This window comes from Camelus dromedarius, chromosome 12 (assembly GCF_036321535.1).
Source record: "Camelus dromedarius isolate mCamDro1 chromosome 12, mCamDro1.pat, whole genome shotgun sequence".
Lineage (NCBI taxonomy): Eukaryota > Metazoa > Chordata > Mammalia > Artiodactyla > Camelidae > Camelus > Camelus dromedarius.
Window position 1 is genome coordinate 32,321,724 of NC_087447.1, and position 144,179 is coordinate 32,465,902.

Consider the following 144,179-nt stretch of genomic DNA (forward strand, 5'->3'; position numbering starts at 1 on the left):
GTGTATTTTTCATAACTCTTACCAAAATATCTGACCAACAGTATAAACAGTGAATTTAGGTTGAATAAATAAATAAATTCTCCTAAACTTTATTCCTAGACTCCCCTGCGGCAAAGGGTACATATTATTTCCCCAGGGCTGCCATAGCAGATCACCACAGACAGGTGGCTTAAAATAACATAACAGAATCTCATTGTCTTGCAGTGCAGGAGGCTCGTTGTCCAAACGCAAGGTGTTGGCAGGGCTGGCTCCTCCTGTGAGGGGGGCATTGTCACATAGCTCTCTCCTACCTTCTAGTGTTTGGTGGTAACTTTTACAGTGCGTTAGGCTGTAGATGTGCCCCTCAAGTCTCTGCCTCTGTCTTCTCACTGCTTTCTTCTCTGGGTTTTGATTTCATCTCAAGAACCAAACACGGTTACATTCCGAAGTTTGGGTAGAATTTTGTGGAAACACTATTCAAACCATGACTGTTATGTACAAGCTCCTTCCCACTTATAACAAATTGTAACTAAGAATATGAGTTCTATCCAGCCTGCACAAGCCCAGGCTCTGTCCCGCCCTTAATGCATCGTGGCTTTGGTTGCATTACTTACCTATACCCCATTTCAGTTTCTGAATGAGTGAGATGATAAATAAGATTATCCACTTTGAAGAGTTTCTGTGTGGATTAAAAGAGATAAGCCTTATAAAGGGCTTCATATACTCTGGTTGTCATTAATCAGTCAATAAATGTTGGCTGCTTCTTTTACTTATTTGTTTGTTTGTTTGTTTGTTTTTATAGCCAGGTCCCTCCACCAGGAAAGCCCACTGCCTCTCCCACTGCTTCCATCACTAACTCCTAAACATTGGTGTCTACATCTTAAGTGTCACTTTCTCAGGGAGGCATTCTCTGACATCTCAACAGAATCTAGTAGTTCTCAATCCCTTTTCTCATTCTTTATCACAATTGAATAACAGCTGATTAATTATTATGCTCAAATAATAGTTGAACACACATTAGGTAATTAACCTTTAGGATCTGGCTCCCCATGGATGAAAATGCTCCTTGGGAACAAGACGTCTCTTTAGTTTGATATGGACTGAGGTTGCCTGGGATAGAACCCTGGCTGCTCCTTCACCCTTCCTTCTTGGGTGAGTTCTTTAATCTGCTCAGGTCCCAGTTTTCTCATATGAAATGGCTGTGATAACTTTACTTACCTAAAGCGATTGTTGTGCGGATCAAATGAGATCTTTTATGTAAAACACATAGCTCATAGTGTTTGGCACATCCAAGTGTTGAAAAATTGCTACTTAGTGTTCTTTTTTTTTTCTTCAGGTTCTGGCACGCAGTCGATTAAGTGAATGAAGTAATGCTGAATGAATGAGCCAGGTTATTGTCCAAATCTAGGAATACAATCTGTGCCACAGAAGAGTGTGGCAATTTAATAGGTTCCAGTGATCTTGTCCTCATTAGAGATTTTCTATAACCGAAGACTCTAGAAAGCTCAAGGGAAAAGATTCTCAACACCACTGCCCAAATAATTTCCTCCTTTATAACCTTTACAATCCCATTAAAACCAGAATTTAAAAAAAAAAAAAAAAGGTTCATAGAATCCAATTTGTTTCTAGCCCCAGGGTGGTCTTTTGGAGAAAGACTTCTGGGAGGGCGGTGAAAAAGATCAGCTAAGGCAAGTCTGGGTCCCTAACAGGTGAAGTGTGTCTGGAAGCAGCACTGCTTTAGTGTGAGGAGGAATAGAAAGTCATTTGGACTTTACAGCTTTCAATGTGCTTCTCTATAGTCTAGGGGAAAAAAATCAATGCTGCATGAGCATAAAAAAAAGCAGCTTCATATGTAAAGTAAAATTATTCACTATCCTAAGAATACATTGGTCTGGCATAAACATACCCATTGAGAAGCAAGCAGTATTTATTTCTGCTTTGCCTGTTCCGCAGTAGAGACAGCTTAAGTGGTAAGCTTTGCCATCAGACTGACCTTGTTTAAAACTCTGGTGGAAATGTCACTTTCTTTTTAAAGTAAGTCATGAATCACACAGGTTTTAAATCTACTTTTGACAGTTGGATCGCTGAAGTCATTTATATTTCCTTAAATAGAAGAAGCTGAAACAATGACTTTTTTTTTTTTCTGAGACACAATTTCCAAATGTAAAGAGTATTTAGTCTAAATCCCTTAATTTGCAAACAATAAAACCGAGGAGCAGAGAGGTTAGATAACTTACCTTAGGGTCACACTGCGATTTAGCATTCTGAATTCAGAATTCAAAACTAGATCTAGTCCACAGATATCAGACCTTTCTGTGCCTCTCCTGCTTGACTCACCTACTAGGGAAAGCTGTCCCACTTAAGGCTAAGAGGCAGCATCATGCAACTCTTGGACTAGAAGTGCTTTGAAGGTTTATTTCATCAGCTTACTGAGTTTCAAGTTTCCAGTTCTATTATCCCCGATGGGTAAGAGTGCAACTTTGGATTCCATTTGTATCGTACTCTGCCTCTCCCTTAGTAACAAACTGTGCTTAATAACTGAGAAAGATATGTGACTATAAATAAAAATGGTTTTATTTATAAACATACACTATATATATACATTTAATTTATTTTTAATTTTTAAAGAGGGCTGCTGGCTTCTTTTGCTCCTCCTCTCTATTTGCTCCTGCCTCAAAAAAGACTGGATTCCGCAGATGAAATTTAAAACATCAGTTAGGGTGCATGCAACCAGGTTACTAGGTTACAGCTTCCACGCCTCCCTGTGTCATCCCTTTTGTACCTCTTCCATTAATGCACCTGGGGGAGGAGGTTAAGCGGGTTTGACTCTTGTCTCCTCTATTTTGACTTTGTCCCTTCATGTGTTTGTACAAGACTTGGTACAATTTCACTAACTAGACGGAGATGAAGGGATCATTGCTCACTTGGTTCACACACTCCAGCTGCACGTTCCGTCTTGAGGGTACGTATTGGGGTGCACGTATCAAAAAACTTATAAACACTTATAATAAAACGCTAGCAACAGAACCAATCATAAAGGAGTCCTTTGGTTCACCTTTGGAATCCTTATATATACAACGTCCCCTTAGTGAACTCATAGAGGAAAAGAAGCATGATTTTTAGGGCAGATTCTCCAATGTATTTCCAATAAATTCAATTCACTCATCTACTCAAAACATTTTTATTAAGAATATGCTATGTGCCAGACTACTTCAGACACTGAAAATAGTGAACAAGACAAATAATTTTCCATCCAAATGGAGCTTTTATTCTAGTTGTAAAGACAAAAACACATCAATATGCCATCCCACTTTCTAGAAGCATTACATATAGCTGACCATTTATCAAGCTCTAGGCACTGTTTGAAATGCTTTATAAATTGTATTTCATTTAATCCTTATTACAACCCAATGAAGTACATATGTAATATGGTGTGATATGATATTTCATAGCATAATAATGCAATACACTGCAGACAGAAAAGTCAAAAATACCCGAGGTCCTACAGTTCTTGAGTGCTTAAGGTAGAATCTAAATTCAGATTCATCTGAACCAAGGTACACATACACACACCTATGTTTTGCATCCTTTTATTCACCAACATTATGAAACAATCACAGTGTACTATGCTAACTACCAGAAACATAGGGAATGCAACTGCCTTTTCCATCAAGGCAGAGGAGACAGACATGAAAATAAACTCCTGCAGGGAGGTGTTATAAGACTGCAGGAGAGGCCATTCGGGACCTGGGAGAGAAAGATCTGCTCCATCCAGATGGTGACATAAGTTTCAAGAGGAGATGGCACTTGGTCTGCTTCCATCACCGTGTAGAATTCCCTGTCCCCTCTTGGTGCCACTGCCTGGAGCAAGGCAGCCATGTGATTACAGTCATAGAAGAAGGGAGGAGGGCGACCAGTCACTAACGCTCTAGGGCAACTTTTGTTGCTAATGCAGTGTGTGAAAAACGGCTGAAATTTCTGATATGCTTTTTTTTTTTTCATATACGTCATACGTCATGGAGTTAACGATAACTTTCTCATCCTTATAATGACCCTGCTTGTGTGTTCCAAATAGGACAAGAAGTGAGGGATGACTTTGCAAAAGGTAATGTCTGATAAAAATGTAAAGTAGCGTGTTTGTTAACATTAATGGCTGTGATCAAACCATTTCCTTACTGTTTAACCTTCTGTTCTGCAGGCCAAACCATTTAAAGCCCACAGCCTGTACACACAACATGGTTATAGCCCTCCACACTCAGCCTGCTTCTGGGTCTACACCAGCACTCCTCCACTGGGTGTCATCCGTACATGGAGACTGGCTTTATTCCTACAGGGTCTTCTTATTCTGCTTCCATGTGTCTTGTTCATGTATTTGTTCGTTACTTCATTTTCTTTCACTTTGAGCCAATTATGAGGGGTTTTGTTTGATTCTTCCTTTTAAAATTTAAAAATAGCTTTAAAAAATTATTCTTGCTCATTCTAAAATTTCGACCAGTAAAACAAGAACAAAAAATGTTAAATTCATCTAAAATCCTACCAGCCAGATATAACTTGTCTTTATATTTTAGGAAATGCATCAGCATATTGATAATGCTCAGATTCCCTCAGGCCTCAGCTCCCAGGAACTGTGACTTAGTGCATCCAGGGTGGGTCCAGGATTCTAACTTTAAAATACCAGGAGATTTTTAAAAATCGGAGGCAATTCTGATCCTGCTGATCTGCAGACCAGATCTTGAAGAAAAAACAAACAAACAGCAGCAAGAAAATGACTGCTTCAGACAACACCCGGTGTCGATATAGAAAAAGGGATCCATGTACACCTGTATCCTTGACCACAAGGATGGGGCTAGTTGACTCCTCCCATGCTGTTTCCAACTCATTTCTCTGTTGTGATCTTCTAGTGGAGGGCCAGTCTCCCCTGCAGCTACAGTTGGCCCTGTGACCCTGTTTTGGCCAATGAGGGCTGAGAAATGTAATCCATTTCCTGACAAAACAGAAAGGCACCAGGGGCAAACTGATGGCCACTGCCCCTTCACACTTCAGCAAGTCTGGATTTAGAACTGGGAAGAAACAAGATATGACAAGTGGGAAATCCCACTGCTTGAGGGTTTGGAGGGTGGTGATGAGAAAGATAAAGTCAGAAAGAGGAAAGCATTAATTAGATGGGGTCTCAATTTCATTTTCCTGGGTGTCAGTCCAGAGAGGAACGCATGCCCTATGAAGGTGAGGGGACGTAAGCAGATGCCACCGACACCGCACCATTGCCTTCGCTAGTGAAGCTGCAGCTGGACAACTTCCATAAAGATTATTGGTATTCTAACCCATGTCTCTTCACCTGAATGATTTTTTTTTCTGGCTGCAGGCATGTGCTTGACCTGGTGGGGCAGGGAGGACTGAGTGAGTTCTTCCTAGAAGCAACCCTCCATCAGTGTGTGATGGGAATTGGTGGACAAAGCCCCACCTTGTTCCTCCCTCAGTGTTGACATTCTGAGCTTTGTTTTACAATCTCTGAGGACTCTCAATGAGACTGAACTCTAGCTTTCCCGTAATGATAACCCACTGAAAAATCACATGCTTTATTTCCTGTCTCACTTTCTCACCCCTTGGGATCATCTCCTAAATACAGAACTTCACCTAAATCCTTCTTGCAGTCCCTGCAATAAACAGGGCGGGTGGGCACTGAACGCAGGGGTAATTGCCCCCATTCCAGTTGGGGTCTCCAGGAGGGAAGTGGGAAGTTACACAGAGGACTTCACGTTAATCTGGATCAGCCAAGCACAATAACAAGGAGTAGTTGGGTGTGATCAGACAGGACATCTAGTTGTCTTCCTCAGTTTTTGTATATGGTGGATCCTAAGCTGAGAACCGTGAAACTGCCAGTTAGTGGACTTGGAAGACTGAGGGGCTGCCCAGCAGAGGCTGAAAGCAGCATGCCACCGGGCGGGGGTCTAATGGGGATGTGCCATAAACCTAAGGGCTTTTAGCTGGCAAACCCTGAGGGAGAGCAGAGCTGGCAAGTGGAAGACAGCTGCCCCTCTCAAGTATTATTATCCGAGCCAATATGCATTTACCTGCCATGGGATGTCACCAGAAGCCACTGCAGGTTCACCTGCTGTAGGATGCCAGCAGGGCTCCCGGTGACTAGCCCTACAAGGGTTATTTTGCCAAGAACAGGAGGGAGCAGTGCACACACCAAAATCAGCATGAGGCCAGAGACCCTTCTTCCCCCATACCACATTTCTTGCCACGAATGAACTGGAGCAGCATCTTTGCAATAGAAGCAAGACAGGAGACAGGCTCTCTGAGAGACGGAGCATTTTTATCCAGGAATTACTGAGATCCACCTACAAGTACTGTTTATGTCTTTACATCCAACGAAGTTGGAAATCTGGTTAACAGTTAAAACTTACATATTTCTCCCTGTCTACTAGCAGGTGGCGATCAAGATAAGAGTAATAACAGAAAAAATTTTTTTGTTGTTGCTTATCCCAGTTTCTACTGTTAAGTTAAATTGTGAACTCAACTGTACATAAGTGAGATCGCTATTTTGTAAAATCTCCATATTAATTTTAGTGAATGCATTGCGTTATATCCAATAATGTTAACTTAATTGATCATTTTACTACGAATTACTTTTTGGTTATTTCCAGTATCTGGCCAATATAGACGATGCTGCAATGAATAGAATATAACTGAGCTATTGACTTTCTACACACATTTTTCTGTCTGCAGTTCACAAATTTGTGAGGATCTCTGTGACATTGATTTCTAGAGTGCTATTACTTGCATTGTTATTTTCCTTAATAACATCCTTTGATGACATAACTATTACTGATTAAAAACAACTATTAGAGAGGTTCTTTCAAAACAATAGTCACCTTTTGAATCAATAATACAATTTCTTCACCCTCAACTAAGTAAATCAACATACAGCACCCGACACTACACGTCACTTTGGAATCAAAATTTTACAATTGACACATAATAGTTTTCAATTAAATTTCCTTGGCTTTTCTCTCACCCTTGTGAACGAAAAATACTGCAAACCGTATCAATAAACAAAGAATGCTGAAACCATCAAAGTCATCAGCGGCTGCTGACGCCCCCCAGTGAAGACAAGCCTGCAGCCCGGCCTCTGTAGCCGCTCACAATGGTGCACCCTGAGGGGACTCAGAATAAGAAAGGACAGGATGCTGGCCCAGATAGGTAGGTGCTTGTCAAAGGAGTGAATTCAATGAGCCCAAATGTTTGCTCCCCTCAGTAAACAGAAAAGCACTAAATTCTTTAACTTGAGATGCCTGGTTTTCTTTAGATAACAAGTAATCTTTTATTGTTCCAACTACCTGGTCTTTGTTGTAAAGCTCCTACATATCCCCTACCTCTTCGGAGCAGTCCCTCAGAGCCATCTGAGAGGCTGTCATCCCGGGATCGAAGGGGTTAGAGTCCTCAGAAATGTCCTCCAAATAAAACATAACTCTCAACTTCTAGGCTGTGCATTTATCTCAGTCGACACCCTCCATAAATGGCTTAGGAAAGAGACATTCCTCTACCACCCACAGCTGCACCATGCACCTCCTAACATCTCTCTCCCTACAGAAGCACACCAGAACACTCTTATCTCCTTCCCCTGTCCCTCCATTTATTATCTTCTTTCCTTTTTATTTTCCTTGATAACTTGCTTAATGGTTTAGTTAAAAGAAGAATGTTAAAGTCAAGAGGAGTCATGAGACACAGCAAAAATAAGATAGCATTCCATTTAATTAAGACACCCCCCTCTCCTGATGGGTTCCTCTAAAAGAAATGTTTTGAAGTGGATTCTGCTTCTTTTACCCAAAGAAAAGCTGATGAAGGATTTGAGGTGATATTTGGAGGGTTTTTTTTTTTTTTTTTGGCTTTTGCATTCTTCTTATTTCAAATAAAATCTCAAACGAGTCTTGAAAGATTTCTGACAAAAATAAATATGGGTTTGATTGAATGATAAAAAAACATCTGCCATACTGATAAATATCAACTTACATTTGGGAGTCAGGTGCTCAATTCAACCTTCCCACAATGTCTAATGGGTTTAATTACATAAGACAAATCTATCTGAATCGACTTGGCTTCGGATTTTATTTTTCAAGCTTTAAGGAAAGTGAGGGGTACTTGTATTTCATTTAAAAATCAGTGAAAAAGTAGAATCTGTTGCCAGAGAATAGGTTCTTGCCTCGCGTATGAAAGAATTCAAGAGTGAGGCACAGTAAAGTGGAAGCAAGCTTATTTAGAGAGATACATTCGCCATAGACAGAGTGCGGGCTGTCTTAGAAGGCAACAGAGAAAGTGACGACCAGGTGCAGGGTTGTTTGTTTTTATGGGCTTGGTAATTTCATATACTAGTTAGTGGGAGGATTCTTCCAACTGTTTTGGTTAAGGGGCAGGGATTTCCACGAATTGGGCCCCGCCCACTTTTGGACCTTTCATGGTCAGTCTAGGAACTGCCGCCTGTGGGTGTGCCTCGAGGCTCAAGGTCTACCGGAAGTCGTCTTCTGCCATCTTGGTTGTACCCAGTTTGCCCTGGCCTCAATGGCTGTGTCATTCCTTCAGTGGTTGTACCCTGCCCTCTTCCCTCCTGTCTCAAAACTTCTTGGTTGAAAACTGAAATGTGAATACAAAGTATTTGTCAATGACATTTTAAAAGGAAAATATCTACCAATCATAGGAACTATTTACTTATCTTAAAAACGATTTCCTCCCTTGCTAGCTTCTCCATACATCTTAGAAACCCAACACTTGAGTTGGTTTAAGACTGCAGTGTACTGATAACCTTGTGAATGAAATCGAGCTTTATTTATCTTACAGTCTAACTCTATAAACACTGTTAAGCCATAAAAAAAGAAAGCTATATCCGAGAAATCAACTTCCATGCTCTTCCTTATTGTTATCAGCACCCAGGAAGGAAGCAACATGAGCTGTGCAACACACCCCACATCACTGTAACTCAGGGGCTGATTTGACAAGCCACAGATACTGCAGTTGCGGCTAGTTGCACAGTAACACTGACTGGTTCTCTCAAGCAAGAAAATCTCTCTCCTTCACTTGTGAAATCATTCTTCAATAACGAGATCATTTTAAATTATGCAAAAATGTTCATAAGATCTACCTAGTGGATGACAAATCATCACTGCCAGTATTGGAGTAACTGTCTCGTGGCTTTATAAAATTCACAACCCTCAGTTCTAAATGCTTAATACCGATCATTAGTTACTACTATATGCCATATACTCAATACTGAACATTCTATGAAAATGTTTTAGGATCACATAATGGAATACCACATTTTTAAAAAATCTTATAATAAAGTTTCTTCTTTTGAGTGCAATTAAAAAACACAATTTTTTTGAAACTGAACTGCAATTTGAAACTAGAGATTCAAATATTATATAACTAAACTGTATCTCTCTATAGTGTTAAAAACATTTATTAAGTATTTTTTTAAGGGAAAGAAGAACAAGAAGTGGGATACATGTGCCACAGGCATAAGTATGAGAGAAATAATTCAACAATTTTTTTTTTTTTTTTTTTTTTTTTTTTTTTACTTAGCTATCAAATCCATCACTTCATTCTTACTTGGTTGATCCACATTTGGTGTTAAACTCTGTTATTGATCTTAAACTGGCAATTTCTCTAAAACAGGTTCACATTTGAGATGTTACATCACATCAGATCAATAACACAACCACATCTTGTGGGTCAAAGGCGTAAGAACAAGGCACTGGGTGTTGTACAGCGATGCATCAACAGAAAAAATTGTAAACTCATGAAAAGCTTTGAGATTGCTTTAAACAACGAGATAACATTTCACAAACAACTTGTACCTAACTTACACAAATAGCTAATGCTCAAACAGGCTTCATGACGCAAAAAAGGCATTGTAGAAGAAAAATGATTTTTAAAAATAATTCAGTGCTTTTTTAGGTTGAGATCAATAAATTTATCAACACACATTGTCTTGCATTCATTAACTACTGGGAAGACACACTTACTTCTCTATATCTTTCATTTACTTGAAGACCTGAAACAATCTAATACTTTTCTTTATGCTACTTTCCAGATAAGACAATCCAGTCTTAAAACTACTGTTAACAAAACGTTATCTTTAAAAAACTGAGTTGTTAGTCCTTTGCTGAGACTCAAACATTCCGTCTCTTGAAAAATCAATTCTGTATTTACCTGGAAGGGCTATCTGGAATTCTGATGGAAGTTTACCTTATTCAGGAGGATTTCGGGAACAAACTCCTGCCACGATATTTACCTAGTAATTTTAGTATGTGAGTTTTCTTATGTTATCTGATTTTGGTTTTTCTGCATAGTCTAAAATGGCAAGGTATACACACACACACACACACACACACACAGATATATATATGGCTCAGTAGGCCTCTTCACTTCTCTTCTTTTTTCCCCAGGATTTCTCTTGATGGGAAGGAGATATAAAATAACCCAACAGAAAGAAGACCATGAAAATGAGCAGCTGCACTGGAAGGTGATGGGATAGCGCACAACCAGTGTTTAATTCTAAACTGCAACATCCCACGATTTTAAAATATTCTGATTTCATACACATTTTAAACAATCATCTACAGAACCCCGGAGAATGGTGTCTGGGGCGGGCCCAGCCAATGAAGCAGACAAGCTCCTTCCAACCTCTACCAAGCTGGCCTCTATAAAAGGGTACAAAAAATTTTGAGTTGAAGAAAAAAAGGGGGGGAGGTTAAAATTAACACATGGCTTCTGCCTTCTGGCCCCAAACCCAGGGAATATTATTGTAAAGTCAGACAGGCTGCTGGCCGCTGGCTGGTTGTGTCGCTCAGACTGTTGATTGAGCCAGCTGGGCTTTGTTTTCCTGAATAAGAACATGCTTGGCAAAATCATCAGAATTCATTTTCAAGTTCTCTTTTAGTTTGTTAAGCTCAAAGTCATGGAGAATCTTGACAGTCATTAACTTTTCTCTCTTGATTCTTTCCACAACATCTTTTGGAACATCAGGGATCATCCAGGCCAACAAAAACTTGATTAAAAACACAATGTGCTACAGGAAGCATAAAAGAAAATCAGAGACACTGTTAGAATTATCAGACGTTCAGCAGGAAATTCTTGCAAATCATTTCATTCATTCAATCTATGCTCAACACTGTAGGTAGAAAGGAAAGCAAGAAGATATGGTCCCTGTTCTGGAACTTTCCTACAAAGACTGACATTAAACACATAAATATATACTAAAGCACATAATTACAAAGATTCTAGTTGAAAAGTTATTAAATATATACTTAATCTATGCTCCCTCCTGAAATCCTAACAAAATATTTGTAAAGAAATTTTTAAAATATGGTATCATTAACAAAGACAAAAAGAAAAGGGAGGAAACAGTGATTACGGACTCAAAAGAATGAAGAAAGCTGGCACTGAAATTTGCAGTTAGTGATATGGTGATGATAGGGACCAAGATAAAAGCCAATTTTGTTTTAAGTCGTCAGGAAAGTTCATGAATGAAGGGCCTAAAGATTTTGAAGGCATGTGCAGGTGGAGTTGAAAATAAGAGCATTAGTTAAAAATTTGTGTAAGGAGCAGATGAATTTTCAGAACCTCTCTTTCATCCATATCCAGGTTCTCCTTTCCAGCCCCACCCTAACAGCAACGGAGCACCATATTCTCTGCAGAAATTAAGACAGAAAGCTGTGAACTCGGGGGCAGTGGAGAGAGCAGAAGTTGGAGGTGTGGCACCATATTGAAAACAGGGCAACTAAATGGAATTTAGCACGTTGAAAAATAGCTAATCTGTGAAATTAGAATTACAGATATCAAAATTCTGTTGACCTCAAATGAAAAGGCTTCCTCACTAGCTTATCACGCTGCAGTGAAACCCACGCAAGTGGCATTCCTCCTGTATGCACACAGGGCTTATTGTCAGCTTCCACTGCTTTGCGCTTAAATACAAGGAGACTGCCAGTAACAACCGAATATGTAAGACAGTCTCTAACCTGAGAGGATAAGACTAAAACACACAAATAGAATGAAGAGGAAACAGAAATAATGATGGAAGCAAAATACAATAAAAAGACAAAGATATGAATCTGCCTATTTATAGGAGAGAAAATTAATTAGAATTTCAAAACGGGGAGTTGTAATACCTGAACAACAGAAGTTCCAGAAAGACAAAACAGAGAAAATAAGGAAATCATCAGAGAAATAATACAATGCACCTGAAGGGTAATTACATTTTCAGATTCAAGGGGCTTCAGTGAGTGTGCAGAACAATGAATATTGTTCAGTATCAACTGACTGTCTTGTGAAGTTTCATAAAAGAAGGACTAGTGAGAGACTCCTCAAAGCTTATCGATATAAAAGAGATCATAAACAAAGACTGGGGAATTAAAACAGTATTGTATTTTATAACAACAGTAGAAGCTGACAGAAAATAGAGCAATGTCTTTGAAAATTTCAGGAATACCCAAATAAAGTTGGTTGAAAAATTTTCAAGGGAAATGACTTTTAGTCTTGAATTCTATACCAATTAATCACTTACAAGAAAAAAGAAACAATTTTAATATTCACGTTCTCAAAAACTGACAGCCCATTATTTTTCTCAGAAAATTAATGAAAGATGTGCTTTATCAAAATAAGCTAGTAATCCAAGAATGGGAGAGAATATAGTATTCAATAAAAGAGAAGTTGAACAGAAGTCCCAGAATAACGGTGAGTCAGAGCCTGGGATGATTAAAAAATTAATGAAAATAATAAACAAAAACAAAAATTCAAAAGAATTCCTATTGTAATTTACCAGACTGCAAGGTGATCTAAACCTCTGATGGAAAATGTGGGAGTGAAAGTGATAAATTCATAAAGAACTGAGAGGGGTGGGGCTTTAAATTACTTACATGCATAACCTTGATAAAAATAAAATAAATTACACAAAAACTGATTGGAATCTGTGGTGCTTGCATTAGACTTGCCTAGTCTATTATTGGCCTTTACTGGCAAGTGAAGAAGTGCCTTACATTTCTCTCTCCCTTATTGGTCTTCATGTCTTATAATTTGCAGCAGTCAGTTTGTTAACTTAGTCTATCTAATACCCCTCTGGATTCGTTCTCTTTTACTGCAGGACTTGTGTCCATAATTACACTGGATATTCCACCAGGGAGGAAACGTGAGACAGTGGGCAGAGCAGAGGCTTGGCAGTGAGACATCTGGCACTGAAACCCAGCTCTAATATTAGCTGATTATCTTTAAACCAACTACCTAATTTTGCTGACTCTTGGACTCGTTTGTCAAGGGTGAATAATGAAGTCAAACTTACACAGTTATTATTATAGCCTCTGGAACCAGTGTAGAGTGGGTATTCAGCAAAATCAGCAGATCCTCTGCCCTCACACTGGCCTCAAGGGACCTTTTCTGTCCCTATGTTATCTTCAATAGCAACTGAATAACAGGCAATCTATTGTACTGAAAATATTCCTAAGTTACTTTTTGTGACAACCAATACTTCCTTCAAAACAATCTATCGAGATAATGCTAATTTTCTGTGGAGCAGATACCTTTAGAAACATATGCCTAAAGGGAAAAAAGAGACTAACTGGAATGAAGGCTGAGAAAGGTTTACCTCCATAACTATGATGAAGGTCATCTTGGCAGCAAGGACATGCCAGTACTTCATATTATGAAAATATTTCTCATCGTGATCAGGAGGATTTCTGTAATCTCTGTACCTGAAAAAAAAGGAAGTGTATGCCAAAAATTAGCTATAACTTCAAACAAGAGACCTAGCATAAATTCACATTATTCCTTTTAAGAGACCTTTTAGGTGACCACAAAAGTCAAGTCAAAGGAAAATACTGCTATTATGAAACATTTGTCTTTCTTACAGAGATAAAAATCACAGTCCTATGCTACTTATGCATAATAAAGATACAGCGGGAGACACAAGTGAAACTTCTCCTTGCCTTCAAAGACAAATTTCTCCAAAGAGTTAGCAACATTTGCTCTTTCCATTCCCTCTCTTCCTATTCCTTGACACGCCTAGTTCCATCATCACTCCACTGAAACCAATGGTCTCCTGTCATTAAGCTGAAGGAACATTTTAATCCCTGTCATATTTGATCTGTGAAGGACAGGACTTGACACTGTCGATCGGTTCCATTTTCTTGAAGCTCTGTTTTCTCTCGGCTTATCTGACACTTCATTGTTTTTGTTTGCCTTATTATCCCTCTGGAGTTTTCTTGGTGATCAATTTCTAAGTTCATTTTTTTTTTCTACAAAGTTTCTAGATCTTGATATTCTTCAAAAATTTAGTTCAGCTAGGAAGTGATGGCATCAAGAAATCTGACACTTGTCCATGTCATCATTCCTCTATATAAAAATATGGACCATAACAATGTTTTGTCTACATGTGTTGTACCATTTTGCTGGGTTTTTGTCAGAATCCCAGATAAAGCAGTTGGTTTAAGGTTTAAGTTTAAAAGCCTTGATGTAACACACACACACACACACACACACACAAACACACTATACAACTAATTTTTATATATATAATCGTTAAATCCTAGAGTAAAAAGATCCCCACAGTAAATGAGGCACTGAGGGTGAAAACAGCAGGTTCACAAATTCAATTTCACACTCCTTCCTACATGGAAGAAACCTTTAAATGGGGTGGCCAGTGAACTAATCACATCTACCTCACTCTATCTTGTTTTGAGGACATATAGTTAAATTCAAGTAGTTTAAATGCACATATATTATGACCATGCTGTAGGATCTAAAGATATTACAACTTGGGACCAAGGGGGCATTTGTTGGAGAAAACTTTTCCAATAAATTTGAAAATAAGAAATATTTCAAAATTGTCATTATCTTTCTCCATAATATCTCTTCCTTCTGGACATTCTACTTTCCTAAACCAGAATCATACAATGTATGCATTCTAGAAATGTGTATGTACTTTATTCATCAGAAATTTTTACTGCCCCAAGTAAAACATTTTTTTAAGACATGAAAGAAATGGAGAACTTAAGAAATACATTTAAAAAGCAAAATTAAAACCTAAGAAATTAAGAGAAAACCTGCAAGTGGTGAAGTCCCGTTTTTCCGAAGGCACAGTGTTGTTTGGAAAATCCGCTATCAGGAATGTTGACAGGCTGTCGTTGACATACCCTTTTAAAGGCTCAATGCTATTTGTTGAGTAGGCATAGTAGTAAACTAAACGAGGAATCATGTCTGATGTAAATGCAACAATAAAAGCCTAAAGGACAAAGCAAGAGAGAGATCATGAGCTAACAATCTAGTTTTACAAATGATTTGTATGTCTTTCAGTTCCATGTGACATATAGATGCAAAATGTTTAGAATGCTATTACTAATCACGCTAATATGAGTCTTTGAAACATGAGCTATGAGTCTAGAACATGAAGTAGTTCATTTATAGTATATGATTAATATTCCAAGATTTCATAGCTAAAAAGTGGCTATGTTGAAAATTTAACCTAAATGTATCTGTCTCCAAAAACACCATGCCTGTATCTGTCTCTTTCCATCATGCCTTGCTATTTCTTACATTTCTTTTTGCTTCATAACACAGTTCTACTGTCCTTAACCAAATTTACTTGCCTAGACCAACTCCATAAACTGGAACAGACTGTGAGTGTGTGTACGTGTGCATGTATATGTGTGTGTGTAGGGAATGGAGAACAGAGAGAGGACCTGAGACATTTCCCACAGTTCAGTGCAATTAATTTCAGTATTTGATTCCACAGGAATGGTATCTTCCCTTCCTTTCCTAAGCTCTGGAGTAGTGTGCACAGCACATTTCCTTCAGGTAAGACAAATCAATTTAAAACCATCTGGCTCTGCCATCTACATCTTTAGTGGTAGATTTTTAAAAAATATTTAATTTTGCTTCTAAAGCTACTGGTTCATTTCAGGGTTTCTGTCACTTACTGAATGCATTTTGGCAGTTTTATTTTCTAAAAAATGTGATAATTTCAAATAGATTTTAAAAAGTATTAGAATAAACTCATACATAGCAGTCTCATAATTTTCTCACTTGTACCTCGTAACTTTTTTTTCTTGAGATTTTCAGAGTTTTGTTATTTTGTCTTTTCAGTGAACCAACTCTTGATTGACTTAGCAATTACATTGCTTTTTGTTTTCTAATTTGGTTATTTCTGATTATATATTTATTAATTCTTTCTTACTACTTTCTAATGATTCGCTTTACATTTTTTCTTAAGTTTCTTAAGTTACATGCTCAACTCATGCTTTTCTGTCTTCTTTTTAATAATATAAGCATGTGTTGCTATACATTTTTTTGTAACTGTAGGTTACATTTAGGTTTTCATTTTAATTAGGCTACCCTTACAATTTCAGTATTATTTCCTCATTGTATAATAAAGCTTCCTTATAAGCATGAATGTTAAGTGGTTAAATTTTCTTTTTTTGGCTGTCTTATTATTAATTTCAATTTTTATACCATTATTGTTGGAGAATATGCAGTGTATAATTTCTACTTTGGGGAATTTAGTTTTATTATCATTTTTAATAAGTGATCCATAAATATAAAAGGTAAATCTTATGTCTTATTTGCAGTATACAACTTTATGTATAATCAAGCTTTAATTGTATTACTTAAATCCTTTATACCATTACTTATTTTCTGTCTTACTCTGCCACATGCTATAAAACTGTATCATGGTATTATAATGAGCATGTGTTTTATAGTTTTCCTTGTATTTCTAAGAGTTTGCATGTCACAGATTTGTCTATGTTGTTTAGTGTATAAAAGTTTAGGGAAGTTTTATCTTTCTAAACTGTCACCATGATGAAATTAATGTGAATAAATGCTTAGTTAAATATCACTCACCTCCCCCCATCTCTCAGAAAACAAAATAAAGTACAGAATTATCTTACTGAAATAGGTCTACTTACATTAGTTGCAACAGAAAGGACAGCCATTCCATAGAGAATGTCTTGCCAAACACCTATGCTATGAGCTTTAGCAGCTACAGGTCTCCTGTACTGAGTAGTAAGCTTCCAGGCATCCACTCGAATCTCTATAATATTATTCAAGAGAGCAAGAAGAGGAGCCAAAGGAAAAGACGCCACAAATAAAGTAACAAATCCAAACTGGATAACTGTAGCGAAAAAAGAAAAACATTTTAACCTATAGTAAAAAAGAACATAAAAAATATATATATATATATACACATACGTACAACTGAATCACTATGCTGTACACAGAAATTAACTCAACATTGTAAATCAACTACACTTCAATAAAAAAAATTTTTATTAAAGAAATAAAAATTCACAAACTCATTATTGTGGAGGGAAAATGGGGGACCACTCCACCCAACTCCTGCCTCTTTCCTTCATTTTGGAGGGATCTACACCAGCAAAACATGCCAGGCCTCTTTCCAGCTGCCCACTTCCTCCTCCTGGTAGGAAACATAGTGACTTATTTGCTTGTTACAACAGGAAGGAGAAAACGGGCATGCACAGCTCAGTTCTCTTGCTGTTTCTTTAGGGATCTGCTTGTTGAAAACAGTATCTATTCTTGTTAGGTAAGATATTCTTATTCTTCTTAAAACATAGTCTTTTATTATGGTCTATAGTTAGTTCTATGCTGGTCTATGGGGTAATCAAATTTCTACCTTGCTAATCTATGTACTTTTTAAAGTCCGAGACAACGACCAACTCATTTGTATGCTCTGGGTATACAAAAGTATTCAACTACAAGCCTTATAAATGAATGTATTATTTAAGATTTGAAGAGGCTAACAGAGGAAAAGGTAGTACAAAGTATTTGAGAATAAATCAGAAAATGAATCATAAAGCATTGGAAACATATATAAATTTTATGTAGCAAAGGAAATATACATATTCTGGAATTGAGGTACTTGTTAAGGTCCTGATCCTCTGTACTATCTTGACATTTTTATAAATAAGTTTTACTCTCTTTCCTCACTAAGACTTAACATCTGTGTAAGCTGGCTTCTCTGCCCATTCTTCTCCTTTGGTTCCATCAGTGCTTGGGATAAAAGAATCCATGCAGCTGGCAGACCGGGGCTTCCCACGTAAGTGAAGAAAAAAGGAATCAGAGATACTAAAATGTCTTTCTATTGAAGGAAGAAAGGATCTTCCACTACTCCTCTATTTTTAGACAGATCTCGAATGCTTCTGGATTTCAGCTTTTCTCATAAGACTTCTTCATTAGAATCAGTCTTGTCATCTATTAAACCAGGTAGAGAAACTGCTTCCTTCCCATCTTCTCTATTGAACCAAGCGATAGAAAATTAAGATGAAGTATTATTCAGGAACAGCTTGAATTTCTAGGTTCAAATCCAGATCTATACTTATAACCTTTGTGGCCCGTGGCAAATTACTTAAAACTATCCAAGTTTCAGTATCCTCTAAAATAAAATGCAGTGGACAATGACTATTCTGTAGCATGTTTCTATATTAGAGATGATGTATGTAAAACATCAGAATTAGTTAACTCTTAGCTGCGTCTCAGTCAATGGTAGTTAATCTTGTTATGAACCCTTGACTTCATCTTTTAACTTCAGTCATAATTTCTGATGCATTTATGCACAAATCCACTTGAAACATACACGATTAACTAAAAATTAGTCTTATCACTCCATAAAACAAGGACTACCTAATTTTATGACTGGAGACTTCTTCCTATTTGTCCTAAATTTACCTATTTTAATCCAGGTATTATATGTATGTATTATACTGGAGAATCAGTAACAAATTCAGGTCATCTCATTTATTCTACCATGACTTTTATGGGCCTTGAGAATAAGTTGGGAAAACTGTCCCTCTTAATTCCAAAGAAGCAGAGAAGGTCCCTTGAGAGGAAACACTCTGAGTAAACCCCATGAGCAGTCCCCATCATTGTCTCTCCTAAAATTTCACCGCAAGATCTCTTCTCTGTTCAATCCTTAGAATATTTTATGCATTTCTTGTGTCCAATTTGGGATTCCCTTGCATAACTGCTTTTAGCCTTCTTCTTTTCAGCCTAAAATGAAGGACATACACTAAATGTATGTCAGACTCTGGAAATGCTTTTCAATGTGTTCTCTCTATGAGCAGTCACTGAGACAAACAAAAGGAGAAAGCTATTTAAATTTAATTTGAGACCCTTAATTTATTTGGCTCAACAATAATTACATTCCATTGACAGGAAAAAAATCTCTCTGAGACTTGTGTTTTGAAACTAAATTTCATTCTGCATTCTGTTTGGTGGGAAATAGAAAAACTGAACCAATCTTCTCATATCCATCCATCTTTTTTTTCAATCCCACTATCCAATGATTTATTGAATACCTACTACGTGCAAGGCAGGAAGAAATATTAAGAGCTGAAAAACACATTTTACTCAGCCTATTCCATGTTTCAAGACAGTGGTTGAAAATTACCTGTTTCCAAGTACTCATAGAATAGCCCAAGGGAACCAAAAGTTTCAAGGTCATGGTCCTGCTCCCATCGACTGTATAGCTTTTCAGAGTTGGTTCGAGCTTTTCGGCGTCTCCACCAATTCAGAACCAAGCTGTTGGAAGTGACAAAAGTAAATGCATGAATAAGGTTTAAAAGAAAGGGATCAGAGAATCAGATCTTGAAATGGGCAGTAAGAGAGGTTAAGTAACCTAAGATCACAGAACAAGTAGAGGCAGCACTACAGCTCAGGTCCAAGTCCAAATCTAGTGTTCTGTTCACAGTAACTGCTGAGGGCAAAAGGTCTCTATGAGGGTGATTAAGAAAGTAATACAGCCCTGACTCTCTGCATGGAAATGTATGTACTCAGACAGTTCTGTTAAAGAGCATGTGGAGGAAAGGGTCACCACAGCACTGTTTTTTCTATTTAATTTACTAACCTTTATGTTATGATACTCAGATGGCCACTTGGGGAAATGAGAAATTGGTTACAATAGAAAATGCATGACAAGGGAATGTAGAGGCTTATCTAACACATGAAAATAAATGTAAAAATCCTAATCAGAGTATTACCTAATTAACTTCTACACTACATAAAAATAATATATCATGATGTTAGATTACTTAAAGGAACTAAAAGGGTTTTTATTAGAAACTCAATCAATGTAAGAGACCATTTTAATAGATTTAAGGAGGCAAATATGAAACCATGTTGATTGATGCAGAAAAATGCATCTGATAGGGGGAGGGTATAGTGCAGTTGTAGAGTGCGTGCTTAACATGCACGAGGTCCTGGGTTTGATCCCCAGTACTTTCGTTAAATAAATAAATAAACAAAAATAAAACTAATTGCCTCCCTCCCCCAGAAAAAAGAAATTTAAAAAAGAAAAATACATCTGATGTATTTCAATCACTTATTAAAAACTATTTATTACTCTAAAGTAGGATAAGAAGGTAATTACCTCAAACTGATCAAAAGCACCTACCAAAATCCTGGGGTGAACATCAATCTTACTAGGGAAAAGTCAGAAGCATTCTTTTTGGAATCAAGAACAAAATAAGAGTGTATGATCACAGTCAAGACTTTATTGGAGCTCTTACTCAGAACAATAAGATGAAAAAAGAAAAAGGCAGAAGAATCAGAAATAGAGGAGAAATCTATGATTATTAACAGTCATGTTAATGGGCTGTCTGCATAGAAAACCCAAATGAAATTAGACAAAATTATTAAGAATAATAATAGAGTTTATCTACATATTTCATTCCCATATACTCACAAAACACTGGTAGAAAACATTATTTTTAAAAAGATATCATTTACAATAGCAATTAAAATTAGAAGTATCTAGAAATGGGTTTGACAAAAGATATATGACCTATATGCCAAAGTTTAAATATTTATTTGAAGTCATTAAAGTCCAAAATAAATGTTCATGAATAAAAAGACCCAGCATAATAAAATGTCAGTTGTTTTCACTGAAACAATCAAAATGTAATTTCAGTCAAAAACCCAAAATACTTTTCCATGTGAAATCTGACAAGATGATTCTAAAATTCACATGGAAACATGAAAGAATAAGGATAGCCAAGACATTTCTATAGATGAAGCGTAAGTTGGTAAAACCTGTCCCACCAGAACTGAAGAGTTAACTAGGGGAGGGGAGTACTGGTGCAGGAACAGACAAATCCTGGAACAGCGTGAAGACCTAGCACGAGGCTCGCTCTTGCTGTGCGGCATGCATGGTCCTGCAGGTGGCGGAGAGTGGGGAAGAGGGGCTTTGCAAGTTTTTGAATGTTGGTTTGTAGGCTTAATTGTACTTGTTTCTTTTTTCCTTTACTCCTCTGACTGTCTCTTTTCCTCTCTGTGCATATTTTATTCTCCCTCTTGTGTTTGGGTTAGGAGTTACCTCCATTCTGCTCTCCAGCTTCTCAATCTAGACCTAGGGTTTAAAAAACATGTGGCAATACTAGGGACGTGGTGTATCAAATACTGTTTGAAAGGGTAAGCCTGCCTTTGTCAGCACACGAAGTAGCACCCCAGGAGCACGAGGAGACGGTGGGTTGGGCGAGAGCAGAGGAGGAGGGTGCTTTCTACTGTCTTTCATGAATAAATAGGAATAAACCTAGTTCCTGGTTTCAGTACAGTGAAACTGGCTAGTCCCCTGTCTTAAATAGTGCACTTTTGGTCCACTTCACGCTGCAGGTGCTAAACTCTGACACTATCATTTCCAAAGCTGGAGCCGTACAAGATAACAGGCTTATAATTCTTAATCTTTTTCCCATGGAAATTTTCACCTTATATTTGAGATCAGCTGTCACTTTGGTTTTCTTTTTTTATAAGGTACTCATTATTGCTATGCTTTTGGGACAGAGAGTGATGCTTTCATGTGTTAGCATTTCATTCATGGCCTAGATGTACAACCAAGCAGGACCCTATGGGGCCTTCCCGGCCATGTCCTTTGCTTTAGCTCCTCTCTAAAGTAACCTAGATACCAGTATCTGATGCACATGTCCTGAGCTGTTCTACAGATGTGAAAACCTCCACAGAATAGAAGATGTTGACTACTTGAGGACCATGAGCATATGGACTGGAACCTAAGGACTGATAATGGGACCCCTGTGACATGAGCCTTTTATCTCACCACCAACCAATCAGAGGACAGTGCACGAGGTGATCACATGCCCTGAGACCCTCTCCCTCACCTAGTCTTTAAAAACGTTTTCCTGAAATGTATCAAGAGAGTTCCGGCTTTTACAGCATTAGGTGTCCAGGACTCCTTGCTTGGTGCCTTATAGTAAACGCCACACTTCCCTTCACCACAACTGGTGTCAGCAGATTGGATTTACTGCACACAGGTGAGCAGATCTGAGTTTGGTTTGGTAACAGAGGTGTCCATGAACACAGACATTTTTAAAGGGTTCAACTTTTAGTAGTTTTGAAAAATAATATAAAGCATGTAGAAAAATCTACAGAGCATGTAACACTTAGATTTCCCAGTGGAATCTTCACAGGAGAGAGAGATAATTACCTTTCCCTCAACTTTACTCAAGCAATAGAGATGCATATTTTAAAAAGTCTGTATTCCCTTAATATGGTCTTGATTGTTGATTAAAAGTGAAGTCTTTTTTTTGTTGTTGTTGATGTAAACCTTTGCTAATCAAAGGTACCATGATAATCAAATTTTCCAGAGGAAATCTCTCGTGGTTACTTAAATCAAGCAAAAACTCTAAGTCATACATACGGATATATGGCTTCTTTAACGTTTCCAAAGACCTGTTTCCCAGTCATTATGATGGTCAACTGGGTTGTCAATTCTATTAGACAGCCTCCAGGATCGCACTAATAAGAAGGAAAAGGAGAAAAATAAAGTGAATGATGAAAGATGGACTTCTGCCACAAAAGAAATCCCAAGCCAGACAGTTAGAATCTGAAGATTTGGGTTGGAATGGATATTAAAGGGATATAAAGGGATATTTAGCTCAATCGTTCCAAGCACGATCACAGCGCAGTACCAGTCTAGCTGCATTAGACTCAACTGTGAAATATGTTAAAAGCAGATTTCTGGGTCTCATCCTTAGAAGATTCTGAAACTTTATATCTGGGTTAGCGCTGGAAGTTGTTATTTTCTCCACATGATCTAGATGCACAGCCAGGTTTGGAAGCCACTGAACTGGTCTAACTCTACACATGGTGGAGCCCTTTTTGCTGTACCTCCAGAAAGTTATCATCCGTCCTTTGCCAGAAGCCTTCAGGAATATAGAACTTACTCATTCCAGTTCATAGCTCGAATTTTATACCTAATAATAGGTAAAATATAACTTCTTGCCCAAAAGTAACTGGAAAGTCTATCAGATACCAGGATTCCAAGACCAATACCCTCTGTAGACAGAGTCAGGGTCCTAGACTTCTGCAACTTGGTAACACCTGACTTAGCACTGGGCACACCGGAAGGTATTTAGTTAACACTGAGTTACTGAAGCCACAAACCTCACTTCTCAAGAGAATTTTTACCTCTTCACTTCTCCACACGTGAAACAAATATGTGTATCTTCCGGGATAGCCCACGATCTTCCCTTTAAAGAAAGCTACGTAGAAGCAGGACGAGTAATAATTCACAAACTGGAACAGGAACATTTTCAAGGTAAGACTGCTCTCATACTCCTGGTAAGTTCGAGGAAGTTCTGGTAAATAAAAAACACCAAGGTTTAATAATGCTCCTTCCTTAAATGTTGTACTCCTCAGGACAAGTGGACATCTAGTCATGTTATTCTGAGAGTCTATTGAAGTGCTCCCCACTCTGGTCATAATTGATCAATATTAAGTAACTATGGATATGTTCTAGGCTTTCTGTTAGAGATTTTGTATTAATCTAATCACTGGAGAAGCTTACGAAGCTGTCCTTATTACATTTAGAGGGATGAAATACATGCCTGGGGTCACACAGTCAGAATACGGAATTCACAGCCTTATCGGGCTGAAGAGCCTATGCTCATCCCCATACACTCTCCAGTATCCTGTAAGCATATCAGATCTCTCTCTCTGATCTGTTTTCAATCACGTTTAAGCAGAGTAAATTATATAAAGGGCAGAGGATGATTTCCAAACTGAATTGTGCATTCCTCTCATGAATTAAATGGCTTTATCAATTGTGAAAATGATGTCATGCAAATAATGGCAGTAATAGTACACATTTTCCCCTCTCTTTTATTTAAAATGCATGCTCATGATCTATCATTTAATGAATTCCACAGATAAGAAAATGTTAGCTTCTCTTCGCACCACAGTAGAACAACATAAGGCACAGAAGAGTAAGGGAGCATGTTTTCCTGAGCTGACGATCTCCCAAAAGCATGAGCTGATCCAGCCAAATCCATGACATTTTTAGCGATACCGAAGTAGTAACACATATTCTAAAAACACAGATAACTCCTCCGTCTTACTGAAATTTAGTTGCACTCCTACAAAATCTCTAATGTGAGTACAAGTGATTTTCCTGGTTGGAGAAAGCTGAAGGTTTTTTTTTAGGTGCTTTGTTTTTGGGTTCTATTTGCCATGAATTTTTTCTTTTTTTGCTGTTGCTAGCAGAAAAAAGAAGTAAAACTGAGGTAGAAGATCTTCAGATTTGAAAATGGTATCTAATTACAGTTGCTTCCCAGTAGTTGCTCTGGTGCTGAGTATACAGTGCTACCTTTTTGGTTCCCGTTGGCACGTCAGTGTATAGATTTAGAGAGGCGAGAGCCTCTGCAGAGAGCACTGCCAGAGAAGCTGAGGCTGGAGTCGTCTCTGATAGTATGTCCAACCTGCAGGGGGCCAGACCAGGAGCAACTATGCCAAGCCGCTCGCCCTGACTCAATCTCCCACTTCACCCAGTACTCCTGCAACTTCCCTCTTGGCTTTAGGAGAAATTTTTAAATTTTTGAAAGAAAATAATCCAGGTTCTAAGACATTCAGGAGGACCTGAATGTCCTTTTTTCTCACAATGGTTTTCAAAATCTAAAAACCATATATATGAAATAAAAATTATCTGTGTCTTGAGAAAAGTGAAGATTTTTACTTAGGCTTCAACCAGCCCCATGAAGGGAGAATTAAGGCAAGAATGTTTTTCTTGTTTTGTTTTGTTTTGTTTTTATTTTTTATTTTTTTTAGTTCTTCTTCTTGCTTCCATTATAATACACCTGAATGTAGCTGCTCGGGGATTCTGAAGCACCAGGCTGTGGGTCAACTTGCAGAGCAAAAGTGCCTTAAAATATTGCACTTGCTGGGGGTGATCCAAAATGGACGTACAGCATTGGCAGGAACCCTTTTTCAGAGTAATACTAACCATCTGGCCAGCTTACCCATTTTTGTAATCCAGGCAGATATCTTTTCATAAAAGAAATTCAAGATCAAGATGACAATGAAGTTCAGGCAGGACCCAGTGAGTGAGGTGGTTATCTGTGGCGTGAGGAAACTTTTGACATGCTTCAGGGATGCTTCACTTTCCACAAAGCTAGCGAAGGTGGCAAAGACGGACAGGCGGTACACAATCACTGCTACCATGCACGCGATGACCAGAGACATCTGGGGAAGGGAAGCAAACAACTGCTCACTCTCATCTCTGTAACCCTATGATGCGTGCCTATCTGAAACACTCTTCTCACCTCATGTATTAAGTTTAGCGACTCTATTTTGGAAAGCAAACCAAATCAGTCTCTCTCACCATATACAGCAGGAAATGAAAACTAGGAAAGTAAAAAGGTTAGAGACAGGCATATGGTAGCAGCTCAGTAAGTCAAAAATAAAAAAATATTCATTGCCCATCCTCTAGGTCCATCCCCTGGAAAAAGTTGGAAAACTAGCCAGCAGGCCAGAGTCTGCCTATGGTCTTACTTGTTCTTGTGTAACCCTTGAGGTAAGAATGTGGGCTTTTTTTTTTTTTTTGCATTTTTAAAAGTTGTAAAGAAAAATAAAGACAATTAAGTGCCAGAGACAATTTGTAGTCCACAAAGCCAAAAATATATCTTTTACAGCAAATGTTTGGCAACTTCTGCTCTAGGCTGTAGTTAAACACGTAGTGTACAGATTGCTTATTTTCCCAAGAAAAATATGTTTAAAGATTTGATTTCATTTCCCTTCAGAATATTGCCATTAGTCATTTGATATGCCTGGTAGTTTAGATATTTGTATAGATCTGGTATGAATTTTATACCTTCCCATATTGCAAAAAACACAAAAATATTTATATCAATGATTAGAGAATTTTATTCTGAAAGTTGAGGAACTGAATCAAACTGAATGAGTACCAGAAATAAAAGACAGAGTGATTTTCTAGAACCACACTCCAGAATATTTTTCAAAGAGTGTCCCAAACTGATTATTACCCCTTTTTATTTTATCATCTCTCCTAAAATGACTGTTACATCATCTAGGAAAACACAAATTTAACATAGAAAAACCAGTATCTTTTAACAAGAAATGTCCAAGATAAAACATTATGAGACAGTATTGACTGGTGAGATTAAACTATAGTCTACAACTGCTAATTATTTATACTTCAACACGCTAACCTCTCAGAGGGTATCATTGCCTCTTTTCCTAAAATTAAAGGTCAACTGTAAGAGGACATAAATCCGTAAAGGGGAAGGCAGATTATGACGATGATGGAGGAATCTATCAGTTAAAGGCATGGAGAAAACCTGACTCCCTCACAATGGGATATACTGATTAAATTTTTCAAGTAGAATTAACATTTTCTTCCATTTGTCTCAGCAAGAGAGTAAACCTTAATAGTATGAAGTTATTTTTCATTTTGTAGAGATATTATAAATGGAGATAAAGATGAATTAATAATTTTTTAAAAACTAACCAAATAGTCTGCAATCAAATTGTTATTCTGTTCTGATTTCAAGTTATCACCAAATTATTGAACAGCTGGAAGGGGGAAAGGCCAGGCTTTAAGATGAAGCACCTCTCTCTCCCCCAACTCCTTTTCCAAGATTCAATGATGGCACATCCATGTAAATTACAGTTTATCTTATATAAGAGCGCTACTGAAAAAAATATACTGTGGAAGGGGACGGAAGAGAGGGACTCCAGAGCCATTGTAGATGAAACTGCTGACATAATCCCAATACGACCTTACATCAAATAGATGGTAACAGTTTTTAAAGAACACTCACCCATAACGTCACTGTGGCTCCCGATAAAAAGTACCATGGAATACGATTACATAGAGGCATGTGAGGTTCCATCTCCTGTAATTTTGAAGAAATCACAGCAAAATTCAAAATCTACCCTTAAAGTTAGGATTCCAAGCAATAGTCAAAATCACAAAGTCCCGTTAAAGTAGAAACCTCCCGAGTGGGGTCACTACTGCTCATGGAAAGTAATGGCTCCTTACTTCTAAGTAGAAATCTGTAGGGCTCTTAGATGAGATATTTTACAAATTATATGAGATATACAAGATACACACTATTTCCTGAGTGTTGAATTAGAGTGGTATTCAGGGTGAGATAGACAGGAAAGCAAACTCAAAACCTGAGGGATGCTGTAATTGCTCTGCATGATACTAAATAGGGTGCCTTATTTATAGTTACAGTATTAATTGTCTTCTTCCACAGTTCAGGGGCTCAGACTTTTCCATCATTATGTTTTTTAAATCATTAATGAAAGATACTAACCATATCAGCTGATATTTTTAGCTATCTCAAGAGGCAGAGCTATCCCTCTCTGCAAATACTGCCATATAGTAAAAAAAGCTGTCAGCAGAAATCATGTAATTCTATCTAACACATAAGATTTTATATTTTCACAATCTTAAAGATTTTCAGAAAGAACTGAATGCTAACAGAACCCCCAGATATGTGTACATACATGTGATTATGCACATGTGTGTGCATGTGTGTATCCAGTGTATGTGTGTTCGTGTGCCTGCGCATATTTGTATGTGCAGGTGTGTGTGTCCATGCATGCGTGTGTGTGTTCCCAGTAGACTCAAATGTAAAGTTCTGGTTGTGCTTAACCACTGAAGGAACACTGCAACAAAGTAAAAAACAAAACAAAACAACAAACAAAAAACACTCTCATTTTCAAAACCATTAGAGCTAAGTGAAGTAGATGATTCACAGTGAATCAATACATACTGTCCTTCAACTGGTTTCAAATGTAAGGGGGGGAGGGTTTAGCTCAAGCGGTAGAGCGGATGCTTAGCAAGCATGAAGTCCTAGGTTCAATCCCTGGTACCTCCTCTAAAGTAAATAAATAAAATAAAATAACCTAATTACCTCCCCCCACAAAAAAACAAAAACAAACAAAAATAAACAAATGTAAACATTCAGTACAGATTGTCTTTAGGTCAATAATTTTTGGCAAAGCCAATAGGCCTGCTTTTATTTTCTTTTTTATCCCATTAAGTATGAATAGATAGAAGTCATTATTATGATAATATCTCTTTTAATATATTTTAATTACTTTCAAATTGCCACCCAAGTTGTTAATGTATTTTCTGAAGTGATTTTTCTCTTTATTCATTTACTGAATTTTTTTTAAAATGTATCAATGCAATTTAATAAATGTTTAGTGGATGTCTAAACTGTGAAAAGAATTCTAAGTATTATAGACAAGAATAGTATCCTGAACAGAGTAGGAAATTCTACTGAAGAGACTTTTAGACATATTCTAAATGAGACATATTCTCATATTAGAGACATATTCTATTCTCCCTCTAATAGTGTCAGGTAACATGGCGATTATAGTTAACAGGAAGGTAGAAACTCCAAGAATATGTGGCCAAGAGTCTGCAAAGTACCTTCTATTTTCACATGAAAAACAAAAAACAAAAAACAAAAAACGAGGTGCCAAGAAATCAAATAACTCACAATATACAGCTAGTTTGCCAGTTATCCCCAAATCTAGACTTTCCTTCTCAGACACCAGTGTGATGATGTTTCCATTACAAACAATTAGAATGGACTAGGTGAATAAACATTTGGCTAATAAAGTGATCCCTCATAAGCCCACTACCTTAATACAATACTATTTTTATGTATTAAATTAGTATATGTATTTCCATGCATATATATTTATATGCAAAGCTCACAGCACACACACTGTTTTTCACTTCATTTGATTTCACTTAGTAGTAAGACTATGTATTTCATGATACAATGACTTGAATTTGCTTCAAACTAATATAGTGGCAGGGAGGGGTAGGTGTATAAATGAAGAAAGACTGTCCATGAGTTAATATTAATTGAAGCTGGGTGATGGCTCCACCCTGGGGCCTATTTGACATTTCTATCTACTTTTGCATGTGTTTGAAATGTATATTAGAAGCAAGTAAAAAAAGCCTTTATGATTTATATGTTGGAGAACATTTTAAAGGCAAATTAAAATACACATCATTATTTGAGAAGCCACTTGCAGCAGTGTGTTCACTGGAACATCTGCTGCCCATTTCATTTTCCCGATCTACCTTAGTCACTGTGTTCATCTTCCTGTGCGTGCACATAGCTTCAAACTCAGGTCTCAGCTGAAGCTGCTGCTGTTCCTCTTCAAAGTCCACCAGGTCCCATTCATATTCCAGTCTGGCTTGTCGCTGTTTCCAAAACTCCAAAAACAATGTGACTGCGGGCAAAGAAATGTATAAAAACAATCACAATAAAGAGATGGAGAAACAAATGAAGAAGAAAAATAACCGGATTTTTCTTTGCTTTAAAAAATCATATTGGCTGCACAATGGTTCTTCTGTCACTATTATGTTTGATGATAAAATTATAAAATTATTAATTTTAGCAAAATACTACGTAATAGTGTTGACATAACTCACATATATATATATATAAGTACAAATGAGTTTCTTAGACAACAGTCCATGCAATAATTTTTTTTCAGGAACATTGCTCTCTTTCTTCATTCAGATAATCTGAAGAAATATTTAAACTTGACCCTTTACTAATACCTAGATTTTGTCTGCCTGTCTTTTACTGAAATCATACAAGCAAATGTACCACTTTCTCAGGCTTAGGAAAATTAAAGGAAAACATAAGAGCCATTTCACAGCACAGCATGTCTCTTTCTCTGTTTCTCTTCCTGTCTCTCTCCCTCTCTGTCTCTCTCTCTCTATATGTACAATATATAATATTATATATAGTATAATATATAACATATACGATTTTTAAAAAACTTTCACTTTGAGATCCTGATTTCAATTATTTTGGGTAAACACCCAGACATGAGATTGCTGGATCACATGGCAGTTCTATTTTAATTTTTGAGGAACTTCCACACCGTTTTCAAGCTGCACCATTTAGCAATCCCACCAATAGTATGCAAAAGTTCATTATAACTCTCCACATTCTCACCAACACCTGTCTTCTGTTATTTTAGTAATAGCCATCCTGACAGATGTGAGATGACATCTCATTGTGGTTTGATTTGCATTTCCCTGATAACTAATGACATCAAGCATTTTTTCATATACCTGTTAGCCATTTGCATAACTTCTTTGGAGGAATGTCTATTCAAGTCCTGTGCCCAGTTTTCAATCAGGTTATCAGTTTTTTCTTTTACTATAGAGCTACAGGAGTTCCTGATATATTTTGGAGATTAACCCCTTACGAGATACATGGTTTGCAAATATTTTCTGCCATTCCATGGGTTGGCTTTTCACTCTGACTGTTGTCTCTGCTGTGAAGAAGCATTTTAGTTTGATATAGTCTGGCTTCTTTGTTGCTGTTGTTGCCTCGGCTTTGGTGTCATATGCATGGAATCATTGCCAAGGCCAATGTCATAAAGAATTTCTTTCTATTTTCCTGTAGGAGTTTTATAGATTCAGGTCTCATATTTCTCTTTAATCCATTTTGAGTTTATTTTTGTGATGATGTACGATAAGGATCCAATTTCACTCTTTTGCAAGTCAATATTCAGTTTTCCCAGCACCCTTTGTTGAAGAGACTGTTCTCTCCCCATTGTGTTTTCTTGGAAATTCCGTTGCAGATTAGTTAACCATATATGTGTGGATTTATTTCTGGACTTCATTCTGTTTCATTGGTATGTATGCCTATCTTTACGCCAGTACTGTACTGTTTTGATTACCGCAGGAAACAAAGAAACAGTTCCTAACTGGCTTTCTCCCCAGGACTAAATGTAAAGGCAACAGACACAAATGCCCATCTTCCAATCTCTCCTTGAAAGAAATCTATTTGCTTACTTTAAAAGCTGCTGCCTGAGGGTCCAGCTTCCAAACAGCCTGCATCTAGGTGCTGACTGAGATCTTCCCTTTTGGGACACAAACAGGTGTTGGCACAATCCAAATACTAGGAGCCACTAAGAACAAAGAAGGAAGCTTGTACAATCACAGGCCACACTTTCAAGTCTGGAAGAGGTAGCTGTTTTATCTAATGCACTGAAATCAACACAGAGAGGCAAGGTAAATGAAGAAACAGAGGAATATGTTCCAAATAAAATATAAACCTCAGAAAAAGACCTTAATGAAATGGAGGTAAGTGATTTAGCTGAGAAAGAGTTCAATTAATGGTCACTAAGATGCTTACCAAGGTCAGGAGAACAATGCATGAACAAAGTGAGAATTTGAACAAAGAGACAGATAATATAAGAAAGTAGCAAATAGAAACCATAGAGCTGAATAGAATTATTATATTGTAAATTCAATAGAAGGGTTTGACAGCATACCAGATAAAGTGAAGAAAGAATCTGCAAATTCCAAGTAAGAGAGGTAGAAATCATCCAGGCAGCAAAATTAATAAAATGAAAATGAAAAACGAGAGGAAAAATAGTGAAGCTAGCTTAAGGGAGTTATGGGATCTTATGAAGCGGACCAACATTTGCATAATACAGATCTCAGAAGGAGAAGCAAGAGAGACAACATATTCAAAGATACAGTGGCTAAAAAATTCTCTAACGTGGAAAAAAGAAAGAAATATCAAATCTAGGAAAACAACTGAGTTCCAAAAAAGATGAAAATGATGAGAAACACACTGAGATACTTTATAATTAAAAGGTCAGAAAGTAAGCACAAAGACAAAATCTTGTAAGCAGCAAGAGAAAAACAACTTTTTATGTACAAGGGATCCTTATGACTATGAGCAGATTTTTTTTTAGCATAAACTCTGCAGACTGGAAAGAAGCAGCACATAGGCAAAATTGGAAACAAAAAAAACTGAGGACCAAGAATACTCTACCTGGAAAGTTTTCCAGACTAGCAAAAGCTGAGTTTATCATAACTAGAATGGCTTTTTAAAAATGTTAAAGGGACCTCTTTAAACTGAGATGAAAACATATAAAAGTATAAATCTCACTGGTAAAGGTAAATGTATACTTAAATTCAGAATTCTCTAACGTTATAACGGTGGTGGGTAAATTACTTGTAAATCTAATATGAGGGTTAAAAGACAAAAGTAGTAAAAAAAAAAAAAACCCTAACTACAATAAAATTGTATAACTATAATAACTGGTTAAAGGATACACAAACTAAAAAGATGTAAACTATGACCCCAAAAACATAAAACATGGGAGGGGGTGAAAATATAGAGCTTTAGTATGCATTTGAAGTTAATCTGTCTTAGTTTGCAATAGACTATTATGACTATAAGATGTTTCACATAAGCCTTACTGTAATCACAGAACAAAAGCCTGTAAAAGACATGAAAAGATAAAGATAAAACATATCATTACAGAAAATCATCATATCCCAAAGGAAGAGAGCAAGAGAGGAAAAAAGGAACAAAAGAATCAGAAAACTATTTAAAACATGGCATTGGTAAGTCCGTACCTATTAATAATTACTTCAATGTAATTAACTAAATTCTCCAATTAAAAGTCATAGAGTGGCTGAATGGATTGAAAAACAAGACCAAACTATACACTGTCCACAAGAAACTCACTTCAGCTGTAAGGACACACATGTAATGAGAGTAAAGAGATGCAAAAAAGATACTCTATGCAAATGAAAACTAAAAGAAAGCAAGATTAGCTATACTTATATCAGCCAAAATAGACTAAGACGAAGATCACAATACGGAGCAAAGAAGGTCTTTGTATAATGATAAAGAGATCCATCAAATAAGAAGATATAACACTTATAACCATGTATACACCCAACAGAGAAGCACCTAAATACATAGAATAAATATTAATAGATCTGAAATACAGAAACAGTCAGCAGTATAATAATAGTCAGGAACTTCAATACCCCATTTTCAACAATAGATAGATCACCCTCACAGAAAATCAATAAGGAATCATTTGAATTAAACTACATGTTAGACCAGAGGGACCTAACAGGCATTGACAGTACATTCCATCCAACAGCAGCAGAACATATTTTCTTTTAAATGCACATGGAATGTTCTCCAGGAAAAGATCATATATTGGCACTACAAAACAAGTCTTAATAAATTTAAAAAGTCTGAAATTATATCAGGCATCTCTTCTGACCACAATGGTATGAAAGTAGAAATCAATTACAAGAAAAATGAAAACCAGAAAATTCACAAATATGCAGAGATTAAAGGATATATTACTGAACAAACAATGAGTCTAAGAAAAGTCAAATGAGAAATCAAAAAATATCTTCAGACAAATGAAAACTGTAAATACAATATAAAATTGTGAGATGGAGCAGAAGCAGTTCTAGGAAGAAGTTCATAGTGATAAATGCCTACCACATCAACAAAATAAATGATTAAAAATATATAGTCATCTCAACAGTTGCAGAAAAATCATTTGACAGAATTCAGCATCCATCATGATAAAAACTCTCATCAATATGGGTATAGAGGAAATGTATCTCAACATAATAATGGCCATATATGACAAGCTCATAGCTACCATCATACTCAATGGTGAAAAGCTGAAAGCTTTTCCTTTTTGATTAGGGAAAAGACAAGAATGCCCATTCTTGCCACTTCTGTTCAATAGAGTACTGGAAGTCCTAGCCACAGCAATTAGTCAAGAAAAAGAAATAAAAGACATATAAATTGAAAAGAAGTACAACTGTCTCTATTTACAGATAACCTTAAATTACAAAGAAAATCCTAATGATTACACCAAAAAACTGTAAGAACTAACAAACAAATTCAGTAAAGTTCCGGGATAAAAATAAATATACAAAAATCAGTTGTGTTTCTATATGCTAACCACTTACTATCAAAAAGAGAAATTAATAAAAAATCCCATTTACAATAGCATCAAAAAGAATAAAATATCTGGAAGTAAATTTAACCAAGGTGGTAAAAGATATGTAAACTATATACTGTATACTACAAGACATTGAGAAAGAAATTGAAGAAGACACAAGTAAGTGGAAAGGTAGTCCATGCTCATGAACTGGAGGAATTAATATTATAAAAACATCCATGCTACCCCAGCAATCTCCAGATTCACTGCAATCCCTATCCAAATTCCAATGGTAATTTTCACAGAAATAAAGGAAACAATCCTAAAATTCGTATGGGGCCATGAAAGACTCCAAATAGCCAAAACAATCTTGAGAAAGAACAAAGCAGTAAGCATCATACTCCTGATTTAAAACTGTACTACAAATTTATAGTAATCAAAATAGTATGGTACTGGCATAAAAATAAACATATAGACCTAGGGAACACACTCAAAAGCCCAGAAATAACCCTACGTATTACAGTCAACTAATATTTGACAAAGGATTCAAGAATAATCAGTGGGGAAAGAATAGTTTCTTCTATAGATGGTTTTGGGAAAACTGGATATTGGTTTACAAAGAGCAAAACTGAAAAAAGGGAACTGCTGTGTACTATTGTTGGGAATGTAAATTGGTATAGCCACTATGGAGAACAGTATGAAGACTCTTCAAAAAATTAAAAGTAGAACTACAATATGATCCAGCAATTCCATTTTTAGGTATACATACAAAGGAAACAAAATCACTATCTTGAAGTGATATCTTCACTCCCATGTTCACTGTGGCGTTATTTATAATAGCCAAACCATGTAAACAACCTAAGTGCTCTTCAGTGGGTGTATGGATAAAGAAAATGTGGCATAGAGGAGGCACATTAAAAGATGTTCAACATCACTACTCATCAGAGAAATATAAATTAAGACCACAATGAGATATCATCTCACACATGTCAGAATGACTATCATCAAAAAGACCACAAATAACAACTGTTGGTGAGGATGTGGAGGAAAGGGAACTCTCATATACTGTCAGTGGGAATGTAAATTGGTGCAGCCACTATGGAAAACAGCATGGAGGATTCCCAAAAGACTAAAAATAGAACTACCATATGATCCATCAATTCCACCCCGAGTATATATCTGAAAAAAACCAAAAATACTAACTCAAAAAGATCCATGTACCTAATGTTCATAGCAGTGTTATTTACAATTGCCAAGATATGGAAGCACCCTAAGTGTCCATCAACAGATAAATGGGTAAAGAAGATGTAGTGTATATACACAGTAGAATACTATTCAGCCATAAAAAACAATGAAATTTTACCATTTGCAGCAACATAGATGGACTTGGAGGGTATTATGCTAAATGAAATAACTCAGACAAAGTATTATATTACTTATATGTGGACTCTAAAAAACACAACATACTAGTGAATGTAACAAAAAGAAACAGACTCACAGATATAGAGAACAAACTAGTGGTTACCAGTGGGGAGAGAGAAGGGGGAGGGGCAGTATAAGGGTAGGGGGATTAAGAAGCACAAACCACTATGTACAGAATAAGCTACTAGGATATATTGTACAACACAGGGAATATAGCCAATAGTCTATAATAACTATAAATGGAGTCTATAACCTTTAAAAAATGTGAATCACTATATTGTATACCTGTAACATATAATATTGTACATCAACTATAACTCAATTTTAAAAAAGGAAATCTATAGCAATTAAAAACATGAAGGTAAAATTAATTATAATTTATAGTTACATGATAAAATTTCACCAAAAAAAGAAAATGAGGCACACGTAAATATTCTTACAACAGAATATTATTCAGCCAAAAAATGATGAAAATCCTGCCTTTTGTGACAGCATGAATAGACCTTGAGGGTATTGTGCAGAATGAGATAAGTCACACAGAGTAAGACAAATATTGTATGATCTCATTTATATGTGGAATCTAAAAAAAAGAAAAAATCAAAATTGTAGAAACTATACAGATCGGTGGTTGCCAGAGGCAGGATTGTGTGGGAGGGGGGAAATGGGTGAAAATGGTTAAAAAGGTACAAACTTCTAATTACAAGATTAATAAATTTGGTGGATATAATGTACAGCATGGTGTACATGCTGTTAAAAATACTGTGTTGTACATCTGAAAATTGCAATGGCTCTTAAATGATCTTAGGACAAGGAAAAATTGTAACTATGTGACATAATGGATGTTAACCAAACTTATTATAGTAATCGTTTTGAAATATATACATACATCAAATCACTATGTTGTACATCCTAAACTAATAAAATGTTTTATATCAAATATATCTCAATAAAACTGGCAGGACTGGAAGTGACCTAAATGTCCAACAACTGAGAACTGGTTCGATAAAGTGTGATAAATTCATAAAAGGGAATCCTATTCAGTCATAAATAGGCACATACACACCCATACAACCATCCATATATTCATTGCTATGGAAGAAGTCCCATCACTCATTGGGATAAACTATGTATATAATATCACATCATTTACATAAAAAAAATTTGGGCACATATGCCTACATATATAGAAAAAGATTCTGAAAAATCATGGTCAAAATGATGATTTTATTTTTGGTAATTTTAACATTCTTTTCTTCACACTTCTACACATTGCTTGAATTTCCTATGATGGGTATGTATTTTCATTATAAATAAACCAAAAAGTTAAAAAGAAGCAGCATTTCCTACCCTCAGTACAAACCAAAGTAAGCATTATGTTCAGGTCTCAACCCTTTGGACATTCCCTTAATCTACAGTATTTTTTCTCCACATCTACTCTGCCTTTGATTCAGCTTACTTGTTTATTAATAGTTGTACTAAAACAAATGCCTTTGCAGTTCTGTTTCCATAGAATTTCACTAAGATCTTCAAAAACTAAAGCTAAACCAGTAATTCACTGCTACAATAAACTTTTCTAAGAGAACTAACTCTAAGATTGTTTACTAAGTCTGTGTGTCTGTTTCCAGGGAAAGGGGGTGGGAAGGGATACATTTAGGAGTTTGAGATTTATAAATGTTAGCCACTACATATAACAATAGATTTTTTAAAAAGTTTATTTTGTATAGCACAGGGAACTACGTTCAATATCTTGTAATAAACTTTAATGGAAAAATATGAAAACGAATATATGTATGTATATGCATGAATGGGATATTGTGTTGTACACCATAGACTGACACATTCTAATTGTCTGTACTTCAATAAAAAAAGAGAAGAAAAAGAAAGAAAAAAAAAAAAGAAACGATGGCAGCACCTCTTCAAGAAGCAGTGCTGCGGGTGTTCCAGAGTGGCTGCTCCTCTATACTCTATCCAACGTAAGGATGGTGCCGGTGTACAATCTCTCAATGGAAACAACTGAAAACTATTACATTTGTTGTAATTTGTGAACCTATCACCCACTTCTGATTCCAGGAAATGACAGAGGCAGGATTTGGCAGCCACATGATGGAGATGTCCATACACTAACTTAACCAGAGGAGGTTGCTGGAGAATTGTTGGTAAGAACTTCTTTGTCCCCTGCTCTCTCTTTGAATTGGGGGCCATTCTCCTCTGACCACAGCAGCCAAGCAGAAGAAACAGAAACCCAGTAAATCCCTCTGCTTCATGCACACACCCTGACAAATTCTGCTGTCCTTTTGCCTGGGTCAACCGACTCTTGTTCCCTTGCCCAGTTTTTAAATGCACATATTTGTGTTTGTTAAAGACTTTTTGTTAATTGGAATGAAAAAAAGGCTATCTTTTCCTTTAGAAGTCTTCAGGCCTCCTCTTGCTGGGTTACTCTTACAGAAAACCTTTTCCTCACTGACGGCAAGAACAACCTCATGATACCTCTACTTCCCATGTGATACAGAGGACACGAATTACTGGGACTTTTCCAAAGTTAAGGGGAATTCCACTTTATGTGGAAGACTTTTACCGAATGGAACTGAAATGGAAGCTGGAACTAGAATTTGACACAGGGAATTTAAACTCAAACATTAATTTGTTAGCTCTCAACAGTTTTTGAGTCTTGTTCCAGTTTGTATCCATGACTCAGTAACCTCCAGCCCCCAAGTATCTGTTTATTTCCTCCTGAATTAAGCAGTTATTGAGCCTGTTTTTCCCATAGGGCGAAGAGACAGTGTGAGCTGAATACACATGAAGTTTCAAAAATTACAGTGTTTTCCAGAGAAATGAGCAGATGATTAACGGAGACCTTTCTGGACCAAGAACCAAGGACTAAAGACCACTGATGTGGACTCCATCCATATACTGATGCTAGAAAAAACACAAAGATGTAAAATGACCTTTGATGTATAAGGTATGCCATCTGTATATGTTATACAGATGGCCATATGACACATAACACGGAGAAAGCTGTTTTTATCTGACTATTTACTCACCCCAAATTCCCATGAATATTGCAAAGAACACCGTTGACTCATTGTCAAATAAATGAGAGACCTGTAAAACAACAACATCACAAAGAGTGTTGAGTTTCAAGTGCAATACAAAAAGTGGGAAATGGAAAGTCATTTCAACATACCACGATACATACATACCTTCGAAGCCAAACACGTAGAGTTTAGTCTCCAAAAGTCACACACATGATCACAGAGGGGGCACATGATAATCTGACCTCCAATATTAGGGTCACAGATCTCAGTGCTGCAGAGGGAAGAACAAAGTTATTTTTAAAGTGATGTGTTTGGTGAAAATCCAAAGATGTTCTTATCAGAACAACTTTATACGGCAGAGGGGGCAATGAAGCAGCTTTTTTACAGGTCAAGTCATGCTTCAAGGAGCAGAATCTTTAAAGCCTATTTTTAAAAACAGATTTTCCGTAAAGCACCAAGTGAGGGGCAGCTGCTATGTTTGGGCCTTGCTCAGAAATATCAATTGTCTGCTGCCACAGGAAACATTCTGACACAAATTCCAGAAAAATAATAACAGCAGATTCAGTTACCATATTTCTCTGTTTGGGCAACTCAGTTGCACTTACCTGCTTGAGCTATCACGCATCGATAATAACCCGTAAATAAAACAAGCTAAGCCAACTACAGCTGCAAAAAACAGCATTTCTGTGTAAAATCCGAGAAAGACAAAATAGATGCCAATTTTTTCTCCATAATAATCCCTGTGAAAGAGGGTAAAAACAGAATCAGTAAAAACAGAATCAGAATCTCTGCAAGAATGATACAGTCCAGAGTCTTGATTTTGTATTCAGACAAGCCTGTAGTCTAATTTTGGCTCCCCTGCTTTCTAGCCATGTAATTTTGCTGAAGTTATTAAGCTTTCTAAACTTTAGTTTCCACATCATAAAATGCAGGATGGTGCTCAGCCACAGAACTGGTGTCAGGATTACAAAAGACAACAATATAAATAGGAAGCCAACTGAGTGGAAGTTAAGTTTTATTTTTGAAATAGGGTGATTTGAAAAGCTTTTAAATTTTAAGGAGACTTTAATAAAGTGTGGAACAGTCTGCAGTGTAACTTCTAGCTGTTAACAAATCGAAATCAAACAATCTGCACATGGACTTCTGCTGAGGAACAATAGTTCAGTAACTGGCACATGGTACAAGTGAGATCACACTGTGTTAATCCAGTATTTCACTACTCAGCCATGTCCTACCTGCACTACTGCAGCCCTTAGCCCCATCTCTTGCTTCATTTCCTTCCGGGTACCTTCGGGGGTCCTCAGATGTGTCTGTCTATGCTAGGAGTATCTTTGGGGCACAGCCTTTAACACTGTCTCCAGGCCACTGCGTAAGGATCTCAGCTCTTCCAAGCCAATGATGCTCATCTTTCTGAGGAGTTCCCCTTTCCCGCTCTGGGTTTCGTCAGTCACTGAACCCCATCCCATCCCGCATCCCAGAAGGTAAATCCTCTTAGAGGAATTTTTTTTTTTTTCAGTCTAATTGACTAGGGTATAATTCACATACAAATAAAATACACCTGACTTAAGTGTACAGTTCGATAAATTTAAATACACACACTCGTAACCACCTCCAGGATCAACATACTGAGAATTTCCATCATCTCAAAAAATTTCCTTGTAGTCCTCTGTTATTAACCCCTTCCTCAACATCCAGATCTGGCAACCACTACTTTGATTTTGGTCCTTATAAGTTTTGCTTTTCCAAAATAATGTTTTATAAATGGAAACATTAGAGTATATAGCTTTTCGTGGCCTGCCTCTTTTCTTTAGCATAATGCTTTTAAGATTCATCCCTTGATGTTGTATGCATTAGTAATTTATTTCTAGGAACAAATCCATTGTATGAATGCATAATGATTTGTTTATTCACTCACTAGTTGATAGATATTTAATTGTTTCCAGCTTTTTATTATGAGTTAAGCTGCTATGAACATTCAAATAATGGCATTTCAGTGGACGGAAGCTTCATTTTTCCTAAGTAAAGGCTTAGAAGTGGAACTGCTGGGTCATATAGAAAGTGCATATTTACCTTTATAAGAAACTGTCAAAACTGTTTTTTGTAAAGTTGCTGTACCATTTTGCATTCCCACCAGCAATGTTTGAGATTTCAAGTTGCTCCACATCCCTGACAGCATCTATTGTTGCCAGTTATTTAGACTGTAGCTATTCTAGTGGGTGTGTACTGGTATTTCAATTACCTTTTAATTTTTATTCCCCTATGGAATAAAAATGCTGGGCATCTTTGATTAAGTACTGGCCACCCATCTTTTATATTCTTACGTCCATTTTTAATTTTGTCTTGTTATTGAGTTGTAAGAGTTCTTTAAGTTTTCTAGGTAAGAGTCCTTTACTGATACGTGTGTTGCAAGTAGTTTCTCCAACCTGTTTTTTATTTTTTGTAACAGTGCCTTTTGAAAAAGTATACATTTTTAATTTTAATGAAGTCAAATTTATACATTTTTTAAGTTGTGCTTTTTGCATCTTATCTGAAAAGTCCACGCCTAATTCCAGATTACATGCATTTTTCTCCTGTTAACACTCTGCTAGAAGTTTTGTACCTGTAGCCCTTATAATTAGTTCTCTCATCCATTTCAAGTTAATTTAAATTTTAGAACAGGAAAGGATCAAGATTCATGTTTTTCATGTGGATATCCATTTGTTCTAGCATCATTTGTTGAAAGGACCATCCTTTTCCCAATTAATGACCAGGTACATCTGTTGAAAATCAATTGTCCATGTATGTGTGGATCTATTTCTGGACTCTCCTTTTATTAAATCTTTTTCTTTGAAAGTAATTTCAAATATACAGTAAAGTTGCAATAATAATTCAAATAATATCCACATATACTTTATTTTATTGTAAAAATATTGTTCCATTTGCAATTCTCTCTCTACCTGTATTTCTCTTTATATGTATACATACACACAGACACATTGGTATCTTTTTCTGAACCATCTGCAAGGAAGTTGGTTGAGTATGTATGCCATGATCCTTTACTCTTAAATACTCCAATGTCTGTATCTAAGAATAAGGGTATTACCTAACATAATCACTGAAAAGAAACCTTAGGGATAATGGTTGTTTTCTGCAATTGCTCCCTCTGTGATAACATAGAATTTTCCATTTTGCCTTTTTCGTTACCCAACTTTACACCTAGTTATCAATTGTTTACATTAAAAATTGTTAAAATTTAAGTTTTTAAACTCTATCACTACTGAAATGGAAGAGCAGTGTAATTTGCTATAAATGGAAAGCTGTAATTATATGATGCAAATTTTTAAAAAACTTACTAAATTTAAGCTAGACACTGTTATCTGATGAAATATCTGAGCTTCCACTTTGCTATAAAAGAAAATCAGCAAGTGCTAAGAAGGTCCTATCCAAAGATGTATATCGAGGATTACAAATACACATCTTTTGGGAATATTTATAGCAGAAACACATGTAGATAGTTAAAATACTCTTAACATATTTTGATCAATGTAAAACACGTAAACTTTCATTCTGACAACTTTACTTCTTTGAAAATATACTGTGACATATTCTCCAAGGGCACAATATCTGCGAATGTTCTTAACAGCACTGACTGCAATAATGAAAACTTTGGAACAGCCCAATCTTTTTCAATAGAAAAATGGACAAATGAATTATGCAAAATTTACAGTATGGCACTCTGTGTTCTATTAAAAAGTACAAGATAGATCTGTGTGTACTCACAGGGAAGTGTACCAACAATACATTATTTAGTGAAAAAGGGAAATCGCAGCAAAAAAGTAAGTAAAAATGCCATTGCTCCAGAAAAAAAGCTGTGTATGTATTTTATTATGCATGCACATAAAAATAAGACTCAATGGCCATTACCAAATCAAGAATAGTTACCTCTGTGGAGTTCAATGGTGGTGGAATTTCACTTAAAACTTTGCACATCTCTTTATTGCTTAGAATTTTTTTAGGCTACTTTTATAACTTAACAAACTAAATGACCATTATTCAGGACAATTAAAGCATCTATCCAATGAAGAGTTCATATAATGATTTATAAAAAGCACCGGTTTATATGCTAAGTGCTTTTTATTTTTTCTCAAAAATTTCCCCTTAGATGCCTTAAAGAAAACTATTGAGATAACACTTCAGTTGATTTGGATGTATGCAGCCACATTAGTCTCCAAAAAGGATACTGTGATGCTGTGCAAGCACAGCATTAAAGCATGAAACACTGAGTGAAAATACTGCCCACAGCAACTGCGGCTCTGTAATCTGATTGTTTCTTTGTTGAAACCATTGCAGGAATCTCCTAACATCCTGTAGTATTGTCACGGTTCAAAGCAAGAATGTGAAACCATAATGTTCTTGCACAGCTAATGAAGTTGTCTAAAGAACTGAGATCATAGAACAATTGTCTTCACAGCTTTCTGAGATCAACATATACACACAAACATCCATCCACAACCTTTCTATTATCTTCTAAATTCCTGGACTCAAAGAAAAACATGGAATAACTAATGTGTGTTAAACACTAAGTGCTAGCCCCATGATAAAAATATGCATATATCATTTTATTATCAAATAACCCCATAAGGAAAGTACTACTGTCATTTTCATTTTACAGGTGAGCTTCATAAAGGTTAAGTAACTTGAGCATGTTTATAGGCTTCTAACCTGGATTTGAACCCAATCTCTAACATCCAGCTATCTCTGCACAGTGGTTAAGAGCATTCTATTAACAAAATTTGCCCACAAATAAATGACTAAATGATAGCATAGATACAAAACTGGAAAGATGGGAACTATAATGGGTGAAAATGACAGTAAAAAGAATAGAATATGATGCCATTGTGAATAAAAATCACATAATCAAGTTTTAATTGGTTTGATCCTGTGTAAGAAACTTACTTAATCAAATGAAAAGGTTGCTCCTTGTAAAAATAGGAAAGCCGAGCCCAGTTCTGGTGAAGTATGTACCTTTCATTTGCAGGATTAGAAGGTTCTGATGGCTTCCAATATTGACCCTACAGAAGAAATGCAAGAAGTACTGAATGACAAAGCAAAAGACAAAGGTGACTGAAGGAACGCTGCTTGTATAAGAAGGCTAGTGAATAAGGTAGAGGCTGTCTTTCACTTCTTGATGTGGATTTTCGTATTTCATTCATGTAAATTATTTACGACACTCTACAACAAGTACAAATAATAGTGATTTATTTATTAAATCCTCACACCCAGCTACCTAAGAACACAAGTTAAAGCCTGAGACTTTGGCTTTACTCACTTCACCGCTTTCATCTCTACTCAGATTCCAAAAGTCACAGCTCAGGAATTCACACAACCACATTACTGGCTGGGACATTGGAAATAGGCTGACGCTTTTATTTTATAGATGGAAAAAACTAAACTCCATGCAAAGTTGAGTAAATGATTTTCAAAGTCACACTGCTATGATTGGAATCTCCTCTAGGGAACCTGTCTTGTCCTGACTTGGCCCTCACTGATACCAGTTTCCCAAAGAACTTAAAATACATACAATAATATTAGCACTTTAGAGATTCAGGATTGTTTCACGCATAAGTTCTTTCCTAATTGTTAGGTACTGAGTAGCTTTATTAATATCCCTTCGGGGCCTAGCAGAGTACTGTCTACACATAGCTGTTCAGTATTTTCTTTTTAACTGTTGGCTTAGACAAGTAAATTGCTGAAGACAACAATAAATAAATACCCAATTTAAAATTAAGCACCAAGAACATAAGCAAAACATTCCGATATAAATTGTCGCAATGTACTCCTAGGGCAGTCTACCAAGGCAATAGAAATAAAATAAAAACTAAACAAATGGAACCTAATTAAACATATAAGCTTTTGCACAGCAAAGGAAACCATAAATAAAATGAAAAGACACCTACAGAATTGGAGAAAATATTTGCAAATAATGTGACTGACAAGGGCTTAACTTCCAGAATATACAAACAGCTCATATAACTCAAAAACAAAAAAACAATCAAAAAACGGTAGGAGACTCAAACAAACATTTCTCCAGTGAAGACATACAAATGGCCAATCAGCACATGAAAAAATGCTCAATATTGTTAATTATCAGAGAAATGCAAATCAAAACTACAATGAGGTATCACACCAGTCAGAATGGCCATCATTAAAAAGTCCATTAACAATAAATTCTGGAGAGGGGGTGGAGAAAAGGGAACCCTCCTATACTGTTGGTGGGAATGTAGTTTGGTACAGCCATTATGGAAAACAGTATAGAGATTCCTTAAAAAAATGAAAATAGACTTACCCTATGATACAGCAGTCCCACTCCTGGGCATATAGCTGGAGGAAATTCTAATTTGAAAAGATACATGCACCCCAATGTTCATAGCAGCACTATTTACAATAGCCTAGACACAGAAGCAACCTAAATGTCTGTTGACAGATGAAGGATAAAGAAGTTGTGAGATATATATATATATAAAAAGTAAAAAATGGAATACTACTCAGCCATAAAAAATAATAAAATAATGCCATTTGCAGCAACATGGATGGACCTGGAAATTGGCATAATAAGTGAAGTAATCCAGAAAGAGAAAGAAAAGTATCATATGATATCACTTATATATGGAATCTAAAAAAAAATGACACAAAACAGAGACAGACTCAAAGACACAGAAAACAAACTTATGGTTACCAAAGAGGAAGAGAGTGGGGAGGGATAAATTAGGAGTTTGGGATTTGTAGATACTAACTATTACATATAAAATAGATAAACAACAAGGTCCTACTGTATAACACAGGGAACTATATTCAATACTTTGTAATGATCTATAATGAAAAAGAATATGAAAAAAATACATATGTATAAATGAATCACTATACTGTATACCAGAAATTAATACAACATTGTAAATAGACCATACTTTGATAAAAATAAATAAATAAATAAATAAAATTAAGCACATACGAAAATCTCTATAAGGTATAAGATTTTATATCATCCAGATTCCAGCTTTTGTCTTCTGTAATTAGTCCTACTTAATCTTAAGAAATGAGAAAGAAAAAAAGAAAAAGCAGCCTATTTGGGTATTTGAAAAAAAAAAAAAAGATTCTTTAAAGCACACAAGGGAGAATCCACTACCTAAATCTGCATTCAGGAGAGAAGAAAGAAAGAAAAAAAAAGTAAAATTAACAGTAAATGATAGCTCTCTCTAGCAACAGCTAAGTAACACTGATTTTCCAGTGAGCATAAAAGACTTTAATGAAAAGCTAGATGTATGGGTTAAAATTGCTGGTGACTGAGGATGGTTTGCCTTCATGACCTGGTAATAGTAAGAAAAGACTCAATGCAACAACAGACAAACCCAAAAATCCTCAAAATCTTCAACAACAAAAAAATAAAAGAATGTGCCCTTTTTTGGAGAAAGATTAGTAAAGAATGTGTTGCAAAGTGTTTATTAACTTGCTATAGATCTCTCTACGTGATCAAATGCCATGAATCTATAATTCCCTGGAAGTTCTTTTGCTCCAGGGAATAATGTGTGTGTCTGTGTTGGAGGAGGTGGGGGAAGTTTTTCTAACACAAGTTAAATTCACCTGAACCCCCATTGAAAACTGCCACTCATTTTGGAAAATTCTGCTGTACCCTTATAGGAAACATATGAAGGATAATAACTAACCAACGATGAACTGACCTAGAGTCAATTATCACACTGTTGAATAAATACTGACAGAGGAAAGCTGGAAAACAGAGAGATTGGCTTTGGGCTTTTGGAAACTGTGACAGCAACATCATTTTCAGTAACATGGGCAATGATTTAGATGCCACTTGTTTAAATGGAAATACTTGGTTCTTCTATATGCCAAAGGAATGTGTTTCTTGAAAAGAGAGCACCATCAGAAAGTCTTTTATAAAAGTATGGAAGAGTAAAACAGGAACAAAGGAAACCAAAGTTCCAGGAGATGATCTCAGAGTAATTTATATGCATTTAGCCAAATAATACCTACTGACAACAGGAGATGAAATTTAAACGCTGAATGTCCAAAGGAAAAGTTTCCCTCAGAAACTTCCAGAAACTAGGCTTTTTGTCATGTCAAGTTTGCAGGTTTGGTTGAATGGGTGCATCATATAAAACACCACTTTTCTTGAACTCAGTATTTTTGTCCCAAAGAAACGTCCTCCAGAATCTGTCTGAATCTTTTGTTTGGACCAAAGTCCAAACTTGTTCTACAGCTGTATATATGCTTTATTTCCCAGAAATTCCTAGCCTGTGAGCTTGGATTCATGGTTGTGTTCCAATAATGCCTAACAGAATGCTTTACATATAATTAAAACCAATTATACATTTAATGAACGAACACATGAATGCATTCACTTTAAGTCCTTTGGAACTTCTGAAGTTTATAAAGAAAGATCTGATGGATTTGGGTAAAATTTCCAAATATTATGGTCTAAAATGTTCTTTTAATATAACTGCTATTTTCAATAATGGGTTCTAAAGAAAATTCATGTGCAAATGTAATAATTTTTAAATGAATTTCCATTTAAACCCCAAAGTGAAGAGGTATTAACTATATGTGTCAGCATAGTTCTCAGCTGGGACCTGAGGAGGCAGTGGGGACTTTCCCAGCATGCGTGAGATAAAGCAATCTGTCATAGAAGAGGAAGCAAATGGAAGATTCTCCTCCCAACAAGGCAACCTCTGAACATGGGAAAGGGAAAATGGGCTCAGTATTTCAAAACCAAGCATATACTTACATCATGGAGTGGAAAGGCAGATGAATAGGTATTGGAATTTAGCAGTCTTTCAATTCCAAACCTTTTCTTTCCATCTTCAACGCCAAAAGGACACCGTGAGAGAATATAATAAACCTATAAGGTAAGCATAAAGAGACACACATTTCAGAAATTTATGCTATCCGTATTTTTTTCAATCACCATTTTACAATGTCTACTTTGTCTCAGTGACGATACAGGCTCTGATTACAGAAGGAACCTTCCCCTTGTTGTTTGGGGAAGAAGTAGAGGGTGGGGTCGCGTGGAGTGGCAGGTATCTCAGCTTCTGGGTATTCCTTATTCCCTTGGGGGCGGGGGAACGAGTCATAAGTTATTGTGCTTTTCCTGTTCCAAGCTCCTCTGGGAGTCCCTTGTGCCAGAATCCATGCTATAATCAGGGTTTCAAGTTGGAGTCTTGTGCAACTAACGGTTCAGGTAAGAGAATATGGAGTAGAATTAATACTTGGCCAAACTGTCTTGAATACCTTTCAATTAATTACTCTGAGGTTTTGTACAGGGCCTTTTCCTGATATCAGAATCTATTAAATCTTGGAGTATTTCTTTTAGCAAACTTGTAATTATAAATTATTCCTCTATCCCTTTGAGATGTATGTAAGTCTTTTTCAAAGCTAAATGAGACCTCTTGCCAGTTTTACAACTTAAGAGTGTTATTTAGTTTTCCAGAAACCATCTCTTTTCATTGTAAACATCAAGAAAGACTGTGTCCCTGTCACCTTATCTCTGTGGGAGTGCAGTCCAGGCACCTCGCTCCAAGTTGTAATCACGTGCATAGGGTTATGAGATGTTTTACTATTACTATTTTGGATAAAGACAATTAATACAGATGGACACTTCAATTAGCAGTTGAATTTAGGATAAACTACGTGGCAAGTAGTGTTGTTAAGTTGAACAGGGGGGTTATCTGTGAATATTCTTTACGTTATATGGGGAAGGGTGGTTTTTTAAAGTAAGCAGTTTCACAGAACGAGAAGAGTGGGAGGTTTCTTTAAATTGCCTCCATTTTTCAGGACTACATAACTCAGGCAAAACTCAACAGTGTCAGTATTGGTGCAAAATTAGACACAGATCAAAGCAGCAGAATCAAGCCCAGAAGTAGATCTATAAATATCCAGATACTTGAGTTATGACAAAGGTGGAACTGTAAAAACAATACGAAAAGTTGAATATTTTCAATAATTGGTGTAAGTCAAATGACTATACATTTGGGGGAAAAAAGGCCTCCATCTTGCATCATGCACAAAAATTAATTCCAAGTGGAGAGTAGTTCTCAGTGTGATAAGTAAAATAATAAAACTTCTGGAAGACATACAGGAAATTAACTCCATGATCTTGGAGTAGTTAAAGATTAAGAGCTTTATTCATAAAGTAAAGGCTTAAGGAAGCAGACTACATCTGACCCTCAAACGACGTAGGGGTAGGGGCATCGATCTTCTGGGCAGCCAAAAATCCAAGTACAATTCAGAGTTGAACCTCTGTATATGCAGTCCCTCCACATCTGTGATTCCACATCTAAGTATCCAACCAACTGTGGACCATGTGGTTCTGTAATGTTTACTACTGAACAAAACCTGCTTATAAGTGGACCCTCCTATTTCAAACCTGGTTTGAAACTGTACATTAAAATGAAAAGCATCTGTTTATCCAAAAAAAAAAAAAACTATAAAAAGGAAGAAAAGGGAAGCACAAAGTAAGAAAAGATCAGTAAAGTATATATTGACTAAAGGGCTCAAATAAAAAATATATAAACAGTTGCTACAAATCAACAAGGGAAGACCTAACTGAAAAACAAACGCAAGAGACCTTAGCAGGGACTTCATCAAAGTGGACATCTAAATGCCCAATAAACATATACAAGGGGATCAATCTCATTTCTATCAGAGAAATGCAAATTAAAACCATAATAACACATACACAGATAAATTTCCATAGAAAGTAATAAAAATGAATAAACAAAATCTCATACAATTAATCAACCATAGCTAACTTAATCAACCAAATTCATGTTCAGCCAAAGAATCCAGACTCAAAAGGATACACACTTTATGACTTCTCTTTTACAAAGTTTTAAAACAGGCTACACTCGTCTCTGCTGTTAAAAGTGAGAGCTGACCTCCACTGAGAAAGACAGCAGTAATGATCAGGAGGAGGCACCAGGGCTTCCGGACGGCTAGGAAGGTGCTCTCTTTTGATCTAGGTGGTGGTCATATGGCTGTGTTCATTTTGTGACTGAATTCAAGGAGCTGTATTCACTTATGACTTGTGAGCTACCTTGATTTATGTTACACTGCAATTTAAAAAGAAAGAAAAAGAACGACTGGCAATTTTAGTGCTGAGAAAGAAAAACAGCAGTCTCGCCTGTTTTTAATGGGACTCTAAATTAACACATCTTTTTGTAAAATGTGATAGTGTAACAAGTGACATTTTAAACATGCGTGCCCTCAGATGCAGACGTTTTCTATGTGGCGTCTACTTTGCGGAAGAATTTACATATGTGCTGAAAAACGCACACACTGTTGTTGCTGCTGCTGCTTAGACCAGGTAGGAAAAGGGAGAAAATTTTTAGTTCGTGGATTTGCGTTTTCATATGTGAATCCTAGGCATTACATTTTAACTTAATATTTCTGTCAGTGAATTAAAAAAAATAGATTTAGGGACTAGAAAAAAGATTATTTCAAAATCCTTCTTACACACTTTTAAGAGTGTTGAACCTAACGAGAATGAAGTCTCTCATTCCTCAGGAAAACTGAGTAAGTAATCTCAAGGAGAAGTTGCCTTGCGATTGTTAGAAACCTGGTGATTGCACTAACAGGTACCAGCAGAAAGGGGAAGAGCAGCAGAGAACCCGAATCTTTTTCTTCTGAAGTCAGATCAATAATAACAACATATAACACTTAGTGAAAACTTATTATGTTCCAGAAACTATTCAGTCATTTACACCTTAACTCATTTAATTCTCAACATAACCTATGAGGTGGATATTATCCCTATTTTAACAGGAAGAAACATGGCACAGAAACTGTAATTAGGGGAGATGCTTTTAATGGGAAAATTAAAGACCCCTAGAACTACAAATGAAGAGGAAATATTATTATTAAAAAGGCTGAAAATGGTTTTAAGTGAAAGGAAAAAGTTCTGCTGTTTCTCAAATGCCATCTATTCCAGTTTACTGCCATCTCAATAAACAAGGAATGTTCCCTGCCACCAAGCCATCAGCCATTGCAGCCACCCTCTGATGAGGAATCCAGGATGGACAAAAACAGGACAGGATAAAAACAGGCCCTAGACAGTTAAGATGCACAGCAACGGAATCACTTCCATGAGCCCAGACTCTTGCACCTTCCCATACACAGACAAGCACTAAAATCATTATCTTGGGATATCTGGTTTTTGTGATTAGCAGTAATATTTTGGTGTTCCACTACATGTGTTTTTCCCAGCAAAAACTCCCATATATCCTGGCTCCTCCCTTTCCTCATGAGAACAGTTCCTCAGAGCTATCTGAGAGGCTGTTTCTGGGCTACAGCCCTCAGTAATTTCCTTGAATAAAACATAATTCTCAAGTTTTAGGTTTTCAGTCGACACCATATATAAGGCAATTAAAATATTCCATTTCCATTTGGAATGATCAATATTCCTCCTTCTAGGCACTGAACTTAGAAAACCAAACTCTAAGATTATAAAACCATTTTACAAAGACCTTATAAAATTGAAGTCCCCTGACTCTCAGTTAAGTGCTTTCCCCAATATTGCATGCGGCCTCTTTTCTTGCTGTGTCCACATTGTCAAACATTCATTTAAACAAAATATGGCACGCTTCATACACTTGCATGTCATCCTCGAGCAGGGGCCGTGCTAGTCTTCTCTGGATCATTCCAATTTTAGTATATATGCTCCTGAAGTGACACCTCAACCATTCACTTGTAAACAACAGTTTGAGAAGTAGGGAGGCTAACAGGTTTAAGTTGTCCAAGTGGACTTTAAAACCTGCCCAATACCACCAAACCCATCAAAATTTACACAGAAACACCTTGCAGAGTATCACACGTGCACCTGTACAAAAGCACACAGAGGCACACATCCCTTACTTGAAGGGATGCGCCCAAAGGTCTTCTCTACCTACAATTCTGTTTCTTGCTGAGGATGGAAAGAAGCTTGACTCGTCTTCAATGAGGAAGAGCTCCTGCCGATGTCTGGTGAATTGTGCAGTGAAATATTCAGGATGAGGATGCTTCACATTCCTGGGGAGCTTCAGAGGCCCAAGCATATAGCTAAAAGGGATCTTGTCAGCTCGAGGAATGTCACTCTCCTTTATAGGCATTTTGATTCCCAGCACTTCAGCATAAGTAATTAATACCTCCCAAGGGGCATGGATCTTGACAAAATAAGTTTTTCCATCTTCAGAGTTCTGTATGAAAAGGAGGCAAAATAACAAAGCTTACTGAGTTTATTAAGGAAAAGAAATTTTATAAAATCTCAAACTTAAGACTGTCACAGCATTTTCAGTTTATTGAAAAATTTCAGCAAAATTTTCAGAAGCGTTAAGTGCTCAAAATAGCTATACATACTATACTTAGATATACGTGTATGTGTATGTTTGTATGTTATGTGTGTGTATATTTGTGTGTGAGAGAGACAGACAGAGACAGAGAAAATATTTTTTAAAATATATTTCAGGGTCAACGAATATTAGTCTGAAACCTATGGAAACATACGTGGTTCTGGACAATGTCTTAAAGTTTTACTTGCTAGCTCTAAGCTCAGAACTGTGCTTAGGGTATATGAGAAATAGACACAAAGTATAATATGTACTCTTTCCTCTAACCCAGCTGCTTGTATAGCTTACACGTAGAGGAAAAACTTTAGGCAATAAGCATTCATTACACAAAACAGTAAGTTATAGACAGAATATATGGTATAATACAAGTTTATTAGTTCAGTAAGAAAAAAAACAAGGAAAAATAAGAAGTAGAGAGTATTAATTTAGAACTAGAGAGTATTAGAAATTCATGGACAGGGTAGGATCTGATATAGGTCTTTAAAAGCAATTTTGAAGGAAATTCTAGAAAACCAGTAAATGGTAGGAGGCGTGGAGAAAAAAAAAAGAACTTGGCATATTCATGAGTAGAAAAAGTGTCTTGGCTTAAACAGAAGGTTGTGTTGCAAGATAGCTATGTTAACCAGTTAGGGTGCCAGATTACAGGCAGCCTTCAAAATGAGACAGATATGAAACAAAAACCATGTCTTTACTTTCTCTGGATCCTGAACAGAATTATGTATGCTCATTTTTAAAGTCTTCCACTCACCATCTCAAATTCAGAGCGCTGACCTGCTTACTCACCTAGAAGATCACAGGCCCTACCATCCCCAGTGCACGTGTCTGTAGCCAGAAAAGCTATTGTTTTGCTCCCAAGCACAAAGTCTAGCCAGTCAAAGGCCAGAGCAGGAGGAAACAACATTTAAAACACCAAGGCTCTGGTATAGATGAACAACTACATTTACCCTTTTATCTTCAGTTTCCAACTCAAGACCTGTTTTTCTGAGATTTTGTTCAAATTCTTTTCTTCTTTCCTATGGAAAAACAGATGAGTACAATTATGCAGAACACTTGTATTTGCCCAGACAAACAGACTTGTTACACAATGACTGTGCCTGCAGATGGTCCCCTGGTTGTACACAAAAGCACTCTAAGTATCAACCCCATCCGAGGGCCACAGACTGCTTTTCGCCTCTACTAGGAATGGTCTCCAGGGCATGTGCAGGACCTCCACATGGAAAAAACACAGAACACTGTACTAAGTAACATTAAAAAATACTTCGATAAACAGAGAGACATATCATACTCCTAGCTGAGAAGACTTGGTATTACAAAGATTCAGTACTTTTTAAATAAATGATATATTTAATTCATTTTAAGCCAAAACATCATCATGACTTTTTAATAGTGAAGAACAGCTTCACTTCATTAAATTTAATTCAAATAAATGCAAAATCATTACTTACAGCCTTTAAAACAATGATTATTGGTTGAAAAAATCTCTGGGCTTTAACTATGATTTAAGTGTGAAAAAATGGACCTGAGGCACTATAATAACAAGGGGTCAGGGAGAAGAAAAGATTGAGCAGGAAAAGCTTGTGAAATAAGAGGACAACTAAGAGAATGTGAAACCTGGAAGCCCAGTGAAGAGCATACACCACAGAGAAGGGAATGATTAAACGGCGGCAAGTGCTGCTAACAGGTCAAGCAAGAAGAGGGCTGCGGCTTGATCACTGGATTTATTTATATGAAGATGAAAAGAGTGGCTGAGGTCATGGCCTGATAGGAGTGGGTTTAAGAAGCAGAACTCTTGAATATTATATTCAGACACAGACCTCAAATTGTGGAGGTCACATTTAATATCTAAGGAGAGCTATATTAAAAAATATACCAGTCACTTGGGAAAAGAAAAAGAAGTCAGTGTCCAAAATGTCTAAAAAGTAAAACTGATGTTACACATTCATTTTTGGGCTGCATATTTTGTAGTTGTCTCACTCAGTTTCAGCTTTCAGTAACACTCTGGGGCTTCTAACTTTTACAAAATAATTTAGTGGAAACATCCCTGTCAAGCTACAGAATGTGTCTCTTTTCACTGTTCTCATTTCTGTCCCATAAGTACTTACCGCCTTCAGTTCTGCTTCTTTCTTCATGTCATCAACATAGGAAAGCACAAAATCGATCTTCCTAATCCCATCTCGGAAGAAGATAGAATCTTTGCTTTGTTCATCTTTTTTAAACTGCAGGAAACATGAATGACACAATTTTAAATTACAGTTTTGTTTTCAAGTGGCAAAAACATGAAATGGGTTAGCTAAAATTTGGTCACCATTTAATTTTTTTCTTTCTTAAAATGACAAATGAAGACAACCAATTTTCATCAACAGAAGATTATGCTTATTTTAGAAAGGAAAATTCCATAAAGGAGTTATATTTTAAGAAGATTATACTTATTTTAGAAAGTGAAATTCCATAAGGGAATTAGATTTCAACAATAATGACTCAAGATGAAGCTAAGTATATTGACTACATGCACACACAACAAAAATACTGCAATTATACCAAAATACAAAATGAATATATATATATATATGTATATGTATATGTATATATATATATACTCCTTGATCCCAAGATGCATATTCAGAGACAGACTTGTTATTTTCATTAAACAACATACCTACTAGTCCAACAAATAATTCACGGTCACACAATACTTTGGGGGTAAATTTATTACAGACCAATCAATGAGTCTTACTGTAAGAACACAGACATATATTAATGCCTATACTATGTTGTAAATTACTTCCTAATTCAACTTTTGAAAGGTTAAAATAAAAATCAAGGTGCAGCTAAAATTTAGAAAGCAGGTTAGCTTGCCAGCTGGCTTCACTACAAGTAAATCTCCTTTCAACATCAATTTCCTAAGCCAGCCAAATCTCTCCCTTTTCAAAACTGTAAAAACACTAGAGTTTCAGAAAGAAGAAATTTCATGTTTGTCTGACTTGATTTTACATAGTTTATATGCAATATATAACAGTTAATATTTGGAATAGCCCACATACAACACCAAGAATGATGCACATAGATGATGCAGTGGATGTCAGTGATCTCTGTAATTCTGTGATGCAAAGTTATAATGTAGACAACTTTCCACCTGCTTTAGCTAACATGTGAATGAGGAACTGGATGTTTTTCATTTTCATAACTGGAATTTGTATTAGTTTATGACTTTCTTTTATAGTACTGTCTGTTGTTTTTCACCCAAGTCAGGCCAGGCAGACCTCCCACAAAAAGAACTGAATGTGGATCACTCAAGTAAGAATAAGAAAAAAATTTCATGTTTGACCTGTGGTCTATGAACAGAATAACTGTATTTTATCTATATGAGCATATAACCAATGGGTCTCAAAAAAAACTAGCTCCCAATGCACAGGAGCAAATGAGTGGAAAAATGAACAATGAAACAAGAAAACATTCAGAAATTAAATATCAAAATAGAGTAATTCAAGTATTATGTCTGTGTTCTCTGCACCCCAGTCAAAGTAAACATAATCATCTTTCTTTTCCTAAAAGAAAGTAAAAGAAAACCTGAGAAAATTCAAACTGTTATCATGTTGTACCTTGATTATAAATCACCAAAAAAGTAAACAAAACAAAAAAATTATTTGGGTTCTTGTAAATCATCATAATATTAGCATATCTTATGAAATTCACCAAAATTTGTGGAGCCAACTGGGTGAGGAAAAAATATTAATTAGACTAAATATTATAAAAACAAAGAATTAGAGGGAAAAAATTCTAATAATCCTTTGACTCTAAATCTCTGACAGTCATATTTTGCATAGTACAGTTTTTTTTAACAACATATATTTTTAAGTGTTATTGTTTGAAAGAGCTAAATCTAGGTCCACAAAGAGAAGTTCTGGTGACAGAAACGTGCACATAGAAATCAACAAAATCACAGTATTTGACTATTAGGCAATTTAAAAAGTAACTAAAATAGTGAATCCAGTTGTTTCCTAGGTGTTCAGTCTAAATGCTTGTACATAATTCCCTTCTCCTGAAAGCCAAAGGCTGCCTAGGAAAACCTGAACTTCTACCATTATGTTGTGTCCTAACTATAATCTGTAAATTTTTTAAAATTTGGAGAAATCTCTAGTAGCCTTATATATCATCATGAGGTACATGACTTAGGACTGTTAACAAAAACGAGTGGAAGGTGACTGGGGCAGAAAAACCTGATAATTTGATACACATAACTGAATACTATTAAAATACATCATTATTTTATTTTGCTCAAGACATGACATTAAGATCATTTTTGCAGTATGTGTTTGTATTTATGTTTGATTTATTCTTGGAAATGCCTATTTATAATGAGGTAAACATCTGGGTGGCTTTTGAATGAGGCAGTTATTCTGAGGTTCATTAACCTCTGAAACTGAATGTAAATTGTAAATTGCATATGTGTGTGTGTGTGTGTGTGTGAGTGAGTGTGTGTGTATGTAATTATATTTTTTAGGTAGAGGTTCTAAAGCTTTAATTAGATCCAAAAAATCACCATTCTAGAACCTCAGTTGCCTGGGGAATAGGAACCAGTGACAAAGTCCCCCAAATCAACAGTATTAACTGCAACAAAAACGACTCAGGCTAGCAGGCAGCCATCCAAAGCGTAAGCAGCAGCATCCAGCACTGGTTACCATAATACGCCGCTTCAGGAACAAATTGTATCTCTTTAAAGACTGTGAAGCAATCAAGAGAGAGTTAGCAAATCCTGTCCAGGAATAAAGAAATGATTTCCAAAAAACAGACATGCATACAAACAAACTCTCAGTGTGATCACTCACGTGAAAGTATGTATGTGTGTGATACTTAAAGTTGGAAGAAAACAATAAAGAATAAATGAAAGGAAAAAAAAAGGAGACTCCAAAGTAAATTTCCCTAAATCCTTTTACAGTAACTTTGAATAATACACATTTGTGACTGGATTAAGGAAGCAAGCAGAGAGAAAAAAAAAAAATGAAGGAAACATGAGAATAATGGAAATGTAAAGTAAAATATGTATGATAGGTATTCTGTTAAGTATGTCTGTGTACATCAGTCGAAAAAAGGAAAATCACCACAGTTATACTGGGACTATGTATAGTATGGAAAGTTCACCCAATAGTGTAAAATATTTCATTACTGAAAAAAAAAACTGAAATTACCATCACCATGTATGTGTGTGTATGTGTGTGTGTGTAATTACATTTTTTAGGAGGAGTTTCCAAAGCTTTAATCAGATCCAAAAAAGATAAACAATCTTTTATTACCATTAAAATATTTCATTACCAAAATACTAAAAAAAAAAAAAAAAAAAGACAAGGTCATTTGATAATTTAAATACTGAGTTGTCTTCCATCTTGTGACCATGACCATTGTTTTTAAAATACCAAAGCAATTAACTAAAAACATCTGGGATAATATTTGAAAGAAAAACAACCTATGATACAAAAAGGCAAGTATTGTGTGTATTTTATAGTATAATGAAATAATAAAGAATCTAATAAAATTATCAATAAAGAGTTTCAGTTCTTGTCATGCAGAATTTGGCTTAAATTGTTGCTTTCCTGGAATAGGCTCAAGAGACTTAAGCAATTGGTGACTAAGCAGTGAAAACCCCCACCCTGTAAACTGATGAGCCCTAACACGTACAGTTGAGTTAGAACTGCCGTTATTTACAGCAACGGATACAAGATGGATGTTGGTCACTGAATAACGAACATTTTAAATTATCTTCTTCTGTTGTGCTGAAATATTCCACCTCAGCACCTGGATTTTCTTAGGATCCTTCATGAGATTCACAAGTTACTATTTTTCCCAAATGTTTTACCTGAGGTCATGACAGAACTGTTAAGGGAAATGAAAGAGTTATACACTACAGGACGTTATATGACTTTCATGGGCCCCTTCCTCTATTAAAAAAAAAATTAATTGAAGATAAATAAACAAACTAATATATGCTACTATATTTGCTTTTTTGTTTATTACTTTTATTTTTAAAGAAATTAAAACATTTCCACAGGTTCCAAAATGTAACATGGGCAAGCACTGTGCCTACCACACCTAAAGGATGAGTTGGCTCTGAGGTCACAGATTAACTGAGTACCACCACTTTAAGAGTGATGGGAGTGCAGGGTATAAAAAGTTCCCTAGACTAGTGGTAAAAAGCCTTCTGTGATAAATACACCTAACGTCAAGTTACTATGCAACTTTTCCAATATATGACATCCTCATGATTCAAAAAGCAATGGGTTCAATACCAGCAGTTGGTCCTGAAAAAGTACTGACTCAATAGTTAATATTTTTAAATGTAATTTTAAATATATCAAATGAAAATCACTAAAGGACGTGATTACAAAAAGATAAAATTAACATTCTATAGACTAAAAGTTTAGAATTAATAACTATATTTCCATCATGCAGTAAATAAGTTCACTTTTTATCAAAAATGGATAACACTAAAACTAATTAAAAGGTATTTTTAAAATCATTCCTATTTCCTTTTTACATCAGTAACTCTTTGGTGTATTTATTTCTGGTTTGTCTAAGCACCGAATTTTTTAACATAGTAAATGATTATATTTAATATACACATTTTCTTACCTTTTTCACAATATTACTATACTATTAAAATAAATTTTCATATACTATAAACTTGCCATAAACATAATTTGTCTATATATTTTCAATTCATTAAATTTAACGTGATTTGTTTGTAATAAGACACTTTACAGTCCCTTCTCTAGGAATAGAGTTGAAAACCTGTATTACTGGTGCTACAAAGAAGTTGTCAACAGCAACTTTCTCTCATTATATATAATTTGAACACTTTAAGTCCTACATTTTGAATTATTCTGCTATCTGTTTTAAGTCTATATATCTTTCAAACCCAAGATAATAATTATATCTATATAAAGTTTTATATATATATATAAAAGTTTTATATATATATATACATATATATATATATGGCAATGTCCAATTGGAATTTGAAAAAACATTTATGAAAGTATCATTGAAATATTTATGGACAGATTTAACATATATGTGCAAGACTTGTATGTGAAAAATGAAAATATTCCTGAGATAGACTAAAAATATCAAAATAGAGATATATTTTATGTTCACATATTGAAAGATTAATATTGTTACAATGTAAATTCTACTCAAATTGATCTATAATTCTATGCAATACCAATCAAAATACCAATAAGATTTTTTTTTAAAGAAATTGGCAAGCTGATTCTAAAATGGAAATGGAAATGGAAAGGATCCAGAGTAACCAAACAATGTCGCTAAAGAAGAACAAATTAGAAATACTTACTCTACCTGATTTTAATACTTACTACAAAGTGAAAGTAATCAAGACAGTGTAGTATTGGCATAAGAACAGACACATGATGGGGCAGAATAGAGAGTTTAGAAGTAAACTCACACATACATGGTCAATTTCCACAAAGGTCCTAAGGTAATTTATGAGGAAAGGATAGTTATTTCAACAGGTGGTACTAAATATGTGTATCAACAAAAAGTAAATAAACTTTGATCCTCATTACAAATCACCTACAAAAGTTAACTCAAAATGAATTGTAGACCAATAGTAAAATTTAAAACTATAAAGCTAAAGAAAATCTGAGAAAATTTCTTCTACTTTGGTGCAGATAAATATTCCTTAGCTAGAACACAGAAAGCATGGATCATAAAAGAAAAAGGATAAGAAATTGAACCTTGAAAATTTTAAAATTTGTTTTTCAAAAAATATTCTTAAGTAAATGAAAAGGAAAGTCACAGATTGGGAGAAAATATTTACAATAAATACGACTGACAAAGCTCTTGCATTCAGAATACCTAAACAATTTTAACAAATCAGTAAGAAGATAATCCAATTTTTAAAAATACACATAAGATTTGAACATATAGCTAACAGAAGAAGACATATAAATGGCTAATAAGCCCAAGAAAAGTTGTGCAACGTCATCATTCATCGGAGAAACGAGAACTGAAGCCGTGAGATACCACCATCATCCAGTTGCTAAAATTAAGAAGTTGACGATACTACGTGCTGGTGAGAATATAGACTAACTAGAACTCTACATACATTACTGGCAGAAATAAAAAATGTACAACCACTTTTAAATACAGTTCAGCAGTTTCATATGAAGTTACACACTTTCCATATGACCCAGAAATTTTAACGAGAAATTAATGAAAAGAAATAAACATTTGTCTTCACAAACATTTCTTACCTGCATGTTCCTAACAGCTTTATTTATAATGGTCCTAAAACTGAAAACAATTCAAATATCTATCAACAGGTGAATGGATAAACAAATTTTGGTACATCCATACGATGGACTACTATTTAGCAACAAAATGAAACAAAAGAAATCAAAAAACTAACGTTGTTTTCAACAAGATTCAATTCACCAGTATCAATTGAAGTTCTGGATGCTTCAGCAACATTGTGCTGAACAAAAATTGTCCAAAGTCAGACACAAAATAGTATACACTATATGATTCCATTCACATACTACTTTTTTAAAAAAAATCAGCAGTTGCCTAGGGCAGAGATGAAATAGCAAAAGAAAGATTTTTGAAGTAATGGAAATCTATAACTTGACTGCTGTGATTTTTAAAATTCGTCAAACTGTGCACTTAAAATGGGTGCATTTTATTGTATGTAAAGTATAAACAATAAGTTGATAATTTTTAAGAAGGTTCTGGCTTGAACAACTAGAGGGATAAACTGCATACACAGACCTGAGATACGAAAGCCTTCAGTGGAGCAGTTTTTGTCGGGAAGAAAGAAATTCCATTTTAAACATGTCAATGTTGAGATGTCGTTAGATATCCAAATGCATATGATGGGGAAAGCACTTGAATGTTTAAGTCTGAAGGTCAGGAGAGATGTCTATTCTAGAAACTTAAATTTGAGTGTTACCACATATCAATGCTATTTAAACCAAGAGACTGAACAAGATCCCAGGAGAATGAATTAAATGTCTGAGCCCTGGAACAGTCATATCTAAATATATACATAGATCAATTATAAATACTAAGCTGTATTCATACTAATTGCTTCTGGTCCATTTATTCAAAGGCACCTTCTGGTTGGTGTGTGCCTATGCCACGTATGTCCTTAAATATTTGGAGTACCATCCCTGAGGACACCCCTTCAAAACCTGTGAAGGCTGTTGGTTGTTATTAAGGCATGCCTCTAGTGTGCTCTTCCAATTCCCACTCCTCCTTTAAACACTAAGTACTTGACAAATTATTCCTCCCAAACACAAATGGCACTTACTCTGAGACAGGTTCTTTTAGGTATAATTTTCTCCATTTTTCTGTATTTCATTTAACGACCTTAGCACCCTTCTGTACTGACAATTTAGCTGGCCTTTCAGGTACTCAATCACATCCACCATGGACAACTTTACTTAAAATAAAATGTTAAATTATGTTAATTCTTCTGTATTTATAAAGGCATGTAGTGAAGCTCTATCATAATCACGGTAGTATTATAGTTTTTAATCCAAAAAGAAAATACGTCCAATGATATCCTGCTGGGTATCTTTGGATTGTCTCAGCAGGTTCCCTCTCTACCCCTTTCTACCCTGCTTCTTCTCCTGGGAGGGAGGCCAGTTAGATATCAGAGAGCTCCTTTGACCTCTGTCTTCCCACAAACGATGTCTTCTTTCTGAGGCTGGATTCAGGAAGACTGAACCCCTCCACTGAAGGGCACTGACCCTCTCAGGAATGTTTAAGTACATGACTCTCTCCTGGGTTCTGATAACTGTTCCCTCCCTATTTCCTGCAGTTCTATGGATGGTAATAGATTCATGGTTACTAGATTGATACACACTGGGCTTCTCCTGAACCTCATTTTTGTAAAAGTTTTTTCCTTTAATTAAGCTCTCCTCAATTTATTCTATTTTGAGTATGCCTAATAGGACCCTGATCAATATAGATTTTTCTTTTGTGGTATTTTTGTGACATTAAAAGAAACCTTCCCTGGAGAAATGGCTGATTCTAGGACTGACCCAGGAAAAGTACAAGATGAGACGAGCTTAGAGCATCTTGTAGTGCCAGAAAGTAAGAAAATGCTAAAAATAAAACAAAACAAAATTAAAGGCTTATATCAAAGAGATGCAGGGGTCAATCAAAAAAGCTCTTAATCAAAGCAAGAACAATTTGAGCAACAAAGTAAATGAAAGAGTATTGGGTTTATAACACAAAATACAAAATAAATATCCATGCATCCATTCTGATATAAATAAATACACAAATAATACATAAATAAATTTATGAATAAATAAGAGATAAACTTCCCATACAGAAGAATTCCAAATAACTCATTTACCCTTAAGGAGGTAGAGCATAAACCCCCAATCCTTAAGTATGGGCTGCACATAGTGACTTTCTTGCAAAGATTAGTACAGTATAAAATGGGAGATTAGAAAGAAAAATTTCACAGTAGAGCAGTCTGACAAATAGGACTTCAAGTCAGGCAATAGAGGCTAACATCAAGAATGATAAATCATGTTGATAGAAAGCACCCTTCATACAGTGGAATGAAAATAGCATTTTCTATTGTCTTCCTCCCCCAAAATACACGTGACCCCAGTCGAATTATAAGGAAATCATCAGGAAAGTTATCACTGAAGGACAGTCTACAAAGTACTTGACTAGTCTGCCTCAAAACTGCGAAGGTCTTTAAAAACAAGAAAAGTCTGAGAAACCATCACAGTCAAGAATAGCCTGAGGAGATACGGCAATGAAATGCAATGTGGTGTCCTGGATGGGATCCTGGAACAGAAAAAGAACTTTAGGGAAAAACTAAGGAAATGTGAATAAAATATGGACTTTAGTTAATAATAAGGTACCAATATTGGTTCATAATTTGTAACAAATGTGCCATTCCTATACAAGATACTAATGACAGGGGAAAATGGATGTGAGGTGCAGGGAACTTGATGTACTATATTCATAATAAATCTGCAAACCTAAAACTATACTAAAATAAAAAGTTGATTAAAAAACTTACTGTTTCATTTTAACTTGCTGTTTAACAAAAGAAAATGTCATCATAAAGGATGAAATACCATAGACCACTTTAAAACCAATTGGAATTTAAAACTTCAATTATTAGTATATGACACAATTGGGGAAATTATTGCAACTTCTATCATGGGCAAGGGGATAATAATAAATATGTAAAAAGTTCCCAAAAAATCAAGAGAAAAAAAGAAAAACTGAACAGCTTAACAATAAAATAGACAGAATATATAAACAGAATGATCCAGTAAAATAAATTAAAATGACCATCAGTGCAGAAAAAAGACAAATGTGTCATTCATATTAAGAAATATGCAGACTTCAACTATGGTAGGATACAGAGCTAACTGAAGAAGCTCCACTAACTCTCTTTCTGACAGACAGGCAAAAACCGAAACTCATGAAAACACTGTTAATGAGATGGTAGAGAAATAGAACACATATATTTGTTAGAAATGCAAACTGGAGAGGACTTTAGCAATATATGGTAAGATTACATATGCCTTTATTCTTTGATACATCAATGCTTTTAGAAAGATACACATAGCCAAAATATATGACTTATCCTCAAGGGTTAAAGACTAAAAACAGAAAAGATTCCCAAGATTAAAGACGACTCAAAGGTCCATCAGTAAATGGACTGGATGAATACACCATCCTAAACTCCCAATCAGAAAACCATGCAGCATGTAAATGAATGAGGATGAAATCTATACACAACATAAAGTGAACTCTAGGATATGTTTTTAAGTGAAAACCAATGAACAGATCAGTATATAGAGTACGCTGCCTTTAGTGTAAGAAGTAGGAGGAAGATACATACACATAAGTATGTGCGTACACAAACACACACACACACACACATACACACAGAAAAGTAAAGGACACATTGGAAAGACAGAAGAAATAAAAATGGTTACTACAGGAGGATTAAGAAGAAAAAGAAGGAAGAAAGTTTTCTCCAAGATGCTTTGTTTCATAATTTCAAATGCGACAGATTTACCTTCATGGTAATAAAGTCTAAGCTTCAGTGCCTCTTACTTGCACCAGTTTCTTCAAGGATTTAGGAAGGACTCTAGCAATGTGTTCTCACAGTCAGATATTTTGGTAAAATTTTTAAAGTAAATTAGTGTCCCATTATTCTTAAAAAGTGACACCAAAATAGCATAAGCTTTAGGCTCCACTGAACCTTATTTGATCTGTGGTTTTCACCTCTGGAATCTTGTAAATGTTTTACATGATCAAAAAACGAAAATAAATTAAAAAGAAAACAAACCAATAAAATTTCAGGTATTATAATATGATCAACCCCACAACCTTCACTCTGGAACATAATGATCAGTACGCTAGTGAAAAGCAAAGCATCTGTATCAAAATTGTCAGGATGAAAATAACACTCTGTTTCTCCATCTTCCCAAATAGCATCTTTTATTTAATAAGCAACTAATGGAAATTTTTGAATCCCTTTATTAACTTCTTAATTGATATTTAAATCTGATTTTCAGATAAACTGCACTTCTTCAGGATTACTCTTAGGTATGTACTTACAGGTAAGAAGATGTATGCAGAGAAAATACTAAACTAGGCCTCAGAAAACTTGAGTTCTGCTCTAGTTCAGGGTCTGCCCTTTACACATGTGGATAATGTTGGTCACGTCATTAAGCCTCTCAGATTCTTCATTTTTTCATCTGTAAAACTGAGAAAGTAAAATGCAAGCAAAGTGCTAGGCTTTTTGTGTCATTCTCATTACTGTGGCTTATGACACTTTCTTTCCCATAAGAAACTCCTTTTGGCCAAAGTAATAAACTCTAAAATGTCATGTATGAGAACCTGAAAAATTACTGTGAACTGAGGGAGAGAGTGCTGCCATCGCTGACTGCAGAAGGACAGCCTGTTGTGTCCATGCAAGAAAGTATAGTAGTGACGGCCGCTTACCCTTGGTTCTTCACTGATGAGATAGCTGGACTCTCTGCTGCTCTGGTCCTGGTAATAGAACCATGGAGAAGATACAACACTGTTAATAACAGTGCAAGTGGGGAGCATATGACTTTCAACAACAAAAACTCTAGGTTCTCTATGCAGAAATCCTGCAATTAAGAGGAGCTGTGAAACACCTGAAATCGGATGCAAAACTGCGTGTATATGTGTGCTTATGCATGTGTGGGTGTGTAATGTGTGTGTGTATGAGTATGTGTATGGGGGGCTGTGGAAGAGAGAGCTTGGAAAAGAACGAAAATTTTGGAGGTAGTTTTAACAAATCATAAAAAAAAAATCTGAGACACAAGAAACTGTTAGGTCCTACACTGCAGAGAAATAACAAGGAGCCCCATTCCTTTAATGATGCTGAATTCTGAACAGGACTGAAAGGAAGGGCAGACTTAATTGGCTATTTTAGGCCTTTCAACATTTGTTTGAAATTATTAAAGTGAATACCATGGAAAATGTCCCACCAGAATGCATAAGGATTTGTACTTACAACTCAAGAGAAAAGCTATACGTGGATATAGATACACACTATAGACGTAATAACACTATTGTAGTTAAAGCAATAATGATGCCACCCTTGGTGTACCGCGGATTTCAAATCTTCATGCTCCACGATGGACTGCACACAACAGCACACACTCCTGAGATCACCTCTAAGCAGTGTCTAGTGACAGTTATAGAAGGGTGCCCAGGAGAAGCAGTCACCAGCAGAAATGCCCTGAAACATATGTCCAGACTGGGAATTCACTTACCTGGTTCTTCGAAAATCACAAACAGCATCTCATTACACCTAGGTAATACTGGGCAGATCAGTTTTCAAAAATAGAAAATTAAAAGTGCTAGGGGCATACTTAAAAACAAAAAAAAAAGAACAATTTGGAAATTCACCACTACTACAAAAGTTAAGTTGCAGAATGTATCACCAAAAAAAGTGGTAATGTATCTGTGTTCTTAAGGAGGACGAGAAGAGATAATTTTGAACGCGTGTCAATTTTCATTCTACAGTATTGAATGTAAACTACATAAAAAGATGAATGTCATCTATGGTGTTAAAGTTATGCTGAAACAGTGGAAGACTTGTGGGAAGGCCGAGAGTCTGTGAGTGAATACATGTCGAAATCCCATTTCACTGATACATGATTCTGTGTGTGCACCTTGAAATGAATCCCATTAACTCATCTAAATACATCAAATATCAAATAAAGCTAATGAGTATCTTGATCACTCAATTCTGAAACAGCAGCCTCTGATATAAATTGTGCATCTATATTTCTGCCTTTAAAACAATATACGAATTTATTATAGCTTTGCTTTATACGTAACTTACAATGTAATTTTTTTCAATTATGTTAGAGAATAGTCAGTTGTTTTACTTACAAGAGAGTACAAGAAAACCATATACTAAACGTTTCAAAAACAGGCAGAATGCTTACTTCACAATACCTCACTTTAGGAAAAACGAGATTGTTGTGACTTTCTAATTAGAAGGTTTCTATGTGAATCTTGTTTTCATTTCTGTAGAATAAATGCCCAAGAGTGTGATTAGAGTCACATGGTAAGTGTATGTTTATGTTTTTATGAAACTGCCCAACAGTTTTCCAGATTGACTGGACCATTTTGCATCCCCACCAGCAGTGCATGAGATCCAGTTTCTCTTCGGCCTCACCAGTATTTGGTATTGTCACTATTTTCCATTTTAGCTGTTCTAATAGGAGTGCAGTGATATCTCACCTTGGTTTTATTTTGTAATTCCCTAATGGCTAATGATATTCAGTATCTTTTCATGTGTTTATCTGCTATCCATATATCCTCTTTAGGGAAACATCTCATCATGTGTTTGCCCATTTGGGTTGACTGCTTTTTAACATTTTGCTTTGCTGTTTCTTTATATATCATAGGCATGAGTCCTTGGTCAGATATGTGATGTGCAAATATTCTCTCCCAGTCTGTAGCTTGCCTGTTCCTCTTAACAGGATCATTCACAGAACAAAAGTTCCTAAATTTGATAAAGTCCAATTTATCAATTTTTTTCTTTTATGGATCATGCTTTTGTCTAAGAACTCTTCATAAAGTCCTAGTTTCCAAAGATTTTCTCCATTTTTTCATTCCAAAAGCTTTACAGTTTTAGGGTTTACCCTTAAATCTATGATAATGTTGAGTTATATTTGTATACATTGTGAGGTTTAGGTCAAAGCTCATAATTTAACCTATGGATATCCAAATGCTCCAGGACATTTGTTGAAAAAAGTATCTTTCTTCTAGTGAATTACTTGTGCGCATTTGTCCAAAATCATTTGGCTGTACTTGTGTTGGGCTATTTCCACAGTTTCCATTCTGTTTCATTAATCTACAAACCTCTTTCTGCAAATACCACAAAGTCTTGATTAGACTGCAGCTAAAAAAGAAGTCTTTAAATTGGGTAGACTGATTCCTTCTACCTGTTCTTCTTTTTCCAAAAGTGTTCAATCTCTTCTACTTCCTTTGCATTTCCTTAGAACTATCTTGTCCATATCTAGAAATAATCTTGTTGAGATTTTGATAGCAATTGTATTAACTTATATACCAATTTGGGTTTCCATGTGTTCACTGCTTGTGTATAGAAATACAATTGATTCCTATATGAAATTCATTTCTTCTAGGATTTTTTGTTTGTTTGTTTTGTAAATTTCTTGGGATTTTAGACCATCATGTCATCTGCAAATAGGGAGAATTTGATTTATTTCTGTCTGATTCATATGCCTTTTATTTTCTTTCCTTATCGCAAGAACTTTCAGTACTATGTTTAATAGCAATGGTAAGTGAAAACATCCTTACCATCTTCCTGACCGTAGGAGGAAAGCATTCAGTCTTTTACTATTAAATGTGATGTTACTGTAAGTGTTTTATAGATGTTCTTTATCAGGCAAGGAAGTTCCACTCTATTCTTATTTTTCTGAGAATCTGTATACATAGACATTGAATTTAGGTAAATTTTTTTTCTGAAAAAAATAGATAAAATTATGTGATTTTCATTCTTTAGTCTTTTAACATGAAGTACGCAAATTGATTTTTGAAAAGTGAATGAGCCTTCCATCATTGGAATAATACCATTGGTTATGGTATTAAATACTTCTCATATTCTATTTGCTATATTTTACTAAGGATTTTTGTGTCTATGATCATGAGCGATATTAGTCTGTAGGTTTTTTTTTTTCGTTCTGTCTTTGTTTGGTTTAATATCAGGGTAATGTGAGCCTCTCAAATGAACTGGGAAGTGCTCATTCCCCTTCTATTTTCAGGAAGATACTGTATAAGATTGGTCTTAATTATTCTTCAAATATTTGGTAGAATTTTCCAATGAAACCATTTGGGCCTAGAGATTTCTTTGGGGGAAGTGTTTTAATTACCCATTTGATTTCCTTAATAATCATAGGACTAGTCAAATTATTAATTTCACACGGAGTGGGTTGAGGTAGTTTGTGCTTTTTGAGAAATTTATTCATTCTACCTAAGTTGTCACATTTATAAGTGTAGAATTATTTTTAATATTCCTTTATTATCATGTTGCTATCCACAGAGCCTGTAAGTGATATACCTTTTTTACTCCTATATTGGTCATATGCATCTCTTCTCTCTCCCTCCCTCCCTCCTTTCCTCCGTTTCTCCCTCTCTTCTTTTTATCAGTCTAGCTAGAGGCTTATCAATTTTATTACCTTTTCAAAGAGCTGGCTTTTTGTTTCAATGTTTTTCCCTAATACTTTTGTTTCCAACTTACTAGAAAATTACTAAATATCATGATGTATGATATTTCCAAAATACTATGGTTTAAATTTAAGAAAATAAATTTCTCAGTTTGCAAGGCAAATATAAAGTCTTAAAAATCTGAGCAAAAGTGTTTCAGATGAGTCAAATACGCAACATCTATTGCTGTTGAATGTGCAAAGAGATAAGGAACAGCATAAATATGACTTGACGAAATTATTTTATTCTAAAGAAGTTTAAGTCTGGAATATATAAGTAAATATGAAAGATACACAAAGAAGCAAAGAATATGAACCGTAATTGAAGTTAACTTGAGCAACACATATAAAGATCTGTGAGGAATATATTATTGTTATGTCAATATGAACAGAATAAAAATGACAGTATACTTATTATCATTTGAATTGCATTAGTCAATCTCATAAGATAAATCTTTTCTCAGTCTGCTCCAAAGACATGAAACCTTTAATTTTTGATGTTCTTTATTTTCTAGATAATTGTCTTGGTTCACTCACTCACTCAGTAAATACATTCTCTGTACCACGGCACATCACTTTAGTTGTGGGGCCTCTGCTTCAGGACAGTGGTTTTCAAACTTTAACGGCAATATGAGTAACCTGTGATGCGTCTTTTTAAATCATGACTACCTAACCTCATCCCCAATGACACTGATTAGTAGTCTGAGGTAGGTCCCAGGAGTCTGCATTTTTAAGAAATTCTTTATATAATCCTTATTCAGGTGGTGTACAAATTACACTGTAAAAATTACTGGACCAAATAATGTTCATAGTTTATTCAATTCTCATATTCTATTTCACTTAGTAGTTTGGTCACTGAGCTTCTAAAGAATTCCAGAACTTCTAGAAATCTTAAGTCAAGGAGCTCATTCAGCCAGTTTATCCAGCAATTAGCATAGAGTCAACCTATTCTGATAGATTGTGTTTCCCAAGGTGGGAATTTCAATCGCTCCTAAGAAGCTGTTTTTAGAGAGAGTTTTTCTATTTGGCTGACATCCCTAAACCAATTCAAGGACATCCACCTCCATGAGTACTGCTCTGGGTCAACTAGAATCTACCAGAATGATTATTTTATCTGAAATATCTTCAGAATGCTTCCACTTTGTATACAAAAAAAATCTAAGTTGTTGGTATCCATTTGCAAGTTTATGTAAAACATAATTTAAGGCCTTTGCTTAAGAGAACCCTGAATTTTTACAAACTGTATTTTAATTTTATTACTTATTATTTTACTTAATACATTCCCTTAATTCAGATTGAGTCACTTAAACTCTGGCACAGTCATCAATAAGTACTTGTCAGGTTCAAGATGGCAGTGAAGGGAGACCCTGAACTCGCCTGCGCCTACAGACACACCACATCTATAGCTACAAATGGAACAATTCCCTGTGACAAGGCTGAAAACCAGCTGACTAGCACCTCCATAACAAAGGATAAAAGGGCCACACTGATGTGGGTCGGAGAAGTAGAGATAAAGTCCCACCAAAAGCTACCCTTGGGTGTGGTAACTATACCCATCGACATTCCCCGCAGCAGTGCACAGGGTTCCCTTTTCCCCACATCTCACCAGTACGGGGCTTCTCCCTGACAAGTGAGGGGTTTGTGCCCCACATCAAGCACCCCATGCCCTGGGATCTGCCCTGGAAAGACATGCCGCCAAAACGAATGGTTTGAAAACCAACAGGGCTTATTCCAGGAGACCCAAAGGTTATAGGGAATGAAGAGTCTACTCCTAACAGGGCTCATATGCGGACTCGGTCACCCTGGGACCCAGCACAAAAGTAGCAGTTTGAAAAGCACCTAAACTATATGTGAAAAAGACTTACTTGCCAGTTACCATGGGAAACAGTATGGAGATTCTTCAAAAAATCGAAAATAGAAGTACCATAGGATCCAGTAATTCTACTTCTGATTATTTATACAAAAGATACAAAAACACTAATTTGAAAAGATACATGCACTCCTATGTTCACTGCAGCATCGTTTACAATAGCCAAAATATGGAAATGACCAAAGTATCCATGGATGGATGAATAAATGTGTGTGTACATATACACAATGGAATACTTCTTAGCCATAAAAAAAGAATAAAATCTTGCCAATTGCAACATCAATGGAACTTGAGGATATTATGCTAAGTGAAAAAAATCACAGAAAGACAAATACTACATGATTTCACTTATATGTGGAGTCTATAAAACAAAACAAATGAACAAACAAAACAAAATAAAGCTCATAGATACAGAGAACAGACTGATGGTTGCCAGAGGAGAGGTAGTTGGGAGGTAGGCAAAATGGGTGAAGGGCGTTAAGAGGTACAAACTTTCACTTACAAGTGAGTCATGGGGATGTATGTACAGCATCGTGACTACAATCAATAATATTGGATTGCATGTTTTAAAGTCACCAAGAGAATAAACCTTAAAAGCTTTCATCACAAGAAGAAAAAAATGTGATTTTGTATGGTAATACATGGTAACTAGACATTATGGTGACATTTTGCAGTGTATAGAAATACTGAATCATACATCTGAAATTAATAATAATATCATGTCAATTAAACTGCAATAAAAAAGCACTAATCTACTAACATGTGTAACCAAAAAGCTGTCAAGTATTACACCTGCATTATACTCAAGCCAAGGGTTAAGCCAAATACTATTATCTTGCATATCAAGTCTAAGCATATCTGAGTGTATTTCACAGAGAACCTCAAAACAAACCCAAACTTATGTTTGCTCCCTTATATAACATTCAGAAAGATTCAATATTAAATCTGCATGAAACATGAAGTTTGCTTTACTTACTAAAAAATGAATAGTTTGGAGGACAAAATAAAAAGAAAGTAGCATGAGTGAATAACTGAAGCACAAAGACCTAAGTATTCATATGAAGTACATTTTTAACCCCGTCTCAATTTTTTTGTTTGACTTATAGGAAGCTAATACATATATAACTTACCTCATTTGTTTCATAAATACAGTCTACTTCTCCACTGACTCTTCTCTCTAAATTAAACAAAAAAGAAAAAACAATCATGTAAAAATGGCCAACTAATCACAATATGTTAAAAGTCTGCATTAGGAGGAAATAGGAATAAAAAATTCAAACAAAAAAAGTTCAAAGAAAATAATACTAAAAGAAAACACCCAAGATCTTCCTGAAGCTAAATTGTTCAAAACAAACTCAAAAGAATTGAGCACCAAAATTGTCTATAATCTAGAGGAAAAGCATCAAATACTGATGTGTGGGACATAATCTCATCCATTAAGAAATAAACTTAACTTTGATAAATGCAGTTATCAATCCACAGCCACAAAGCTGCTTAGAGGAATGCAGTTATCAATCCACAGCCACAAAGCTGCTTAGAGGAAAACATCCAATAGGAATGTCCATCACTATCTCTTAGTTCTTACCGTGTGAGATTTATTATTCTGTCAGTATGTTTTCCTGGAAATGAACTGCACTGGTTGCAAGTAAAGTTCTGTCAGAGCACTACCAGTTTAAATAGGCCAAATTGCTTCTTAACTCACAGATAATCTTCATGATAGTTACTTCATGAGTCATTTGGACTGAAATATATGTTCAAATAAGTTTCTGACACTAAAAAATGTTAAATATAGAGTTCTGATTCTCATTCTCTAGGGACTCCAATTTGCAAAAACACAGAAATATTTCATAAGTTAAAAACTTTCCAAATAGAAAAAAATGGGGGAGAAAATCACAATGGGAATGAAATAGAATATTGCTACCATTTCAGAGCCATCCACAGCAACTGTAATTTTAGGAAGTGTTAATAAATATTCTGAAAATACAAAAAATAGAAACCTACCATTTGTATAGCTTTTTTTTCTTTCCCAATTTCGCTTATCGTGGTAAAATACATGTAACATAAAATTTATCTTATTAACCATTATCAAGTGTACAGTTCAATGGTATTAAATTCATTCATAATATTGAGCAATCATTACCATCATCCATCTCCAGAACTCTTTTCATCTTGTAAAATTGGAACACTATATCCATTAATAACTCTTCCCCTTTCCCAGCCCCAGGCAACCACCTTTCTACTTTGTTTCTATAATTTTGACTTCTCTAAGTGCCTCGAATAAATGAAAACATATAGTAATCATCACTGTGTGAGTGGTTTATTTGACATAGCATAATGTCCTCAAGTTTCATCAATGTTGAAGCATATGTGAGAGTTTCCTGCTTTTAAAGGCTGAATAATATTCCCCTGTATGTGTATACCACTTTTGCTTATCCATTCAACCACAGATGGACACTTGTGTTGCCCCCACATTTTAGCTTTGAATAATGCTGCTATCAACATGGGTGTATAAAAATCTCCAAGATCCTGCTTTCAGTTCTTTCGGGTATATACCCAGAAGTGGAATTACTGGATCATATGGTAATTCTTTAATTTTTTGACAAACCACCAAACTGTTTTCCATAGTAGCTGAACCATTTTACATTTCCACCAATGGTGCACAAGGGTTCCAATTACTCCACAACCTTGCCAACTCTTGTTATTTTATTTTGTTTTTTGATAGTAGCCATCCTAATGGGTTTGGGGTGGTACCTCTTGTAGTTTTGCATCCCCCTAATGATTATGATGCTGAGTATCTTCATATTCTTCTTGCCATTTTTATATCCTCTTTACAGAAATGCCTGTTCGAGTCCTTTATCCATTTTTATGTATTTTTTATCAAAGTATAATCAGTTTACAATGTTAAGTCAATTTCTGGTGTATAGCACAATACTTCAGCCATATAGGAACAAACATATATTCATTTTCATATTCTTTTTCATCATAAGTTACTACAAGATATTGAATATGGCTCCCCGTGCTATACAGTATAAACTTGTTGTTTATCTATTTTATATATGTTAGTTAGTATCTGCAAATCTCAAATTCCCAATTTATCCCTTCCCACCCCTTCTACCCCACCGGTAACCATAAGTTTGTTTTCTATGTCTGTGAGTCTGTTTCTATTTTGTAAATAAGATTGTCTTTTTTTTTTTTTAAGATTCCACATATAAGTGATATCATCTGTATTTTTCTTTTTCTTTTGTTCTTATTAAGGTCTATGAGCTGATTGTATATTTTGGAAATTAGCCCATTGTTGATCTCATCATTTACAAATATTTCCTCCCATTCTGTAGTTTATCTTTTTGCTTTGTTGATGGTATCCTTAGCTGTGCAAAAGCTTTTAAGTTTAATTAGATCCTATTTGTTTATTTTTGTTTTTATTTCCATTACTCCAGGAGGTGGTTCAAAAAATACATTGCTATGATTTATGTCCAAGAGTGTTCCTCTCCAAAGAAGACAGACAGATGGCCATCATTAAAATTCTACCAATGATAAATGCTGGAGAGGGTGTGGAGAAAAGGGAACCTTCCTACACTGTTGGTGGAAATGTAAATTGGTGCAGCCACTATGAAGGATAGTATGGAGGTTCCTTAAAAAACTAAAAATAGACTTATCATATGATCCAGCAATCCCACTCCTGGGCACATACCCAGAAAAAAATATAATTCAAAAAGACACATGCACCCCAATGTTCATAGTGGCACTATTTATAATAGCCAAGACATGGAAATAACCCAAATATCCATCAACAGATGACTGGATAAAGAAGATGTGGTGTATATAGACAATGAAATACTACTCAGCTATAAAAAAGAATAAAAGAGTGCCATTTGTAGCAACATGGATGGACCTGGAGATCATTATTCAAAGTGAGGTAAGCCAGAAAGAGAAAGAAAAATGTCATATGGCTTCAGTTACATGTGGAATCTAAAAAAAAGGACCCAAATGAACTATTTATTATTTATAACTTAGATGATTTCTTGACTATGCATAAGCACATATGACTGTCCTTTATGATTGGATTTCTGCATTCTGTTGATTTTTATTTTGTGGTTGGCTTTATTCCTTTAATAACTATGTAAGTTTAAAAATTTGAAGCTTTAAACTGTTCTTAGAAGAAACGAACAGTATGTGTATATAAATTTTAATATGGTTTTATCTTGCAATGAGTTGCTCTTCCTAGAATAAACTTTGTTTACCCTATTAATTAATTAAAATAAAACATAAAATAAATAAATTTCAGATATACAAGTTGAGTGACAATGAGGAGTGAAGACTCCTAGGCTTGAGCAATTCGAGACTTCATTTAATGAAATGGGGAAGATTATTAATGGTGGGCAATTAACACAGCAGATGCTGTATCCCCACAAATATCCTTTCTCCTCCTTGTACTTTATTAATAAAACCCTGAACATGTGGTGCAGCAATGACCTCTAGAAAACAAGAACAAAAAATAAAAAATGAAAAAACACATTTCCTAGCCTTCCTTGCAATTTAAGAATATGACATAAATTCAAAGCTATTAAATAACATATAAAGGACATTAATGTCTACCTCCTAAGATATAGGCAAGCATCAAGTGAAATAATGCATGTAAATTGCTTCAAGCACTCACTGACACAGAGAAGGTCAATGAATATTAGTTATTCTTATTGGTATTATTATTAGGGTATATTCTATTTTATTAACTTCCAAAGCTGTTTTAAGTTCTTTTGGATAAGTTTTAGAATGTCAGATTAAAGGTAAAAGAATTTCAAGTGGTAGAGCGCATGCTTAACATGCACGAAGTCGTGGGTTCAATCCCCAGTACCTCATCTAAAAATAAATAAACCTAATCCCCCCACCCCAAATCAAAAATCTCAGAATGGGCTCTGAATAATAACATTCTGCCTTTTAAAAAAAGTAAGTAAAAATTATTGGAAAAATATAAAATGTCATACAGTACTATCATTAAAGGATTTTACCCATGAATACTGTATATGAAAAATTCCCCAATGACTTGACCATTGCTCATTGATTTTTCAATGAAAAGTAAACCAATCTAGGAAACTCTTAAAATAAATAAAGAATAAGATTCTAAGAAATACATGCTTTGTCTCTCAATGTATGGTACTTGAGCACTGATATAGGGAGGCTTTTATTTTCTTGAGGACATAAACGGTCACTATTATGTATAAGAACTAAATATAGTTCCAAGCACAGAGCAAACAAATGCACACCTTAAGCTAGGGTTAGAGGGTATTTTATAATTCTGTTTAGAAAAGAAAGCTGAAAAACTGGAAGTATCAACCCTTTCATCTTCTGATATTTTTGCTGCATTTAACATAAAGCAACTAGTTAAAAAATACTTTCAAACTGCTATCGGAACTTGATGCAGTGCATTTATTTGAGAATGTGGAAAGGGGACGACAGTTCCTCCAGATTATCTTCCTCCAAACTAATTCTCTCTTAGGCTTCCATCTTTGAACTTGTTGCTTCCTTGCCCTGGAACTAACAACTGTTCCTTTTTTCGCTATCAGTTTTGATGTCCTCCTTTCAGGCCTTGCCTGAAACCTCCCCATCTGCGCCCTGGATTAGCCTCCTACCTGCTCCCACACCACACTGAATTTACTAGCCCTTTCTGGGTACATGGTCCAATTATACCTCCCTCCACAAGACTGCAAGCTCCCTGAGAGCCACATTGAGCATACTTAGTAAACTCTATCACTTTCTGAAAAGCTGAAAGATGAAAGAGGATAGATATATTTCCTCAGACACCACGCTCCCTCGCACACATCGGTGCTCTCTCTCTCTCTCTCACATACACACACAATTGGATGTTTACATGCCATAGACCCAGAAACACTTTCCCACTTCTTTAGAGTATAAAGTTGTATAATGATGCATAATCTCCAAACCCCTGTCAAAACAGAGGCCTATCTGAAGAGGCAGGATCTGAAACCAACAACTTTAGATCAGCTTCTTGTTATTCCTGCAACTTCCTCTAAAATCAGTGGAAATGACTGTACTCTTCCAGTAGGCTAGAAACCAAAATTATGAATGGTTTAATACCAATCATGATGGAGAATCACAAAATATGTACTAAAATTTAAGCCAGCCCAAAGACAGCTTTGAGTTTTCACTGAAAGCACATTACTAAGAATACACACTCTACCAAACTCAGAACCCAAAAATAGCCTTTGCATTTACCAAACGATCTTCTCAGTTTACACTCCTTCCAGCAGCATAAAATAATATGCATGCAATCAAATATAAATATTACTAAAGGATAAGTGGTTTGGTTAAATACAATGCTTGATGTAGTTGTAAAGATGCAAGCAACTTCACATTCAATTTTTAAAACTGCCTTTTCCAATGTTAAACCTTTAAACTGTCTTTTCCAATGCTGAATGTATCATAAATCAGCCCAAGAATGAATATTTCAAATCAGAACTTCCTTGCAATGTCATTCATCAGACCCAACCATCAAATACATGGGAGTCCACATCAATATCCTTTTTCTCCTATCTCCACCCAAATAAGAGGCAAATCTTTTATCACAACAAGAGGAAATGACCAAAAAAAAAACCTATTAAGAGCTTCAGATTAGTAAAATTACAATAGAAAGTAATTCTCAGTAAAGGAGGAAACCACTGAGTACAGAAAGGGACTTCTAAATTTATACATTTAAAAGATATTTGACTTTTGTATTACTATCGATCATTTTCCCTAACAAATTTATTGCAGCATTCAGCAGAGCCATTAGTCAAAGTTTAAAGTTTTCAATAGTTGTATTTCCTTCTATCTTTAAATTATTTTTTGTTTATAAAAAAGAGGGAGTTGCTTTAAGTAACATAAGTGACATCATCAAAAACATGGAAAGACAACTCACTGAATAGGAGAAAATATTTGCATATCGTATACGTTAAATATATAAAGGACTCTTACAATGCAATAATTAAAAGGCAAATAACTTAATTTTTTAAATGGGCAAAGGATTTGAATAGACATTTCTCCAATGAAAATATATTAATGGTTGAAAAGCATTAAAAAATATATTTAACACGTTAGTCACTGGGAAAATGCAAATCAAAATCACACTGAGTTATCACTTCACAACAACTAGGATGGCTATAAATTAAAAAAAAAAAAGACAACAACAAATGTCAGTGATGATGTGGAGAAACTGGAATCCTTATGTTACTGGTGAAAATATAAAAAATGGTACAGACATCTGGAAAACAATTTGGCAGTTTCTCAAAATACTCAATATAGAGTTACCGTATGACCAGCAATCCCACTCCTAGGTGTATACCCAAGAAAAATAAAAACATGTTCATACAAAATCTTGCGATAAATGTTCACAGCAGCATTATTGATAGTAGCCAAGAAAGTGGAAACAACCCAAATATCCACCAGTTGATGAATAAAGTGTGGTATATCTGTACAATAAAATATTTGGCAATAAAAATGAATAATGCACTCATACAACATGGATGAACTTCAAAAACATTATGCTAAGAGGAAGAAGCCAGTTACAAAAGACTGAATACTGTATGAGTCTGCTTCCATGAAGTGCCCAGAATAGGTAAAGCTACAGAGACAATAAATAGATTAGTGGCTGCCTAGAGCTGGGCTAAGGAATGGGGGGATGAAAATGTTCTAAAATTAGATTATGGTGATAATTGCAAAACTCTGTAAATATACCAAAACGTGAACTGTATATTTTAAATGGGTGACTGCTATGGTAAATTATATCTCAATAAAGCTGTTAAGAAAGAGGAGGAGGAGGTGCAATAATGCATTGTAATTCTTGGTGCCTCTGAAGACTAAAAAGGTATGACTTCTTAGATCATTTATCATTTTAAAAAACAGTTTCCACGTTTACAACTAACACTAAACAAGATATGAAAATAGAGTGTCATTGAGAGCCCTGGAGATAGACCCAGAAAAATATATGCATTTTTAGGAAAACATGTGTACTAAAATAGGTCCAGGGAATATACGTCTATGCAAAGGCCTTAGCAAACAATGAGCAAACATTTCTCAACGGAACTAAAGATTCAAGGAAAGCTTGTAAAACAGCAGCCTTCCCAAGTGCTTAAGAATCTCAAGCTGACGGACCTTAGGGTCTGGTCTGCTCCTCCCTCAATTAACAAGGATCTCAAAGCTTGAGCAGTAATTGGCAAATAGAAGGAGGCAACGGGACTCTAGGGCCAGCTCCCTACACAGGGGACTGCTGTCGTGCGCCCTAAGCTAAGGCTCTCTCGTGGGAGGCTTCCCTCTGCCTGGGTTCTGGGGCCGGGGCACCTCAGTTCGCTAGCCCAGCGTGCTCGCCTCGCCTCCCTGCGTTATTAGACCGCTCCGCGGCGGCGTGCAGGGCAGCAGGGAGGGTTGCACCACACAGGTGCTGGCCTGGCGGCAGAAGCCGAGGAAATGCCCCGGCGCCGACACCCACGCACCCACCCGGGCAGGGACTGTTCGCCTGGCAGTCCCAGCCTCGCGCGGGGCACACACTATTCCGCGAACGTTCCCGGGAGCCGGGCCGCAGGACCGCCAACGTCCCCCGGGGTCCCTGGGCCTGGGGTGGCGCGGTCTACGCGGGCAGCCCGGCCCTCCTCCCCGCGCCCCTCCGCCGCCCCCTACCTTCTTCCTGCACCATCTCCAGGACGTTCGGGTCGCCCATCTTCGCCAGCTCGTTAACGACACTGCTCGAGGCGTGGCTGCTGGCGGACCTTTGCGACTGGCGGCGGGGATGTCTGGGCTGGTAACTGAACCTGATCGTGGGCCGCCGCACTTGCGCGGGGATCAAGCTATCCTCTTGGTAAACCTCGCTCTGCTCAGGTTCCGGCAGCTTCGAGGACTTGGCCCAGCTGGGCTTCTTCTCCAGCTGGTACTTCCACCCGACCTGGTCCTCGACCCTCGGCTTCACGGACCTCTCCCGGTAGCGCTCCTGGGACCTCTCCCAGTACCTTTCCCGGAACGTGCCGGGCTTCCCGGCGTCCCGTCCACTCTGGCTGTCCGGCAGTTCTGCTATCGCGTCCGGCTCGTCGCCCTCTCTCCGCCTCTCTCTCCTCCCCGCGAGCTCCTCCTCATGGGCCGCCATCTCCCCGCCCCCCGGGCCACCCCGCTCCTCTCCGCTCCGGTGGTCTGGCTCGCTCCGCCCCGGCCCCGCCCCCCGCCGGCGCCCCGCGGGGCCGGTCAGCTCCCTTCTCACCAGGCCGTGCTGCTCGCAGCCCACCTGGCTGGCCTGTGTCCAGGGCTCCTGGCTCCCCCGGGCTGCCGCCTCCCCTCTGAGCCCCCCTCGGAAGCCCGCCGACGGGCCAGCTTCTCCCTCCGCCAGTTGGCCTGGTCCTCGTGCATCTGCCCAGCCTTCCGCCTAGAACGGGCGACCCTCAGAGAAAACCCCTTCCCAGTTGAGGAGTTATTTTTTTGTCGGGTGAGAAAAATCTGCCCCCTTCCTTAAGGGGACCCCCACCTTAAGGCCGGCGAGTGGCTAGGTGTCCAAGGTTCCAGCAGCCCCCCGCCCTCCGGACCCTGCGCAGCTGAGGGGGCCTGCTTCCTGGAAGCCAACCAGAACCCTGTCTACCAGAGTTGATGGAAAGTCAAACAGGTTTGGTCTGAATTCAAACTCATCCTCTGCGCCTTAAATGTTGGATGCCATTGGAAGAGTTTCTGTAAACTTCAATTTCCTCTTCTTTAAAATGAGAACCTTTAGTAGTACCCACCTAGGGGTCTTATAAGGAGCACATCGTAGAATGCGGGCATTATGTGTTAAAAATTGGACTGCTCCCAAGACTTACCCATTTTCCATTGGCCCCACTCTTCACAGGCTGAACTGGTTGTATGTTTCTGAGACCATAACTACCAGCTCCCCAGGAAGTGGGAGATAAGAATTACTGCCTAATAGAGGGGAAAGTAATAGAGTGATGAACTAAGAGTGACATAGAGGTCTGGGCTGAGGCCCTTGAGAGTGCTGAGGAGGGTGTGACTGACTTTGGGGCAGGCATGGGATGATTTAAGAATATGGAGATGATCAAGAACACTTGACCTTTCTTAATTTTCATGTTACTGTTTTTTTCTTTCTTTCTTTCTAACGACATTTTAGCACCAGGGATTACCTTTCGCAGATGAGAAAACAGGCCTTGAGAGAAGTGTTTTGGTGAAGGTCATGGTTAACTGTGGAACTGGAAATCACACCCCCCCCATACCTTGCTACCTGTTTCCTATGTACACCTCTAGGAATACATTAGTTCTGGTCAAGGGCTTTGAGACTATAGGCAATTCCTTACCTGATGCATTTTGGAATTGTGTTTGAAATGTGAGTATACATAAGTCCAGCAATAGACTTACATGTAATTATAATAAATTGCCAGTTATGTTACAAGTGTTGGTTTTTACCTCTTGATTAATCATTAAGTCCAAAAAAGTGTTTATAATGTGATTTGTTTCATGTTATTCATATATACCAGGTACTCTTCTGGGTGCTATGGACGTTGTGATTTAACTGATGAGTACAACCTTTGCTTTATGTAGATTAAACAAAAATAAACACAAGAAAAGTATTTTTCTGTAACTTCATATAATTATCTGTTTTATATTACTTTATTCTGCACATATTTGAAGTGACATATATGAAAAGACGTTTAATGATGATTTTGTGCAAAATTAAATGAGATATTTTGATGCTGAATCTGCTGACATTTTATCAACTTCTGTAAGTTTTGTTAACGTAAGGTTGGATGCTCCTTGTGTTCTTTTGATAAAGGTATGTATCTTATCCATAGATTTTATCTTTAGATCTTGAGAAATTTTCTGTGTATTCTTATCACTGAAATATTTTATCTTGCTTATCCATTCATAATTTTTGAATCTGTCCATTTCCTCCATTGCTACACCTTCTTTGGACATAGTGTTCAACCATACATTTCCAGAATTATGCTATAAATAATGAATCCCTGTTCTTTTAGTGCAATAGAACATACAGTTGAATACTGTATTGAGACCAAGTTGTCTTTTTCAGCCCTCCAAGTAATATCAGCTTTTGTTTCCAGATTATTCAGCCTTTGTTTCAGTGTTACTGCATCATCTGGTAGTATCTTTTTTTTTTTTAATTTGCCTTTTGTGTCCTATACTAAGGGTGATATGCAAAAGCGTTTAAATGACAATAGAGATACAACTGTAACTATTATAAATGGTGACACTTTGGAAACTAAACTGTCAACTGATTGCTTGAAATACTTGTTTGCCAACTGATAAGTAGAAGTATGAATTCTCTATGGGAAAGGTGCTTTTATGGTGTCAGTATATAACATATGAAAGCCTGATCTGTGTGGAAGTTAAATCTGTAAAATTGAGCAACACCTGCATATGAATATTTTTTATTCCAGCAGCCTGATTGAATAGATGGATTTAACTCTGAAGAGGACAAGTTCAAGAGCTATACTCTGGAGGCCAGGAAAGGTGTTGAAAAGTCATCCAATGAATCCTTCTCCTTGCTGGTAGTTAAAGCAAGGATAGGACACCTCCAGTCTGTGGTCTGGACCAGTCTGCTTTCTCGATTTCTGTACATGTCAAGGCCTTGACTTCTACAGTAAGTTTCCTCCTATGGGGCTACTAGGTGTTCATTAATTTTTTAACCCCTAAAAAATTTCATTTATTCCATTAATTTTCAACATCATTACAATCCGCATAAAACAGAATGTTCTAGAGTATGGAGGGAAAAGACTTGCATTCTATCCTTGTCTTTGTGCCTTAGTATGCTGAACAGCACAATGACCTTGAACAAAGATGACTTTGCTCCTTTGAGCCCCAGGTCCCTGCTCTGTGAATATTAAGGCTCTTAACCTGTTCCACTCATCTCCCAAAGTTGTTCTGAAAGTCAATCAAATTATATGCATGAAAGGACTTTGGAAACAATAAAAATGTAACAAACATGAGAAAGTTTTATTGGCTGGCAGAGGTTAAGTTATAGATTTACCAGTAGGTAGGGATACTAGTTGTGGGGTGTTGTTTACCTCTGGCTCTGCGATTAGGGGAAATCCAGGCTAAGACAGAATTATTATTTTTATCCCTATTTTAAAAATTATTTAGTAAACTGAGGCTTAAAAAGGTTAACTGCCCACAATCACATCCCTATTAAAAGAGCAAGACCTTGGACCTAGGATAGCCTGACTCCATAGTTTGTATTCTTAATCGCCATGTAGCTTATCAAAATGGAAACTAAAATCAGCTGTGATTTTGTGCAATATTTTTGCAATGTACATCTAAATTACCAGTTTTCTGTCATTTCTTCTTTTGAAATGTCTCACTCTTCAGTTATTGAAAATGATTTCATCCAGCTGGAAGCCACGATGGGTAACTTCCTACTGCTGCCACTTTATAGCCTCCCTCTTTTATTCCTGTGACAGCCTAAGAGTTGATTTTCTTCCTTCCCATTGGGCAACATTCTTTATGGATAAGTGTGTTGCCTTTGGGGTTTAATGAAACTGATCTCAAACCTTAGCTCTCTCAGTTCTTAACCATGTGATATTTGGTGAAGCTCTGAACCTCTCTCAGCCTCAGTTACCTTATTTGTAATACGGAAAAATAGTTCCTAACTCACAGGGTTGCTTGGTGCAATAAATATAATAAGTCATATGTTTTCACTTGTTTAACTATGAAACCATGGGCTCCCATTTTCGCTTTATCGCATCTGTTATTATTGCTGTTGAGCTGATTTTAAGTGATAAAGGTTTTAAGAAGCTGGAGCCTTTTATTGTTAAATATATATTTATGCCTTTAATTTCTATGAAAGAATTTATTTTTATTGGTCTGTAATACATTTTGTAGCCTATGAAGCAAACGAAAGATTTCTGGATTTTGAAATCAAGCACATAATGCATAAAAATGTCAATACAAATATTGTTTGAAGCAGTGCAAAGAGCTCTTAAGGCCCAGTGGACTCGCATATTGATTCAAGTACCTCATTATGTAGCATTCAGATGATCCTTAGTGCTGCGGCAATGGAATAAAAGCTTCTGAGAAACAGTAGTTTCCCATTAAAAGATGATTTAATGCTTGGATTTAAATATGCTGTCATCCAATTCATGTTCTTTAAAATATATTATACCCACTACTGAAATTTTAAAGATGGCCTTAAAACTTGGGTTAAATAGAAAACCAAGCTTGACTGAAATATAGGAGCTTCAAGTGAGTGAAAGCATCCACTTTTGTACACTAAAATGGGTCAGGCCTTTTATAAAATAATGTTTATGAAAACAGTCTATTTTCAAAGTGCCCAATTTGGTTACTTTAATTTCAACCATAAGTACAAAGAAAATGCGCTTAAAGAGTTTCACTGCCTCAGTGGTTACATCTGGCCCTTTATCTACCTAATTAAATCTTTCTAGCGCTCCACTCAATAGCTACATGGTTTTAACTAGTAGCACAGGAAACCTCAAGAATATACTCAACTCTCCCCAGGTCACGAGCATACTTATCACTGAGCCTGCTGTGGTTTGTAATTTCATGTTTTAAGGAGAAAGTTTTTGATCACGTTCTTTATTTAGTTCCCCCAAGCTGGATACTTATTTGTAGCTGCAAGCAGCCACTCACAGAGAAAATGAGCCCACACTGCTTAATCACATACTTGCTTTACATTAAGGGGCTGGCTCTATCCCAGAATTTCCAGAAAAGTCATCTTCAAAGGCAAAGAAACGGGAGTCTGAAAAAGAAAACAGGCTGCTTCAGAAGTTAACTGAGTATCTTGGTCACTGTTTTGCTCTCTGATAGTTCCTTTTGTGATTGTCTTATCTTCCCCACTAGATTATAGGCATCTGAGAGCAGAGACCATATCTATTATTCCTCCAAAATCCTTTCCAAAGATGTTCCATTCAAATCAGTGTCAATACCTATGGCATGTTAAGCTGTGGATATGAGAAAGTGAAGGAATAGGTAAGGAAGCAAAAATGGTAGTAAAGAGTTGTGATGATTTATGCACAGCACATCTCTAAGTATACACTGAATTATAGGGAAGTCCCAAGTTTGATCATTTTTGACCTGTAAATTCCATATTAATTTCATATGGCTTCACCTAACTACTGGAAAGTGATAAAGGTTGAGAAACCAAGGGAAAAAACCATGGCATTTGGGTGGGCAAACTGAAATCTAAATTACAGCTCTGCTACTTACTAGTTCTATAATCTTGCACAAGCTTCCAATTCTTGTTGGATCTCAGTTTCCTCAGTTGTGAAATGGGCATATGTCTTTTTGGGGGTTTTTTTTTTTTTGGAGAGTTGTTGAGATTAGGTGAGTGGAGAATTTAAGCCTCTAACTCACTACAGACACTCAATAGAAGTGACTCTGTTCTGTAATCATCTTGTACAAGTATTTTAACATCTCCTCTCAATCTGCTTGTCTGTAAAACATAAGCTAAATATGACTCAGAGTTCATGCTCATAACTACTATACTATACTGTAGTTTAAAATAGTTCCTAATTTGCTTTTATAATGGCTTTAAATTCAACTTATGTGAAAATAATAGTCCTTCATACAACAATATAGGGAACTAGTATAGGACATAGAAAAAAGGATGTGTGTGTATCTGTGTGTCTGTTTGTGTGTGTGTGTGTGAGAGAGAGAGAGAGACTAAAGATGCCTGTGTCTGGCTTAGGTCATCTTTCTTCTCAGTGCGTGAATGAGTGACCAACATGTGTCACACTTCATAAATTGTTGCATGCCTAACCTTCATTTGGTAGGAGTGTAAGGTGTTTTTTCCTGAGTCAGAGTTTGAAGTCTGCTCACACTATAGGTTTAGCTGTTTTGAATAAAAGAGGGTTAATAGTACACATGATTATGTATCATTTTCTTTATATTTAGGAATATTTCTCTCAGTCATTTTATTCAACTTATTTTAATTCCGACTCTGGCACTGTTCTAAAGACTGTATATATGTGAGCTCATTTCATCTTTCCAACAACCTCATATAGTATGTTCTAGCCTCCCTGTTTTTCTGACAAGGAAACTGAGGTGCAAAGGGGTTCAGTAACTTGCTCCTGGTCACACAACCTGTAAGTGGTGGAGCCAGGATTTCCACAGAGGTAGATAAACTCGGGAGACAATGCTCTTTCTCACTGCCCTGTTTTGCCTCTAATGGTTTATTAATTTTATACATTGCAACTGAAAATTCTTGCTGCCTAGCATTTGTGTTATAGCACACGTGATCACCAATTAATGTTATGTAGATGACTGTGGGGATGCCCTGACAAAGGTAACTCTCTAACTGACTGCAATTGCACCATTAAAGTTTCATTTATTTGCATCACAAGTTACCTCCTGTAAGATGTGTAAAGTATGGACACAGGGAAGGAAGGAAAGAAATGAATCCTGGACTGGGGAACTGCTGAGAGGTCAGGGCTGGATTCGGGGCCTCAGTAAGAGGAAGGCAGAGGGGACAGAAAGGAACTTCCCTATTGGGTTAAGTTGTCACCACAGTGAGTTCATTACCGTGAGTCCCTGTTTGTGAACAAGGAGACTGAACATCAGAGAGGTTAAGGACTTGATCATGGTCACATAGCTGGTAAGCAGCACAGCATGGATTGGAAATTGTGTCTAACTAACCCTCTGTTCAAGTGCTGCTTCCTCCATTACCCTGGCTACCTTCTACGGAAGAGGAGAAAAAAGGGAAGAGGTATATCGAGGGATGTGAAAGGGAAAATAGAAGAGTTTGGAAAAAATAAACCTCTTTCTAATTTTCTAAGGTTGGCTTGCTCTCTGACTTTTTATTTTCTATTATTTTGTTACGAATTCACATCCACTTGTCATCCCCTATATGCTGCTTTACTCGAAAGGACTTTATTGATTGGCTGTGTTGTACAAGGTACTATGTTTGCTGCTATGTATGTCTGCAGTTCACAGTGGGGGTGAGGGGTGGGTGGAGAGATAATTTTTTTTTTTCTTCTCTAAACCAAGGAACTTTTGATCTGGTTGGAGAAGTAATATGCACAGATTGTCTTGGATACAGCCCAAATGTCTGATCCTAGCACTCAGGCTCTTCCAGAGTGGACCACAGCCTTGCTTACTGCCCTCAAAGCTCTCGCCTTCTCCTCACTGTGGCCTCATTTGAGAACATCCATCTACTCACCATGCAGGCTCCTGGCTTGGTAAGTACAGTTTTCTGGAATGTGTTCCTCCTGTGAGTGCACTTGCCTCCCTCCTAATTCCTAATGTAGAAGCTGACGGAATAGCAGCTAAAGGCCAGTCACATGATCTAGACTTTGCTGATGAGATACTCCCATTTAGCTCTTTGAAATCTGAACAGATGGCACACACACACAAAAAGATCTGAATCCCTTCACCCTGATGGTACATGTTGTCTAACAGAGAGGCCATGCTCAGGTATGTCATGATGGCCACCGTGATACCTAAGACAGCAGGTGTCCTGGCTAGACCGTTCCCGCCGTAAGATGGTTACTGTCCTTCCTGTTCCTGGGCCCTTTGAAACTGCTTTGTGTCCTGCCTCTTTCCAAAGCCTGGCCCTCCTGTGAAATGTTGAATCTCTGAACCCTGATAGTCTTTCATTAAAGGCCCCTTCTTTTGCTGCAAGTAAAAAGGGCTAATAGTCCCTTCTCTATCCTCAGGGTCCGAAATTTCTTCTCAAGCATTTTCTTGTATCTTTGATCTGAATTAAAAATTCTCTTCTTTGTGAGATGTGCCAATTACTATAAGAGGTACATTGAAAAATGTAGGTAATTTGGAAGAATATTATTCTCTGAGTATATAAAGTATAGTATAGTGTAGTGTAGTTCAGTATAGTGTAGCGCATATTAGGTCCTTTCATAGAACAAGGAAGCGATATACTCAGGACTTAACTAATGAAAGTTTACTGTAAGTATATTGTAGGTGATCTCGAGTGTTCTACCATTTCCCTCTTTCTCTCCTTCTTTCCTTTCCCCGTTTCTCTCATTCTTTCATTCAACAGATATCACTGAGCACCTCTGGTGTAGATTGGTACTGTTTAAGGCTCTGGGACACAACAGTGGCCAAGACAAATAAAGTCCCCATTCCAGTGAAACTTCTTGTGTCTGGGGAGAGAGACATAAAGAGGTAAAAAAATTAAAATGATCATTTTGCAGAAGGTTATAGGAACAACAGAGTAATGAGAACTATTGTGCTGGAGGCATGAGAGAGGTTACTTTACATATAGTTTATATAGGGACATCTAGGAAGGCTTCTTTGGAGAGATGCTGTTTAAGCTGAGGCTTGAATGATGAGAAGAAACTAATTGCATAGAATAGAAGGAAGAGTAAACCAGGTAGAGAATGTAGCATATGCAAAGGCCATGTGGTGTGTTCAGGTCCAGGAAGGAGACCAGTGTGAACGATAGAAGAAGAAGTAGGAGGCCAAAATAGGGGTTATTTTATTAAGCTCAAATGGGTCACTTCAAAGTATGTGAATTTTGTGTTCATTTTTCATGGAGTATCCCTTCCACTCTGTGTCTTTGTATTGCAACCTTCCTACTAGGAAGGATCTAATTCACTAGGTTACTCATCACCTTAGTGGCTTGTATTAATTAAGAGAATGTTTACTCCTTTGACAGATAATCGTCAAAACCTCAGTGACTTCATACTGAGTGGAAGAGAAGAATGTTTCTTACTCTATGAAATTCAAAAACAGTGTTTCTGATCAGTGTTGAGGAGCTCAATTTTACTTAATCCTTCAGAGACTCAGACTGATGGAAGATTCACCATCATCAACCCATGTTTTTCAAGTTTGCCCTGAGTGTAGGTATGCAGACTGTGGATGGGTAAAGGAGATTGGGGAGAGAAGTGAATAATGGGTGCCCTTATGGCAAGGATTTATGGACCAGCTGGAAGGGTCCATAAAGCACACATCCCTTTGGGCAGAATTCTGTTACTATATGACCACACCAAACTGCAAAGGAGAATGGGGAATGCAGTCTGCATGGTGCCTAGGAATAAAGGGAAATAGTTCAATCAATCATGGTCTGTGTAGTGAATTGCCGAGGCTGCCTTTCTTGGTAGAGATCAGTGGAGCATCAGTGTAACTGGCAGGCATTGAAGGTTTCCTACCCCAAAAGGGATAGAAAGTGGGTAAAGACAGAATCTTTATTGAAAAATATAAGGGTAAATATAATTTTTCTGGAAAATAAAAAAACTAAAATTTTGATAGTACAAGCTGCAGAAATTGTCTTGCTTAGTTGAGATGAAGAGAAAATATAGTGATTCTCAACTGAAGGAACACTTCCGTAGGGCAGTGTAGTGGGTTGCATAGTGTCTCCAGTGAAAGTCCTAACTCCTGGTACTTGTGAATGTGACCTTATTTGGAAATAGGATCTTTGTAGATGTAACAAAATTGAGTATCTTGGGATGAGATCATCGTGGATTTAGAGGTCACTACATGGAAATATGAAGCAGAAAGAAAGTATTCCCACGTTAATACTATCCCCAGTTAGTACTTCCAATACACCCCCATCCCTCCTCTCTCAGCAAAGTGTCTTCCTTTACCATTGCCAGGGATCCTCAGAGAGCACCTGTCAAACGGTCTCAGAATCCAGTCTCCCTGTTCAGCCACAACCAACGTATAGCACCTGCTACTTCTCACTCAGCAATCCATTGTCGAAATCCAGCATTTCAGAGCTGCTTGAGGGATCCCCAGGGTGCCTGTGATAATACATGCATGTAGTTAAGCTAAAGCTGAGGACGTCCCTGGAGGTCAAAACAGAGCATTTTAAGGAAGGGCGGGAAATGATCCTCTGCTCAACCTTCTAGCAACTGAGGGCCATAGCAGCAGTGCCAGTTCCTAGGCTCTCACTAGGTCTCCCAAGACAGGGGCTCCACTGTACTCTGGTCCTAACTCTTCTCTTGCCCAGGAGCTCTCATACAACCCAAAAGGTGTGATGGGCAGCAAACATGATCCCATTGCCTCTACTCTTTCCATCTCTTCCGTTGCCGTGACATCTCCTTCTTGAAAAAAAAAAAAGGAAAAGAAAACGAAATCTTTGTTCTTCCAGCCAAAGGAAACTTTTGGCAAGGGAGAGGATTATCACCTAACCATACATAACTCCGCTCCAGGTAACATGGTCATCCCATAAGGGAAAAGAAGGCTAGGAAGAACAGTATTGATATAGAGCAAATCTGGGGCTGTCAGAGATCACACCTCCTCTCCTGAGGCTGATCCTCTTGTGCTGATGAATCATCAAAGGTTCTGAACTTGTAATTTCATCAGCTTTTGTGTGACTTGCTACATATTTTCAATGCCTAGGGGAAGTTCGCTTCTCCAAGTCTTGGTGGGATATTAGTGGATGAGATGTTTATAAGGTATAGCTGGCAGACTTTGGCTCAATTTAGCCACAGGACTTGGATGGGTAATGGAAAGAATAGCATCTGGCGGTTGCATTAACCCTGTAAGAGAGGCCTCAGGAAGAGAGCCAGCATCCATTTAGATCTGTTCGTTTTGTACCCGGCGGGGCTAAAAGAAGACCTAATGCAAGAGAAGGGATTCTAATTGCAGCTTAGGATGGAAGCCAAGGACAATAACAGAAGGAAGGGAGAGTGAATTAGTTTGATGGATGAGTTCAGGGTTAGAAACAGAGAACTGGCAGTGTCAGGGACATAAATGTGATACGTCATATATGCACAGTGATGTTGTATTAGTTTGCTAGGGCTGCCACTGACTGGGTGGCTTAACAGAAACTTATTTTCTTACAGTTCTGGAGGCTAGAAACCTAAGATCAAGGTGTTAGCAGTTTCTGTTCATAACTGAACAGTATATATTGTTGCCCGTAACAATATATATTCATGGTAATGAACAAACATGATTTTTTCCACGATTGAAACACTAATTCATGTTAGTCTTCTACTGTCCCTTAAATATTTGTTTGATGGAGGTAAATGTTTCCTGACTCTGGATAATTTTTGGAAAGAGATCTGTACTTTTCAGCTTTCAAAGTGTTAAAATATCACTTACATTTACAAAATATTATTTCACTTCAGTAATTAGGATGTCTGCATTTTCAGGTATTAGTTGAGAGATTGACTCTTTATTGAGAGATAAGCCTTCATACCTCCCTCTATGCTAAAGTCTGTCGATGCCAGCTGCCTGCCTCAGGTAAGAGGTTGTGTGGTTGGCCCCTTCATCTCGCTGCCCTCCTCCTGAACCACCTGTTAGCTGATGTTTCTGGTTTCTAGAGGTAAAGCTGAGTAGAAAGGAAGGAGGAATGAGGAAAGGCACTGCCTTAGCTTGGGCTGCTGTGGCAAATACCAGACTGGGTGTCTTAAATCACAGACGTCTATTTCTGATAGTTCTGGAGACTGGGGAGTCTGGAATTAAGCTGCTGGCCAGTTCAATTCCTCATGAGGGGTTTCTTCCTGGCTTGTAGGCAGCCACCATCTCACTGTCCTAGCATGGCCTTTCCTCAATGTATATGGGTGGAGAGAGGAAGAGAGATCGCTCCTCCTCTTCTTATAAGGGCACTAATCCCACCGTGAGGGTTCCACCCTCATGACCAAATCTAAATCTAAGTACCTTGCCAAAGCCCTACCTCAAAGTACAGTCACATTGGGAGTTAGGGCTTCAACAGATGAATCTGTGGGGACACATTCAGCCCACAGTGGGCAGAAAGCCTTCCTCAGTAGGCTGGATGGCTTTATGATCTTGGTTGCTGGCAAATGTCCCTGGATCCTTAGTGACTACCATTGCTGAGCACCTCTCTCCAGCAGTTCCCTTGTCCTAGGTGGTGGCTCCCTTATTCCAAATGCTTGCTTGTAGCATGTTTCCTTAGCCCCCAAGATTCTATTGGCTATATCCAGCTTCTTGCAGCTAGGGCTCCTCTGCCCGTCTAGACAGCTTTGTTGGTCAGGACCTAGGATAACCCAGTATGCCCCTTGCTCCCACATGGTTTGCATGGTTAACGGGAAAACTGTCTCATCTCCCTTGCTTCAGTAAAGTCTGAGAGTTCAGGCCTATCCCCACTGTAACTCTCTCTACTCTGCTGCCATCGACTGTGTTGGCATTCTCAGACACAAATCACTCACTGTTTGTCAAGTCTTCTCAATTCCATAAACAAATTTTAAGTCTCACGAGTGGTCCTATGAGTACTCTGCTGCCTTGATAAGCTTCAAGCCTGTCCAAGGCCTCAGGTGAGGTGGAGTGTACTCTACTGTGAGTTTCTACTCACAGTGTAGAAACAGTTTTCTCCAAGGAAATCTTTTCACTGATTCTTCTGTCTACTCTCCAATCCTTCTACATTCATGATTTGGTTGTGGCGTTCAAGAGTCAGTTAAAATTTCTCATTTATTTTATTTTGGGATCCTGGTCAGGCCATATGTATATATACTTACCCAAAGAGAGTCAATGAATGTGAGAGAGCAAAAGAGAAATATGAAATATGAAAAATATTGAAAGAGATGGAGATAGAGAGAGAAGGATAAATAGGGAGGGAGGAAAGAAGGGAAGGAGGAAAGGGGACAGAGAGAGAAATATGCCAAAAATATTAAAGGTATTTATGTAGCAGTGGTGGGAAAGATGACTTAACTTTTCTTCTTCATACACTGTGTAGTTTCCAAATATTTTACACTAATTTTTGAAATAAATTTTTGATTTTATAATAGCTTCAGACTTGTAGAAAGATTGCAAAGATAGTAGGGAGATTTCCTACATACCCCACAACCAGGTTCACTTATTATCAATGTCTCACATTCGTGTAGTACACTTGTGACTTTAATGAGCCAAAGTTGACATAGTATCATGAAGTAAATTTTGTATTTGTTCACATTTCCCTACTTTTTAACCTAATGTCCTGTTTCTGTTCCCAGATCCCACTCAGAATACTGCATTACATTTAGTAGGTCATGTCTCCATAAGATCCTTTTAACTGAGATATTTTTTCATTCCTTTCTTATTTCTGATGACCTGGACAGTGTTGAGGAGAACTGATCAAAGTGCATTCTAGACTGTCACTCAGTTGGGATTTGTTTGATGTTTTTCTCATGACCCGATTCGGATCAAGCAGCATGGGAGGAAGACCACAGAGTTAAAGTGCCGTTTTCATCCCATTATATCGAGGGTAAGTACTACCAAAGTGACTTATCACTGTTGATGTTAACCTTGATTACCTGGATTAGATAGTGTTTGGTAGCTTTCTTTACTTTGAAGTTACTCTTTTTACCTAATTTTCATACTGTCCTTTTTGGCAGGAAGTCACAATGTACAGCCCACCCTTAAGGAGTAATAAGTTATGCTCTACCTCCTTGAGGACAAAATAATTGCATAAATTATTTGGAATTCTTCTGCATAGGAGCTTTGGCTCTGCCCCCCATTTATTTACTTAGTCATTTACTTATATGAGTATCAACTCATTTATAATTATTTTACACTGTATAATATTGTAAAAAACAAAGTAAATAAAGGTATTTCCAACTTGACATCAAATTTAAATGTATTAATAAGTCCAGAAGAACCTTCATATTGACTTTTTACATACACTAAACTTAACCAAATATACTTAGCTTTGTAAAAAATAATTCTTTCAAATAACATAACTAAAGCAGATAAAATTATTAACCAAATAGCTTTTAAAAATATTTTAAGACCAAATAACTTTTGAGGGTTTTTTTTTTTAAATTGAAGTATAGTCTATTTACAATGTAGTATTAATTTCTGGTGTACAGCATAGTGACTCATTTATACATATGTATATATATATATATTCCTTTTCATATTCTTTTTATTATAGGTCATTACAAGGTATTGAATATAGTTCTTTGTGCTATACAGTAGGACCTTGTTGTTTATCTATTTTATATATAGAAGTTAATATCTACAAATCCCCAATTCCCAATTTATCTCTCCCTACCCTCTTTTCTCCCTGGTAACCATAAGTTTGTTTTCTATGTGTGTAAGTCTGTCTCTGTTTTATATACATTAACTTGTGTCCTTTTTTTTTTTTTTAAGATTCCACATGTAAGTGATATACGATATTTTTCTTTCTCTTTCTGGCTTACTTCACTTAGTATGACAATCTCCAGTTCCATCCATGTCACTGCAAATGGAATTATTTTATTGTTTTTTATGGCTGTCAATGGACATTTAGTTTGCTTCCATGTCTTGGCTATTATCTATAGTGCTGCTATGAATATTGGGGTACTTGTATCTTTTTGAATTAGAGTTTCTTCCAGCTATATGCCCAGGAGTGGGATTGCTGGATCATAGGGTAAGTCTATTTTCAATTTTTTTAAGGAATCTCCATACTGTTTTCCATAATGGCTGCACCAAATGACATTCCCATCAACAGTGTAGGAGGGTTCCCGTTTCTCCACATCCTTTCCAGCATTTATCATTTGAGGGCTATTGAATGATAGCCATTCCAGCTGGTGTAAGTTGATATCTCATTGTAGTTTTGATTTGCATGAACCAGATAACTTTTGAGCTACACCATTATTCTGAAGACAAAAAGAACTATAAACTAATCTTGAACTCTACTTGATAGGTTTATATTTTACAGTAGTATTAGTTCAGCAATTTGGAAACCACTTTCTGTGTATTACAGGACTGAGCTAATGAGTAAAGACATTGATGATGTTTAGAGCCAGGGCTGTCACTCTTAGAAAAGAGAGATACAAATATGGAATAGAGAAAGGCTAGAAAGAACTCCATAATGTTAGATTAGAGTTTTCCATGGTTGAAACAGGAAAAGTACTACATGAACTTGGAACATTTTGTGGTGCCAGAAAGTAAGGAAGTACTCAAGGCAAAAAAAAAAAAAAAAAAAAAAAAAGAGGGGGCATGTGAAGGACAAAGTGCTAGCCTGAATAGGCTTCCAGTAGCTAAATCCAGCACAATTAGTATATCAAAATAAAAAATTGTAGTAATGGATTATAAACCATTGATTAAAAGAAGAAGCCATGTGCCTATCCTGCTAGTAAGTAAATGGGGGAGAATGGAAAGCTTTTTATGGTAGAAGAATGCCAGCTACTGAAAGTAGAGGGAATGATGGAAAGTGGCTGTCTTGTGATTATCATAGCAATAATTGATTCAGTCATGAATCATCAAAGGATGAGAAGAGTATAATGGAAATTTTGAGAAATAGGATACGTACATTATTGCAAAGTACTTTCCCATAAATGACTTATTAATCACCAAAAATGGGACAGCTGATGTGATTCACTGAGGAGAAAATGCTTACTTACTTCACTAGCATCTCAGACCAAAAAAAAAAAAAAAAACCAAAAACAAAAACCCCTGAATTGAATTAAAAGGGGAAAAAAACACAAATTGTTGCAAACCACTATATTTAATAACTGGCTTGTAGTCTTCAAAAAGATCAGTGTTGCCAGAAACAAAGAAATCCTAAAGAACTGATCCAGATTGAAGGAGACCAAGGAAATATTGCAACTAAATGTACTATGTAACCCTGATTAGTTTCTTGTTTGAAGAAAAAAATTCTAAAATGGAAATTTCTGATGTATAGGTGAAGTTGGAATATAAACTGTATATTATATAATAGCAGAAAATTCAATGCAGCAGTAGAATTGCTAGTGGCCAAAAAAATCATAAGACGATATATATTCAGCTTCAATAGTAACTAAGCAATGCCTATAAAATGAAAACAAATTATATTATTTAATGCTGGTAAGTACATAGCAAAACAGGTACTCTGATATATCACTCACAAGTGTGTGTCTTGCTGGATGGTTGGATAGATGGAGGAATGGATACATAGGTAGGTAAATAGATAGCAGTTTATCTTTCAACCTGAATTATTTTCAATTCTTTAAACATATCCTAATAAGAGCTGTTTTTACTATTCTTGCAATTTTGGGGAGACTTTTTTTTTCAAAATACAACTTACAAATATTTCTTTTCTCCAATTGTAAGATTGGTATGTGGCCCATTACAGAAAATTCAGAAAGTATGAAAAATTTTTAAAGAAAATAAAAGGTATCTGTAACCCTACTACATAAATCTAACCACCATTAATAAAAGAACATTTAAAAATATATTGGGAATGTAGTGTGTTTATAAATTTATTTATCATTTTTTAAAATTTAACATTATATCATAATGTTATCAAATATTCAATAATTTTGAATACCTAAATTTTAAAGGAAGTATAATATCCTGTCTATGGCTATAATAGCAATTTATTATACCATTTTCTCTACTGTAGGGTATCAAGTTTATTTATACTTTGTTACTATTATATTGCTCTAGAAAATGTCTGTATATTCATGCTTTACCTATATCTCATTTCCTTAAGGTAGATTTAAAGAAGTGAATTTTCAGGTTAAAAAAAAAATCTATTTATCTATCTGAACACATGCATCTTCACATTGGAGTTTGTTTTTGTTTTTTGTTTGTTTGTTTTACCAATTTAATACTTCTGCCAATGGTGAATGAGGGTGTCTGTTTTGCTATACACTTACTAGCATTTAACATTTTAATTTTGTTTTTGTTTTATATTAAATTGCTTTTTTACTATTATAGATAAACTCTTTTTCTTTATAATTTTTGGCCATGCTGCTTCTGTGAATTCTGTTTTTATGCTTTCCTCCCTTTTTTATTGATATGTTAGAGTTTTTCATTATTTGCTTTACACGATATCTGTCTGTCTGTCTATCTATGTATAGAGAGATATTGATATTCTGTATCGGAAGGTATAAAGCTAGACCTATAGCTGGGGATGGAGACAGAAATAGAGGCATAAGTATAGAGGGAGGGAAGGAGGAAGGGAAGGAGAGACACACACAGAGAGAGGATAGCAATGAAATACATGATCTATAGATACAGATTTTCCATCACTTCAAAATTCCTAAGGAAGCAATCACCTTTCCTGGTTGATTTTTACTACAATTCTTCTGATAGTAATATGTTTCTCTAGATCAAGATAAACATTTGTCCCCTTATCTTTAAGTAGTATATGTGTTCTATAGAGAGAGACTCTTTCAAGAGTGTTTATAGTATATTGTTTTAATTTAACATTTTCTTGCTCCCTCTAGTGAGAAAATCTGTTCATGTACACTTTGTAAGATTTCTGACTTCTTTTTCAGTATTTAGTGCCCTCTGGTGTTTGCAAAGAAGGGACCGCTATATATCTTACTTCCAATTTGTTCTCTGCTTATTGGGACTCCTTGGCATGAATAAATTGTATCACTACAGATTGAGCTAATGCTTGAATATTTTCAAATTTACTTCAGAAATAAAAATGAGCGGCAGTCAATTAGTTTTGGGGAGAGTCTAGCATTTTAAAAAATCTGGGATTTTGCCTAGGAAACTTAGTTAACCAGAGTGGTTGAAAATCAGAAAACAAAATACTCACATTCAGCCTGTGAAGTCCACTTCTTGATCATGCAGGAAATATTGTGAGAATAAAAGCAGCAGGAGGGAAACGGTACAGCCAAGGGGAAGGAAGGAGAGGGAAAAGAGCAATGCGTCTTTCTATGTTAGAGAACTACCATATTCTTTCAGGGAATTCTCCTCCTCTTGAGGATTCTTCATTTTTCCATTTAATATGAAGATTTTACACTCACCACCTCTGCAGCCCTGGGTTATTTTTATTTGTTTAATGTGGGCTTTGGGTTTCTTATCTGTACATAAAATTTACCTAGTTCAGTAATTTTCAAAACGTTTTGAGGAGGAAGAGGAAGAGCAGGCACTTTTTCAAACAGAATATTCCATGGAAATCTAATGTAAAACACGAGGCAAAGCAAAGCTCATCTGGCTCAAGTGGAGCGGGGCGCTTGGGAAGTGTTTGGTTTCCTGCTATTTAACTTTCCCTCTCCTTTACCCTTCAGTTGACCTCTGGGTCACCTCTGAGGCTTCCTGAGTTCTTGAGGAACAGATTTTGACCAAGGAGGGCAACAAAAGGGAAATTTACACACTGCCTCCTCCCCATACATGGTTAAGTCTTACCCTCAGATACAGAAAATCTGCTCTCCATAATTGATTTTGTATTTCAGAAACTAGTCATATTTCTTTCATTTATCTATGTACTTAACAAATACTTAATGATAACTAGACATTATGGTAGGTTCTGGGGGTAGAATAAATTGATATGTTCCCTCTCCTCATAAGCATATAGTCCTATAGGAGAGATAAAGATTAATGAAATGATAACATACATAAACAACATTATCAAGGTGATACATTTAATGAAGGAGAGGTAAATGTTACCATGAGAACACACGATAGGGGAGATTTGATCTAGACAGGAGTATCAGGAAGGCTTTCTAGGGGAGATGAGTGAAGTGGGATCTAAAGGTAAGTTAGGAGTTATCTGGGTAAAGCAAAGAAGTAGGAGTGTTTCATGCAGAACACAGGGAAAGGAGTGTGGCACTTCAGTTAGCTGAAGATGGCCAACCTGGCTAAAACAAAGAAAGCGAGGGGCAGGAGAGGAATGAGATGAGTAGGAATCAGACAAACAGTGCCTCGTAAACTCTTCAAGGATTTTGACCTACCTCTTAAGAGAAATGGAAAGCTACTATAGTGTTTTAAGCAGAGTTAGTATCGTTAGATCACTCTGGCTATAGCATGGTGAATGTGTTGTTATGGTGCCTTGGCCTGGATGGAATGTGTCTGTGGAGATAGAAGAAGTCGGTATATTTAATAAATTCTTAAGGCAAAAAAATTGGCTCAGCTTGGTGATAGATTGGGTATAGGGTGTATGGGAGAGGAGGGTATCAAGGATAACCCCTAGATTTCTGTCTTATTCAATTGAGTGGATGAGACATGGACCACCACAAGGGTAAAACTTTTGGTGGAGGAAGGGGAGTTGTGACCATGGTTTGGAATGTTGTGTTTGAAGAGCTTTTGAGACAAGTCTTAAAGTTGAGTATTGGAAATTCATACTTGAAATACAAAGAACCTATCTGTGCTGGAGATAAGATTTGGGAGTCATTTGTGTTTAGGGAGCAATGGAGACATGAGCACAAATGATGGTTGCTAGGCCCTCTGATAGAGCTTCTAGGAGTGTCAACATTATATGGCTAAGTAAAGAAGGCAAAGGAGTTTAACGTGAGCAGCAGCAGCTATGACCAAATCAAGAAAATATTATGTCCTGGGTTGCTGGGGAAGAAAGTATTTCAGGAGGAAAGAAGGAGACAGCAGAATCCAAAAATGCTAAGAAGTAAGATAAGGCCCATAAATGCCCACTGGATTTAGCAACAGAAGGTCTTGAATGTGCATCATGAGACCTGTTTTAGCAGGATGATAGAGGAAAAACTCCATACTACTTAGAGGAGTGAGTTGGAGGTGAGTTAAAACATTTCTTTATAGACGTTTGGCCTTAAAGGTGAGAAGAGAGAGAGGCTGCTAACTGGTGCAGGATGTAGCACTGAGGCAAAGAGTTCTATTTTTAAATGGGAGAGACTTGAGGATGTTTAAACACCAGTGCAAGAATCCAGAGAGATGTTGCAGTATATGAGAAAGAAAAGGAATCAGGGGATAATAATGCTATTTCCCAGACAAGGTGAAGATGATGAGATGCAAAGCATAGAGGGAGGCACTGCCCTCAGATAGGCAAAGGGGCGCATGTCTACTTCAAGGAGAGGCACTGTTAGCTTAGTTTGGTATATATGGCAAGTTTGGTGGCAAGTGAAGCAAGCATGTGTGTGTGTGTGTGTGTGTGTGTGTGTGTGTGTGTGTGTGTGTGTGTGTGTGTGTGTGTGTGTGTGCGCCTGTACATATACATAATTCTTGTACTTTTTCCTAAAGGTGACACCATCTGCTAAATTTTAAGGAGAAGGGTGAGTAAAGTGTAAGTTGAGGAAGTGCTGTTTCTTGACAGCTGGGCAGAAGCTGGAGGGCAGTGGACAGCATGGGGTGGGGGGTAGGACTATAGGAGGGAGGAGGCCTTTGTAAAGCATCAGTGCTTCTTCCACAGCTGGTTATAAATACAGCTGGTTAGCTTTCTGCCTAACCCCTTGGCCTGCAGCTGTTCCAGTGTCCAGTGATCCAAGGTAAGTTATGGGAACTCGCGGGCGTGCGTATAGGTCTCAGTCTCCCTCCTCCCCATTCCCGCGTTCCACTGGGTTCTGGAACAACTGAGCTAACCCAACCTCCTCATTTTACAGATGAAAAACTGAGGGCCCAGAGAGCAGATGTGATTCTCCCCTTGTCATGGAAGGAGGGAGTGAAACTTGGCGTTCTCCTCTGTTCCGGGGTCTCACACCCAAGGATCCTGATCAGGAGGATACAAATTCAGCTGAGTCATAGTTTTTTCTCTCCTTTTTTGGCTCGCTCCTTTAGCTGTGTAGTATAAGTGTTATTTTTATATTTGGAAGTGGGTAGCTACATCATTTAAATAAGGGAAGGGTGTGGGTTCTGAGCAATCACACTGGTTTTATGATGCCACCACCATCAATCGCCTTCTCAGTGCAGAAGGGTCTGCAAACGTTGCCAAGTTGTTCACAGTACATGTGGTACAGGTATGGGCTCAGAGAGCATAACCACTTAAATGTGGTTTTGTTTGAGTCCTTGGTTAGAAAATAAATTTTCAGCGAGATGAATGAAATGTCACTTGAGGTTGGGAAAGGAACACTTTAATATTCTTGAATCAGCCACATTTAAATCAGTCAGTCCAATAAAGGCAGCTCTCCAATTCACTGCTCACTGGTGAGCTTAGATTGGCTGCTTCTGAGCCCCTGAAGTTATTTGTGCGTGTAAGCTTAGGGGATGCAAAGAGATTTTTCTTGTGAATGTATGGGAAAGTGTACACAAATATTAGTAAGCATTTTTACAGTAGGAAGAGAAGAGAAAAACAACCCCCCCCCAAAAAAAAGACCAGTTTCTAAAATAAAAACTATGAAATTCAACAAAAAGTAGTTCTGCAAAACATTATGTAGAATTATAGAACTGGAAAATATCTTATATTCTCATACAGCCTCTTAATTTCACACGAGGGGAACTTGAGCATTGAATTTTCCCTTTGACAGACAGCTGTGCCTTCAGAAGGCCTTTTAATAATGCAGATATACACTATGTATCGTAAAGACACGGAGTTGAAGTTGTAATTACAGAAACCACCAAAGCAAAACCGTAAACTGATCTCCTTCATAAAATTGGGATAATGATTCTTTATAGGATTTTTGTGAGGAGGAAATGAATGAATAGTTAGGAAAGTAGTTTCGAAATATGAAGTACTGCCTATCCCTGTAAGTAAGTATGAGGGCCTGGTAAATCACCTTCTGTTTTATTGCTGGTAGTGGTACTGGAATAAAATCATCTTTGTGATTTCCCTTGAACACCTCTCTCGTCTGTACTTGTTTTCCACATCAGAACTCATCCGAATGCTCTGTGAAGACCCCAGTTGGGTTCTCTGGACACCTCCCTTGTTTCTTCCTCACCATATTTAATTATATGGTAAGGATTTTATTTCTAGAAATGACCCTTTGAAATTTGTTTATTTCTTCTTTTGCAGCTTCCTGCTATGGCACCGTGACTGTAGCTGAGTGTTTGGAGATATAGTTCATCACTATTCTTAGTTATATCAGCAACGATCATTTATAAAATAAATTTTACATCATGTTTTGCATGGCACTTCATGTATTACTTACACATATAAATTTCCTGAAGGTTATGCTCTATGAAATTCAAGAAGTTTTGTTTGAATGGCCTTCTCTGTATACTAATATATTTTGGGGGCAGTTGTCTGATTCCAGTTTTTAGTAAAAATGTGTTTTTTGGAAATGTCCGATGGGGCAGGAACCTCATAGTTCAAAGTAATTCTATTCGGATCAGATCACTTAAGAAACAGGAAGCGTATAAATCAGTTCTTGGTGATTATTTAGTCAGTCAGCCACAGGTCAGGAAGTTACACATTCTTGGCAAGAGGCACTAGGAAAGCAAGTCTTATAAAGAACACTTTTGCAAGAGTTTTGCTGAGTACAAGTATGACCTGTAAGGAGAGGGAAAAGTGGACTTCAGTTCACCCCCAAGAGAACTTACGCAATATTAATGTTCTAGTGACGTTGTGAAATTTTGACCTCAAAAATTTTGCTTAGCTTTTCCTTTTTTCTGCCCCAGGGCCTAGAAAATGCTTGGTTAACAACAGGCCCCTATTAAGTGAATGCAAAAGATTCTCTCTTTAAATTGCGTTTTAAATTCACAGCTGATAGAACCAAAGCGGAAGAATTAACTGCTGTGTTTTCCTTCTAAGGATGCCGAGTGCACAGCGTCACCAGGAGACGGGTGTACCAGGGAGGTTAGAGTCTTCATTGGGAGGGGGAAGCCTCGTGGCTACCCTCCGAGGAAAACTTACACAGACATAATAGTAAACAGTTCTTGGACAGATTTACGTGCCAAGGGTCAGGCTAAACACTTCATATGAAGCGTCACCTTTTAATCTTAATAATGACAATAAACATTAGACCTTGTCATTATCATCATTTTACAGAAAAGGTTGTGTTACTGACTCTTGAATTGGGCCCCAACAAGTGTCCTCCTGCTTGGTGTCCTTCGAGCCGATAGAAAGAAATTGAGTTTGGTTCAGAAGCAAAGGAAAGCTCTATTTTTGATCAAAGAACAAAGAGGAAGAAGCTTGTGCTTGGAGTCCACATTCTCTCAAGGCCGCCAGCAGGGCTGTTTTATAGGGTTCTGTGGGGGAGGGGAGGGGCGGAGCTCTCACGAGACAGGCGCGACGCTTTCCCGCCCCGTCGCACGCAGCGTGGCACTGGGCTGACGCAGCGTCTCCGCACGCAGCCTGCCCCCGCCATCTTGGATTGCGGTGCTGTGCCTGGAGCTGCTGCCTCGGTCTCTGAGCTGAAGTGTGTCGCAGCCATTTCACACTAGAAACTCCGCCCTGAAGGGGCATGTATGAGGCCTCTGCACGCAGACCCTTGTGAGCAAGTGTCGAAGCCCAAAGGAAAAATAAGGTTAGACCCTTATTACTCAGATTCCAGTTGTATGTCCTGGGAATTGTTCATGAACTTTGCCGGGGACGGTCGCTCTGGTTATTGTCTTGTCCTAGGCTGTGCTCACAGACCGTTTTACTGTAAGCTCCCAAGAGTTGGACTTGATAACTGTAAGCAGGAGTCTAAGAAGGAAGAGGCTAAGATTAAACAAGGTGAGAGGTTCTAGCAGGCAGAAACCCTCCTGAGGAGACGAGAAGCTGAGAGCAGAGAGCTCGTTAGTTGAGGGAAGGAGAGTGAGGAATTTGGATTAGAGTTCTGTGCCTCCCTCCACCTTCCTCACGTTTCCAGTGGGATAAAGTATAACTATTCAGATGATGTTAAGATGGCAACTGAATTGGTTTGCTTTTCTGGCCTTTCTTTGCTAACCTTCGAGGACTGAATGTGTTTCTACTCACCCTGTGGGTATTTGCGGATGACGTCCTCTCTTCTCTCAAAGAAAGGGGAATAATTTAGGATCTGAGTTTAATGAGCCGCTAAAGTCAATTGAGAAAAATGAAAAGGAAGCCTAGGGTTTGACAGGAGGCTGAGAGGATGGGAGTGTCGGAAGGTGGAGAGAGGCCTCCCTCGGTTCAAGGCTCAGGGAGAGGGAGGGAGGTGAGTGGGTCCTGGGGCGGCGGCTTCCACTCCCTGACTCCCGGCAGCACCCTGGAGAGGCTGCAAGGCTCTGAGAAGGGCTGCGTTGTGGGCGTAGGGAGGGGAGATTCACTGTTCTTTTGCTTCTCCTAACTAAGTAGGCAAAGACTGTAAACAGTTATCCCTGTGTCTCCATTGTGTCAAGTCTAGCAATGGATAGCTTTTGCCATTTTTAGGCCAAAGTGTTCAACAGGAGGTGATGTTAAGAGGCAGAGCGTCATACAGGATGCCCGTGAGAATCAGAGTAGGAGACAATCTCAAGGGCCTACTGCATTCGATATCTGCTAATAACCTATGTGAAAAAGAATATGCATGTATGTATATGAATCAATATGATGTGCGCCAGAAACTAACACAACGTTGTAAATCAACTATACTCCAATTAAGAAAAAAAGGAGAGCGAGAGAGAGAGCTCGCTGTTCCATCCCACCCCAAGGGGAAGGTCAGCCTCAGGACCTCTTGGGCAACACCCCCTTCTGGATGTTTCTTCTGATGACCCATATCGGTGTGTCCATGTTATGTTTTGTTTTGTTTAGGTAGTATTATTTTGTCCAATACTCTTAAGGATCCCTGACATAACATATCAACATGCTGAATTTAAGCTAAATACATTCCTAGTTTGTTAACATTTTTAAGCTGCATTTTCCTGCTTTTTTTTTTTTTTTTTTTTTGGTTTCTGTGCAGGAAGCACTGAACTGAAATAGTATTCTCTGTGTTCTGAAGGAACCAAGAGAATTGATTCCAGTTCCAGTTCTGTGAGGCTTAGACAAGTGACTGTCCCCTCGAGGCCTCAGATTTCCCCTTTGTGAAAATGTGGAGGGTGGGCTGATTGCTGGATACAGCTCCAGTCAGCTCTGATGATTGTGGATCCCTTTATTCTCCCATACAGAGTCGGTTATGCATATATCACCCACAAGCTGTGGGCTGACTAATAAAGACTAAAAAAATATAATGGTGTTTAGCAGTTACCCTGGGGATCAGTTCAGATTGAAAAAGGAGTAGTTAATCCCACAGAACCGAACGTTGGAGTTGTTAATTTGGTGGCCTCTGCTGCTGCACCCTCTTGACTGAGGTTTTAAGTGGTGGAGAAGCAAGCCTGGGGAGGTGGAGGAGGAGCCAGGCTGGTGGGCTGCAGCTGCTGTCTGCTGGCACCAGTACTGTCTGAGCTACCTTCTTAGCTACATGCGGGCGGGGGGTGTGGGGTGGTCCTTTTGAGCATGGCAGGTAGCCAAATACGTGTGGACTAAAATTCAGAAGACTTGCTTCACTGTTATTAATAATAAAAATAACAGTTTTACCATGTATTCAGCACTTAACTATGTACCAGGGCCAAGGACATGGCCAACATGATCTCATTTCATTTGTACAGCAACCCTGTGAAGCAGGTATTTTTAGTCACTCTATTTTAGAGACAGGGAAGCTGAGACTCCAAAAACATTAATGATTTACCCAAGATGATCCAGGTAAGTGTTTTTATAATAGGTAAAGATGTTAACGATTATCCCTTTGGGAGGAAGCGTAAAGGAAATGACCGTCATATCCCTAGTTTTTCCCCCATCCCCAGTCTCCTTTTTTCACTTCATTTGGAAATGAAATCCGAGATGAACTGTATGCAAGCAGAGCTTAAGGTGGGAAAAGCCTAAAAAGTGTAAGGGTTTGAGAAGGTTTCTGTGAAAGCAGAAAGGAACAGACTTCTTGATGTAGGGGTGGGGAAGTGCCATGGCTGCCTGTGTAGGCACATAAAAGACTCAGATTTTTTTTTTCCGGTACATTTCTAATTACATTTCTAATTCTGCATTTTCTCGTCCTTGGTCAATGTCCTGATACCAGTCCCAGTAAATAGACAATGGTTCTCTTCCACTTCAGCAATTTGTCCTACAGTGTGGAAGGGCTTTGATTATAAAGTCATCCTAACGCTTGAGGAAAGAGGAGTGAGTTGTAAATGTTCTAAAGAGACAAAGTTGGCTTTCTGAGTCTGGATTCAAGGGAAATTTTTACTCAGAAATACCCATCTCCCTTCCACTGCCTCTACTTCACCTTGACTAAAGGGATTGAAATAATGTTTGTCTTCACCAAGTCCTAGTTAAAAAGAGAAATTCAGTATTACATATTTGAAAGTTGGTAAGAGAGTAAATCTTAAAACCCTCATTGCAAGATAAAAAATTGTAATTACATATGGTGATGGATGTTAACTAGATATTGTGGTGATCATTTTGCAATATATATAAATATCAAATCATTATGTTGTACACCTGAAACTAGTATAATGTTAAATGTCAGTTATACCTCAATTTAAAAAAAGAGAGAGAAATTCATAGGTCAGGGCCAGGGTGTAAGGTGGGAGTGCTGATTAGCGCTACAATCTAAGCCTTTAAGTATAAACCTTAGGTTAACTTTTCCAACATGGATCCCAGGGGATATGAGTCTCACAAGCTTCTAAATTAAAGGCTCTGTGGTTAAGTTCCTTTGGGGAACGTTGCATTCTCTGCCAGTGCCAATGAGCGGCTACTAAGATTTAGGTCCAGACACTCCTTTGTTGTATGGGATTGTCTCAAGTGTTGCAGGACATTCAACATTCATGCTATCTGGCCTTTAAATCAAGTGGAGGTCCTCAGCCATTATGATAACCAAAATTGCCCTAATACCTTTCTAAATGACCCTTGATGGATGGTACCAAATCTCATGGAGAACAAATGTAACTATCACCTTATGCAAATTCACAGAGCATACTGCATATTGGTATATTAGACTCTGAGAAGCATTCCTTTTAAACATATTTTAATTCAATTCAGTATATCTGAAATAAATATAGAACTTCCCCACTTTCCCCCTCCACTTCCCACCTTCCCAACCACGCCCCTGACTTTTGTTTTTCTTAGAACACCAGTTGAAATCCCGTGAAATGCCTTTTGAAAAATCCTGCTTTAGCAAGAAGGGACTTGGAGGGAAACTATTAGAATGGAAAGAGATCCTGATAGTCACCTAACACCACACACCCACTATTCACTCCATGAGCGAGATATGGCCCACTTGACCCTGGGGACTTCTAGGGTTTTTGTTTTAAACATGATTACCATTCATGATCTTTTGAGCCATTGGGACCTTACCGTCTGTTTCTCTTTGAGACTAACTGCCTAGGTATCAGGCTATCTGACATGAATCAGTAAGTCATTCTTTTTGATGCTGATAGTAACTCATTATGCAGTTCGAGCTATTCATGTTTTATTTTACTAACATTTCATCTCAGGACAACAGAGATCCTTATGAAAGATTCCTGCCAGAAGGGAAATAGACTTTGATATGGACTCGAAATGCACTTTACTTGTGTTTGGGTTATACACCCATTGTGGACCATCTGACTAACCTCTGTTTTCAACTGAAAATATTAAACTAGGTAAACACATGTGCTTAGATGTCTAATTATGTTGTAGACACCAAAGGAAAACAAAAAGGCATTTTCCTGTGTTTCAAACTCTGTATTTGGCCAATGGAATAAATCAGCCCAGAAGGTGTTCAGTGGCAAACATGTGATTTGGACCACAAAATGCTGCTTGTTATCTCTTGATAAAAGAATACTGTGATATGGGAAATGAAGTCATTGCAATGTGCAGTGAGAGGTGCGTGAAGGAAAGAAATTGAGCTTGAACGGGAAGGTCCTATAACAGATAGTTCTCAGAAAACCATTAGTGAACTGGTTCCAGTGCTTTAAAAAAAAAAAAACAAAAAAAAACAAAAGAAACAAGACAAAGGCTCCTTTTATGCCAAACATAGAAGTAGAGGAAACTTAACAACTGCTTTGGTGAACCTTTGGTCAACGCCTCAAGTCTCTGGTGGGAAAGAGCTGTGAGCCCAGAAAGCAGGTTCAGGTTTCTTGGGAGCACATAATAACAGACCAAATAAGGCTTTGCTTTTGCTTTTTTTGTTTTTTTTTTGTTTTGTTTTGTTTTCTCATCCAAATGCAGTTTAAAGGAGGCTTGGGTTTCCTAAATTCCAGCCTTCTTGGGCAGGTCTTGATAAGATTATGTGGTCTTTTCCTGAAAGACCTCAATTATTCCTTTCATGCCTTTCCAGGCACAGTATATTTTTTCCTCTGCTATCTGATTGATAAAGTTTTCTGCATACTGTTCTCTCCCTTCCCCCTGCTGCAGCTGTAGAAATGACTCAGAAATGAGACAGTAAACTGTGTTCTTTTGATAGTTTTTCTTCATTAAGAAAACTCTTCATTATGTGCCGTTCTCATGTTTGAGACTCCAAGTGATAGGAGCTGTCTCCTTATAAGCAGTTAAGTCCTGAATTACAGTTTTCCTAGCATACTTTCCCCCAGGCCTGTTAGCTCTTTTTATGTCAAAACAACAAAAACACTTAGCTTGAAAGTGGGTGAGGTGTGAGGATGTCGAACAATAAATGGTAGTTTTTAGAGAAAGTGGTTCTTGAATTGTGTCAAAGTAGAATTCGAAGACTCAAATACCTGGTAGAATTTGAGCAAAAAGGTGATAATGAGTGAAACTGGCCAACTGTCCAAAAACTAAATGCTCATTCCTGATGGTAATAAGCAACTGACATTAGGTCAGTGAGGATAAGATCACAGGGAATCCTGGCAAACTATAGCGGGCGTGCTCTAGCTAAGGTCAAATACTGTTTCCTGTAGCCATGGGAGAATACTGACTCAATGGTGGTGGCCTTTCAAGGGAAACTATATATCTAGATTTTAAATATTGGCCACCATTTCATAAAAACAAATGGATGAACATGTCCAACAGAATGGGCTGACTGTCACTGGTTCTTGACTTCAGTAGACTCACTCCTATTGCCACATTTCGCTGCCCTTCGGAACTAGAACCTTCCAGTAGCAGGCACCTTTTAGATGCCTTTCTGGTGTTGGTTTTCAGTGTACAGGTATCGTAAGTGTTTTTAGCTTCTGATTCTAACAGTTAAAAGAGCCAGCAGGGGGAACCCACAGACTGTGTGACTTAAAACTAAAGTAATAGTTTTTTTTTTTTTTTTTAATTTATACGTAGAACAACTTTCAAAGCAATTTTGAGGACCAGCAACCAGCTTCCAGCTGTCTGGTCACCAATTTGAGTTGTATCTTACATACCTAACCCTTGTGTTCATGTGTCTAATGAAATATTGCTATGCCAATCATCGTTTATGTAATTGGAAACATTGAATGCAAAGTCTTTTCTGGAACTTCAGTCAGCACAGGAGACGTGGCTCGAACGGTGAAAGTAAGAGTCATTCCATCATCTGGATTTGTCTGAGTGCCGCCTCAGTTGAGTGGGTGGGTGATGTGTCCTGCCATATTCATTCTGACACAAAATGATATCAACCAGTGTTTTATTATCAAAATCTTGCTATCTGTAGAGCAACGTATTATGCAGCATGGTGTTGCAAATTTTATACTATTGATTCACTGCCCTACAAGAATGTTAGGAATGTTTAGGCTAATTCCAAAAGCTCACACACACACACACACACACAGAGCAAGAAATGGCTAGGTAAGTATGGTTTGTCCTGCAGAGAAGGCTTATGTAGGATTATTGTAAGCAAGTATTTTTTAACTTTTATTTTGTAATGGCATATGTAAAACATGATAACATTCGTAGGCACATTGGGGAGACTTAACAGGTATAGTTGTATAAAAGATGAACAGCTCTGCTTCCCCAGGCCACATCTGGCCATGAAGAAGCCTGTGGGGATGAGTTTCTGGGCAGACTGTCAGTCCACTGGTGGCACTGCTACAGAACAGGGCAGAGTGCTATGAAACACTGGTTTGTGGGCCTCTGCTATAGGGGGGCAAAGAGAAAGGAGATAAAAATAGAGCCAACTTTGGGTATGGTTTCCTTTTCCTTTTCACTTTTTCCTAATGTTGATTTAGTTATTTCCCATTAGCATTTGTCAAAATTAAATTAAATCATTTGTCACTTTTTTTCCCCCACTTAGAGAACAGAGGATAAAATTAAAGATTTGGTTTTCCAGAAATGTTTTCCTCTTTTCCAAAGTTCTAAGAATGATGTATCTTATCTCTGGAAAAGGTGAAGTCCCTTCCCTAGTATGTGTTCATCCTGCTGCAAGAGCTGTTTTATCCTTGTTGGGCTCACTCACTTTTGGTTGCACTATTGTTGTGGAGGAAGAGAGAGATCAGCAAACGGAAAAAAGAGAAAAAGGCAACTGTTGACATTACTAGTATTTCTAAATGAAAGCCTAATGAATACCCTCTTTATGCCATCAGCCTTCATATTCATACTAGTTTTTTTTTTTTTAGTCGCTACTACTATTTTGGAATAGGATAATATTGAATTATAATCAAACATATTGAAGTCTAAGGATAGAATTATTAGTGAGCTGAGAGGAGAATGAACATTTTCATCTTTATGAGAAACAGCACTAAATGGCACATTGTTGCACAGTGGCTGTCCTTTGTTCCTCTCCTTCGTAACTAATCAAGTTAGATTACACCTATTAAGCAAATATGCTTTCGTGCTTTGGTCCTAGCCACAACCTTCTATAAATAAAATTAGAGTAGAAAGGTGAAGGACCTCTGTTTTCTTCAATTTGGGAAACAAAAATGTAGAATTTTGGATTTTTAGTATTTCGCACAAGTTGCCAAGAATTCTGGTTACAGCTTAGTTTGAACTCAAAAGGATGAGATAAAGCCTCTTAGGACAAGGATAACGTTATCATAACTGGTTTTCCTTCATTATGCCTTAGCTCTTTCACTCCTCTCCCCAAATACATCTGTGAATATGCTGTGGTGTTGAGAAGGGGTTATATTAGCTAGAAGGGACTTCAACATTGTTTCAACTTTAAAAATTATAAGATCTTTAAGAATGCTTACAGTCTGAGTTAGGTTGGACCCAAGAAGTTACTGCCAACCCCATAAGGGTGGGGAATGCGGTAAAATGAATGTAATTTCCAATATTTTCCCAAGCAAATGGTGGGTGCCAGTCTTTAGAATACCTCCAGGAATCCAGAGCTCACAGGGTCCAGGGTAATAGGTCCTCACTGTTGTACAAAGAAACTCCTGAACAGTTTTCTGCACTCTGTTTCAAATTTTACTCAACCAAATCTCTCGCAGTGGCCCCTAAATCACTCCCTCTATGGTGTCAGTGTATTTTCATTCAGGAAGCAGGCTCTATCTCATTTACTCTCCCTTGGACTATTTGTGCCTGCTGTCCTCAAACTCCTCACTTGAAGAATTATCACTCATTTCTCTTGGGTCATCAGTCAGAACAGATTCACAGCAAGATTTTTTAACTACTGAGTCAGAGGAGAAAGCAGTCATCATAGAACTGATTGAAAAAACAAATGTAAGTATTGATTGTAAATAAATCAGAAAGCAGTAAATGAAACCTTTCCTGGGTGAGTTGAAGGCCATTTTTGAGTCTGTGGGGAGGAAAGATGAGAGATAAGGGAGTCTCTGCTCAGCCTCTCTACCAACCCATGTAATACCTCAACCCATGAGATCCATATGTCAACAATGTGGGTATTACCTACTTTCCTCCAAATATTTTTTTTAAAACCTAGTTAAAAATTGCTAATAAAAAATGTTTTTCCATACTGATACACACACAGGTTAAAAACAAAAAACTTAAGTTTCTTTTTGTTTTGTCCTGGGAGTCTGCATGCTGAGTTATTTAGGGTATCTGTTATCTATGGCAGTTTGAAAGCCCTGATTGGCTCTTGTTGGCATTGATTACAACAGTTGATTAAAGAAATAAAAAATTCAAGGATTTACTAGAGATGGAAAGGCTGAAAAGTTCTTCACAGTACAATAATGTTAATAAAACAACAAGGATTTATATGGTGCACTTAAAGTTTTATGAATTATCTCATTTGTGCATTCCAACAGCTCCAATTAAGTGGGTACAGTAGAATGAACACTGAACACCAAGAAAACTGAAGTCATTTTCCAAAGGTGAAGCAGATACTGCTTCTCTGACTACTACCACTACAACTTGGTACCAGCCCTCTCTGGAAGGTACTATGTTATTCCCATAGCAACGAGGTTACAAGTGTAGACTTGGGACAAAGATCGCTGGGTTTCAAATTCTGACTCTAACCCATATTAGCTGTGATCTTGGGAGTTACTTAATCTTACTCTCTATGCCTCAGTTTTCTCAGCTTTTCTCATGTCATTAAATGGGGATGAGAAAATTATCCATCTTGGGGGTTGTTGTGATGACTAGTGAGTTAACAGATGTGAAGTAGTTAGAAGAGGGCCTGGAATAGTAAGTGTTCAATAAATGTTAGCTATTATTACTATTTTAGATAAGAAGATTGATTCTCAGAGCCAGGGATCTACAACACTTACATGGTAGATCCTGGACTTGGATCCAGGTCTGTGTAACAATAAAGCTCCTATCCAAACTCATCTTTTCCTATTCAGGCTTCCATATTCTTTTGACCATATGGCGCTTCTTTTTTTTTTTTTTTTTAACATTTGGAAAACCTCCTAAGGTATTTAGCACAATCCTAGATACAGTGGAAGTCCTAAAGAAGAAAAAGATATAACCGTTGTTCTTTAATGGATTGTAACCCAATTGGGCATATAAGACTAACATATAATACAATTAGAGGATAAGTGGATATTGTTAAGCTATCTGTTGCTGAATGTATGTAAGAGAAATTCAGAGAAAGTAGTGTCTCTTTAGTATAGGCAAGGGTGTCAAGGAAGCCTTCTTGGAGAGAATAGATATCTGATATGTATGGAGAGGTCAGAGTGTAGCCCAGGTTGGGGGACTAGCATGAGCAAAGGCATAGGGAAAACAAACTTGGTGGTTACAAGGACAGGAGGAGACTAGCCTCCTGAAATGCCATTTTTGTCTTTAAAGAAAAAAAGAAGAAAGATTAGATAGATAAGATGGGATCTAACTAAAGGGAATCTTCAACATAGGCAGAATGTGAAATGAATGTGATGGATAGTAGGGAGCCATTATAGATTATTAAATATGGGATTATATTGCTTAAAATGCTGTTTCAGAAAGACTATTCTGGCAAAAAAATAAAATAAAATAATGGAACAAATTAGAAGATCACAGCAGTAATGTAGGCATGAAATGACAAGGGCCTGGACAGTCAGGGTGCTGACATGGAAAGAAAAGGATAAATTTAACATAGAGGACATGATTACCTATTCAGTAGAAGGGATTAAAAAAAAAGTCAAAATGCCTGATGTCAGAAAATGCATGTCTAAACAGAAGTGATTTGCAGTCTATTATGTTCAGTTTGCATGTCACTATTAAAAATGGGAGATTTTGGGTAAACAATGAATTTCCAGCTACTTTGCAAGATTTGGAAGGTCTGAAAATGCTGGTCCTGAATTTCTACAGGGCCAGTATTATTGCTGAGTAATGACAACCCACTTAAAAAGAGTTAATGTGCTCTGAACTTTATCTTATCTTCCATCTGCCACACTTTTCATACTTGTTTAGACCATATGAGCATTTGATTTTATGACCCCTGCTTTAGGACTTTTGGCTGCTGATGATAAAATATGAATGCTTTGTAAGAGGAATGTCTCAACCTCCATCTTTAGATCCTTCCTTCTCTCCTGCTACCATGTCTGGGATTTATAATGCTGATCCATATTTTCAGATGTCTCAAGTATGAGAATAGGCAATAGCCATTTAAATCCATACTAACTTTACATATATTTATCGAAACAAACCTTGTATTTTTTAATCTCATTTGATCCTAACAAATACTTCATGAGGTATTTCCCCCTTTTTCTAGATAAGGAAATGAGAGAGAGAATAAAAAGTAGACTGATTCAAGGAAAAAAATTAGCAGATCACAAAGACAGGAGGTCATAGACTTGTCATAGGGTGGAACAATTATTGAGAATTTATTTTAAATTTACTCATGAATTTACTTATTTGATACACATTTACGAAACCTTTGCAATGTGCCAAGTATTGTGCTAATGCATATGAAACATTTTGAATGTGTCCTGGCACATAGTAAGAACTCCACAACTGTTTGTTATTATTGTATCACATTAATCTGAGACTATGTCAAAATTTAAAAAATAACCAATGATAATGGTGTGGAAAAGATGTGACAAAGGAATACAAAATGAGTTATTGTAAAATTAAATGAGAAAATGTATGTCAAGAACCTAGCATGTTGCTTTGTATTTAGAAGACAGTTACTTTCAGCTCTGACTGAGCCACCCTCATCCTTTGGCCTACACATTTAATTAGCATATTATTATATGGAGGAAAAACAGAATACTTTAGATTTCCTGAGTGGAAGGCAACCAGTAAAGAGTGGGAAGAGTTATAGATACATTTTCATACAACTTAAATACTTCTTAACTGCTTCTTTGTTAAAGTCCTTTCAAAATCATAGAAAGTGATGTTAGGGGATATTTGGCTCATCTTATCAATAGTCAGTTGATGGTGTCAGACTTGGAATAACTAAGTGACTTTCTGAAGATCACAGAGCTAATTAGTGGCAAAACTGGGAATAGAATCCAAGGCTCCTGAGTCACAAGCCATGGCCTCTTCAGTTAACTCACATTTCTTAATAATGTATAAGCCAAATCCTAAATTCCCTGTCGTGCTTTAAAAAATTTTTTTTTGCCAAAGGAAAGGAAAGGATGGGAAGTTAAAGCCTCTGTTGTACACTATCTAGAAAATTCAGCTTTGGTGACCCAAGTCCTCTAAGGACCTGGCATTTTTTACCACCTGAAATGCAGGTGTAGCCTGGAATGCTAATCTGAGCACAGACTTTTGTGTTGATGATGAGGGTGACTCACCAGTATCATTGTCTGTAGAACGTGTTCTGGGAAAGTGAAATTGTGAAGGATCACAAAAGCCTTTAATGTTTTGTCTTCACAACTGAAATTAACAAAGGTGGGAAATTCCAAACAAACTTTCCTCCATATATTCCCATTGTAGGAAAATTTTATTAAAGAAACATTTAGGGAATAATCATAGACTGAGTTTGCTCTTTAGTGCCTGCCAAGGAAAATAAAAGAAGGAAACAATATGCTTTGACAAGACTGTTAAACATGGCAAAAGAATTAGAACTATTCTGCAAGTTTTTAGAAGGCAGACCTAGTCCTAGTGAATTAAAGAGGCAGATCTTGCCTTACTGTAAGTAAGAACTGTCTTGTGAGCTCCCTGGCTCTAAGCACAATGCTTAGGAAACAATAGGTATCCAGTAACATTTGCTGATTTTTGCTTCTGTATACCTGAGCTTAGCTCTGTCTTGGTGCTTTCGTCCTATCTTGCCTTTTAACTTTACTGTGCCTCAATATATACTGTAAGCTACTTGAAATTGAGGTCTTTATCTTGTTTCATTATTGTATCCATAGACCTAACACAGAACTGGTCATATATTAGAACTTGATAAATATTGTGGAAAGAAGAAGGAAAGAAAAAGAAGAGAAGGAGGCAGAAAGGAAGAAGTTACATCATAGTTATCCCAAAATGGAATTGAAGTACTTTGCAACAGAGTTTTGCAATCCTGGTTCAATAACCATTTACTGGAGCTGTTGTAGAGCTGAACTGAAATTTCTTTGGGTGATAAAATCTGCCAAGTGGTAAAATCATACACAGTGTTTGAAAAGCTATATATGTCTTTCAAGATTTCAATTATTTAGAAATTCCATTCAAAATGTGGTATTTACTTGCCTCCTAAATTGCAAAGCTGTTATTTAATTGTCATAACATAGTTAATGAAAGCCTTGGCACTGGATTTAGATGCATCTTTGACAAACACGGCACTTTAATTCTGAAGCAGAAATGCTCCATTAGGCTTATAGTTCTGTAACTACAGGAAAATGACATTAAGTTATCCTTGCTACAAAAAAGAACACTGAATTTGGTAGAACTACTTTTAATTATGTTAAATTGAAGCAAAATTTGATCCTGACAATCTGTAATTACATCTACATTATATCTGCCGTAAAAGATTTCTAGGAAAGTGAGTATTCTGTAATTTGTAACACAGCCATTTAGTGCATGTCTTAAACTCACTTTGAGCTCATTTCAAGGTAATGCTAAATTTCATCACAATTTCGTAAAAGAAATTCTTTTTCAGAAACACATAGAAAGTATAAGTGATGGGTGTCAGATTGTCGTCATGAGGGGATTATGACATTATGATGTCAGAGGGAGTAGGGAAGAGTAAATCTTTCACAAATGACCCCTGAGCAATGTCATTGTGTGTGGTTTCTTCCTCTGATGTACTCAGTCTGCTCTGGCTTCGCCTGGAGTGACCCAAGCCAGTTTTTGAGCAGAATATTTTGTTATACTTCACCAGGAGGTTCAGAATCAGCATACATGATTCATCACCTCTGAGAAAGATGAGCAGGCACCGTAATTCATTTGTTGCCATTCTATTCAACAGTCAGTTGATAAGTGACCTTGTCACTCCAACTTCTTTGATTTAATGCACACATCATAATGGTGTCAGCTTTACCAAAGCTAACTCTTACGGTTGTTTATTCAGACTCATGATTTTTCTGATTTGAAAGAAAGGAAGGGAGGGAGGGAGACAGAGAGAGAGAAAAGAAATGAAGAGAAATGAGAAGGAGAAGAGAAAAAGGAAAAGAAGAAAGGGCAAAGAGGACAGACTAAAGCAAGAAAGAAGAAAAGAAAAGAGGAAAATGAGATAATTTTTTAAAAACTTTTGTAAACGAAAGTACCAAAACAAAAATAGAGAGGTTAAAGTGGATGAAAGGTATGATGGATGCCATGAGGTTCTGGATTAGGATGCTTCTGGCTGCATATCCAATGAAAATGCCTAAAACAATAAAGAAAATCTATTATCTCCATAAACCTAGAGCAGTGGTTCACAACAAGGGGAAGTTTAGATAACAGTGTTGATACCAGTGAACACTTAGCAAATGTCTGGAGACATTTTCGCTTTTTACCATTGGGGGAAATGTGCTCATTTCATCTAGTGAGTAGAGGCCAGGGATGTTGCTAGCCATCCTATAATCCTACAATGCACAGATGAGTCCCCCACAACAAAAAATGATCCAGCTCAAAATATCCACAGTGATGAGATTGACTAATCCTGGCCTAAAGGTAGTAAAGTTCTAGCGTTGTTTAAATTCAGCAGCTGCATGACATTGCGCTGACGTTTCAGGGGAGTTTGCTCAAAGCAGAATTTCCTCATTGTTTCACTGAAATTTCAAAACAATTTGTTTCAAGTGACGCTCCCTGTTGATGAGTGTGTGTCCTAATTATTCACAGTGAAGCAGAGATAATCAATTACATTTAACATCCTGACTTAAGGAGTAGATTAGGTGATTTTTCAAGACTGGTCTTTTCAGAATGGAAAAAAATATATTATTTATATTATTTATAATCGAAAATTAGTGAGGACTTTTGCTTTTCTTCCCTGGAAGAGTAATCAGAGGCTTCTTTTCTATTCATTTAATTAACATTGCTTGATAGCTTTTTTAAAACCATATTTTCAGACCCAAAAAATTTGTTTTTTTAACAATTGAATGTTTGTTTCCCTTGAGACTGGGTAATTTAGAGCTTTGGAGCAAAACAGATCTGGGTATGAATGTCCTTGGCTGTGTTACTTGACAGATCTGACCCTCAATTTCTGAACTCTAAAACTGAGGATTAAACATACCTCACAAGGAGTTAGTAAAGTGAAGTAACTAAGAGCATGTATCTTAGACTCAGACAGATCTGTGTATATAATCTTAGGTCTACCACTTAGCAATCTGATCCTGGGAACTTATAAATCTAAGTTAACTCATTTGTAAATGGGCACCCTAATATGTAATAGGAATATAACTAGGGTTGCTATATAGATTACGTGCAAGCATTTGCAATGTACTCAGCACAGGGCCTGGCTTAAAAGTTTGAAGCTATCCTTATTTTCCTCACTAGCTTATTGTCAGGTAGGTAATATACAGCGCTTAGCACTTAGTAGGTGTTTGAAATATTTCACTTTTCTTTCATTTTTCTTCCTTTAACTCAGGTTTTACTGTATGAAAAACCAAATAGATTTAGTGCTTCATTTTTTTTTCTTACTTTTAAAAATCTTTTGCTTCCTCCCTATTTCTCTTTCCATATTCATATTTGAATAACCAACTCTGGAAATATCTACAGGTGCTATCTTAGGGGTATCCAAATTTTCAACTTTTGGCTCTGTCTGTATATTAAATATTAAATACTGGAAAATATGCCAAAATAGTAAAAGCAGTTTTCTTGGGTTGGAGGCATTCTGGGAAACTTCTGTTTTTCCTTTGTAAATGCTTATGTTTTCTATAAAAAAAAAGTGCTAACTTAAAATATTAAAAAGGAAACATTCTTTGGAAAAGAGAGAGAGGGAGCAGGAGCAACTCTCATAGTCCACATGGGCATAACAGGTATTCAGTGTACCCTTTGGAATATAGTTTTATCTAGATTGATTTCTTGTCTAAGTCTTCTACACTTTGCACACAGTTACCTTTGAGGATAAGGAGAAACTTAGAGTCTCCTTAAAGGAATGGCTTTGCCTCATCTTCTGTAATCAGAGACCAAGGAGAGGTGGGACCAAACAGCCAGGTCCTGGCCAGGCACCAGGAACTTTGGCTGGTTTAGCAATCTGACAATATCCTGAGTGAGTGCATTACTTGTGCTGCTCTCAACCTGTGTCTGAACTCAAAGTGCCACGGTAGGTATTTGAGGCTTTTGCTATTCCAAGTTACCTTTGCAAAATATCTCCTGATGTGGGGTGGGAAATTCTAGCTTGAACTGCCATCCATTACTATACTAGACATATCATGGCTGCTGTCTGTAATGATTCCCGAGCTGTGCTATTAGAGGCAAGGTATTACTCCGCAAAGTTTATGATAGTAGTCTTGCTGAAACAAGCAAATACCCTCTATTACGTTAATGTTCTATTTAAATAACAAATAGCTGGCCACTGGGTCTGCTTCTTCCTCTTACGTTTGTCTGGGCAGTAGGGCTTGCGTGCTGGTGAATATTTTTAGGCTCCTTCAAAGCAGCCAGAACACCAGTTAATGCAAGATCATCCTGACAGCCCTTTTTAGATCTCGACACCTGATGCTTTTTCTGAGTGCTTTGTAAAAGCAGCGTTTATAATTTCCACCTCTGATACAGTTATATAAAAGTCTGATGCGTCTTTTCAGAAGAGAACGCTATGATAAAAAGGGAAAATTGAAGTAAATTAAGTCAGGGAGCTTTTCGAGCCATCAGGGACGATGTTGTATACCATCATGACATTTCAACCCATAACTCGGTGCTAAAGCTTATCAATTGAGCTGATGAGCTGTGTCTGCATGAAAGTAAGGGTTCAGGCTAGTCAAATACCTTTCTAAGCTGCTTGCCTTATCACAGTCTACTTGTCCAAGCACCTAATCAAGCACATTTATTCCTGTGCTTGCAGTAAAAATGGAAATATCAATGGAGAGCAATTGGTTATTAGAATTTGCTCAGTGTTGAGCAGGAAACCTTGCAGAAATCTTAAGCTTCATTTGTTCACACAGTCATAAAAGCTCTGTCCTTTAGCAAGCTCCTTCATAAGTGGAAGCCTTTTTCCCCAAAACACCAATAGGTTCTCTCTTCATGTGGTTGTGGAAAGAAGGATTACCTTAAATGGATACATGAAAAATATTATAACGCATAAATTATTTGTTAATGTGATTACTGTGCTCTAAGGGTGTTTAGTAACTTTGTTTTTGTCTCTGAATGTCCTTCCCAGCTATATTCACTAGGGGAAATATTTCTATGACCTTGGATTGAAACTTGCACATTTCCTATGTCTTTACTCCTTACATTCATAATGAATAGATTTATGACTCCTTGAAGTTGTAAATGTAGCTTTAATTTAGAGATTAGATGGTCCAGTCTAAGATATTAATGAAGAATTTCAATCTTCATTCAAAGGTAAGACTCCACCCTCACCTGCCCATGCCCCTAAAGCCTAGTAGACTTCAGGAATGGAGGTGCGGTCAGGTTTTGCTCCTTTATTCCACTCACTTTTTTGATCTTTTACACAACAATGGAAGGGGTAGGAAGTGGTGTTAAGGGCATAAGCAAGTTGGTACCTTGTGTGAAATCACATTTACAATAACGAATCCTAAATTTGTATGACTGGCTTGGATTTCTCCCTTAATCTCAAGAGTTACGTTTCCAAACTGCTTGTTCAGCATGTCCATTTGGATTTCTAATACTCATCTTAAATTTAAGATGTCCAATCTGAATTACATTTTTCTCCCCCCCAAACCGTTTTCCATTTGCAGCTTACCCCATCTCAGGAAATCATACTTCCAATTGTGAAAGACAAAATCTGTGCTGTCATTTTTGATTCTTTCTTCTTTTCATAATCCTGATGTGTCAGAAAATCCCATTGGTGCTACTTTCAATGTACAGTCAGAATTACTCCATTAGAATCTATTGCTACAGAGTCCAAGCCAGCATCTTTTCTCCCCTGGATTTTTGCCCCCTGCTGGTGTCCTTGCCTCTGGCTTTGCCTTGTTAGTTTTCTTGAGCAGCCAGTCAGGTGATCCTAGTTAAACTCTGCAATGGCTCTCTGTTTTACTTGCAGTGAAAGCTAAGGCTGTTACACTGGCCTATAAGGCCCAACATAATCTGGTCTCCCATTACCTCTTTGATTTCATTTCTGATTAATTTTCTTTACTAACTTGGCAATAGCCACATTGACCTTTTTTTAATTCCTTAAACATGCTAGGAACATTTCCACCTCTGGGGTCTTTGCACTATTGTCTCTACTTGGAATGTCCTGTCTCTGCTCATATGTCTGTGACTTACTTCATTACCTCCTTCACATCTTTGCTCAGATTGTTACCTTCTCAGTGATGCCTACCTCATCTACCCTGGTGTTCCTGATCCCCTTGTTCTGACTTTTATTTTTATGTTTATTATCTGTGTCCCCACCCCTCACTAGCATGACAGTTCTATGAGTTCAATGATTTATGTCTGTCTTTTGTATTGGTGTACCCCCAGCCCCTAAAACAGCACTTAGCATTGTGTAGGAACTCAATACATGTTTATGGATTGAATTCAGTGATGTGCTTTCTCTTGTTTGTTGGAAATTTTCAGTACTAGGGACTTTTCTTCAATTCTTTGACCTGGGCAGTTTTCTGGGTGGGTGCTGTTGACTCCTTCTCACACTCTTAGGAATCCATTGCCCAGTAATTGTCCATTTCTCACTGCTGGGATGCCTCTATTTTTCTGTAGCCCAATTCATTAGGACCAAGATGTCCTCAAGTGACCCACATCAATCCATGAGAAACATTTGTTTCTTGTCCCACAAATTGGAAATGCAGGTTAAAGTCATCTTTATCCTATGAATATAGCCTGCTTTGTATTCCCACATATGAGTCAGACTGAACTAGTCAGAGTTGTCCAGAGGAACGAAACAAGTAGAATGTTTAAACTAATCTCTGCAATTACTCTAAAAATGTAGTACTGCTTTTGGTTTACTATTTTCCCAGACAGAGACAGTCCTACCTAAGCAGAGGATTCTACTTGGCCTTTCCTATCATAGTAGCATAAGCTCCACAGGGAAAGGAATCTATGTATGTGAGGATTCTGATTCTGTCAGTTGCTGAGTATGTCTGTTCCAATTGTGCATTCCAAAACCGGGGGAATAACCACAGGATGGGCTTGGAGACTGCATTATGAGGGTCATCTAGAGAAACAGAACGAAAAGGATATATATATGTATGTGTATACACAGACACACACAAACACATACATACACACATATATCTATTTTAAATATATCTATTTTAAATATATCTAAATTTTTAAAAATATATATTTATTTTAAGGAATTGGCTCACATGATTGTGGAAGCTTAGTGAGTCTAAAATATCACGGGGGTGGCTGGCAAGCTGGAGACTTAGGTAAGAGCTATATTCAAGTATAAAGGCAGTCTGCTGGCAAACTAGGAGGAGCTGCTGTTGCAGATGAAGTCTGGTGGCAGTCTGCTGGCAGAATTCCCTCGTGCTGGAGGAGGTCAGTCTTTTGTTCTATGCAGGCCTTCAACTGATTTATGAGGACCACTCATATTATTATAAAGGGTAATCTGCTTTACTCAAAGTCCACTAATTTAAATGTAAGTCTCATCCAAAAACATCCTCACAGAAACATCTAGACTAATATTTGACCATATATCAAGGCACAATGGCCCAGCCAAGCTGACACATAAAATTAATCATCACAGTGATCCACTGGGACATACTGAGAGATGGACCGGAGCTAAAACTCCACTGATCACCTGAACACCGTAAGCTCCTACTCTGACTAATGAATCAGAGCAACTTTTTGGGTCTCCTTGAGTTAGTGTTTGTTCAGAGCCAAGGTTCAGTAACCCCTGAAACTTCTGATAGTTTCCTTTTCCCTAGTGTGTAGTCACCTTGGTAAAAGACCTTTCCCTTGGAAAAAGCTATGAGAAAGATTAATAGTATAAACTTTGACGGCATAGCTGGGTTCTTCCTCAAGGGGACCTGGTCTCACTTCCTTTAAAGGTGTTCTCGATCTGTAAACTTACCCAAGTCTGAGGATTGTTCAGATCTGTTTATATGATTCAAGTTAGACTTTTGACCTTGAACTCTTCCACTTACGGAAATCAAGTAAGAACTGAGTAGACTGTTCATATATTTCACTTCTAACTAACGTCATAGATCTCTGTAAGTCAAACTATTCTGATTGCTGCTTTAAATCTGCTGTCTATTAAAGTAACCACATCCATCTTGCCTTTGGCAGTCAAATGTCTCCATTTGATACCTGGCACACTGGGATACAATTATCTTCATCATGTTTAAGTTTCCAAATTCAAAAACTTATTTTTGAGATTCTAGTCCTCCAGAGCCACTCTGGGTACCAAAATCTGTATTAGTCAATGTTCTTCAGAGAAGCAGAACCAATGGGATATAGGTACAGACATAACTGGGTACCAAAATCTGTATTAGTCAATGTTCTCCAGAGAAACAGAACCAATGGGATATAGGTACAGACATAAATAAAGGTATAGGTATAGATATATGGACGCAAAGAGGATGAGAGGGATTTTAAGGAATTGATTCACAAAATTGTGGTGCTGAGCAAGTCCTAAATCCATAGGGCAAGCTGACAAACTGGAGATTCATGTAAGAGTTGATGTTCTGGCCTTGAGTCTGAAGGTTGGAAACTCAGGCAGAATTTCTATGTTGCAGTCTAAAGGCAGAATTCTTTCTTTGGGAAGCTTCAGTCTTTGCTGTTAACTTCAGCTGATTGGCTGAGACTCACCCACATTATGGAGAGTAATTTGCTTTCCTCAAAATCTACTGATTTAAATATTAAAAAAAAAAACCCAACACCTTCACAGCAAAATCTAGACTATATTTGACCAAATAAGTGGGCCCCATAGCCTAGCCAAGTTGACAAATAAAATTACATAGACCTAATCATTTGAAGAAATTTAAGAAATACATTTTTGGTTCTCTGAGTGGTACCAGGGAAGTTCCTTTAAGTAGACCTGAGGCAGAGTGAGTATCATTTTATTTTCCTTTCTTGTTTGTGGATTGGGAACTCACAGCATGCAAGAGTCTTCTTCAGAAATGTGTCTTCACAAATCCTCTCTTTCTTTCTGATAGGGTTTCCCTTAATCACTTTTACTGAGGTATAATTTACATATGATACAATTGCCTAATTTAGTATACAATCTATTGAGTTTTGACAAATATATAGAGTCAAACTTCTGTGATCTTGGGTAAGCTGCTTGAAATGAATTTTCCTTTTGAAAATAATTATCTTCAAAGGGCAAAGTAAAATCTAAATTCCTTATATAGTTGTGGAAATTCAATGAGATACGGCCATAAATCACCTAGTGTAAGACCTGGCACATACTAAGATCTTGATTAATGTTGGTTCCCCATTTGTCCTCCTACTGATGGCAGAGGCTAGGTTTCATTTATTTTAATATGCACAAGCAACTCCTATGGGGCAAAGCACATGGAAGACACTGAGTAAATATTTGTGGAATGAACCAGTACGTCAAGCGCTATAAACACACAGAAGAGAAAGCAATTAATTATAAATTCATTAAGATCATCATATTTCCTTTTCATCATCTCTGTACTTACCAAGCAACTTTCTCATATTAATTCAAGTCCCAAGAAATCTTGCCTACCTACGAGAAAAGCAATACACTATCCACTTGACTTGAGAATTTTGGGTCCATGAGGCAATAATGTGTCTCATTATAAATCAAGAAATTAGATTTCAAGCTGCTAATCAATATCTAGTGAGTTTGATTCACATTAATTAGTCCCCTAGAATCTAATCAACCTCAAATAAATGAATAGGAGAGAACATTCAACATTGTGAAGAAAAGGATCAGGTGTTTGGGCCCATGGAGACTTTGCAAGGAGCCACATGAGATACCAGCAGCCTTCCTACTGAGAAATCGGTAAGTCTGAGTTGAGCAGTGTGTTTACAGAAGATACCAGGGATGAGCCTACCTTTTCTCTTTCCATTTGCTTTAATATTGTGCTTATTTCTTTGGAGGATAAATTGCTACCAAATTAAATATAAACTCTTAAAAACAATCCAGGGCCCTGGCACACTCTGGTTCTGTCAGTTCTTCACTGCGTTATCTTCCACTAGAATCCCTCTGTTCACTTCAGCTCTAACAGACTGCTTCTTGCTCCCTCCTGCCTCTACCCTTGCTCAGCCCTGAAATGCCTTCTTTTCATCTTTACCTAAGTAACCTAGTAAGTTAAAAATGTTCAAGTCCTGGTTCAAGTATGCTTCCTCCCTAGAACCAACCTTGATGAAGCTGGTTGTTACACTCTGTTTTCTTTATTTTAACAAATCTCTGAACCTTTCAGCCGCTTATGTATGGCACTTTATATGCAGGTAACTTGTGAACTCAGTATGGCCGAAACCCAGTGGTGGTAATCAGCCTTCTGGATGGCTCCTAAATGTCTTCGCCTTCTGTTATTCATCTGTTTGAATAGTTTTCTCCTCGACTGAATTAAGACTGACCCTGTGTGACCTACAGAATATAGCAGAAGCAATGGTGTGCTTTCCAGGGTTAGTTGTTTAGGTTGGGAAGAGCATTGCAACCTTGGCCTTGGGCTCCTGGGTAGCTTCCTCGGAGGGAAGCCAGGTACCATGCCATGACAGCCCTGTGGAAAGAAATTGAGACCCTCCTATCTCCAGTCAGCACAAACCAGTCAGCCATGTGAGTAAGCCACCTTAGAAAGAGATTCTCCGTTTCAGTCAAGTCATAGGATGTCTGTAACACCAGACAGCATGTATAGGCAGTTACCCAAAGAGCCAGATGGCTCCCTGTGCTCCCACTTCACCCCCAGCCATTAGTGGCAAACTAACTTTGGACAGCCTCACGTGCTCTCTTTCTGTATGGCAGCCCTAGGACTAAGTAACTTGGGAAATCACGCGCTCAGCACTGAATATGCTGGACTCTGTGTCTCATCCCAAGGAATTTACATTCCAGTATTTCCTGGCTCAAATAAGTTGTAAATCAGTCAACTAACAGTGAGAGAGGGGAGTGTGAGGGTGAAAGGAAGGGGTCACAGCTGTAGTCTGTTCAGTACACTTCAGTCCAGGAAAGATCTGTGAATGTTAAAACTGAATCATTTAACCATCCTTGGAGCCAGATGTTGGGGTGGACTCCCACAAAAGGAACTCTCATGATAGGGAGAGGTGGTATTCCAAAGAACAATTGGAATGCTATATCTGAAGAATGGATGTTGAACAGGCAAAATTATAGGCATCAACTACAAACACTTATAAACTGGAATAATCTCCCCAAAGCCCTATGTCGATCATATTTCTCAGAACGTTAAGACCATTGGGTGTCTTTAAATTTTTTATTGTATATTTCTTTGAAAGCTGCAAAAAGTAACATGTTCTCACATCAACCAGTAAAATATTACAAAAATTATGATCATTAGATATGTTATATTGGTTAATTCATAAGACATGAATTGAGTACTTCCTATGTACTCTGACATGATGTTAGGTGCTACAAATTCAACAGTGAACAAGAGAAGCTCAGTTGGTCCCTGCCCTCCTACGATGTTCAGTCTAGTGTTAAAAAAAAAAACCCCAGAACATTGAAGAAGTAATTGTATGACTAATACCTTAAATATAATGTTGAGTGCTATCAAGGACAAATGCAAGACTCTGTGAAAGCATATAGCATTGTCTGGTGCTTAATAAATAAACATTTAGGTTCAGATAACAGAGTTGGTGTTTAAGCCCTCAGGTCAAATCCTGGTGTTGTTGCTGAATAATTGAGTGACTTTGAATTAAACACCTAACTTCTCCAAGTCCTACCTCCCTCACAAAATTATTTTTATGAAGATTAAGTAAGATATTGCAAGTATTGTGCTTAGTTCACTGCATAGCCCACAGTAAATGCTCAATACTTGTTTGCTGCTTTTATCATTTTGCACATGGGATTTAGCACAGTGCAGTGGATAAGCAAATATTCAAAGCTGTGTGCCAAATGACTAGGATCCCTCTCAGCACATATCTGCATGACTCTCCCTCACTTTCTTTTGGTGTTTAGTCCAACATCTTCATCTCATTCTGTTTAAACGGAAACCCCTGCCTTGATCTTACACTTTCTATTGCCTTACCTGTTTTTTTATTGTTATTCTCCATACACTTTTCACCATCTGATATACTATATATTTTGCTTATTTATTTATGGTCTGTTTCCCCATTAAAATATAAGCTTTGTGCAATTATAGATTTTTGTCTGTTTTGTTCATTGGTATTTCTGTAGAACTGCAAACAATACCTAATAAATAGTAGGCACTGAATATAAACTGAGCATAGCAATTGAATTTATTGATCACTTTTGGTATGCCAGGTACTGTTTTAGTGTTTTACTTGTATTCTTGCATTAAAAATGGATTTCAAGATATTAAAAAGTGTCTTACACACACACACAGGCTCAATATGAGTTTTGCTCTTGGATATATGATCGGTGTACATGCTCAGCAGTCCTGCCAAACTTCCCATCTCTTGCTGGATCTCCCTTGTTGAAGTTCCATGGGTTCTTCAGTCCTACCTCTAGAACGTAGTCTCTACCCCTTATAAGTAAAATGTTTACTTATATAATATGCTGTTCTATGTTTGCTGAGCTATTTATTCTTATGCTTGGGAGAGGAGGAAGAATAAGATTCTGAGGGCACATGTACCCTTATGTGTACTTGTCAACTTAGCCCACCTGACCCCTACCCCGTGGAGAAAGTACACACCTTTTCTTCAGTAAATTTTTACTTTGCTCCCTCATGGGCACAAACATCTTTAACTTTTAAATTCATACTTCATCCACAGAAAAACTTCCTCAACGTGCACACGTATTACCCCTTCTTCTCACACATTCTATTGAATCTGAAATTAATGTTTACCCAATTGGGTTTCCAAAGTTTTAAGCAAAATACAATTCTCTGTCATTATCTTCTGAATTATCCTGGGCTTCAAATCTCTCTAGTTTACTATTTAAAAATTATCGCTCTACTAGATAAAAAATAGAAGTTATGTATGTATACAATTAAACTTTTGCCTCTCAGTTGTACTCAGTAGACATAAGTTTTAACAGGTTTGTGTGTGTGTGTGCATGAATATTGTCAGGAATTTTCTGAATGTACACAAACATAGGAATATGTGCATATCTGAGTATTTATATTTACACAAATGGGGTCAAACTACTTTGCAACTGCCTTTTTAACTTTATAACTCAGACATCTTTCTGTGTTGGTTTATATACATCTATCTTATTAAAGTAAGTTTTTAGGTTTCAGGGGGATCTAAGATGTACTGAGATGAGTCAATCATACTCTTCAGTTTGAGACCTTTAATTAACACCCATCTTTTCTTGTTTTACCTTGTTTTGACCTTTGTAATTGATTCACATTTTCACTTCTTACTCTGATCCCTCATCCATCCTTGCATCTACTCTAATGTTTTGTATATATGCCCTTTGATATGTGTGTCTCATGAAAATCCATGCAATGTTGTTATGAATGTCCATAAGCATATGTACAATACTTTATGTATGTATGTGTTTTAATTTACATGAATAATATACTTTTTATTTCTTTAAATCAATTCTATGCTTTAAGATCTCTCTGTGTTGCTGTATGTAACTCTAATTCATTGTTTTTGACAGCTGCTTAGTATTCTAAAAACTACATTTTATTAAATAAAGGAAAAACCTGCCCAGTATTACTTTAATTTCTCACTTAATGTCATTTGTTTTATTCTATAAGGCTTTAGTATTAAGGAAACAAGAGCAAAGCAGGAGAGAGGTGATGTTAGCTCAGAGGAAACAGACATCAAGTGCGTGCCACAGTCTTTGGAACTGCCATACTACAGGAAGTTCTGCCTTAAGTCCAAAATAAAATTTAACAAATCAAAAATTCCTCAGAAAGATCGGCCAAGATGGTGAGGTAGAAAGACCCTGCTCTCACGAGCAGACCAAATCACAACAATCTGCAGAACAACCATTGATGAAAAAGACTAAGATCTACCAGAAAAGACCTTCTACTACTAAAGACATAAAGAAAGAACCACAACAAGATAAGTAGGCATGCTGGACTCACAATATAATCAAGTCCCATACCTGTGGGTGGGCAGCCCACAAACTGGAGAATAATTGTATTGAAGAAGTTCTCCCAGAGGAGTGAGAATTCTGAGCCTCACATTGGACTCTCAAGCCTAGAAAACCTTCATTGGGAAAACAAGCCACCAGAGCATTTGCCTTTGAAGGCTGAGGGGGCTTGATTTGGGGAACCCCACAGGAATGGCACTTCCAAATGCATTCTGAGGCCACCATCACCCTGATACCAAAACCAAAGACATCCCCTCAAAAAAGAGGAAATTAAGACAAATATCAGTGATGAAAGTAGATGCAAAAAACATCAAGAAAACAGTCGCAAACTGAATCCAGTAAGTCAAAAGGATCATACAAGATGATCAAGTGGGATTTATCCCAGGGATGCAAGGAATTTTCCAGATCCACAAGTCAGTCTGTATGACACACCATGTCATCTATTTGAAGAATGAAAACCATAGGATCATCTCAATAGATGCAGGAAAAGCCTTTGATAAAATCCAACATCCATTTATGGGAAAACAGATCCAGAAAGTGAGCTCATAGAAGACATACCTCAATTTAATAAAGACCATATATGACAAACCCACAGCCATCTTCATACTCAACAGTGAAAAGCTGAAAGCATTTTTGCTCTAAGATCAGGAATAAGATAAGGATGCCCAGTCCCTATGCTTTTATTCAATATAGTTTTGGAAGTCTTAGCCACAGCAATCAAAGAAAAATAATAAGAGGAATCCAAATTGGAAATGAAGAAGTAAAACTGTCACTGTTTGTCTGTGACATGATACTATACATAGAAAACATAAAGTACCCCAAACTTCTAGAGTTCATCAATGAATTTGGTAAAATTTCAGGATACAAAATTAATATACAGAAATTGGGTGCATTTCTATACAGTAACAACAATCAGAAAGAGAAATTAAGGAAACAATCCCATTTACCATCACACACCAAAAAGAATAAAATGCTTAGGAATAAACCTACCTAGGGAGGCAAAAGTGCCTTACTCAGAAAACTATAAGATGCCGATAACAGAAATTGAAGACAACACAAACAAATGGAAAGATGTACCATGTTCTTGGGTTGGAAGAATCAATATTGCTAAAATGACCATACTACCCAAGGCAATCTACAGATTCAGTGCAAGCCCTATCAAAATACCAATGGCATTTTTCACATAACTAGAACAGATACTTTTAAAATTAGTATGGAAACTCAAAAGACCCTGAAAAGCCAAACAATCTTGAGAAAGAAGAACAGAGCTGGAGGAATCATGCTCCCTGACTTCAAACTATACTACGGATCCACAATAATCAAAACAGTGTGGTATTGTCACAAAACAGACACATAGATCAATGGAAAAGAATAGAGAGCCCAGAAATAAACCTACAAACTTATGGTTAATTAATATATGACAAAAACAAGAATATACAATGGAGAAAAGACACTCTCTTCAATAAGGGGTACTGGGAAAACGGGGCAGTGACGTGTAAAAGAATGAAAGTGGAACATTAACAAACACTATATACAAAAATAAACTCAAAATGGGATAAAGACCTAACTGTAAAACTGGATAGTATAAAACTTCCAGAGGGAAACATAGGGAAACTTTGACATAAATCTCAGCAATAAGTTTTTAGTCTCCTGAAGTAAAGGAAGTAAAAGCAAAAATAAACCAATAGAAATGCACTGCAAAGGAAACCATTGACAAAACAAACCTTGTAGATGAGAGAAAATATTTGCAAATGATATGATCAATAAAGGACTAATATCCAACATACATAAGCAGCTCATGCAATTCAACATCAAAGAAAAAACCAAATAACCTAATTAAAAATAGGTAGAAGAACTGAATAGACATTTTTTCAAAGAGGACATTTAAATGGCCAACAGCCACCTGAAAAGATGCTCAACATTGCTGATCATCAGGGAAATTCGAATCAAAACCACAATGAAGTATCATCTCACACCAGTCAGAATGGCTATCACCAAAGAGAATGTAAATAGCAAATGTCATCCCATTATCTTCTGGCCTCTGTGGTTTCTGCTGAGAAATCAGCTCTTACTCTTTTTGAGGATAGCTTGTACGTGATGACGCACTTCTCTCTTGTGGCTTTCAAGATTTTATCTTTCAGTAGCTTGTTTGTAAGGTGCCTACATACAGACCTCTATAACTTTATCCTACTTGACATTTATGGAGCTTCTTAGATGTGTAGATTAATGCATTTCATTAGATGTGGAAAGTTTTTGGCTTTTATTTCTTCAAGTATACTTCCTTCCCCTTTCTTCTCTTTCTCTCATTGTTCATGTATTAGTACATTTGAATTTTGTCCTACAAGTCTCTAGGGTTTATTTTTCTTCATCCTTTTTGTTTTACTGTTTTTCTTCTTTTCCTGTTGCTTGTATTGGATGATCATTATTAACCTGTCTTCAAGATCTTGATTTTTTTTTTCTTCTGTGTACTTAAATTGCTATTGGGCCCCTACTGTGAATTTTTCCTTTCAGTTATTATACTTTTCAAGTCCAGATTTTTTGTTTTATTACTTTCTATGACTGTCTCTTTAGATACATTATGTATTTAGTGAGACATCACTTCATACTTTCCTTTAGTTCTTTAGACATGGTTTCCTTTAACTCTTAGAACATAATATAAAGGCCAATATAAGGTATTTGTTTAATATGTCCAATGTCTGTGCTTTCTCAGGGACAGTTTCTATTATTGGATTTTTTTTTTCCTGTGAATGGACCCTACTTTCTTGTTTCTTTGCATGTTCCAAACTTTGTTTTGAAACCTGGGCTTTTAAAATCGTATAATGTGATTACTCTGAAAATACACACACACACACACACACACACACACACACACACACACACACACACACGTATATAGTTTGCTTATTTGTTCTTGCTTGTGTCCCATTTGCAAGTAGTTTTTGACATTCAATCTTTCGACTTAGGATTTTTTGACTTTATGATAGTGTGAAAATGATATACATTCAGTAGAAAGCGTACTTGAAATTTTGAATTTTGATCTTTTCCTCAGCTAATGATATGCAATATAATGCTCTCTTGTGATGCTGGTCAGTGACAGTGAGACACAGCTCTCAGCCATGCAATCATAATGGTAAATAATCACAATCATTCTGTATCCATACAACCACTTTATTTTTCACTTTCAGTACAGCATTCAGTCAACTACAGGGGATATTAAGCACTTTATTAGAAAATAGGCCTTGTATTAGATGATTTTGCATAACTGTAGGCTAATGCAAGTGTTCTGAGCACAATTAAGGTAGGCTAGGCTAAGCTAGGATGTTGGGTAGCTTAGGTGTATTAAAAACATTTTCAACTTACAATATTTTCTACTTACAATGGGTTTATTGGGATGTATCCCCATTGTAAGTCAAGGAAAATCTGTATATTGTAGAGAAACAAAATTTACCACCCCAAAATGTCTCTTCAGCATATGGACTATTTGCTAAAAACAATCAAGGCCCAAAAGGCTCAGGAAGAAATTCTGACCTTCCCCCTTGTCTACCTAGAATTTAGATGGAGGATCTGTTCCAGGAATAGAGCTATCTCTATAGGTAACTATAGTATGAACTAATGTAGTCGACACGGTGGAACCTCAAAAATCTATTAAAATTGGTCTGTGTCCCAGTGTCTCTGCATGGCCCAGCAAATATTTATTTACAAAACGTTTGCTTTTCCATTTCTCTGTGAATCACCTTCCCTGCTTTGAAGTCTTAAACCCATACCCTCAGCATCCTCTTTTGTCTTTAGCTGAAGACATTATTTAAAGTGAGGGTTTCAGCCATTTTGGCTGGTTACTCAGTTCTCCTGGATCTTTCCCCTGCATGCATAGTATTAAACTTCGTTTGCTTTTCTCTTGTTAACCTGTCTGATGTCAATTTAATTCTTAGGCCAACCAGGAGAACTTAAAAGGGTATAGAAATATTTCTTTCTCCCCAACAGTATCTGAGATCTTAAGGACTTCATTAGACTTTTTGAAAGGTGACTATTAAAATTAGTTTGTGTAGGTTAAAAATCAGTGTGCTCTGTACCATGGGAGTTAGCTAAGTTAATTCAGCGTTGAAAGACAGAGCCTGTGGTGAATGGGGATATAAAATAAATACTTACAAAGATGAAATACCTTACATAGAGAAAAGAGTTTAAAAGTATATATTCAGTATTGCCTGGGAAAGGAATATATTGGATCAAGTGAACCCAAGCTAATATATGTCTGAACTATTCTCAGTCATGGGTAAGTTTGATATGTTGCCTTTGCTGGGTTCTCAGTAGCTTCCTAAAACCAAGATATTTCTCCCCTTTGAATTTGGTACTTATCAAGGAATGGGTTGATTAGTCAGTTGGCTTACCATTATACTGGTAGGAGGTGAGTTTAGGTAGGGAGTTCTGGGGTGAGGGGAGGATGGGACTTGGGATGGACTATAGACATTATGCTCATCTACTATAAAGCAACACAATGACATTTTGGTTGCTAGAATGGTCTTGTGTGATTAACTTAGTGTTTGGCTGTCGCTGAAATTTGGATCATACTTGGATAAATAAGAATATACAGCTTCTGGAATTTTAAGATGGAAATCCATACTCTGAAAACATGATGCCCCAAAATGCCCCAAAATGTGGTGCCTCTGTCCCTCAGAGACTTGCAGGTATCTAACTGATAGTCCTGGATAGTACTCCCATTATGCATTCCCAACATTGAAATCTTTTTTTACTTAAAAAACAAAAGCAAACTCACCAACTCAGTTTAATTTTTTTTTTTTTTTTTGCTCTGGATTCAACTAGCTAGGGAGGAAGAAAGCATTCTGATCTTCCATCTTTCCTTCTTTCTTTCCTTCCTTTTATTTGACATATATGTGTTGAATAGTTACAGTGCCAGGCGCTATTCTTGGTGCTTTGTAAATAAGGCAGATACATTTCTTTACATAAAGTACATAGCCTAGACCAAGTAGAGATGAACAAAAAACAAGAAGCAGGTAAGAATTTCTGAAGGGTTATAATGAAGACAGAACAGGGTAACATAAAAGAAAGTGACCAGAGGTAGGAAAAGTCTACTTTGTGTAGATGATATGAACAAGTCTCTCAAAGATAGTGTTATTTTTATTAGGACTTAATAAGGTAGAATAAGCCATGAAAGAGGCTGAGCAAGAGGATTCCAGAGGGAGGAAAAAGCTTGTGCAAATGCCCTGAGGTAGAAGTAAGCTTGGCATTAAAATAATTATACAAATTTAAACCAATATGGAATTAAATCCAAGTTAACAAATTTTGAAATTTCTAAATTATGTATTTGGCTTTAGGTTAACGCAATCAGATGTGGAGTGCTCAACAGCCAATTTGGGGGGAGGGTATGTCATATGATTTATCTTCTTTATATGTCAACTTTAGAGTAGATTAAAACGTGATTTAGGAAATTTCTTTCCAGGTTGTAATAAATGTGTTATCCTTGATTGGTTTATGCTGACATTGATAAAATAAGCAGATACTATCTGTCAATCTGTGTTAACTTAGTTGTAAATTAGTAAGCCCAGTTGGGCTAAAGTGGAAATTTATTGGCTCAAAGGATCAAAGAAATGGTTCAACACAAAATTGACAAAAGGGAAGGAAGACAGCTGAGTTTCAGTTACTACCAGGATTTGGTCTCTCTCTTTCTTTTCTTTTTTTTTTTTTTTTTTTTTTCCTACTTGCTGCTGGGTTAACTTCATTTTTTCCTACTGTGGATGGATTTCTTCAGATTGGTGATTGACATGGCCACTGACAGTTTTGAGTTTTATATTTTTAAGTTTCTGCCACCGGCAGCTACCACCGTCTCTGAATCCCACACATCCCAAGGGCTCTGACTGGCTGAGTACGTAAACGAGAAGATGAAGCAGATGTTGAGCAATGTAGAAGCATGGTAGTTCTGCTGGTGTCGTTCAGAGAACAAGGGGTTGCCTTTCCCTGTAATAGATGGGGAGGGGGCGGGTTAGGAGATGCTGTGCAGTTAGGATACTTGATAGTCAATACACTGTTATTTACCAATATCCATTTGAAAACCAACATAAAACACAAATCTACTGCCAATATGATTCTATTCCTGTCTGCAACAACAGTAACAACCAAAAGATTCATAACAAAAAAGGATCAGCAAGCTCTTTTCATTGTTCACCCTTAATCACAAGATTCAGTTTGTATAGAAACAGAGTTAACATGGATAGAGGGAAAAGTCTTAACATCCTAAACTACCCAAGTCTAAGTTTTAAGATTAAAAGCAACTGTCCCAGATCTGAAAGATAATAGATTTAGGGAGCCCTGTCTGCATGTGAATGGAGGCATGGCTGTTTTGAATGTCTGCATGGGTCACTGTGCCAGAATAACTGCCTGTGAAAGGGAGAATTTGTTTTATTTATTCAGACTCCGATTATTTTACGCTAAAATCCGTGTGTGTGGGTTTCTGTTTCAAATTTAAATTATCTGGAGAATTGCCTCAGTTCTATGCTTTACACCACTTGTGATGGTTAATTTTATGTGTTAACTTGACTGGGCTAAAGAACACCCAGATGGCTGGTAAAACACCATTTCTGCATTTGTCTGTGAGAGTGTTTCCAGAAGTGATTAGGATTTGAATAAGCAGGCTGAGTAAAGAAGATAACCGTCATCGATGTTGGTGGACATCATCCAGTTCACTGAGGGCCTGACCAGAACAAAAAAGCAGAAGCAGGGTGAGTTTGCTCATTGCTTGAGCTGAGACATCTGTCTTCTCCTGTCCTCGGACGGCAGTGCTCCTCGATCTCAGGCCTTCGGACTCATACTAAATGACACCACTGGCTTCCTGGGTCTCCAGGGTGCAGATGGCAGATTGTGGGACTTCTTGTCCTCCATAATTGCCTCAGCCGGTTCCTATAACAAACTTCTCATATAAATGTGTATCTCCTATTGGTTCTATTTCTCTGGAGAACCCTGGCTAATACTCTGCTTCACAGTAAAGGTTAAGTGATTGTATAGTTCATTTGAGCATTGTAGGTAAACGTGATGATTCATTTCCTCGAATGGAGCTTTTCTATTTGCCATTCTATACTGGCTGTACCAGCAGGTTAGTCTCCAGCTGTGTTCTTTGTGTGTGCAACGTGCTGTTACTTGATGATTGTGCTGCGTACACACTCAGTGTAGCTTAAATCCCACAATAAAGCTGATGTTTCATATAATCCCAACCTTCAAACCTCAAAACTTTCTTTACTGATTATCAAAATGTCTAAGGTGTTTACTGCCATTTGAATAATTTAACATTTTTAGGCCATTTGTTTTTTAGTTTTGGATTTTTTTCCAATGCTTTTCAGATTATAATGAAGTGGCAGCAATGAACAGTTAGACAATTATGCAACACACAATTTTCTACTAAGTATTAATCACACACCAATTACCTTAAGGGAGCAGTCTCATTCTCCTCTTGCTTGCCCTTCGCTCCTCTAATTACAACATTTTGGAAGCAGATAAACTTTATGAAGATTTAAGATGCTTCCAAATACCATTCTATTTATTTTTTCCTATTAAGCTCCACTAATGCAGCCTAGGGAATTGGGAGAACAATAGATAATGTTTGTTCTATAGAAACTTTCAATCAAAATTGTACTTCTTTGAGATCACCTGTTTAAAAAAAAACAACCATCAAGTGGTTTGTGCTTATTTTAATAGAACTTTAAAAGGTTTACTTCTTTGTACACTCATTTCTTACAGTATCAGCCATGAGGTGTTTACACCGGGTTTTCTTGTCGTAGTTGGGATATGTCTAGTCCAGGTGGCGTCACTTCCATTGCACCTCAGATTCTGTTAAGGAAGATAGTCCCTCAGAATTGTCTCTGGTGATTGGTGCTTTGTGAATCTTTTATTCTCTATGTGGGTTTAAGATGATTTCTAAAACTATAAAGTATTTTGTAAATGAGATGGGATTGATCATTGTGGCTCCATGGCCCCAGACTTATGATTCAAAGAGGATTAAAAAAAGACAGTGGTCCCTGGTGGAGGCCTGTTGTGTAAACGGATCTCAGTCTTTAAGGCAGTTTGCAGCAGAAGCCTCTGAGGTTAGAGGCGGTAGGCTTTGTATATTTCACAACCTCTCTGTTAGTGAGATGCTACAGGGTCTCCTACCAAATTCTTATAATACTTGTACGTTCACTACTGAGCAGACACAAAAACTGTTGTTTCTGTAACGGGACACCCCATTCTATGACTGCAAGCACTCCAGATGTACCATGCTTGAGGGGTTCTCTCTAAAACGGACTCCAGATCAGCCACCTTTTAATTGGATAAGGTGATAGGAGCATTTGTTTAGACCAGGGGGACCTAGGTTTCAAATAATTTCAAGACCTAAAGTGATGCTTTGAAGGTGTTGAGCAATTGCCCTTGGCAGACTTTGGTATCTGGGTCATGAAAGGTTATTGGAGCTTACAAAATATTTCTAGTCAACAAGAGGTCTTGAATGCCATTTATTTTTAACCAATGGGGAAAAATCACCATTCCTTTTGTAAATTAACACCTGTGTTATTAGAATATATTTAGAATAAATATTTAAAATGCTGGCATAGTCACTTTGGAACCTGGATTCTTGATTGCAGTACTTCAAGTACTAAATAGCTGTCCCTAGAGAGCAAATTAAAGTTAATTCACATACCTAAACATGCACAGTGTACACACCCACAAACACCCATCTACAAAATATACTGTTATTTATGTGGAAGTATTTTAATATAAATTGCCACACAGAAGTTATAACAAGGCAATAAGATCATATTTCAGAACCTCCATAGTCTAGAGTTCTTTACAGTTACTACTTTCTCTACCCCAGTGGAGCCAAATATCACTTTCTTTCTGTGTCTATAACGCAGTGCACTCAGGAATAAACTGGGTTCCTACACACACTTCACTTGTAGTCCTTTTCCAGTGACATTAAATACAATTACTTGGTCACAAATAAATTATAATTGAGAGAAAATTACTTGCTAGTGGTTCCTGTGTTTCGTACTTTGTTTTTTCTTCTACTGTCTTTTCATTCTTTCTATTCAAGAGGAATGGTTGGAGTGGGAGGAAGGCAGGACCAGGAGAGGGACCATTTAGCTACATAGTATCATAAATAAACAGATACGAAATTAACTCTTTCCTTCTCCTCTTTTCCTTACATTTCATCAAAGGTGTCAATTCCATGACAGGTTGGGCAGGCCCTGAATACTGGATTAAGAAAAGTACGGAGCCATAGTCAAATCTCTTTCTATTACTGAGACGTTTACAAGTATAAAAAAGAGCATACTATTTGGTGTGAACATTAAACTTCATCAGCGTAGCACGTCTCTTATTACACTAGCCCTCTAAAAATGATATTCCAGAATGCTCATTTTACTTTTGTAATTCTCAGAATGAATTTCTGGAATAGCTGAATGGAGAGCTCCCCTATGGAAACAGGAAGTGGCACATGTCCCAGTGTCCCTCCTACTAGCTTCTAGGAATGGCTCTCCCTTGATTTTGTGAAGGCTTTGAGGATAGGAACGGGCTTTCATTCATTTTTGTATCCCCTCCGCTGACTACTTAGTAATACTCGAAACAGTACACTAAATAGACAAGTGAATGAGTAAATACATGAAACAATGAAGGACATAAATAAGCATTAGTTTATAGAAATGAAAGAAAAGTTGAATGGTAAAAAAGCCAAATGAGAACATTTAAATCTTTGGCCAGTAGGGAGTAGATTGAATCTTTTTTTTCCCCTAGAAATAGCAAGATGAGCAAATTTTACTTCCTCCTTTAGAAACTGTATCCCTGAAGTTCAGTACCTTAATATTTTAAACAACCAGCTGTGACTTGAGGGCAGTGAGAAAGTGGGGAGTGAGGATTTCAAGGCAATGACTGTTTCAGGCAGATGAATTGCAATGGCACAGACCCTGATGCTTGTTCAAGAAGCTGGGATTGGGGTGGAGTGAGTTGGAGACAGTAGAGGCAGAGGCTCTCAGAGACCAAACTGAGTAAGGACGTGGCATTTCACTCTCAGTGAGGTAGGAAAACTTAAAGCAGTTTCAGGAGAGAAATCTAATAACTGGCTTACATTTTAAAAGAATCACTCTGGCTACTGTGATACCAGGATAGAGATATAAGAAAGGAAGTCAAAAACCTGCTAAAGGGCACATGGGGGATTTCTTGTTGGAGGAGATGGAAAACAGATGAAAAAGATCATCTCAGAAAGTGATAAACGCAGAGAACAACAACACTGATATATGATGGGGACTGGAGGCTGGGTGGCTGGTTTTCCATTTTGGAGAAGGTCATTAGGATCAGTCTTTCTTAGGAAGTAACATTTTAGCTTAGACTAGAAGATGAGAAAATCTAGCTTGATGACTATGTAGAGGCAGAGGATGCTTGGCCAAAAAAATAGCGAGAGTAAGCATTGCTCAAACATTACACTGTGCTTAATGAATATTCAGCTGACACTAAGCCATTAAGTCAAAATTTGAACTTTTAATGTGGTTCAAATTTAGGGTGTGTGTGGTATAGTTGAAGTGCATGGGCTTCAAGGCTGGACTAAGTTTACTTCAATTCACAATTTCCTCCTTATCAGTTATATGACCTAAGATCAGTCACGAAAACTCTCTAAATGCTGTTGTGAGGATTAAATGAGATAACACACGCCAAGTGGCTAGCATGAGTCCTGTTGTATATTACGTGTTCAATAATATTATTCTCTTCTAAAAATGAAGGAAAGGAAAACGTATTATCACAACTGAATAAGACAAAGACGTTTCTTTGTAGTAGACAGTGCTAATCTGCAGAACAGGACATTGCTTTCCTCTACTTCTCAGTGCTTTGCTGCACATACAGATGGGTTCTGTGGACATTGGTTTGGAGCTGACAGTCATACAGCAGAAATGCTGAGTGAACCACCTTCTTGAGCTTAGCCTTCTTTGTGGTTACAAGTTCACCTTTCTGCTATGCTGTTCTAAGGTAGAAGATTCTTTGATAATGTGAAGAGGAAATATCCCCAGGCACGAGTCCAGAAGATGCAGTGTTGTGGTGGCCACGGCTGGTTCACAGTTGGGTGCTGTGACTTTTTCATTTAACACGGAACCTTAAACTTAGTGACCCATAATTTCAAATGCAAACATTAAATAAAAGAATTGAAATGTTTTGTTGGTTATTTTACTCTGAAAAATTATTTTTAACATTTCAGTAGGGAGAATGAATCTCTATCTACCCACAAATCCTAGTGCTTCAGAAATGTAACCTTTGGCGGTCTGTAAATCAATGTAATTCTCTTTCAAGGGTTCACTCCCCTGATGACAGGAACTAAAATCTCAGTCAGCTCAAGGTCCTGCCCAAGGGTGGTGGCTAAAGCCTGTAGCTCACGTTGTAGGGCACGGTGATGTCTGGTTCCTGACAGTCATGTGTCCATGCAGATTTCTTCTGTGGTATCAGTCATCGGCCTGTCCTGGGTCACTGATTCCTGAAGATTGCCTCTGTGCTCTCCTTTGTTCCAGGTCTGGCTCACTCTTCTGATGCCTCAGAACCCCTCCTGGGAGCATGGAAAACCATTGAATTCCCTCCTTGTCTACTCTGAAGCTATGGGAGACTTGGGGTGGGATAGGGTGAAGTGAGGGGCTGAATTAGACGTGTACATCACAGCCACTTCTACTGTAGTGTTTCTGGGGCCCCTTCTCAGGAATCTTACCTCCTTCTCAGCTCTCTTCAGTTCCCTCTGACTTCCTTCTGTCTAGAATTTTACAGCTCAAAAGCTACATACAAACTGATAGGCATTCTGCTGGGTCATCCTATCCTTGGATTAGTAAAGATAAGACGAGACTTCGAGTTGCTCTAACTAGGAGAAGGGGTTGGATAATGAGAAATATCTTGTAAATAACATTGATTAATATTTCAAAATACTACTCTGCCTCACTTCTATAGTAAAATAATTTTGACATATCCATCTCTCACATAGAAAAATGCAGTTGATGAAATAATCTTTTATCAACTTTAATCAAAGTTGGTTATAAGTACAGAGAGCAGATAGTCACCACTTAAGCAGTGAAGGGGCCAATATTCATTATTATGTCTCTGCTGCATCTCCTGAGTTTGGTTCCTCGGTGTTCTTTTAAAAACAAACTTTTTTGAGTGACTCAGATCAGCAATGTTTTAAGATTGCCTCCACCTCATATTCTTAGATAGTTTTGTCTAAACCATGTCCCTTAGTCAAAAGGAGTATCACAAGCAAATTGGTTTATATTTGTTTTGCACTGCTAAAATGTGGTCCTGGAGATTATGATCACAAAAGACTCCAACATATACTGTATTAGCACTATTTTATCCCAAAGCCACAGAAACCTAATTTAAACTCCTGAAGCTGAAAGGAGAATATATTGCCTTACATATCTGGAGCCAGCTTGATTCTGCATATCAGAACTCAGTGACATAAATGATGCTATTGGGGTTTTTTGTTGTTGTTGTCTGTCTCTTCTGTCTGTCTTTCATCTTTCCTTCCCTCTATATGTAACTTCAATTTTCAGACAGACTTTCTGTGGTGGAAGAGATAACCAAGCTTATATCCCTATAGCTTGTGATTCCAAAAAAAAGAAACATTCCCTTTTTTCCCCTTCAGTCTCCAAATACCAATTATCTGGAAGGCTTATGCTTCTATGGGCCATGTGTCCATTCTTAATCCAATCACTGTAACCAGAAAGATGGACTGCTGTGATTGGCTGGCCTTAATCACATGCTCACAGCTATAATTGACAGCAACACCAGGACCACATAGAATGTGGAAACATTGATTTCTAGTAGAAAAAGCAGTTTCCTGTTACCAGAAGAATGGAGAAGGGCTACAAGCAACAAAACAGATCTCCACTATAAAAGGTAAGAGGGGAATAGACAGAAGCTGTCTTTGTGTTTCTTTTTAAATTGGTTTTTGGGGCTAAGTTCACATTCATGATTGGTCCATGCACTATGATGGAAGACTCATAGTACTCAAAGCATCCTGAAAAGATAATGGCAATTTCTATATCTCTCAACAATATTTTCACCCTGTTTTTAGTGATACTTTTTGAAATTTCTCATTAAGAAATATTTTGTTGTTTTCCCCTTCCATCTCCTCCTCCCTCCCGTGTCACCATATACAAAGGCACTTTTTAAGTTTACACAACTGGCTGAACTGGCTGTTAGTAATCCAGATAAGGTGGTGAAAACAATCTGTTTGTGTGGGATTTGATCCAGTGTGTCAAAAAAAATATGTATTTCTAAGTTTCTTTGGAGGTCACCTCATTCTAGGTGGGGAAAAAAAAAAAACCCAAAACAGTCGCCAAACTGCAGAATACTTCATCATATATCATACTCATATCTCAGAATCTATTTCCTCTTCCTCACTTTGTTTCTCTGGCATGATACATGCTCCTGCCAAAGTCAGAATTATCAGTGATATGGAGGATGAGACTAAATCAGATTTATTGTAGCTGGTGGATAAAGCACCTCCAAATCAGGCAGAAAATGCCAATATCATTGACCTCAAGGGAGATATGTGGTTTCTGTACTGTGTAGCTTTGGACGCTTCAGCCTGCAGCAAAGCATCAAAACAGCAGCAGAAAGGGATTTTCTCATGACCAGAATGCAGAGTGTCATCACTGATCCAGACTTATGAAGGACCGTAACAGTTCCAAGTCTATGCAGAGAGAACTGAACAGGGGACCCCAAAATCTGAAATTCTAGTCCTGGCTTTTTCTATGCATTTTTAGGAGTTCTTGCTTAACCACCAAACCCCTTTCTGCCATCACTTTCCACTTTATTTGATATAAATATGATGATAACAGTTCTCATGGTGTCTGGATATTGATGCTCTTTTTGTGTGTGTGTGTGGCTATAACGTTTCCATTAATAATACTGTGATGGCTAGTTTTATGTGTCAACCTGATTGGGCTAAGGAATGCCAAGATAGCTGTGAAACATTATTCCTGAGGGTGTCTGTGAAAGTATCTCCAGAAAAGATTAGCACTCAAATCAGTAGACTGAGTAAAGATCACCCCCCCCCTCACCAATGGGGATGAGCGTTATCTAATCCATTGAGGGCCTCAGTAGAACAAAAAGGTGGAGGAAGAGCTGGTTCGTCCCCTCTGATTGAACTGATAACCAGCCACTCCTGCCCTCTGACTCCAGACCTCTGGACTCGGTCCAGGACTTAGATACCATCCATCCTCTGATTCTCAGGACTTTAGATTGGGACTGCATTACACCACCAGCTTTCCTGGTTCTTTAGCTTAAAGACAGCAGATCGTGGGACTTCTTGGCCTACGTAACCACAAGTCAATTTCTGTAACTTATATCCTATTGATTCCATTTTTCTGGAGAACCCTAATGCAAATATCATCATCTAGTATTTCTTACATGATGTGTGTACCTTCCCAAAGACTTTTTTTTGCATCTGCAGTGCCATTTAATCTTTTCAATAACCCAGCCAGGAGAGCATTTTTATTTCAACATTTAGAAGAAGAAACTGTGAAATACAGAAATTAGCTGACTTCTCTACAAGGCCCTAGAATAATGTGGAAAGTTTCAGTACTTAAACTTCTGTCTGTACTTTGACACGTTGCTTGCTCTTGTCTTTTTAGTTTTGTGATCATACATCCCTCTCTTTGCTAGTGAAACCTTCTTCACTTTAAAGCCATGTATTTCTCTTTCCTCCTTGTCTTCTGTATTTCTTTGTTAAAAAAATGAATGGAAGCTAAGATTTAATAAGCATTTACTATATGAAAAAATCTATCCAAAATGTTTTACACTCATTGCTTCATTTATCTCCATCTGCAGCACTATAATTTAGGGGCTATTCTTATCATTTTACTGGTGAGAATATTGAGCCTTAAAGAGTTTAAGAAACTTGCTTACAGTCACACACTGAGACTCTGAACTCTTAAATACTCTGAGATACTGCCTCCCTGATCTACAGAAACTGCTTTCTCTGGTGTCTCTTTCCAGCTACGTTAAAAACAATGGATTAGGTAGATATATCCTTAGAGAGTAATTTTTTTCTTTATGCTAAGTTTTTTCCTGAATTTCTACATTGCTGTCTTCACCTTCCTTTTGTTAGGGCTTGCCACTTGGACATATCTTTCCGACTTTATCAATTCTCAACTTAACAGAACAAAAATATAGAAAAATCTTTTGAATTCTATCTTAGCACTGCACTTGTTGTAGTCTCCCTGGGGAATATTGCCCATGCCCATGCTTAACCTTTTGTCTAAAACTGATGACTCCCAAATATGGCATTCTGAGGGATATAAAGAGGACTACTGATTTTAAGTCTATGTTCTAATAAGTTTGGAGGATAATGAATTTTTAACAGTAGATCTTTTCATGACCTTTTGTATGATGACAGATATTGTGACTCATTAAGAAGATCCAGTATGATGCCTTACCGAAACTTATTTTTTGTGCAACCTTTATTGGGAGAACATCTTGTAGAATTGATGTTCCTTGGAACCTAACTTAGGATATTCTGTTGAAATTTCTAATTCATTAGATCTGCAGTGGGCTCCAGGTATAAATTTCTAAGTTCATTGTTGATACCTAGATTTGAATAACATATAGCTATCTCAAAATCAGCATCAGATTTTTCTTTTTCTTCCATTTTTTTGTTTAACCACATACATTTATTTGGAGTACATTAAAAAAAAAGAGGTGAAGAGAGAAAAAATATTTGACTAAATAATGGCTGAAAATTTCCAAATATGATGATCAAAACTATAAACACACATATCCTAGAAACCCAATGGTTTCTAAGCAGACCGTATGTAAAGAAGACTACATTAAGATACCCTGTAATCAATTTGCTGAAAACCAGTGATAAAAAGATCTTAAGAACAGCCTGAGAAAAAGAATTCATTGCATACAAAGGAACAAATATGAGTCACAACCAGAAGACAATATAGAATGCCATTTTTAATAAACCGAACGAAAAGAACAGTCAACTTGGAATTCTATAAACTGCAAAATAACACTAGAAAAATAAAAGTGATACAAAGATTTTTTTCAGACAAATAAATTTGAGAGCATTTCTTACCAGTAGATCTGCACTCAAAATATTTTGAAGGAAGTTCTTTGGTTCAAATTTTAAAAAATGGAAATTTGAATCTACATAAGGGAATGAAGAGCACAGGAAATAGTAAATATGTGGGGAATGATAAAATACAAATTTTCTAATTTTTAATTACTCTAAAAATAGTTGACTATTTTAAGAAAAATAATAACAAATCATATTTATATCTATGTAGGCGTGAAATATATGATAATACCACAAAGAGGATGAGGGAGAAAATGGAAGTCTACTGTTGTTAAGGATCTTATATTATAAATGAAGTGCTATAATATTATATGAAGGTAGACCATAGTAAGTAAAAAGATGTGCATTGTAAAACCTAGAGCTATGACTGAAAAAAAAAATACAAAGAGGTAGGGCCAGTAAGCCAACAAAG

The 144,179-nt window shown here is 37.1% G+C and overlaps 1 protein-coding gene and 1 non-coding gene across 4 annotated transcripts; both read right to left on the minus strand.

Annotated features, from left to right (window-relative positions):
- Positions 1 to 9,427: 9,427 nt before the first annotated feature.
- ANO5 (anoctamin 5) lies at positions 9,428 to 79,629 on the minus strand. 3 transcript variants are annotated; one of them, XM_010987482.3, is made up of 22 exons: positions 79,208 to 79,629; positions 71,671 to 71,717; positions 64,901 to 64,948; positions 56,572 to 56,613; positions 53,995 to 54,108; positions 52,837 to 52,905; positions 51,458 to 51,742; positions 47,299 to 47,412; positions 43,455 to 43,570; positions 39,125 to 39,259; positions 38,685 to 38,790; positions 38,526 to 38,586; positions 29,399 to 29,550; positions 27,105 to 27,179; positions 25,284 to 25,506; positions 23,458 to 23,627; positions 22,688 to 22,785; positions 19,430 to 19,560; positions 16,932 to 17,137; positions 15,072 to 15,250; positions 13,616 to 13,721; positions 9,428 to 11,047 (listed from the first exon to the last, which is right to left on the minus strand). In XM_010987482.3, exons 1-22 carry the CDS (start codon positions 79,245 to 79,247, stop codon positions 10,826 to 10,828), a joined length of 2,739 nt encoding a protein of 912 aa, XP_010985784.2. In that variant the 5' UTR covers positions 79,248 to 79,629; the 3' UTR covers positions 9,428 to 10,825. The 3 variants fall into 3 exon arrangements, with proteins under 3 accessions (XP_010985784.2, XP_064348573.1, XP_064348574.1); XM_064492503.1 differs by lacking the exon at positions 56,572 to 56,613; XM_064492504.1 differs by lacking the exons at positions 56,572 to 56,613; positions 64,901 to 64,948.
- LOC116155534 (U6 spliceosomal RNA) lies at positions 51,137 to 51,242 on the minus strand. Its single transcript, XR_004139420.1, has one exon. It is a non-coding gene; the product is annotated as a U6 spliceosomal RNA (small nuclear RNA).
- Positions 79,630 to 144,179: the final 64,550 nt, after the last annotated feature.

Bases quoted from the DNA above. Each gene is read 5' to 3' on its own strand.
- ANO5 (XM_010987482.3), bottom strand. From the start codon at position 79,247: ATGGGCGACCCGAACGTCCTGGAGATGGTGCAGGAAGAAG. The intron at 56,614-64,900 runs GTAAGCGGCCGT...ATTGCTTCACAG, and splicing joins TCATCAGTGAAGAACCAAGG to TCTTTAAAGAGATACAATTT. The intron at 25,507-27,104 runs GTGAGTGTTCTT...TCCCTTCCCCAG, and splicing joins GAGCCACAGTGACGTTATGG to ATGTCTCTGGTCATCGCGTG.